The sequence below is a fragment of the Dermacentor albipictus genome, chromosome 9 (assembly GCF_038994185.2).
Source record: "Dermacentor albipictus isolate Rhodes 1998 colony chromosome 9, USDA_Dalb.pri_finalv2, whole genome shotgun sequence".
NCBI classification, from domain to species: Eukaryota; Metazoa; Arthropoda; class Arachnida; order Ixodida; family Ixodidae; genus Dermacentor; species Dermacentor albipictus.
In genome coordinates, this window is record NC_091829.1 from 109289405 (window position 1) to 109433583 (window position 144179).

General features: G+C 47.4%; 3 protein-coding genes across 6 annotated transcripts; 2 read left to right on the forward strand and 1 right to left on the reverse strand.

The window, feature by feature from the left end:
* Positions 1-18297: 18297 nt before the first annotated feature.
* On the reverse strand, positions 18298-64904 carry LOC135897488 (uncharacterized). 3 transcript variants are annotated; one of them, XR_011508420.1, is made up of 7 exons: positions 63792-64904; positions 61497-61874; positions 48192-48557; positions 37630-37676; positions 36419-36781; positions 23831-23941; positions 18298-18396 (listed from the first exon to the last, which is right to left on the reverse strand). XR_011508420.1 is itself a non-coding variant. In XM_070525225.1 (4 exons), the coding sequence occupies exons 2-4, from the start codon at positions 61566-61568 to the stop codon at positions 37635-37637; spliced, it is 480 nt and encodes a 159-aa protein (XP_070381326.1). In that variant the 5' UTR covers positions 61569-61874; positions 63792-64904; the 3' UTR covers positions 37308-37634. The 3 variants fall into 3 exon arrangements, 1 of the variants encoding a protein (XP_070381326.1); XR_011508421.1 differs by having other exon boundaries at positions 63774-64904; XM_070525225.1 differs by lacking the exons at positions 18298-18396; positions 23831-23941; positions 36419-36781 and having other exon boundaries at positions 37308-37676.
* LOC135897504 (uncharacterized) lies at positions 57645-91133 on the forward strand. Of its 2 annotated transcripts, none has more exons than XM_070525224.1 (5): positions 57645-57757; positions 77272-77447; positions 85021-85079; positions 86525-86590; positions 90842-91133. In XM_070525224.1, exons 1-5 carry the CDS (start codon positions 57707-57709, stop codon positions 91021-91023), a joined length of 534 nt encoding a protein of 177 aa, XP_070381325.1. In that variant the 5' UTR covers positions 57645-57706; the 3' UTR covers positions 91024-91133. The 2 variants fall into 2 exon arrangements, with proteins under 2 accessions (XP_070381325.1, XP_065282219.2); XM_065426147.2 differs by lacking the exon at positions 90842-91133 and adding an exon at positions 90419-90632.
* Positions 91134-98136: 7003 nt separating this feature from the next.
* LOC135897484 (acetyl-CoA acetyltransferase A, mitochondrial-like) lies at positions 98137-136819 on the forward strand. The gene is made up of 13 exons (XM_065426107.2): positions 98137-98420; positions 111243-111313; positions 113468-113585; positions 118125-118220; positions 120026-120126; positions 122728-122820; positions 123949-123999; positions 124226-124327; positions 125577-125724; positions 130540-130653; positions 132980-133044; positions 134823-134980; positions 136490-136819. The coding sequence occupies exons 2-13, from the start codon at positions 111281-111283 to the stop codon at positions 136608-136610; spliced, it is 1200 nt and encodes a 399-aa protein (XP_065282179.1). The 5' UTR covers positions 98137-98420; positions 111243-111280; the 3' UTR covers positions 136611-136819.
* Positions 136820-144179: the final 7360 nt, after the last annotated feature.

The window sequence follows — 144179 nt, forward strand, 5'->3', positions numbered from 1 at the left end:
TCTGAAGGTCTTGCACTAGGTTCTTATTCTTTCACGTGTAAAATTCAATAGTTTGCTCGTTCCGTGCGACAAACAGTAGTATTTGAGTTATGTACATCCAGTTTCGGCTTCGCACACTTGGTGGCTAGTCGCTCGTAGCATTTCCTGGCGACGAGCGACGAGTTCCAGATTTCTAGAAACGAGCGATCGAGCGACAACACCGAGCGATTTGTTCAAGCGACGGCCCGTTTTGTCGCTCGAAGCCGTCGTCCATCACCGTCACGCGCAAAATAGTTCTCGTAGAGTTTGGACTTAACGCCGAACTCCTCAGAGAAACGCAAGCTCTCGAAAATTTCCACGACCGCCTCAGCAAAACACCACCCAACTACATTGCACCGTGCATCGTGTGTAGCGGCAGCGGCCGATCCGGACGAACACCATTTCTGACGTCACGAGGCGACCGACCAATCACAGGCGGAAACGAGGCGCGCGAGCTGGGCGTGTCTGCTGCTGCACTTTTCATCGAAATAAAATATGTTTGCGCTTTCTTTCGCTCAATTTCGATGCGATATTCGAATTCAGAGGGTTGAAAACCACGGCGTACTGCTCTTCACTCATTTTTTTCTGGAAAAGCTTTCAGCTTTCCTTTAAGGGTGAAGCCTAGCATCCTTGAAATTTTGCCGCGAACAGGCACAGCGAGCACCGCGGCGTCGCAGCACAAACTAAGGACGCGAACGCGGCGATGGTCTTTTCGGCGTCCAGAAGCCCCCCTCCTTCGGTGCTCGCTTGAATCGCAGCAACACACATAATATCGCCGATTTCACACATGGCGCATGCACCTTTGCACGTAAAATATTTTCTTAAGTGCCTGACGGCATTTCTAGACATGGGGTTCTGGTGTCAACCACAAAGTTTCCTATAAATTGATTAGTTTGGTGCTTACTTTTGCAAGCCACCGTAGGAATGCATGAAACAATAAACATAAACATTATGCGGGTCATACACACTCTGGGAACCGATGTAAGCGAAGCTTTGTGTGCTGCTTGCTTTGATATTTAGTCCAACGCGAGAGTGGTTAGTTGATGTCAGACATTACCCGCCGTGACTACTCGGTGGCTGTGGCGTTGGGCTGCTGAGCACGAGGTCGTGGGATCGAATCCCGGCCACGGCGGCCGCATTTCGATGGGGGCGAATAGCGAAAACACCCGTGTACTTAGATTTAGGTGCACGCTAGAGAAACCCAAGAGGTCGAAATTTCCGGAGTCCTCCACTACGGCGTGCCTCACAATCAGAAAGTGGTTTTGGCACGTAAAACCCCATAATTTATTTTTAATGTCAGAGGTTGCCTTGCATGCACTCTGCTGTTTGTCTGCGCAGTACACAGATGAGGAATTGTTGAGCGCCATACATCAGAACCTCTGCGAGTGTTCAGAATTGTCATTGGCTCACTGGCAACATCGCTTCGTGGCAGAAATATTAAACATTTAATTATAGGGTTTTACGTGACAAAACTACTTTCTGATTATGTGGCACGCAGTAGTGAAGGGCTGCGGAAATTTCGACCACCAGGGGTTCTCTAACATGCACCTAAATTTAAATACGCGGGTGTTTTCGCATTTCGCCTGCACCAAAATGCGGCCGCCGTGACAGGGATTCGATCCCGCGACCTCCTGCTCAGCAGCCCAACACCATAGCCACTAAGCAACCACGGCGAGTAAATATTAAACATTTATTCGAGTATTGGGCTTTACGTGCCAAACACGCACCCGGAGGATGAGGCACGCCGTAGTGGTGAACTCCGGAATAATTTTCACACCAGGCTATTTAGGCGTTCCTAAATCTAAGCGCAGGGACGTTTTTTTTCTAATCCCGGCCGGAATGTGGCTGCTGTGGTCAAAGGCGCGACCTCGAGAAATGCCATAGCCGCAAAGCTACCAGGGCAGGCACATATATGTTGAGTTGACTCGTGACTACATTCCTCCTGTCGCCTAGAGTGTGCGGTGCGCTTAAACGCGGCTCTGCTTCTGCAAGCCATGCGCAAGTTGTCCGCATAACAAATTTGAGTTTTTTTTTCAGAAATAGCAGTAATGTAGCGTACCGTACCTCCGACTTAAACTTATGGAGTTTCCCGCATCCGCTGTCGTGTCAATAGGAGTAGCGTTTCCTTCCTTTGCACATCACCTATCCCTATCCTCCTCTCCCTCCTTGTATGGAAACCACGAGCGAGGAGAGGCAAGGTTTTTATTCACTCGTGTCCCGACTGCATCGGCTCCACCCATCCCATGCCCCCTTTCTACTTGTCTATCTAGCTTCCCTGTAGAATTTCACGTCTGTAGAGGGGTAAGCGCTGCAGTTTCTGCAATGCTTTTGGAGGGAGTCACGGATAAATGCAGCTCTTAAGAGGTTAATCCTGCGATTTCCAGGGACCTAACGTGCGACACAACGAAAAGGTCCAAACGAGTTTCTTACGTCAACTTTCCTTTCTGCCACCCTCCTGTCATCTAAACATATGCATTAACCACCCTCCCGACTGACCCCCGAGGCGGTGTGCGAGACAGCAGTAACATGAGCAGCAACAGTGAGGAAGTAGAAGGAAGAGGGAAAGATAGCTTCGCTTCAATAAATTAACTGTATACACTCAGTGTAACCCTTGTGTAGAGCGCGGGAATGGTTGTCTCCAGGGTGCTCAGGAACCAGTCAGCGACATCTAACGGTAGTTGCTGGGACCAATTGTGCCCAGCAGCTACCATTAGATGCTGGGCCCGGAAACTAGCGTTAGACGTCGCTAGTTGCCTCCCGAGCGGCCCTGAGGCCGCCGTTTCCGTGCTCTACACAAGGGTGATCTGAAGTGCACGTCACAGCACAAAGAAATCCATATATTCAGCTCCTAATGAAGATGACGTGTGTTATATTTCGCAAGCGGACCTCCTAGGCTAGGACCCACATATTCGGCCTCTCCAAACGGTGTTCCTTCGCAAGAACGCACCGTCACGACTTGGGTGCTCTGACATCATTAGAGAGCTTTAGACTAGGGGTCGCAAGCAGCTTGCGTATGCAACAACTAGGAACCATGGTACTGCGCAAGCTCAGACCCCTACCTCTGGACCTTCGCATGTGTTGTACCGCGGACTCTACTGCTCCAATACGTAGGCAGCTTGCGTACCCTAAAGCTCTCTACCGACAGACATCAGGGTTTGGGTTAAGCCAACAACATATTTTGCCAAATGTACAACTGTACAACAGACGTTGGCTACCTGCGCCGCCATTTCTCCAGATCACACCACATCTATATGCACAGCACTGAGATGCACTGAAATTTTGTGACCATCACTTTTATACGGGCAACAAAGATTCCAGAAACCCTTATTTGCAATTCCTCGAACATGTAAAAAAGAAACACGTCTGCTTTAAGGTCAAATTTACTTTGTGCAAAAGCCATATAAAATGAGCTATGCTGTGTTGTTTCGGCTCGTAAAGTCCACAGTTCCTTTAATTTTTTCAGGAAACCTGGAAAAACTTTTGAATTTAAATTTTCTGTTTTGAAGACAATGTATTCTTTGGCAACGTTATTTAGATTTGCCATGGAATCAGGTTTCCTGGCCACCACCATCGTATAAGTTAGACAATTTGGTGCCTGCAGGTGCAGATAAGACAACGAAACAAGGCGTCGCAGTGAAGCTGTGACCATCACTTCAATTCGTCACCAACACTGAAGTGCTATAAATGCAAACATTGCAGTGTGTAGCACTTTGTGCAGGATGACAATAAACAATTGCTCAGCTCGCATTTAGCAGCATAACATTAGTTCACCCGCTAAACTATTACCGTATATACTTGTATAAAAGTCGCACGCCGTTTTTCCCTAGATTTGGGGAGAAAATTGGGGGTGTGGCCATTACATGGAGAAAAATACTTTTTTGTTAATGTTTTGGGGGCTACATGACTTTACTGAAATAAATTGGTGGCATGTACTGGCTCACATACAACGAAATTGCGCAGCACTTTTATCTCGGCTGGAGGCTTTCCCCTTCCACACAAGAAGTTAAATAGAGCGCAGGCATTGACCTTCAGATTATTGAAAACGGGCTCATATCCCAGCCCGCCTTTATTCCACAAAATTTATCCCGACACCTATGCCACTAGTTCTTGCAGGCACTGCAATGACATCGCTAGTCTAGACCATATGCTCTGGCGTTGTCCCTCGTTACGAGGCACAGAACAAATCAATGAGGGCAAATGGCTCTCCGCTATCAAGAGCCCCGATGCCGGGGCGCAACTATGGGCTGTCCAGAGGGCCCACGATGCGGCGGTCGGGCAAGGCCTGACTCTCCCAACGTGGGAGCGGCCCGCAGCGCTCTGAGTCGCGTACCTCAGGACCTTATTAAAGTTTTGCATCCATCCATCCATGTACTGGCTCTGGCTATACTCGTAGCGTGTCACCTTCCGGCTACAATGAATGGTGACACCCCAGAGACAAGCGATGGCGGCGCCTCGGACGCAGCCGTTAACTCTCGGAGGCTGTGCTTTTGCTACGTGGAGGAGCCGGAAACTCAGCACAGCTACCTTGTAGTGCCACCGATTAAAAAAAGAGAAAGCTTCCAAACTCTCGAACCACACGACAGATGACACAAACAAGGGCGAATTTCTATCCGTCTCAAATCTAGTCACAACGCATACACTAACACCAGCTATACAGAAAAGTGAGCCTTGGTAATTCCCTGTATGCACAATCTGCGGCTCCAAAATTTTTCTCAGTGCGTAGTACCAGTCTTTGGGTGCAAGGATTTGGGTAGCAGTGAGTGTTTGCCAAATTGGAGAGCGATGAAGGAAATCATGCGGCGTTGCCTAAATGCAGGGTGTGGAGGGAAGGCGGCTAATTGAACATGCAGAAAACGGAAAGTAAAATAAAGACAGGCAGATTCAAACAGCATTAATATAATCTGTCCATCAATCGTTTAAAAGAAAACGTTGTCGATCGCCTTTAATGAAAAAGGTTTCTTTATTATTTTAATGCTCGATAAAAGTTTAAAATCCAGATAGTTGCCTTACAGCTTAACATCCACCAAACCTTCTTTGCATACAGCCAGGGTTGGGCAAATAGACAAAGTACTCGGACAGCAAGTATTCTAGATACAGATACTAGGTACTACTGCACTTATTGTATCCGATAAGGTACTTTCTATTTCTATCATAAGACACTGACACAATCGCAAATTTGTTAGTAAAGATCTATATAATCTGGCAGAAAACTCGTATGCACAACAATGTTTGCTTGGAAATTTTTTTCACTCCGACCGGCCTTGTTTTGTTTGAGCGAAATGGCTATTAGTATCTCAAAATTTTTGTCGTTCGTGCTCAAGAACACCACCCCATGCACGCCTCCCGTAAGCAGTGCCTTCCACGCTTTGCTTCACAGCAGTTGAACTTACGTCCACGCGATCCTTCAAATCGCTGACGTGTGGAATCCGCTATACGGAAGGAAACAACATTCTTCCTTTCTTCAGACTTCGCAACATTGCACCACGCAAGAAAAACTTTGATAACGACGCTTTAGTGGCATCACAATTTGCATGAAAGGCTCTGCTCGCATTGCCATACCCATCACATTACGGTGGCTACGGGCAAATGTCATGATACCAACGCGACCATAAACAAAAAACCAAGAAAACAAATGTTCGGCAGCCAGCAGACGTTGGCGCGCTTCTTTTTGTCGAGACGACACTAGCGCCACCACATGGCTCAGCTGCACCAATAGGGACGCGCTGGGGTCATTGCCTGCCCTCACTAAAGGGCTCTGGCGGAAAGGTAAAAGAACGTTGCTGATTTTAGTGTTATGGGACGTAGTTTCTTAGAATGAGAGGGGACCCTTGGGGCTAGTGTTTACGGCAGCTGGGCGGAAAACAGCGTGGTCTATGCGGCATGAGAATTACGGGAAGTGCGCGAATTTACCTGAACTTCCTCCTTCGAGCGGCTTCGGGACTTTGTAAACTCATAATTTTTAACAAAGCACTGCGTAGTAGTTATTTAAAGAATCATTAAAATTCTCAGACTGCAGGATTTGAACACAGGAACTCCAGCGCAGAAGCCCGAAATTATAACCTTTACACCAGGTACGCGTGCACCTACGAGCGCCATGGAAAGACCTTACGAATTGCTCGACGGCAAATGAAGGCGTTGAGAGGCTTGACGTGTTTCCATCTCGCCCATAGAGTTTCCTACAAAATTACTAGAGGGAGCTCTGGCGCTAGTGTCTACGTGAGCTACAATGGGAGTGGTTGTCCCAGCATGGGAATTATGGGAAGTACATGGATTTGCCTAAACATCGTCCTTTTTGGCTTCAAACGGCTTTGTGACTTTGTAAACTCGTCATTTTCAACAGTTTATTGCGTAGCAAATAATTAAATAAACATCATTAAAATTGCCCGATGGCAGGATTCGAACACAAGGACTCTAGTACAGAAGCCTTATATTGAAACCATTAAGCCACGGATGCATGTATCGACAAGCGAATGAAACGCACTTATGAAATTATCGCGGGCATGCCAGTGCTTTGAGACGCTTGGTGCGTTTGGATTTGGGCACATAGCCAAGCTCAATCGTTGCAATTAATAGCAATTGTACGCGTTCCCGGCGTCTTCTGCACTTCGAAGACTATAGATTGCACCGAAATATACGAAAATAAGATCTATATAGCGCAATATACAAAGCCACAAGAACGCCTGAATCCATAAGCACGAAGATCAGACAAATCCATGTACTTCCCATTATTCCCATGGTAGGACAACGACTGCAGCGCCAGAGTCCCCTCTAGTAATTCTTGTAGGAAACTCTATGGTCTCGCCACGTCGACAGGCTGAACAGCCGCTGTTATTCGAGACTGTGTGTGTTCACGGGGTCTCTGGCGCTCTGAAAAATATTTATATCACTGAAATTTAGGACAAGGAAGGTAGATCAAGCGTAAGAAAAGAGCTTGCAAGAACGTCTCAAGCCACAAGCAAGATCAGACCAGTCCATGTATAGTACGGCCGGTCTTCGAAGGAACACGCGAGCGCGTTCATAGAATAAAGAACAAACATTAAAGAAGGCAAACTGTACCTTCCACAGTGGTACGAAAATGAGCAGCGGCAGCTGCTTATTTCATTAGAACGCACCAGCGTAGCTGGTGCGCTCTAATTGCCAGGAGACCAAAGAGCCTCTACTGACGTCCATACAAACAACCCACAAGTGAGTGAACAGGACGTGCGACTTTATTGGCAAAAGAAAAGCAGTGCAACTTCTCGTAGGAGAGCAGAAATAAAATCTGCATCTCGAGATGCGCTGAGAAGCACATTTACGTCGTCGCACATGACGGTCTGGTAACGAGCGACAATCAGCAGCACAAGCGAAGTGGACAGTGCCCCACCTGTTTGCATCGACAGTCGCCGTAACTTGCATTACGAAGCAATCAGGTGACGCAGGTGTCTGCTGCCGCAGCCAACATAGCGGCATGGGCTACCCTGCCTTCTAGCCTTACCTCCTTTCCGACCTGCACATTTCTTTTTGTTCTTTCGCGTGCCGCTAATGCCTAAATTGCACTTGGTGCCTCACATTTTCAATATAGGCACGGACGGTTTTGCGGGCATCAAGATGTTGCAGCCACTTTTGCACTCCTCTCCACCCATATGGCAATCAACTTCATACAATTCGGATCATGTCATCATGTTTGCTGGTCTTCACCGCATCACAGGTAATGAAGGCCCATAAACACAATTTGCCCGCTCCTGCGGCACGAAAGGCCTAACAGCGAGCACCAATTACGGTGTGTGTAATTTGGGAGTCATTGTCGCTGTGTGGACTGCAGGAGACGATGGTTACCTCACGAGACTGTTGCCCAATGGAGCTGACCAGGTCGCAACATCCAAGAAGCATAACACTGCGACCATGGTGAAATGAGACCCGGCATTCAATCGCCGCATAAGGTTCAGACAATACATTGTACATTGGCTAACATCCACATGAGAACAGTGAACATTCACGCCCTACGGGTCGCTTACAGAACATTCAGCTAGCTATCCGACTTCAGGCACAGTGCTTGCCTTCGTCTCACATGGCGGTCCGGTAACGAGGGACAACCAGCGGCGCAAGCAGATTGAACGGTGTACCACCTGTTTGAATCGGTAGTCGCCTTAGGTTGCATTGCGAATCCATTGGGTGATGCACGCATCTGCTGCCATAGCCAACACGGCGACATGAACTACCCGCCATTTTAGCGTTACCTCCTTTCAAACATGCACGTTTCTTTTTGTTCTTTCGGTGTCCTCTAATATGTCGCTCACACTTGGTGCACCGCCTGCTCTCAATATGGACATGATCTGTTTGGTAGGAATTGCAATTTCGCAGGCCTTTCCACCCATGTGGATATCAACCTAATACACTTCGGACCATGTAATCACGTATTATAGCCTCCGTTGACGCCAGATTATTGCCGAGGAAGGCCACAAGCAAATTTTTCACATGGCTTCAGCAGGAATGGATAGAACGGGGAGCATCAATCACGGTGAGTGTAAACAAGGAGTCTATGTCGCTGTGCGGACTGCAGGAATAAGTGCTCAGCTTGAGAGGCTCTTGCCCAATGCAACTGACCAGGCCGCTCATCCTAGAAATGTAATACAGCAACCATCACTGAGTGGTACAGCAGTGAAATAAGACTGCAATCAAATCACTTCAGCATATCTCCCACATCACGTATTAGCACTATACACTATACATTGGCTACGATCCACATGACAACAGTGAGCATACAAGCACACGGGTAGCTTGCGGCACATTCAACCGTCCAGCTGCCGGCGTACTGCTTGCCTTCGTCGCACATGGTGGTCCGGTAACAAGCAACAACCAGCTGCGGAAGCAGATTGAACAGTGTGTCCTACCTGTTTGCACTAACAGTCACCACTAATGAGGAGCACCTTGTATTGCAACGCAATCACGTGACGGAAACATCTGCTGCCGCAGCCAACATAGCCACATGAAGTACCCGGCATTTCAGCGTTACCTGCTTTCCAAACTGCACATTTCTATTTGTTCTGTCGCGTGCCACTAATGTGTGACTCACACTTGGTGCTCCACATTCTCTAAATATGAGCATGGTTGGCTTTGTGGGCGTCACCATTTTTCAGCCACTTTTCCAGGCCTTTCCACCCATGTGCGTATCAACTTTATAGACTTCGGACAATGTAATCACTTGTGATAGTCTCCGTTGATGCCAAATCATGGCCGAGGAAGGCCCCAAGCAAAATTTACACACGGCAGCAACAGGAAAGGACGGAATTGGGAGCACCAATCATGGTGCGTATAAATTCGGTGTGTATGTCGCTGTTCGGACTACAGGATCAGGTGCTTGCCTCGAGAGACTGCTTCCCAATGCAACTGACCAGGCTCCCACATACGAGAAGCGTAGCACGGTCACGTGTACGAAGTCGCACTGCAGCACAACAAGATTCCGCAATGAATCACTTCAATGTAGCTTGTGAAAAAACACGAGCTGTCGACCAAGAATAGCAATTCTGAAGTAGGAATCAAATATGGGAATGAGAAAGCTTGCATTCAAGGAAGAAGCCCCTCGGCCTTGCAAGCATTGAAAGCCAAAAATATTTAGAAAAGTTTAATGCTACATGGCGCATGGTACGAATGTTAATGCAGGACACACACTAATGCCACATAAGTTATTTCAGGAGAGCAATTGCACATGGCAACCCACACTAGAAAATACTGCTACAGGTGTGTTATGCTACTAGACAGTGACTGGTGTTAAGTATGAGCAAAGAATTGGCTGACTTTTAATGTTTGGATGAGGAAGATGAATGATCTTTAACAAGAATGTGGACTGAAAAGGCTTTCATTCATTGAAAAAAAATTATTCTTGGCCCAAGTGGTATTTGACAAGGCCAGGAAACTCATTAAGGAAGGGCAAGCTGACGGAACTCTTTTGGCCAGCGTCGTCTGTGCTTGTTTAGAGACTGCAGGTACATCTGAAGACAGTATTTTTGTTGTTGAGGTACCTGGACGACTCGGCCAATATCCGTGTTGGTGGAATAATGGCAGAGGCTCTTTTCACTCAGCACAGCCGTCTGTAGACTTGATATCTCATCCAAATACTTCTGGAACAAGTTCTTTGATCGCGGTGTAAAGCCTTGGGATTTCGGCTCCAGCGCCTTCCTGCTGGTGTAGATGCGGGCTCCCGCGATGACCAATACGTGCTTGGCAGAGACTCTGTAGGCGCTGAACAGTGACACATGAGGTACAGCAGAGATTATCCAAGCTCATGTAGTGTTTTATGCGAAGCATATTACGAGGGCTCAACCCAGCTCCTCAGGCGCGGCGGTGTCGCCTTGAAACCACGTGACACCGTGACGTCACGACAGAGGAGAAGTGGCTTTGGCTCAACTCTTGCAAGATGGGCTGGGTGGGAATCGAACCAGGGTCTCCGGAGTGTGAGACGGAGACGCTACCACTGAGCCACGAGTACGATGCTTCAAAGCGGTACAAAAGCGCCTCTAGTGAATGCGGTGTTGCCTTAGAAACGAGCTGTTTCTAAGGCTCAGGCGTGCGTCGCTTGCTCAGGCGCACATTTCGTTGCCGCGCCGAACGCTGCGTTGCTCGACGCTCACCGCGTCCAATGCGGGGCCTCCAAGGCTAAGCAGAGTAACGCATGAGTTGTTTCTTCGTCTAGCCGAACCAAATATAGCCAAGCAACAGCAGTTCACCAAGCTAAACAGTGGTTCAACAACTAAAATAAAGGCTAGTATGCTTCGCATCCTGGGCTTAACCTTACCTAAGCCACAGCCATTTTTTTTTTATGTTCGAACCATATAAGCTGAACTGTAAATGCGAACAAATGTTCAAATCATCTGCTACAAACAAATGACATGTATCTCAGGACTATCAAGCCAATACATCATATATCAAGCATCTATATTTCGGAACTAGGGATTGTTTACCTTGTAGCAGCAGCCAAAGTGCACACAATGACCTTGTTGTAGCAGGCTTAAGTTGTATTAGGATCACAAATGTCAACAGCTTAAGTAGTATTAGGATCACAAATGAGAACATTTGTGCGCTCATTTATACACTAGAAGAGATCCCACTGCTGGTTTCACAAGCAAGTACATGAATGACATGAAGCTATTGGAAGTGATGTTTTCTTTTTCTGTATAAACGTGATGCAGCGCTTGGCTACTAAAAAAAAATAAATGTCCTCAGGTAAGCTAAACTGAACAGCAAGAACATTTGGAACGAAATAGGTACGAAATATCGTTGCATCATCATGCGTGCAACTGTTTGATACATTAAATTCTGTACTTTAGCTTCAGTTTATCAAAAGCTTATTGGGTTCTGTGGACGAAGTAACTTGCAGGAAGACTCGAAAAAAACATATTGACAAGGCTACTCATTTATCTCTGGCTACAGCTACAGCGGCATAAAAAATGTGACGCGCTTTCTGATATCGCTGCCTCTTTTGTATAATGATGGCTCCGCAACTAAAAGTTTATTGTGGAAACAGCAATGGAGGGTCCCGACTGCCCATATGTAATGCAGCACCTAGTTCGCTAACTTGTCTCCCCGCCTGTGAGTTAACGAGAGCACTATTACATGAGGATTCAGGCGGTGATATTAAACGACTCACCGGTACTCCTGTCCTCAGTCGCAGAAGATGGTTCCCGTTTCGATGCAGATGCATGGCTGTCGACAGAAACGTAGCTTTCGCGCTTGCTTGTCCGCGTGCAAACGCTACAGTTCACCCCAAGTTAAATAACGCTGTACATCGAAGCGCAATACAGCAGTTTTTGCAAAAAGGAAGCAGCCAGTCTAAGTGTGCGAACGAATGAATCCGTGCCGCCATGCACTCGAAAATACAGGCGAAATTTTTAATTCCATGCCCGAGGTCTCGTGGAAGATCGTTTATGCTGAACGCTATTTGCGTTTCAAATGACAAAAATACAATAAACTTACTAATGAAGGGTACCATATTTATTTAGCAATGATAATTTTATGGGCTATTTTATGTAATAAACATGCTTCAGTAACTGTAGGAGAAATTCTGTAAGAGAAAATTCCGCTTAAAACGGTGCATCTTGCGGGTGATATTGAAACTAACTCCGGCATCCCGTGAGTGCGTCTACTACGCTTGTTTTTCGCCCTCTGTGGCCATTTCTTGAACTTGAGAGAGTGCGGGTCTTGGCGCGTTGCTGGCGGTCCATCATCATCATCATCATCATCATCATCATCAGCCTGGTTATGCCCACTGCAGGGCAAAGGCCTCTCCCATATTTCTCCAGCAACCCCGGTGCTGGCGGTCCGGGGAGCGCTAACTGCTGGCGAGATTTGGAAACGCGGCACATGCGCATACATTCGTAAGGGCAGTGCTTGCCCCGCGTCGGCAGCTACTTATTCGCCCTGGGCGTGGTAGGCACTAGCGCCCGCTGATCCTTCCAGCTTTAGCCCCTCAGGAGCTGTCGCTTGAGTTTTATCTTCGCAGTGGAGCCGCCAACGTTCCTGTGGCCTATTTTTTTTTTTCGAAGTGCGACGCAAGTGATACCAACTCTTCCTCCTGCTTGTAGAATAGGCGGACATTTTATGGCTGCAACAGCAGGCTTAGTATGCTCCGAGCATGGCGCTTCAATTGCCTTGTCTCTTATCAAAAGGGGTGAGGTTGCGCGAGCAGCATGTGAGAAACATATGACTACGTCTTCGAAAAAAAAAACAAGCTTTTTCAATTCACTGATTACCCGACAAACAGCCAGGCAGGGTTGCGGCAAAATAAGCGCTCTTTTGCGCTTCCCGAGCACAGGGCACAGAGTCGTAAGGGCACTCTGTGCGCATGCGCCGTGTTTAGAAATCTCGCCGCCAGTTAGCGCCGCGAGGGCCGCTGGCCTAGAGTTACTGTATATGCTACCATAGGTAGCAGAGTTGCGCGTAGGTCCGCCATCTTGCTTGGGAAGCAACCAAATCTATGCGGCGAAGCCGCACTCAGTTTTTGCAGGCGGCATGCCTACCGTATCGTCGATCGCTCGTTGGTGGTTTTGCATCGCTTTTGGACTGCTTGTCCGCCTAATGGCAAACAGAGTGCATCGAAACAGCTGACTGCATAAGATCGTCAAGAAAAAGGCACCGAGATCGGTCCCCACCGAAGCTTAGGCCTAGCGTATCCGCCGAGTCCGTCTGCATGCTCTCGGCGCGCCTAGGCTCAGGAATCAAGAAGTCTAACACGGATAAATCACTCTGTATTTCAGCTTTCGCATCGGTGTTCTTAATTAAACCATTTTTTCATGTTTACACTGCCAGCACAAGTAGCGATGAGCGCCGATGTGACGCGTCATAAACACAGGTATATATGTGCTGTCGCGGAAGGCTCCCGGCACTAGCCTACGCTTCTTTGACGAAGATATATGACTAGACAGACGTGTCAACTGAAAGGCATCACTGAACTAAGAAAAGTTGCATATCCTTCGCGTGAAGAACAAGAAACAGCTATCCAAATCAGTAGTAACAGCCCATACAGCGTCCCGGGTCGGCGGTTCATTTAGGACTTTTTTCAAAGTTAAAATGCCAGTCGCAAGTGAAAATCGATGTTGTGGCACTTCCGAGCATGCTACTGAATACGGACAGCAAAATTTTCTTTGTGGTACAGGCGTGAGTTTTATATGCAGGGCGATAGCGCATCTTCCATGACTGAGCGAGACATTTCTGTGAAACTAAAACTGCTTCTCGATCATTGACATGGCATATTATACACTAATGCTCTCCTCTTGGCGTGGCGCAGCGGTAAAGTACCGGGCATGGGATCTGTAGGTCCGACGATCGAATCCTGGTCGGAGCTTTTTTTTTTCTTTTTTTTATTGCACCAAATCACTCTCTGTTGCCTTTTGTATTCAAACAAAATATATACGGCGTCCAGGCACCGCGTATTTAACGCGCTAGAGTTATTTTTCGCATCAGTACCCAGTGCCTCCGAGTAAGCCGCGCCTGCCCAGCATCCAGCGCGCGGCACTGGGCCCATAATCCGGCGCTGCACTGAACACTGGATAATGGGTACTCGGTTTTGCGTTAGAGATACCTGCTTATGTGCCAAAGCTCTCAACGTGTAGGCAGTCTGAAACATTACTGGTGAATCAATGATCAACCATTAGTATTTCGACACTGTTCCCCATTAGACATGCTGTAGAAACGTACCCACCTACTAGCAGGCACTGGATATCAGCCACACTGGATATCAGCCACACCTGCAAGTACCACTTCATTATGTGCCTTTTCACTGCAGGGATTCCAAAAGTAACCTTCTGTGGGAGTGTAATGAAAGTTTTTCTCTCACAGGATTGACATAGCTACATTGACATAGCTATATAGCTAGCTCTCCGCAGCTAGCCCGCACGCGAACAGCGAACGCCAAGGTCGGCCGGATTCGCTTTGAATTTGACTGGCCATAACTTGTGTCAATCCAGTTCTCTGCAGCGGCGGCGTCGGGAAATACAAAAATTAGCCCGAGCATCTGCTTCTCCGCAATGCACGGTTGCTTGACTACCACGTGATGAGGCTCTTCCAATAGAGGCGCCAGCGGCGTGATAAAACAGACGCGCAACTCTGCTACCTTTGGTAGCATATACAGTAACTCTACGCTGGCCATGCTCTCGCGTGTTCCCTCTAAGAGTGGACGATATTGTACTTCCTATCTTTCTCATGGTGGCTGAATTATCGCCACGCAGGAGTGCATGCCAGACTTTCAGCGTATTTGGAGGAAAACGATTACATGCCCCACACCATGTTTGGCTTCAGAGAGCGCCTATCCACGCAAGACGTACTGCTGCAGCTCAAGATGGAAGTTGTTGACCCACCCAACAAACGCAGTAGCAGAGCCATCTTAGCCCTAGATCTCAAGGGCGCTTTCGATAATGTGAAGCACTCAAAGATCCTGGAGAACCTGCGGAAGACACAGTGTGGAAGAAGGACTTTTGAATACATCAGAGACTTCCTACTAGACAGACAGTCTCATATAAAAATTGGAGATTTTAGGTCCCAGCCAATCCCTATGGGCACCAGGGGTACGCCACAAGGAGCCGTCCTCTCCCCTCTGCTCTTCAATATTGCTCTTATAAATTTGCCTGAGCAACTCGATCGCATAGAGGGAATTCGGCACGCCCTCTATGCAGATGACATCACGGTCTGGGTGACGAAGGACAGTCTGGGGCAGATGGAAGAGGCGCTCCAAGAGGCTGCTTCGACAGTCCAAAAATATGCCGAGGAGTGCGGACTGCGCTGCTCTCCGGAAAAATCGGCACTTCTCATCATGCGCAGACGAGAAGATGAAGCCCCGGTCAAAATTAGGGTGCACGACGCTGCGATCCCTGAGGTGGAGACGGTGCGTATCCTGGGATTATTGGTTAACAACAAGGGTGTCAACGCAGCAATGATCACTCAACTCCGTACATCATGCGAACAAGTACTACGAATGATCACACGTATCACCAATAAAACGAGAGGGATGATGGAGAACGACACTCTTCGGTTGGTCAAAGCCTTTATACTCAGCAGAATTGTGTACGTAGCTCCGTACCTTCGGATGAGGAGGTGCGATTTAAAACATTTCGATGTCATGATCAGAACAGCATATAAGAAGGCACTAGGACTGTCGGTCAAAACATCTACAGAGCGCTTATTGCAGTTGGGGGTGCACAATACAATAGATGAGATAATTGAGGCCCACCTATCAAGTCAATATGCCAGATTGGCAGGAACAAAAACAGGACGCAAGGTACTAGAGGACCTAAATATCGGCTGTCCTTACTATACGGCAACACGACAAGACATTCCGAAGGAGTGGAGGTGCAAATTCGCGACCCTGCCCCTTCCTAAAAACATGCACCCAGAATATCATCAAGCAAGGAGGAGGGCAAGAGCCAAAAAGATGGACCAGATCTATTCTAAATTAGAGGGGGCCTTCTTCGTGGATGCTGCGGGTCCGGTGGGAGGAGTCTCCACAATATCGGTGGTGCATCAAGGGCAGACGGTCAATGGACTTTCTGTTCGGCACGGGGAAATTGCAGAATTGGAAGAGGCGGCGATCGCCTCTTCCTAGTTCCTAGTTCAGAATACATCATTACAGACTCGCAAACTGCCTATAGAAATTACACGCGGGGCCGAATTGCACCGCTAGCTTGCAGGATCCTCAAACAATCTGGGGTCTTCGCTTCGCGCAAAGAGCTGATCTGGGTGCCAGGTCATGAGGGTGTAGAGGGAAACGAGCATGCACACGCTGCCGCCCGAGCTTTTCTCCCCCGGGGTCCCTCCTCCTCCCTCCACGAAGACTCGGACTTCCCAGTGCCATTAATAACTTATGCAGACGTATTACAACACTTGTGCTTATCGCGACGAAAATACCCGGGCCCAGCTAAGGGATTGGACAAATCGGAGGAATGCCATTTACGAAGGTTACAAACCCTGTCATTTAATAATCCAGTGAAGCTGCATGCTATTGAGCTACAATCTTTTTCAGCCGAATGTAAATTCTGCGGGCAAAAAGCAGATCTCTACCATATGGTATGGGCCTGCCAGGCTAATAGTGCCTTAGAAACTATAAAACAGCCAACGTGGGAAGGATGGGAGGCAGCCCTGTCCAGCTCAACCCTCAAGGACCAGCGAGCCCTCGTGGAAAGAGCTAGGGTGGCGGCCTTAGCCAACGGAATTCCGGAATAGGAATCCGACCACCCTTCTCCTAACTCCCCTCTCCCTTTTTTTTCCCTTTAAATAAAACGTTTTCATCATCCGGTAGGTAATTATCCTAACTAGCAGAGTTTAGCAGATTGATTAGCAAGGTTTACCTGACGTTTATACTTTCGTGCAGTGATGTTGGGATAGCAGAAGCTTCTACCTTAAAATACACGATATAATTTTTTGTGTGTCGGAAATGCAGATACTGATCCACGTTTTGCCGCAGATATCATGAGTCAAGATATCATGAGACAAGATACCCAAGGAGTATGTAAGATAGTATGTAAGATACAAGTATCTTCGATATTGCCCAGCACTGCATACAACACAGCTGTATATGGTATTCTCAAAAACGGATGTTACAAATTCACTAAAAGAGCAATATCTGAAATGGACTGGCAACTTATTTTCAAATAATTTAGCAGTCCCTGGGGAGTTGGCAATATATCCATGAAATCACTCGGCCATATATCCATGTACTGGGCAGCACTATGTGAGGGTTAGTCTAGCACATACACTCTAAGTAGGTGGCTTTATGCCAACAATTTGTTCCCGTCTCTAACAAGCCCTGGCTGCAACTCAGAGTCGCTGTCTACACGGCAATTTATATTTTGGCGAGAACAAGGCTTGAACACTTTTAAGTTCACTAACAGACAGCCTGTGAGAATCAGCATGACAGTATTGACAATTTCTTACCTGGTGGAGCAATAGAAACAGATACTCATCACCTAATGATGGCAGGTGGGAAGGGGGGGGGGGCGTTAGGTAGGCGCCGCTTTAGCAGCAGGAAATCAGCAAATTATGGCAGGTTCGTACAGCGAATTTGCTGCTTTGTTTACTTCCTGGTTTGCGTACTTTGTGTCGACCACTTTGATCATGTTTAAACGGAACTTAAGCGGCGGTTCTTGCGAAATGAGCATTGCCATCGGCTAGGAACAAAGGTAGCGAATTGCGAACGTACGCCTCCTTGGTATACCTAGGCGCAGTCCCCTAGTAACTCTCTCGCAACTCACGCATGCGCACAAGCCACGGGCAAAGGTGGCGCAACTCTCGCGTGTCTCCACCTTTAACGAGACAGAAATACACTCTGTAACAGCGGCCCGTGAACTTGGCCGCACAAAAGGAGAAGCGTATTCACGCTTCTCCTCGGGAGTCCTAAGTCGTACGCGTTGCCTACCCATGGCGGTGTCACAAGAACAATGATATCTGCTGCCATGCTAGTTATTTTATATACAAAAGACTAGAGACGCCCCCCCCCCCCCCCAAGTCGCAAGCAGCCGTCACCGCGGCTGCTTGCGAAACTGTAATCTTTACTGGGAAACATATGCGGAAAACGCAAAGGACGTGCTTTGCATTGTTACCAGGAGTGACTTATCATCAATTACGTGGCTCGGACGCTTGTTTTGTGCTTGTTCTTTTTGAAACAAATGAAGTGGTGCATGTTGTATGCGTGGTTCCAAAGAATGTATGCACTTTAGGCTTCTCGCTGCTTAGCTTGAAGCCTCCACCACCTCCACCGCAGGTCGGTCTGGTATTGATACCTGCGGCATCCGCCCACATGTTTCAGCATGGATGAATCATGAATCGTTTAATGGTACACGATGATACAGAACATCAAACAGTGAAGAAATTGGAAAAGCGTGAGCGCTTGCTCCATGTGGACGAAAACCATTTGACCTGTAAGAAAAAAAGTTTGAGACGTTTCAGTTCGTGAACAACGGATTGCGCGCGAGCATACGGCTGCTGTTCTCATTTTGTGCCTCGCGCGTAGACCATTTTAATATGCAGGACGCGAACATGCTGAAAGACCACAGCGGCGTCGAAGCACAAACGGAAATGGTGCGAACATGGGGGATAACGCTGCGTTGATCTTGAAGGTGCAACGCCTGGTGTGCCAGAGTAAAAGCACATATCCAAGCAGGGCCTCGTGGCGCAAGGCTTTACTTAATTGAATTGCTAAAAAAAAATTTGTCAGAGAAATCGCAAAACACGACGAAAACACGCCCTAGAGATATGATAGCATCGGAGTTTCATTTCCTCGGAATACAAGAAAACATAATTCTGTTGGGCGTCTGTTCAAACACAAACCCCTTTCTCGAGCGGCGCAGCCCGCTCGGTTGCTTGCAACAGCGACGCGCTCGGCTCCGCGCATGCGCAAGAAAGCTGCGGTTGCCGGGAAGCGCGACAAGCAGTCAGAGGTCTCTGACCTTTATCGCGTCCCACTCTTAAGGGCGAAGCTTAAGGGCCCTCCAAATTTTGCCGCGAACAGGCACAGACAGCAACCCGGATTCGAAGCACAAACTAAGGACGCGAACGCGGGGACGGTCTTCTGGACATCAAGGAGCCCCCTCCTCCGCTTGTCGCTTGAATCGCAACGACAGGCATAGCATCGCCGATTTCACGCACGGCGCATGCGCGGATGCGCATAGCAAATTTTCTATGCATTTATAATCTTGTTGTTTACTTTTGCAAGTTACACTAGCATTGAATGAAACAATAAACAAATACATTATGCGGATCCTACAAACTCTGGGAATCGATGTACGCGAAGCCTTCTGCGTTGTTTGCTATGACCAACCATACTTAGCCATGACATGCACGCCACATGTTTATTTCTTTAACGTTTAGTCCAACGCGAGAGAGGTGAGTTGGTTGTTTTGCGTGCACTCCTATGTTGGCCTGCGTAGTACACAGAACAGTCGTTGTTGTGCGTCACGCATGCGAACCATTGCGAGTGCTGAGAATTGTCATTGCCTCATTGGCACATCGTGTCGAGGCAGCTTTATTAAGCTTTTATTCAGTTACGGGGCTGTACGTGCCAAAACCACACTCGTGCGATGAGGCGCGCCTTGGTCGTGAACTGGAGAATAATTTTCACGCCATTGTGTTCCTTACCGTGTCCCCAAATCTAAGTTCAGGGTCATTTTTTTTTATCTTGGTCCAAATGTGGCTACTACCGTCGTAAATGTCACGATCTCGAGAAAAATGCCATAGCCGCAAAGCTACCGAGGCAGGCAGATAAATGTTTATTGGACTCGTGACCGCTTTCTTACTGTGGCCCAGACTCTACGGTGCGCTTTAACGCGGCTCTGCTTCAGGAAGCCATACGTTAGTACTCTGCTTGACAAATTTGCGTTGTGTTTTTTGCAGAATTAGCAGAAATGTACCGTACCGTACATCCGACTTAACGTAATGATGTTGCCCCGCAACCACTGTCGCGTCAATAGTAGTAGCCTTTCCTTGCATTTTCGCATGACCTATCCCTATCCTCTTCTCCCTCCATGTATGGAAATCACGAGCGAAGAGAGGCAAGGGTGTTATTCACTCGTGTCACGACTGCATCGGCCCTACAGATTCCATGCCCCCTTCCTACTGTTCTATCTAGCTTCCCTTTAGACGTTCGCACCCGTAGCTGGGTAAGCGCTGCAGTTTCTGCAATGACTTTGCACGGCGTCACGGATAATTAGAACTCTTAAGAGGTTAGTCCTGCGATACCCAGGGAGCTCACATGCAACGTAATGAAAAGGTCCGAACGAGTTTCTTGCATCGCTTTTCCTCTCTGCCGTGCTCCTGTTCCTGTTATGCATACATATGCATTAACCACCCTCCCGCCCGACCCCCGACGCGGTGTGCGAGACAGCAGCGGCAGCAGCAGCAATAGTGAGGAAGTAGAAGGAAGAGGGAAAGATAGCTTCGCTTTATTAAATTAACTATATACATTCGGTGTCACCCTTGTGTAAAGCGCGAGAATGGTTGTCTCCAGGGTGCTCAGGAACCAGCCAGCGACATCTAACGGTAGTTGCAGGCCCAATTGTGCCCAGCACCGGCCGTTAGATGTTGTTCCCAGAAACTAGCGTTAGACGTCGCTAGTTGCCTCCAGAGCGCCCCGGTTGTCGCCCTTCCCGTGCTCCACACAAGCGTGATGTGCTTGTTCTGTAACTGCACGTTACAGAACAAGCACATCCATATATTCAGCTCCTAATGAAGACGACGTGTGTTATAATTCGCTTGCGCACCACCCAGGCTGGGAACCACATATTTGGTCTCTCCAAACGGTGTTCCTTCGCAAGAGCGGACCGTCACGATTTGGGTCCTCTGACATCACGAGAGAGCCTTAGATTAGGGGTCCCAAACAGATTGCGTATGCAAGAACTGGGGTTCATGGTACTACGCAAGCTCAGACCCCTACCTCTGGACCTTCGCATGCGCAGTACCGCGGACTCTACTGCTCCAATACGCAGGCCGCTTGCGGCCCCTAATCTAAAGCTCTCTACAGATGAACATCACTGGTTGGTATAAGCCAACGACGTATTCTGCCACATGTTCAACTGTACAACAGACGTTGGCTACCTGCACAGATGTTTCTCCAATTCACGCTACAGCTATGTTCAGGGCACTTAAATGCACTGATATTTAGAGGCCTTTACTTCTTTACCGGCAACACAGCTTCCGGAAACTCTTAAATTCAGTTCCGCGGACATTTAAAACATAAACGTGGTTGCATTAAGGTCAAATTTGCTTTGTGCAACACCCGTATAAATTAATTATGCGGCGTTTATCCTTTTTGGTCGCTTCCCACTGTCGTATTTGTACTCTTGCTATAAGTTAGACTATGAGACACCCGCGTATATTGTTTTTCTCGATTGTGGTTATGTAAGGTAATTAGATTGTATATTGGTTTTAGTGCATAAGTCAAAGCTGAAAAGTTTTATACTGTCCTTAGAAACCTGCCACTATTGCATCTGCACCTCCTCCGCTATGCCACGTTGCCATCTAGGCGGTAGTGCCTTAAAGTCCCGTTTTACAAACGAAAGCCTCTATAAAGAAACATCGAGTATCCCGGCCACGGCGCCCGTATTTCGATGGGAGCGAAAATCCGAAACCACCAATGTACTTAGATGAAGGTGCACGTTAAAGAAACACAGCTAATCCGAAATTCCGGAGTACCCCACTACGGCGTGCATCATAATCAGATTGTTGTTTTGGCATGTAAATCCGCACAGCTTAATTTTGATAAGAAACCTGGAAAAACTTTTGAAATTAGATTTTCTGTTTTGAAGACAAGGTCTTCTTTGTCGACTTTGTATAGATTTGTGATGCGTGGAATCTGGGCTTGTGGTCACATTCGTCGCATAAATTAGACAATTAGCTGCCTGCTGGTGCAGATAAGGCATCGAAACAAGGCGTCACAATGAAGCTGTAACCACGTCTTTAATGTTTAACACTAAAGCTCTGAATAACACGGAAGTGCCCATAAATGCAAACATTGCAGCAGATAGCACATTGTGCAGGATGAAAGTAAACACTTGCTCGCATCAAATTTAGCTGCATAATATTACTTCTTTCTTTTTACTATTACCGTATATACTCGTGTAAAATCCGCACTTTCTTATTCCGAGATTAGGGGTGAAAATTGGAGGTGCGCCCATAACAGGAAGAAAAAAACTTTTTTTTTCGTGAATCTTTTCTGTTGTACCGGCCTTTATTGAACTACTATGGTGGCTTATACTGGCTCTGGCTATTCCCGTAGAGCGCCACGTTCCGGCTAGAATGAATGCTGAAGCCCCAGAGACCAGTGATGGCAGCACATCGGAGGTAGCCGCTAGATCTTGGAGGCTGTGATATTGCTACATGGAGGACCCGGAAATTCGGCATGGCTGCCTTGTATTGCCACCGATTAAAAATAAGAAAGCTTCCGTACTCTCGCACCACGCAACAAATAACACTACCAACATTCTAAAAAAATTCGAGGGCACGGCCTACACAGCGGCAATTTTTAAATATTTGTCTTGAAGGATTTTTTTTTACAATGTTCTGAGTGCCATTTTTACGTGGTTGCGACCATTACACCAGTATATACGGTATTCACTTATTTTGAGGGTTGTTTGATTTCCGGTTTTATATGTTTTTTTGTATTTTCGGAGGGTAAAAATTGGCTGATATTTTTTTCAAGCTGGCAATTGGGGAGAAATCGACTTTTTTTCCGGCAAAATCTACAATTGTACGAATAGATAACATTCGGTTATTTTTGGATTTTATCACAGGGTGTCATGAGTGTAATGAGAAGGAAAGTATCGGAAGATTAAAAGTGGGTTGGAGTGCATATGGCAGACATTGTCAGCAGCAGTTGGAAGCATACCATTATCATTTAAAAGAAAGGCGTACAAACAATGCTTCTTACTGGTGTTGACATATCGGGCAGTGACTTGGACATTGATACAGACGCTTGAGAGCAAGTTAAGGAACGCGCAAAGAGCGAAGAAGAATGGCAGGCATAAAGTTAACAGACAAAACAAGAGCGGTTTCGATCAGAGAGGATACGCGGATAGCCTATAACCAAGTAGGCATTAAGAGAAAGAAATGGAGCCGGGCGGGTCATGTGATGCGCAGGTTAACGGGTGGAGCATAAGGGTTACAGAATGGGGGCGAAGATAAGGGAAGCGCAGTCGAGGAAAGACTAAGTGGTGCGAAGAAATCAAGACATTCGTGGGCACTAGTTGGAATTGTTTGGCGCAGGACAATGGTATTTAGAGGTCGCAGGAGGAGGCCTTCGTCCTAGAGTGAACATAAAATGGGCTGATGATGATACTTGACTGTAAGCGCAAAAAAAGCCTATTGTGCCTTTTCTTCAGCCGGCCTCCGCAGAATGTTACGGTGAGTTACCAACTCCTAGTTAGGCGCGCTCGTTGGGCGGTTGGTTGAGGGCCTTGTAGCGTCGCCGTTCTGCGCACAGCATGTGCACAACTATCAGTAACTAGAGTTCACTTAAGCAAACAGGCTCTAACTTGGTTGTCCCGACGCAGGGTTCGTGCTAGCACGTGCGCACCGCGAATACTTTGTAGCATGCAGAGAGAGAGAGAGAGAGAGAGAGAGAGAGAGAGAGAGGGTGGTATTCGGTTTCAGAATTCGCAGAAAAGTCGCGTTTAACCCGGATATCCGGAGACACATCCGGAATGTAAAAATCTGGTGAAATCGTGGTTGACCGGTAAAGAACAACGTTACGTTGATACATTCCAACATCTGCATAATTTCTGCCAAGCGAACATCTGAGAAAATAACTGAGTCTGCTTGCAAAAATGCAATAGAATTAGAAATACTCACAAATACTCACCAAACAGCTGCCAATCAGGCGGGAGGGCGTCCTTGATGACCCCGTGGCTAAGCCCACAACGCAGGCCACGCTGTAGAGACCGCATAGCGCCTTCAGTGCCGTGGTGGTCCACTGCACCAAACATCCGACACACAAAATTTGTGAAAACATGCTGTAACATATTATGAAGAGCTGCAAGTAGCTATCGCTCAATTCAAGTTTACAAATGCATCGCTAAATAAAGCTTTGAAGTGCTATGCTTGAATAATTGGGGCACAAATTACGTGTTATTGTGATCTCGATATTTTTAGTCTGACCAGCTCTTTTGAAGTGCGCATCTGCCGGCCAATACCAAAGGCTATAACGAAAAAGCGCAGGCTAGCTAAAAAATAGTTATTCAAATCCGTTAATTTTGCTCAATAATAGTTTGTCGAGAAAGCTATTGATATTGTATTACCTGAGTATCCTATGATAAATAGAATGGTGTTGGAAACAATTCCGGAATAGTATTGAATCGGTCAGTAAAAATTTCACAAGGTTGTGCCATCCTTTGACGTGAATAAGCCGGTAACTTACAGAAGTTACGTGATTTATATATATATATATATATATATATATATATATATATATATATATATATATATATATATATATATATATATATATAATAATTATTAGGTCCATAATATTTCAAGTGACGAGGAACTATGAAGCTGGAGTTTGATACCGCTTACTGCTGCAAGAGCCACAACAAAATACGCCTAGGTTAAATTGATGTGTCCTGGCCGATGAGGCAGTTGCCACTAATCCTGAAGAAATTTGTGCACACAAAAATTAACATGCACCTTCACGATAGGGACCTTTCACACAGCAAGCAGCTTGGGTCAGCTGGAGTAGCGGTCACCAGCAAGCTTCAAATTAGCGCACGTTTAGCGAAGCAAAATTGATGCTTTAAGAACTGCGGCAATTAAAGCGACGGTTTGGTTTTGAAGCACATCACGTACAGAGCACCATAACATTACATAATCTTCAATTTCCTCGCAGGAGTTGTTGAAAAAGTAATATCACGTCACGTTTGCAACATCAGGTCTACCAGGTCAAGGTGTTTAGTCTTCAAGCATAAGCTCGAACAGCTCACCTGAACAAGGATGTAAATGCAAACATGTACTACCGTACCAGGCGCCTACTTCGAACTGCTGTTTGTCTAGCTCTCCAGCAACCACTTCCCTTTTATATGACGTAGGTGCCCAACGGCGATAAGCAATTTCTTTTTCACGGCAGCGATAAGTGAGTAAGCAGAGCAAATGTCTGTAATAAATCATTAATTTTCACACGGGCATTTTAAATGGGCATTTTAAATGGACACTGAGGATTCCTCTACACGATAATAACAAGCTGGATGTCGTGGACAGAAAGCACCAAGCACATCGTGGCGACTAAACGGAGAAGGGAGACTTCACACTTGTGCGGGTGATACGACACGCGGCAAACCAATGCAACAATCGCATCGAACACGTGATCGAGGAATTCTAGATTTGTCAGTTCTTAAGAGCCCAGGCGCGGTAACTTTCAGGAGGCACCTTTCAGGCACTTGCCTTATCGTACGCGTGCTGATGCGACAAGTTTAGTTGAACCTAATTACCTACGTCAGGCAAGCCATTCCCATCACTTATGTTTTGCTTTAGTCGAACGGCCAGTGAGCTCGGATACTGAACATAAAAAGCACTGAGCGACGCCGTTTTCATAAAATTCCTTTCTGTCGCTCTCTCAACAACACAGAAGTCGAAAATTTCCTATGTAGTAGCACTTGTGCACAAGTCTGCAACGAAAATAACAGTCGAAATAATTCTTGAAAATGATGCCCTCATATCAGTTACAGGAGTTGCACGATGAAGAATGCGGTCGCCGCTTGTTTTTTCTTCTCGATCCCATCTCCTCCTCAAGCCCTTGCTTCTTCTCGCCCTGTGCTGATAAGGGCACGTGGAGGCTACGTCATAACCCTGGCCAGGTTCGCGTTTTTTTTTTCTTGTTTCACAGCACCGCTCTGTTCGGGTTACGACCACTTCGCCACGTTTTTCAGCTGCCACATTGGCTCCCGTGCCGGGCCGTGCTCCTGCTAAGAAGGGCTGCGATATACATTGTGTGCATAATGTGCGATCGCTTCACGTTTTCTTTACAATGCGTTATTAGCGGCCCGACAACTCATCCCGCAAGGACAAAAGAGAAAGTGCGAGAAAACGGACGAAGGAGGCCCCGCTACTCGCCGGCCCTTTGCCAGACCCGAAATGTGATACCATGCCGCCGTGTTTCGTTAGTAAAGACTTGCCAGTGCCGCTTGCATGGTGTACGTCACCGGCACGAAAGAGAAAAACGGAAGGTGACACATTGCGTCGTAGCCACGAGGAAATTGGAATTCGTGTAAAGTTCTTATTGTTCTTTTTCCAAAATTAAAAACAACGAAAACGATCGATTTGGGACAGCGAGTCGAAAACCAAAACACGCAACACGTGTACGCGCCAGCAAGCAACACAAGGAGGAACAGCAAGCGCTGACTGCATCAACTACAAGGAGGCGCGCTAGGCTCCAGGTGGCGCAGTGGCGGACCGACGTGTTTCTCCAGGGCTGTATCAAGAAAGTAAAGCACCAAATATTGTTTGTCACATCCACCACCGGAAAAGGATGAGGAAGGGAAGAAAGAAGAGGCATTGCCAGTAGAAGAGAGCGAAAGGGTGATTATCGCCGGCGACACAAACCTGGATAGGTGCTCAGAAGCAATTGCGGAGAGAGTGAAAGTCAATAAAAGAGTGGCGGTAGAGACATTTCACGGCGAATAATCGGTTCTGTCATTGAGCGAGCAAAAGCTAAGCTCGCGGAAAATGCCCACGGCCGCAACATTGTCGTAGTAGCAGGCCGGCTAAATGACGTCCTAAAAAAGAAAGGCACAGGACTAGCCCAGCGCTGGGTGAAAGAGGGTAGACAACTTGCGCGAACTCTCCCCTCAGATGTAGATCGTGGTGTGCAAGGTGCTGGAGGTGCCTGAACGTAACAGTAACGTACCAAGAACCGTAGTGGCTGCTACTGAGTATATATAAACATTGACCCGGGAGAACGGTTTCAAGGTTGTGAAAGTAAACAGGCAAGTGAGAAGCTGTGGTCGTTTAGAACGAGAGGGGATCCACTTCAATTATTGGGTTGGACCAGAAATGGGTAGGTGACTTGATGGACGCACGGCTATATTTTGGGGGGGCCCAGGGGCGCTGAGGAGGCCTCTATTGGTAGTAATGGAGAAGGTGCCCCAAGGAAACCGTAGAAAACCATCGGCATCAATAATAGAAAATGAGGAAAAAAAAAGTTCGCTATGTAATAGGCTACAAGAACATGCAGGGCGGCCCAAGAAAGGAAAAGCGGGTAGATATTGAGGAGCTGTTTAAAAGAGAACAAACAGGGGTGTATGCGGTTACATAACCGATGAATTAGACACTTGGAGGAGCCGTCGGTGATTGAGAACCATGTTTGGGAAGGGCGCAACTAAGCTAAATCGTAAATAAAGGGAGGGTAGACGGAATGCTCATTCATTAAGGAGCCAAATGGAAAGGAATAAATTGAATACGTCAAGAGCATGTCTGTTTATCCTGTACTATGAGTGGAAAGAAAACTTCGCTCGGTGTAACGCATTTGCGGTCCGGAAATTAGAGCACAGAAAAATCAACAGTTAGCTGAGTGCCTAAGTTCGGATATTAAGGGATTCGCGAATGACGCCGAAATTATCCTATTAGGTGTCATAAATGCCCAGACACAGGTTCTTGACACTTTAGCCTCAACTTTTGATGACTTCCAATACTGTAGTGAACTGTACAATGTAGACACGCTGCTCCTTAAACACAGGTTCTAGATGGCTATACAGAAAACATCGGGAAGTGAATGCTAGATCTTTCCGAGCAAACGTAACCTCGTTATCGGGAGTACAGGGCCGAAGTGTGACGGGCAGACCACGTGGCAAGTAGGAAACCGAGAACTCATAATTGGTTACTGTCTGATCACATAAAGAATTCATGACTGGTTGAGGGAAATGGTCATTGAGGAGGAGGCAAATAGGAGCATCGGGAGTGACCATAAACGCGTCATTTTCGAAATGGAAGAGAACAAAGAGCGCAATATCGCAATTTCACATCCGAACACCGAACAAATAGGAAATATAGTCACAAGAGTCGAGAAAGAAATTGGGAAATGGCTAAGCAAAGAGTGGGAATATAGTGAGCTTCAAAACATTATAACGACAGAAACACAGAAAGAGCATCAACATGTTCGCTCGAAACGAAAAATGAAACCAAAAAGCTGGTGGAACAGGGAGAATACCAAAAGCGGTCGCCGAATGACAGAGAGCATGCCGAGAGCACAGACACGCAAAGAAGCCGCAGTTGGCGCAGGATGAAGTAGCCAGAACATGGGAACTATAGCGATGAAAAACTTATATGGTTCAGATACCGGTGCAAGCAAAGATAGAAGGTGAAAGTTAACGTTGGTTCTCAGAAATACGCGAGAAAAAAAAAGTCGCACGTACAATATTTTGGACCTGCAGATAATATTTTCAGGCAGGAATACTGGAACAATTCAGCAACACATCCTAGATGAAGATGAAAACAAGCTGGAAGGGGATGTGGCATTAAATTACATAAAAAAATAGCAGCCGATACTTTCCAAGGAAATGAAGGGGTTCTGCTAGATGGAAGAAGGGGCTTGAAAGACAACCAGATCGAAAAGGAGCTGGTGCTGAAAAATGTCGCCTCGAAGAAAGCCGATGAGGAAATTCCTTAGCGCACAGCCACAGGGCAATAGTTGGTTCCCGTTAGGCTAAAATAATGGACTAAGACAAAAAGTCAGGAAGCTGTGTTCAAAGCAGTGTGAATTGAATTTACAAAGGTAAGGGACAGAGAGATAGAATTCGCTCGTATAGACCATTCTCCATTACATCGGTAACGTACAGTTTCGCAAAGCAGGCACATAAATTAAAGCTGCAAGCATGGCATGATAATAATAAAATTTTGGGAGAAATTGAGAAGGGCATCAAAGTAGGTCGGCGTCCTGATGATAATTTATTTGTCCTTACTCACTCTATAGAAGTATCAAGAGTAGAAAGCTAACCAATATATGTAGCCTTTTTAAACATTACAGGAGCGTATGAAAACGTAGACCACAACAGTTTTTTGAATAATTTAGAAGGGGAAGGCTTAGCCGATAATTGTCTACAGTTTTTGCGAAATGTTTACCTAGGAAATACTGTTTGGGCACATTGAAAGGGAAGGGATTAGGAGCCAGGAGGAAATTGGTATCAAACAATGACTGAGGTGCCTTTATCCCCACTGCTGTTTATTATGTACCGGGCGAGGATCGAAAGGACACTAGAAGGAAGCTATATTGAATTTAATCTCACATACAAACAGGCGAGTACACTAGAGCTACAGCTTCTAAGCTTGTTTGTTTTATGCGGACGACATTGTGTTGCTAGCTAACAAGCAAAGTGATACGCAATGTCTGGCTAATATTTGTGGACATGAAGGCGACAATATAGTCAAAGATATAGCGTTAGAAAATCAGCTGTTTTGGCATTCATTGCAAACTGCGAACAGACAGTGTCAATAGAGGGCCGCAAAATAGTTCGCGTAAAAGAATATAAATACCATGGTATATGGATAAACGAAGGGAAATAATATCTGGAAACCAAGGAAAAAATAATAGCAGTGAAGGGGAAAAGAAATACCTCGCATCGGGCGCTCACGGGAAGACCACAAATGATGCTGTGCAGGGTAATATGGGATGGACAACAAGTCAGGGAAGATCACAGTAAAATTGATTATAAAGAACGACTGAAGGATATGGAAGAAGGTAATCGGGCTTGTGGAGTGTTCAGGTATTTGTACATGAAAAACATTGATTCACAGTGGAGGAAAAGAGCTAACAACGTTACCATCGACTATGCGATCTGTATGGGGAGCAACACAGCAAAAAGGAACGTGAAGAGGAAAGTCAGAGAGGCTGACATAATCTCATGGGTGGCGGAATTCGAAAAGAAACCTGCCATGAGTTATTGCATCACAAGAAGAAAAGGAAATCATGAAAGAAACCATGTATGATAACTCCAAGTGAAGCTCAAAACCTGTAGAATTGAGATCAGGATGCCTTAAAGTATGCACCTATAACGCGAGATATAAGAAAGAAAACAAGCATGTGTTGTTTGCTGCGCTAAAGCTAGAGAAACGACAGAGCATGCTTTGCTGGAATGTGAAGATATCTGCGCCGTGGTCGCTTTAGGCCCCACTGGCCTTCCTAAGCGCTTGGGTTGAACGAGAGTAGAGGAAAAGTTAGCGTGTTGGCAATAGAGATTACTAAAAGGCGATTCGAAGATTAGTGGAAGTAGGGAAACGACAAGGACATGTATAAAAACAAAGTTCACGCTAAGGGTTCACAAACTTTGTTTATGAGAATTGGTCGTTTGCATTTTTTCCTTTATTGTTTTTCTTTTCTTTTTTATTTCTTTTTAACATTGGTAGGACAGGGTTTGGTGGCGTAACCCATCGCCTCGTAACAAATAGGACTCTTTGGAGCAGGACGGTGGGTTCGCGCCCCGTTAAAGAGAAACCCGCTGGGGTTGCTCCTAAGCACGAGGTCACGGGATGGAATCCCAGCCATGGCGGCCGAAATTCGACGAGGGCAAATGCGAAAATTCCCATGTGCTTAGATTTAAGTCCACATTAAAGAACCCGAAGTGGTCCAAATTATTCCGGAGTGCCCCCCCTACGGTGCGCCTTGTAATCTTATCATGGTTTGGCATGTAAGACCCTGTAAATAAATAATTGAGCATTAGGCGGCGTAATGTATTACTCTTTTCTACTTTATAGTGCATCGTATAGTACTGGTGCAACTACGGTACGTAAAATTGCGTAACTGACCTGTCTTTGCGCAATTTAATAAGAGGTACAAATTGAAGGTCGTACATGTCCCTACAACAAGTCATGATGGCCAGAAAGTCGAAAGCTTCTATGAAGACGTGGAATTGACGACGTGTAAAGTCAAAACAAAATACACTCTGCTGATGGGCGACTTTAATGGCAGGACAGGCAAGAAGCAGGTTTGAGACAAGTCTGTGGCTGAATATGGCATAGTCTGCAGGAATAGCAGGGGAGAGTTAATAGTACAGTTAGCAGAACAGAATAATACGCGGATAATGAATGCCTTCTTCCGCAACCGGTATAGCCGAAAGTGGGCGTGGAGGAGCCTGAATGGCGGGACTAGGAATTAAATAGACTTTATACTCTGGTCTAACCCCGGCATCATACAAGAAGTGGACATGATCGGCAAGGTGGCCTGCAGTGACCATAGGATGGTAAAAACACGAGTTAGCCTAGACTTGAGGAGGGATCGGAGGAAGCTGGTACATACGAAGCCGATCAATGAGTTAGTGGTAAGAGGGAAAATGGAGGAATTCCGGATCAAGCTACAGCACAGGTATTCGGCTTTAACTCAGGAAGGGGAACTTAGTGTTGAAGTAATGAGCGACAGTTTTATGGGCATCATTAAGGAGTGTGCAATAGATGTCGGTGGTAACTCCGTTTGACAGGATACCAGTAAGCTATCGCAGGTGACGAAAGATGTGATCACGAAACGCCAGTGTATGATAGCCTCTAACCCTAGAGCTAGAATAGAAATGGCAGAACTATCCAAGTTAATCAACAAGTTCCAGACAGCTGACAAAAGCAAGTATAATATGGACAGAATTGAACATGCTTTCAGGAATGGAGCAAGCCTAAAGACTGTGAAGAAGAAAATAGCAATACGCAAGAATCAGATGTATGCGTTAAGAGACAAAGCTGGCAGTATCCTTACTAATATGCACGAGATAGTTCAAGTGGATGAGGAGTTCTATAGAGGTTTGTACAGTACCAGTGGCACCCACGACGATAATGGAAGAGAGAATAGTCTAGAGGAATTTAAAATCCCACAAGTAAAGCCGGAAGAAGTAAAGAAAGCCTTGGGAGCTATCCAAACGGGTAAGGTAGCGGGGGAAGATCAGGTGACAGCAGATTTGTTCACGGATGGTGGGTTGACAGTTCTGGAAAAAGTGACCACCCTGTATACGCAGGGCCTCATGACCTCGAGCGTACCGGAGTGTTGGAAGAACGCTAACATAATCCTAATCCATAAGAAAGGGGACGCCAAGGACTTGAAAAATTTTAGACCGATGAGCTGACTGTGCGTTGCCTGCAAAGTATTTACTAAGGTAATCGCAAATAGATTCAGCAACACCTTAGTCTTCTGTCAACCAAAGGACCAGGCAGGATTCCTTAAAGGCTACTCAACAATAGACCATATTCACACTATCATTCAGGTGATAGAGAAATGAGTGCAATATAACCAAACCTTATATATAGCTTTCATTGATTACATGAAAGCGTATGATTCAGTCGAAATCTCAGCAGTCTATAATTTTTTTTCTTTAATACATACTGCAGACCACAACAGGGTCCAAGCAGGAGAGGCAAAACATAGTAACTCTACAACAGGAATAAGAATGCGGGACACAAGACAATTCAGAATGTGGAAAAAAAGTGTTATTAAAATTACGACGAAGTTGTAAGATGGTTCAATTCAGATATGGTGCGTGGTTAAAAAGAAAATTTATAACAATTAGTTCTCGCAAAATATGGCGTTACTGACTTCGTGTTGTGGTGTTCTTGTATGTCGGGTGGATAGAGGAGATAAGTATAAGGAGGGGGCGGGGGTGTCTATTGCGAGCTTACGATTCAGTAGCAGCTGAAGGAAGTGAAGGCGAGATTTACTTCTTTGATCTTCAAGTGTTTCAATATTGTTAGTCGCCATAAAATCGGTAGGAGAATCCGCCATTCTGATTTTTGAATAAGCAAACCGGAGAGCCTTTCTTTGAATTCTTTCAAGTTAATTAATGTTTTCTTTAGTGAGAGGGTCCCACACTATAGACAAATATTCTAGTTTCGGTCTGATGTAGGTGTAATATGCTAGGAGTTTATTATTTTGGGGAAGGGGGGCATTTCTATGCTTATGCTTTAGGAAACATAGCTTACGGAATGCAGATGAGCTTATGTTTTCCATGTGCAAGTTCCAGGTAAGATCGATAGTTATCGTGACGCCTAAATACTTGTAACTATGAACCTGTTCTAATCTTGATGTGCCTTGTGGATAAGTATAGTTTAACGGGTTCTTTTTACGGTTAATCTGAATAAAAAATTTTTCTGCGTTAACACTCATACGAAATTCACCGCACCAATGAACCACATTGTCTAGGCTCGCGTTAAGTTCGTTTTGATCTTCCGCTCACGTAATTTGACGAAATTACACCCAGTCATCGGCAAACAATCAAATTTCTGTTCCTGGTGTAATGACGGTAACAATATCATTATTATACAGCTGAAATAACAATTTCCCCAGGACACCTACCAGGGGCACTCCTGAGGTGACTGGAAGACAACTCGAGTCGTTGTCATTAACTGAAACAAATTGCACTCTGCTGGTTAGATAATCGGCAATCCAGGAAATGAAAATATCGTGAAGGTTAATTTCTTTTTGTTCTTGCATTAGTTTGAAATGACTAACCCTGTCAAGCGCTTTGCTAAAATCGATAAGTACGGCGTCAATATGACCGTGATTATCTAAAGTTTTTGGAAAAGTATGGACTAATGTAACTAATTGTGTCATTGTCGAGTATCCTTTTCTAAAAGCATGCTGAAAGTTACCTATTGCGGAGTGTTGTTCAAGAAACTCATTTATGTATATTGCAATGATATGCTCCAGCATTTTACAAAGTACAGAAGTTAAATATATAGGAAGAGATTTTTGTACTAGTAAGCGGTCACCCTTCTTAAAAAATGCAATAACTTGAGCAGTTTTCCAGTCCGATGGAAGGCTTGATGCCATCAGGGATTTACGAAAGAGCACAACAAGATACTTCGCAATGATTTTAGCATGGAGTCATGGAGGCCTTACGGAATCAAGGTGTAGACGAGCAGTATGTAAAAATACTGCAAGGTATCAACAGCGGCTCTACAGCCACCTTAACCCTCCATACAGAAAGCAACAAAATCGCAGTAAAGAAAGGCGTCAAGCAGGGAGATATAATCTCTCCAATGCTAATCTAGCGTGTTAAAGGAGGTATTCAGAGAATTTGATTGGGAATAATTGGGGAGAAGAGTTAATGGAGAATACCTTGGTAACTTGTCATGCGCTGATGTTATTGTCTTGCTTAGTAACCCATGCGACCAATTGCAATGCAAACTCACTGACCTAGAGAGGCAAAGCAGAAGGGTGGGTCTAAAAATTATTCTGCAGAAAACAAAAGTAATGTTTAACAGTCTCGGAAGAGAACAGCAGTTTACGATACGTAGCGAGGCACTTGAAGCGGTAAAGGAATACATCTACTTAGGGCAGGTATTGACCGCGGAGGCGGATCATGAGACTGAAATAATCAGAAGAATAACAATAGGCTATGGTGCTTTTGGCAGGCTTTCTCAGATTATGAACAGGAGGTTGCCATTGTCCCTCAAATGAAAAATGTGCAACGGCTTTGACTTACCAGTACTCACCTACAGGGCAGGTATCTGGAGCCTTAAAGTTAGGGTTCTACTTAAATTGAGGATGACTTCACCAGCTATAGAAAAAAGAATGATGGGTGTAACGTCAAGGGATAAGCAAAGAGCAGATTGGGTGAGGGAACGAACGCGACCTAAAGAAATCTTATGTGAAATCAAGAAACAAAATGGGCATGGGCAGGACGTGTAATGAGGAGGGAAGATAAGCAATGGTCATTAAGGGTTACGGACTGCATTCCAAGACAAGGGAAGCGTAGCAGGGTGACGGCATAATGTTAGGTGGGGGGATGAGATTAAGAAGTTTGCAGGGACAACGTGGGCACGATCAGTACATGACCTGGATAGTTGGAGAAGTATGGGAGCGGCCTCTGCCCTGCAGTGGGCGTAACTAGGCTGATGATGATGATGACCTGTCTGTCGTTGCCAAGCTGCATGATAAGTTGCGAAACCGACAGCCCACGAAGCTAGTCCGTTTGCGAACTGCAACAAATGAATGGCTTTTACTGCAGTAATCTTCAAACGTAACCGCACCGCTGTGAGAAACTGAAGTACTTCGATGATATCGCCATCGTCAGCCTCGGCCTATTTCTATGTCCACTGCAGGACGAAGACCTCTTCCAGCAAGCACCAATTACTCCGCTCTTAATGTACAAACTGATTCCGAGATGCAGCTGCAAATTTCTTCCCTTCATCACCTAGCGTATTTTTATACTTCCCTCGTGTGCCCTTCCCGTCCTTTGACAGCCATTCTGTAACTCTAATGGTCCAGAGGTTAACGGTCCACAGAACCGAGTGGCCCACCGAGCTCCATTCTTTTTCTCCTAATGTCAACTAAATATCGGCTATCCCCTCTTGTTCTCTGCTACACGCCATTCGTTTCCTGTCTTTTAACGTTATGCCTTGCATGTTTCGTTCCATCGTTCTTCGTACGGAGCTTAAATTTTCTCGAGCTTCTTTGTTAACGTCCAACTTTCTGTGACATACGTTGGCACCGGTATAACCTAATGATTTCACACTTTTCTTTGCAATGACAGTGGTAAGCTGCCAGTCAGGATTTTTAATGCCTCACGTACACATCCAACGCATATTTACTCTTCTGTGAATATACTTCTGATTGTCAAGATCTCGTGGGAGGAATTGTCCTACATCAACGTGCTCCTGCGCCAATGCTGACTGGCGATGATGTAATGTTGTTTTCTTGCCTCGCTGTTCAACATTATCACTGTCTCCTGCATATTATTCTTCAACCCCACCCTTGCATTGCCTCTGTTAAAATACTAAATAAAATGTTTTCAATTCATGCGCACTGTTGCCGAAGAACACATGTCTTCTGTTAAGCTACGGTTACCGATATATTCACCATTGATCTTCACTGCTCAGCCACCGAAGTCGGGTACCTTGAGTACTTGTATAAGCATGCAGTGTATAGCAATGACAATATTGTGCCTCCTTCCGAGACCCCTTTCTTTAATGGCAATCTTCTACTTTCCTTCTGGAAATCTCCTTGATTGCGCTGTGCGTCCATGACCGCTGATATCTCTACTGAATCAAGTCGTGTTTCTTAATGAATGAAAGTCATATACAGAGATTAAGTGTACTTAAATGTTCACATTTGACTGATTCATGACAAGCATCTGGTCGATTATAGAATATCCCTTCGTTAAGCACGCGGGTTGTCTGGGTTGAATGGAGTCCAGTGTTTCCCTGATTAGGTTGGAAATTATCTTGGTTCAATACCGAAAGCAAGCTCATGTGCCTGTAATTCCTCAATTCTTTATTGGTTTATGCTATCGTAAGCTATAGAAACTCAGTATCCAGTATCACAGAACCGTCTGTTGCAAAACGAGTAACAACACTTAAAATGTTTACAGAATGACCATGTATTTACGTTGTGCAATGCATTGTTTCCATCCACGTGACATAATATATATTTGACTATTGAGCAAATATTTGCCACAAATGTAGGTCGCAAGCGTGTTGCAGGAATACATACGCTCTCCTCATTCTCCACCATGACCTTGAGGTAGGTCGCTGCTGAAACTATGCATAGCGTCCCCACCATGACAGTTGCCGCCAGCACAGCGTGGGCCTCCTTGTACTCGTTAGGCCCATAAATCGGCAGGGAGGCCAGCGCAGTGGCCGCCACTGGATCGCCGTAGGAGACTATTGCGCAGCACCAGCCGTAGATATGCTGCGCTGGCTCGGGTATCCCCGGCTGCTGCAGCCGGTAGATTTCTGAGGCCCAGAAATACAGCAGCAGCCGGGTGAGTCCCCTGGCAACCAGCGCGGCCACCCAGGCTTCCCTGGTTCCCCAGTGGGCGAGGCACGAGGACACCGTCGGAAATGGTGGCCTCGTCTGAGAATTAGATGGAACAAAGAAAATGTTCCATCCAAGTAGAAAATACACATAGGACGAACCAACATGAAATTTAAGGAAACAGTACTGTTTAGCGTTGCTGCCACTGTGTCGGGGCACACGAACTGTTTGAAGAACAAAACAGACAACAGCCCAAGTCTCAAACGAAGAAGGCCCCCCGTTTATTGTGAGCGCACTGCTTTATGAATCCTGGTGGGCAAAGCGGAAGTCGCTCATTGGAGGAACACTGGTTGGGTTCAATGCAACGCCACATGCACCGTTCTAACATAGTATTGCGTGCGTACATGCTCGGGCAAAAAACACCGAGCTAGAGAATCCCATCCGGTGGAGTAGCTGATTGTCACATGTAAGATTATAACCTGGAAAGTTATCGTGCAACCCTGCGAGGCACATTTACTCCACTAGTGTCCTAAGTGAATGAACGTTATGCACTAGGGGCGCACAGTGATTCTCCAAGAGGGACACGAAAGTGGGACAACCATAGAGTGTTGCCGGTACTTACTCGCGTACAGATGTGTACTCCTAATAAACGTGCCAGAATTTCATCTGCACAAGCACCCCTCCCTTAAACAAGCGTAAATGAGGATGTGATAACATAAGGTGGAACTTGCCGAAGCAAGACGGGTGGCTATGAGACGCCCTGGGAGGTCTGCAGGCTAAGCTTGACCACCTGAGCTTTTTTAAAGCTTCCAGAAAGCAGGTGACACGAGACGCACAAAAAGAAGCTGCTCAACAGCGGTATAGACAGAGGTAACCACCGCAATGTTCAAAGAACGGCGGAACGGTCACTCAGTCGAAGAAGCGCGTCTTCCCAAAGCTGCACTTACCCCGTTTAGATGTGGCAGATATACGTCATCTTGGCTCCTCCTGGCCTCTGCAGAGCATAGGAAGTATCTTACGATTAAGAAAACTTCCGCACAAACGTACGCAAAAAATATCCACATGTCTTCGCCAATGAATGCTTGCTACGTTTGGAAAATTGAATTTTCACTTCTTCTTTTCGTTTTCCTTCAAATTTTCGCACGTTCCCACGAGGTGGGTGTATGAGCAAAGTCCTCAGTGGAAACACAATACGGAACTTTTTGCTTCCCGTTAAACTATTTAACTGTATTATTCATATTTCAATAACAGTAAATATTAATTTTTTTCTGTTTCCGTTTCACTAATATAAGGTCACACCAATTATGACGGATTTGCTACATTATGAACATTAGGCGATTCACTGTTAACGATGACGTAAATGTGCTTAACATGACCGTCTACCAGTCGCAATGATGTACTCATGTACTGTCTGTCACACCTCCTTTCAATCTCGACCACGGGTACTTCGCAAATCTTCGCAAATGATAAAATGTTAATCTCTCCGAGCAGAATGCATACACACGATAAGGGCTGCTCTAGGCAGATGTTTTCATCGGAATTATATTTGCGCCAAGTAAGAGGAAACGCTCCAGTATTCCCACATAAACCAGGATAGTTTGATAGTGCCTACCCACGCCTACTCATGTGCAGATTTAGTTGCGGTATACGACATCGTAATAGTGTAAAGGAAACATCGCATTGCCGTGAGGGACAAAACCGGACATACCAGTGGAACGCTAAACGCTCGCAATCCCGTGCAGCAAGGAGGAGCTCATTTTTTGTACCTAGGACCTGCTGTCGCGATCGCAATCTTGTTACCACTAGCAGAGTAAGGTTAGAAATACAGAAACCCACTGGTCCACCAAGCGCTGCCTTTGCCAGTCCGGATGCCATCACACTAAGGGCTAGTCCACAATGTTGAGATATCTACAAAAACCCAATTTCTTTAACATGATGTGGAATAACCCCAAGGTACTGCTCTATCTAAACGTTACTGGCACATAGCCGCTCTGTTGGATTCTCGAAATGCTGGCTCGTGCCCACTACGCAGCATTCGCCAAGAGGCGGCAGATTAAACTACGTTTATTAGGATCAACACACAAACATCGGTTGTCTGGCGTATCGTTGCTTAAATAAATATAATTACCAAATTACAAAAAAGCTACACAAACGACACGTACCCACCGTGGGGGAATCGGCCAAGAATTGGGCGCTTTGAATGAAATGGAATAGAAAAAGCTACAATAAAATACCAGGGGAAGAGTAATTTTCTGCGGTCTTCAAAACTGACAAAGCGCTCCTGCTAAAATGAATGAAAAGATAAATCAATATTTACGATAATTCGTCGTTTCAGAAAGGCACCCGATTGGTAGCAAGAATAAAAGTGCTTCATCCCTGTTCAAACAACCTTGTGGCTGCACCCAAACGTGAAAGTTTCCAGCGAAAGTAAGACGTGGAGGTTTATGCTGAGACCAAGCTTGTTTACAGGGACCTCGAGCACCCTTCTTCTTAGCGGGTTCGACGTACGATTGTGTACACAAAGTCGATGCGGCCAAATGATCCTTGTGTGTGTAGGAATGTTGTGTCCGGACGCGGCAGCATAACCCCTTTAGTGTACCCTCTATTTTGCGTGCTACCCTCCTCTGGTACCTGACCCCTAACGTAAGCGCTAGCCTGGTGTTGCTACAAGGAAGCGAGATGTGCGCGCCGCTCTGTGATTGGTGGAAACGCAGCGTCTTTGATTGGTTGATCCCTCGGGGTGCGCAAAGCCGCGCCAATAAAATTGTTATTGATTCCACTTTTAATATATGAGATAAAAACATGCGCTGTCTAGTTTCACAAAATCTATGGGCTGCCATCGTCGAGATTCTGAAAAATAACTCTGTCAAGAAATTATTAAGGCATAAGCAACTTTTCTTATAGAATGATGTGTTACTCTTCAACCAATCAGGCAATCTTCAGTCGAAGCCTCAGCAGTCATGCAGGCATTACGGAATCAGGATGTAGACGAGCCGTATGTTAACATACTGAAAGATATCCATTTCGGCTCCTCAGCCACCGTAGTCCTCCATAAAGAAAGCAACAAAATCCCAATAGAGAAAGGCGTCAGGCAGCGAGATACGGTCTCTCCATTGCCATTCACAGCATGCTTACGTCAGGTATTCCGAGACCTGGATTGGGAAGAATTGGCGATAAAAGTTATTAGAGAATACCTTAGTAACTTGTGATTCGCTGATTATATATCCTTGCTTAGTAACTCAGGGGACCAATTGCAATACATGCTCACTGACCTGGAGAGCGGTGGGTCTCAAAAGTAGTCTGCGGGAAACTAAAGTAATGTTTAAGCGTCTCGGAAGAGAACAGCAGTTTACGATAGTTAGCGAGGCAGTGGGAGTGGTAAAGGAATACGTCAACTTAGGGCAGGTAGTGACCGCGGAGGTGGATAATGAGACTGAAATAATCAGAAGAATAACAAAAGGCTGGGGTGCGTTTGGCATCCATTCTGAGATCATGAACAGGAGCTTGCCATTATGTCTCAAAAGAAAAGTGTGCAACAGCTTTGACACACCAGTACTCCCCTCCGGGCAGAAACCTGGAGGCTTACGAAAAGGGTTCTACTTAAATTGAGGATGACGTAACCAGCTATAGAAAAAAGAATGATGGGTGTAACGTGAAGGGATAAGCGAAGAGCAGATCAGGTAAGGGAACAAACGCTACTTAATGAAATCTTATTTGAAATTAAGAAACGAAATGGGCATGGGCAAGACGTGCAGTGAGGGGGGAAGATAACCAATGGTCATTAAGGGTTACGGACTGGATTCCAAGAGAAGGGTAGCGTAGCAGGGGAGGGCATAATGTTAGGTGGGGGGATGAGATTAAGAAGTTTGCAAGGACAACGTGGGCACGATTAGTATATGACCGGGATAGTTGAAGTATGGGAGCGGCCGCTGCCCAGCAGTGGGCGTAACTAGGATGATGATGCTGGTGATGATGATGATGATTACCTGTCTGTCGTTGCCAAGCTTCGTGATAAGTTGCGAAACCGACAGCCCATGCAGCTAGTCCGTTTGCGAACTGCAAAAAATGAATGGCGTTTACTACAGTAATCTCCAAACGTGACCGCACAGCCGGGAGAAACTGAAGTACTTTGATGCCGTCGTCATCATTAGCCTGCGCCTATTTTTATGTCAACTGCAGGACGAAGACCTCTTCCAGCGACCACCAATTACTTCCGGTCTTGTACAAGTGATTCCGAGATGCAGCTGCAAATTTCTTCACTTCATCACCTAACCAATTTTTATCGTTCCGTCGAGTGCCCTTCCCTTCCTTTGGCAGCCATTCTGTAACTCTAATGCTCCATCGGTTATCTAATAGAACCGAGTGGCCCACCGAGCTCCATTTTTTTTTCTCCTAATGTTGGCTATCCCCTCTTGCTCTCTGGTCCACGCCGATCGTTTCCTGTCTTGTTTCCGCCTTGCATGTTTCGTTCCTTCGTTCTTCGTGCGGAGTTTAGGTTTTCTTGAACTACTTTGCTAACGTCCAACTTTCTTTCACATATGTTGGCACCGGTATAACCTAATGATTCCACATTTTTCTTTTCAATGGCAGTAGTAAGTTGCCAGTCAGGATTTTTAATGCCTCGCGTACGCATCCAACGCATTTTTATTCTTGCGTGAAATTACTTCTCATTGTCAAGATCCCGTGGGAACAATTGTTCTACATGAACGTACTCCTGTGTCAACGCTGACTGGCGATCGTGAATTCTTGTTCACTTGCCTCACTGTTCAACATAATCTTTGTCTGCTGCATCTTATTCTTCAACACCACTGTTGCATTGCCTCTGTTAAAATACTACATGAAATGTTTTCAATTCATACGCACTGTTGCCGAAGAATGCGATGTCATCTGTTAAGCTACGGTTGCCGAGATATTCACAATTGGTCTTCACTGCTAAGCCGCCGCTGTCTGGTACCTTGAGTACTTATATACGCATGCAGTGTATATATTATATATATATATATATATATATATATATATATATACCCATCATAGTTGCTCAGTGGCTATGGTGTTAGCCTGCTGAGCACAGGGTCGCGGGAACGCATCCCGGCCACGGCGGCCGCATTTCGATAGGGGCGAAATGCGGAAACACCCGTGTACTCAGATTTAGGCGCATGCTAAAGAACCCGAGGTGGTCGAAATTTCAGGGGTCCTCCACTACGGCGTGCCTCATAATCAGAAAGTGGTATTGGCACGTAAAACCCCATAATTTATGTATATATACATACATACGCATATACATACATACGTATATATATATTGTGACGAAGAAGATCGGCAGTCTGAAAAGCCCCATTGCCATCGCGTGGGTCGTACCCCGTTCGCTCGCTGGCTGCGCCCTACCTGCTGTTGCCGCGTTGGTCGCTGCTTCTCTACGACCCGAATAAACCCCCTTTACAATTGGTGGAGCTGCTGGGTACAACCGGAATTCTGGAACTTCGCAACCAGACACTGCAGCCTGTCTTCATTATGCCAGAAGAAGCACCACCGCAACCACAACCCGCTGCCCCGGTGACTACCGTGGTCTGCCCCGGCCCGCTGCGTCAACGCGACCCACCCATCTTCAGCGGTACCGAAGACCATGACGTAGAAGATTGGCTCGCTGACTACGACTGGGTGACCATCCACAACCACTGGGACGACACCAAAAAAGTGAATTACATATCGTTTTATTTGAGTGGTGTCGCCAGCGTGTGGCACCGCAACCATGAACGTGATCTCACGACGTGGCCAGCCTTCAAAACTAACGTGACGGAGGTATTCGGGCGCCCCGCCATTCGCAAGCTTCGCGCCGAGCAACGTTTGCGCAGTCGTGCGCAACAGTGCGGGGAGACATTTACAAGTTATATAGAAGATGTTGTCGACCTCTGCAACCGCGTTTACGTCACAATGGCTGATGCCGAGAAGATCCGCCATATCTCAAAAGGCATTGAAGACGACGCCTTCCAGATGCTGTTGGCGAAAAATCCGGCGACAGTCTCTGAACTCGTCAGTCTCTGCCAAAGCTTCGACGAACTCCGCAAACAACGCCTAGCCACCCGCCAATCTCCTCCTCAGGCGACTTCAATGTCGAGCTTGGCTGTTTCCCCGGATAATACGTCGCTACTGCTACAGATCAAGGAGTTCGTCCGTGAAGAGGTGGCTCGTCAGCTTTCTCTGATTCCCCTCACACACGGCCAGTCGAATTCTCCGTTGGCACCCGCTCTCCAATCTATCATCAAGGAGCAGGTAGCCGACCACATTCCACCTTCTCTCCAGCAGGCTCCGGTTGCCGCTCCCCTGACGTACGCCGAAGTCGCTTCGAGGCCTGCACCACAGACCTACGGTCCCCTTCGCCCGCCTTTGCGCCCGCCCGTATCCGCTCCGGTCCGGCAACTGGTGCAGTATGCACGACCTCAAGATCACTGGCGCACGGAAGATAATCGGCCGATTTGTTTTTATTGTGGCCGTGCTGGACACGTAGCACGTCACTGTCGCCTCCTTACCCCCAACGTCCCCAACAATGTGCGTCCATATGCGCCACGTTTCCACCAACGCCGCAACTATTCAGACACCTTTGACTCTCCTCCTGTTGTCGACACCGCATTCTCCGCTGCTCGCCGTTCCCCTTCTCCTCGCCGCCGCTCGCTTTCACCCATGCACCGGCGTCGGAGCCCTTTGCGCCAGGAAAACTAAATATCGCAGTTCAGGAGGCGAGAACTGCGGTGCCAGCGAAATGTATAAGGCCTCACACTTCCCCGAAGAACGTTATTGAAGTCGCAATAGAAGGAACTTTGACGCTCGCACTTGTCGACACCGGCGCTGCACTTTCAGCGATAGATGCCCGTATTTGCCGCAAGATCGGAAAAGTCACGACACCGCTTTCTGGACTGTCTCTTCGAACTGCCAACGCGCAGCACGTCGAGCCATCCGGCGCCTGCACTGCTCGTGTCGTCATTCAGGACGTCCTCTATATCATAGAATTCGTCGTGTTGCCATCATGTTCACAAGACGTCATATTAGGTTGGGACTTTCTCTCCACACATCATGCGATCATTGACTGCGCCCGCGCCGAAATCGAGCTGTTTCAGTTTTCGACTGATATTATCACTGACCGTAAGGACCATTGCCGCAAAATCTCTGTTTCAGAAGACACCATTATACCTGCCTGGTCTTCCACCCTTGTCAGTATCTCTTGTGACTATGCAGATGACGGCACAGTACTCTTCGCACCGTCTGAACTCTTAGTTCACCGCCGTTCACTACCACTGCCGTTCACCGTCCTCGAGTTCCAAGCTGGCGCCTCTCTCATGTGCGTCTCCAACCCATCGGCTGAACCAATTACTTTACGCCACCGTGAAAGCCTTGGCAGAGCAGAGCCACTGACTTCATCTTCAATATTTGACACGATGGACGACTCCACTTATATTGCTACTCTCGAGGAATCGCGTCCACAGACCCTACCGTGTTCTTTTACGCCAGCTATTGCCAGTGACCTTTCGACGACGCAGCGCGACGAACTTCTTCGCTTGCTCCACGGTTTCTCTTTCTCCTTTGATTGCCACGCAACATCACTCGGCCGCACAACGACTGTTTCGCACACTATCGACACTGGGAGCCACGCACCAATTCGACAGCGTCCCTACCGAGTATCGGCGACTGAAAGACAAGTTATCAATGACCAGGTGAACGATATGCTCAATCGCGGTGTCATCCAGCCTTCTAGTAGTCCTTGGGCATCACCACTGGTCCTAGTTAAAAAGAAAGACGGCTCCATACGATTTTGCGTCGACTATCGAAGGCTTAACAAGATTACCCGAAAGGATATGTACCTGTTGCCACGTATTGACGACGCACTTGACTGTTTGCAAGGAGCGGAGTTCTTTTCCTCCTTAGATCTCCGCTCTGGCTACTGGCAGGTGCCCATGGCGGACGCTGACTGTTCTAAAACCGCATTTGTAACACCAGATGGATTGTATGAATTCACTGTGATGCCGTTCGCTCTGTGCAATGCACCCGCCACCTTCGAACGCATGATGGACGGCATCCTACGTGGCCTAAAGTGGCATACTTGCCTCTGCTACCTCGACGACGTTGTCGTCTTTTCCCCTGATTTTCCGACCCATCTTCGGCGTTTACATCAAGTTTTGACCTGTCTCCGGAATGCTGGTCTCCAGCTTAACTTAAGAAAGTGCCGATTTGCAGCTCGAAAACTGACTATATTAGGCCACGTTGTCTCCAAAGAAGGCATTCTTCCTGATCCTGATAAACTTCGCACCGTATCCGAATTTCCGAAGCCCACTAATTTGAAAGCACTGCGCAGCTTCATTGGCCTATGCTCCTATTTTCGACGTTTCGTTCGCAATTTCGCTACAGTGATCGCACCACTTAACCAACTTCTTCAAGGCAACAATGAACTTTCTGGTTGGTCGGAAGCCTCTGATGATGCCTTTACGACTCTTCGTCACCTCCTCACGTCTCCGCCAGTCTTGCGCCATTTTGATCCAAGCGCACCTACAGAACTTCACACTGACGCCAGTGGTGTCGGCCTTGGTGCAGTGCTCGCACAACGCAAGAACACTAATGCCGAATACGTCGTCGCTTATGCTAGTCGTGCCCTCACGAAACCTCAGGCCAATTACTCAGTCACAGAAAAAGAGTGCCTAGCTATCGTATGGGCTCTTCAAAAATTTCGTCCATATCTCTACGGTCGACGCTTTGACGTGGTGACGGATCATCACGCTCTTTGCTGGTTGTCCAACCTAAAAGACCCGTCGGGCCGCCTCGCACGGTGGGCCCTCCGACTCCAGGAATACGATATCCGTGTCGTCAATCGTTCTGGACGCAAACACTCTGACGCCGATGCCCTCTCGCGCTCCCCAGTTACTTCAGACAGCAGCACTTCTACTTATAGACATGACACCTCACCACTTGACATCCTGGACATGGCATCGGAGCAACGAAAAGACCCATGGATCGTCATGATATTCGACTTTTTATCAAATCCTCCAGCAACTTCGGCACCTCGAGCATTACGCCGACAGGCGCAGCATTTCACAATCCGCGACGGACTGTTATACCGCCGCAACTACCAAAATGACGGCCGCAAATGGCTCTTAGTAGTGCCTCGCCATCTACGACAAGATTTATGCTCCGCTTTTCATTCTGACCCGCAGTGTGGTCACGGCGGAGTGTCAAAAACTTACACACGGCTTCGCCTACGATATTATTGGCGAGGGATGTACACCTTCGTCCACAAATACGTGCGCTCCTGCATTGCCTGCCAGCGACGCAAATGTGTCCCGCATCTCTCCACCGCACCTCTCCAACCACTTCCCTGCCCAGCTCAGCCATTTGACCGTGTCGGCATTGATATATATGGGCCTCTTCCATCTACTGGCGCTGGCAACCGATGGATTGTTGTCGCCGTAGATCATTTGACACGGTATGCTGAAACCGCCGCCTTGCCTGCCGCATCAGCAAAAGACATCGCCTCGTTCATACTAAACAACTTCGTTCTCCGCCATGGCGCCCCTCGCGAACTGTTGAGCGATCGGGGCCGCGTATTTCTCTCAGACGTCCTGCAGTCACTCCTATCTGAATGCCAAATTATTCACCGCACTATTACTGCTTATCATCCACAGACCAATGGCTTAACAGAACGATTCAACAGAACTCTTGGTGACATGCTATCAATGTATGTTGCATCTGACCCCTCCAACTGGGATCTTGTACTTCCGTTCGTCACTTACGCATATAACACTGCCTCTCAAGCCACTACTGGATTCTCGCCATTCTTCCTGCTTTACGACCGCCATCCCTCCAGCACCATTGATACTGTTCTCCCGTACCAGCCGGACCCTGCTGAATGCTCACCTGTTTCTGCGATTGCTCAGCACGCCGAGAAATGTCGACAACTGGCCCGTTCTTTGACGTCTGCTCAACAGTGCCGCCAAAAAGAGCGCCATGACCTCAATCCTCCCCCTTACTCTTTCCCCGTCGACTCACTCGTGTGGCTTTGGGTCCCGCCTGTTGCTGCTCCTGGCCTTTCGTCCAAGCTCCTCCCGAAGTACCACGGGCCCTACCGCGTGGTTGCACAAACATCACCAGTGAACTACGTGGTCGAACCCGTATCGCCATCTCCCGATCTCCGTCGACGAGGGCGAGAGACTGTACACATTGACCGGCTGAAGCAGTACTACGATCCGCCCACCTCTTCCTAGATCGCCAGGATGGCTACTCTTCAATTCCGGGGGTGATTGTGACGAAGAAGATCGGCAGGCTGAAAAGCCCCATTGCCATCGCGTGGCTCGTACCCTGTTCGCTCGCTGGCTGCGCCCTACCTGCTGTCGCCGCGTTGGTCGCTGCTTCTCTACGACCCGAATAAACCCCCTTTACAATATATAGATATCTGCTTTTGTATATAAAGCATTATATCTACTATTGTGTATTCCTTTTCTGATGAACCGTTATTTTCTGTTCCATAGGTCTTTCTTTAACTGTTCGCCATTCATGTTGAGGTCAAGCCCTGCCTTGGATATGGTGTCCGGGCCTCTGTCAAGCTGCAGACCTGAGCTTTTAGCCCTATCAACCACAAAACTTACTTTGGAAAATAAAGAATTTGAATTTGATTTTGACTAATGAACAGAATTCACCCTGTGACGTGTACTGGAGCGCTCCGTTCATGTCGCGATTTGCGCACCGGCACCGGAAAAGCCAGGAGAGAGCCGATGTATTTGTTTTTTGAATTTGCGGCGTGCTCGCACCGCGCAGCGCTGCCGCGTTCACCGATTATCATCACGAACTTTTCTACAAGATATACGTGAGTTAAAATGTGTAAAGAGAATGTCAGAGGTTGTTTAGGGGCCCTTTTATTGAATATTAGACCCGCCGTGGTTCCTTACTGGCAATTTTCTACTTTTGTTGTGGAAAACCAAAGCAGCCGCGGAATCTTTGCAGACATTTCCTAAGATATTCAAGTATGTGTCTTGTACTCCTTAATTTCACTGTGCTTCCATGACTGCTGATATCTCTACTGAATCAAGTCGTGTTTCTTAATGAATGAAAGGCATATACAGAGATTATGTGTACTCCAAATGTTCCTAATTGACTGATTTATGACGAGCATCTGGTCGATTATAGAATATCCCTTCGTTGAGCCCGCGGGTTCTCTTGGTTGAATGAAGTTAAGTGTTTCCCTGATTATGCTGGAAATTATCTCGGTTCAATGCCGAAAGCAAGCTCATGTGCCTGTATTTCCTCAATTCTTTATTGGTTTATGCTGTCGTAAGCTATAGAAACTCGGTATCCAATATCACAGAACCGTCCATTGCAAAACGAGTAAAAACACTTAAAATGTTTACAGAATGGCCCTGTATTTACGTTGTTAATGCATTGTTTCCCTCGACAAGACATATTATAATTATTTGACTATTGAGCAAGTATTTGCGACAAATGTAGGTCACAAGCATGTTGCAGAAATACGTACGGTGATATTGTCGCTGTCAACGATGGCTTGTAGGTATGTTGAACAGGCGATGATCACAAGCGATCCTACCATGACCACGGCCGCCAGAGCTGCATGGGGATTAGGGTGGTGGTACGGGCCCAGAATTAGGAGGGTGGCCAGTGCTGTCGTGGAGACCGGGTCGGCGTGCCCCACGAAGAAGCACGCCCAACCGTACAGGGCCTGTGCTGGCTGTGGTATCCCCTGCTGCTGCTGTCGGTAGATTTCTGAGGCCCAGAACCAAAGCAGCAGCCGGGTTAGCCCCCTGGCAACCAGCATGGCCACCCAGGTTTCCGGAGAGCCCCAGTGGCCCAGGCACGCGGAGATGGTCGGAAATGGTGGCCTTGTCTGAGAATGACAAGAAACAAAGAAAATGTCCATATCCAAGTAGAAAATACACTTCGGACTAACAAAAATGAAATTGTAAAGAAACAGTGCTGTTTAGTGTTGCTGCAACTCTGTCGAGGCACATGCACTATTCGAAGAACAAAACAGACAACAGCCCAAGTCTCAAACCAAGGAGGCCCTCTGTTTATTGTCAGCGCACTGCTTTATGAATTTTGGCGGGCAAAGCGGACATCGCTCATTGTAACGCTGGTTGGGTTCGATGCAACGCCACAAGCGCCGGGCTAACTTAGTATTGCGTGCGTACACGCTCGGGCCAAAAACACGGAGCTAGAAAATCACATTCGACGGAGTAGCTGCTCGTCACATGTAAGACTTTAACCTGGAAAGTTATCGTGCAACCTTGCGAGGCACGTTTACTCCGCTTGTGTCCTAACAGATTGTACGTGGTTCACAAGGGGTACACAGCTATTCTTCAAAAGGGAGCCGAAAATGGTACAACCGTAGTGTTGACGGTACTTAGTCGCGTACAGATGTGTACTCCTAATAAACGCGCCAGAATTTCATCTGCATAAGTACCCTTCCCTTGAACAAGCGTAAATGAGGATGTTATAATATAAGGTGGAACTCGCCAAAGCAAGACGGGTGGCTATGAGACGCCCTGGGAGGTCTCCAGGCTAAGCTTGACCACCTGAGGTTCTTTAAAGCTCCCAGAAAGCAGGTGACACGACACGCACGACAAGAAGCTGCTCAACAGCGGGATAGACAGAGGTAGCCACCACAATGGTTAAAGAAAGGCGGAACGGTCACTGCAGTCGAAGAAGCGGGTCTTTCCAAAGTTGCACTTACTCCAATGATTGGCGGTAGGAGGAGGTCATCCTTCTTAGTTCTCGCATTCTCCACGCACCAAATGTACCGGTATATCAACGAAACTTCCAGAATGATATAACCAAAATAGGTCCACATGATTTGATGATCGTCGCCTATTCACGACCTATTCTTCTTCTCGTTTTCCTTCAAATGTTGCCACGTTCCCACGAGCGGGGGCTGACCATGGTCCTCAGAGGAAACAAAATACAAAATTCTAGCTACCCGGTAATTTATTGAACTGTACTATTCACATTTATGTAATCGTAAATATACCTTGTTTTCTGTTGCCGTTTCACTAATATTGGTCATAACAATTATGACGAAGATGTCATATTATGAACATTACGCGATTCACTGTTAATAATGAGGTAAATGTGCATAACATGACAGTCTACCAGTCGCAATGATGTACTCATGTACTGTCTGTCACACCTCCTTTCAATCTCGACCAAGGGTATTTGCCCTAAATGATAGAATGTCAGTCTCGGAGAGAACGCCCATACGTGATAGGGGCTGCTCTAAGCAGATCTTTCCTTGGGAATTATATATGCGGCAAAGTACGAGGAAACGCTCCAGTAATTCTACACTCCCACATGATGCAGGAACATGTGATAGTGCGTACCTACACTTAGTCATGTGCAGGTGTAGTTGCGGTATTCGACATCGTAATATTGTAATGAAAACTTCTCATTGGCGAGAGGGACAAGACCGGACATTTCAGGGTTCGCAATCCCATGCAGGAAGGAGGAGCTCATGTTTTGTACCTAGGACTTGTCGTGATCGCAATCTTGTTACCACTAGCAGAGCAAGGCTGGGAATAAAGAAACCCACTGGCCTACCAAGGGCTGCCTTTGCCATTCCGTATGTCGTCTCATTAAGGGTAGTCCAAAATGTTCAGATATCTACAAAAACAAAATATCTTTAACATGATGCGGAATAACCCTAAGGTACCGCTACATCTAAGCGTTAGTGGCACATACCCACTCTGGGGGATCCTCCTAATGTTGGCTCCTCTCCAATACGCAGAATTGACCAAGAGGCGGCAGATTTAACTATGTTCGCTAGAATCAACACAAAAATTACCTTTGTCTGGTGGAGCGTGGGTTCAATAAATATAATTACGAAATTAGAAGAAAGCTACACAAACTGCACGTACCCACCGTGGGGGCATCGGCCAAGAATTTGGTGGTTTGAAGAAAATGGATGAGAAAAATCTAGAATAAAATACGAGGGGAAGACTAATTCTCCTCGCTCTTCAAAAGTGAGAAAGCGATCGTGCTAAAATGAATCCATAGATAAATCAATATTGATGATAATTCATCCTTTAGGAAGGTGCCTGATTGGTATCAAGAATAAAGGTGTTTCATCGATGCGCGAACAATCTTGTGGCTGCACCCTTACGTGGGAGCTCCCACCGAAAGTAACACGGGGACGTCCAGGCTGGGACCAAGCTTGTCTATAGGGACCTCGAGCAACCTTCTTTCCTGATAAAGTCATCGTAATGCAAAGTGGTGAATTCTTTAGGGCTTCCCGCATTGTGTACACAAAGTAGATGGCGCGAAACGATCCTTGTGTGTGTCGGAATTTAGTGTCGGGGTGCGGCAGCGTAACCTCTTTAGTGCAACCTCTATTCTGCGTGCTGGGCTCCACTTGAACCTGACTCTTAATGACAGGGCTAGCCTGGCGGTGTACAGAGGTGAAAGCAGAGGCGAAACGCTTCCTCAACGGGTTGACGATGAGTTCTACCATAGTGGGAAAGAGGAATTGGAGCAGCGTCTACAACAATGCGCAGAACAATTTCGCGATTATGTAGAAAAATAGAGCAAGGTTTCCTCTTTCCGGTGATATAAATTTGTTTGAGAACAAGCCATGTTGTCTATTTCTAAAATTCATGAGAACCTTCTTTCTGAACCAACCCTCGTATAACGTGGCTTCAAAAATTTCCAGTACGCTTAGGTATCGCCTTTAGGAGGGAAACAAAATCGCATCCAAAAATCCCCGAGTGCTTCGCAAGCTTCCCGTCAATGGGGATATATGGGCAATGAGATGAAAGAAAAGTTTCGAGGTTGTAGAAGTAAACGGGCGAGCGCGATGGTGTGGGCTGGCGACTTGCTAGTCACGCAGTCGCTTTTTCGGGAGGCCCACGGGTGCTCAGGAGGCCATTGTAGGCAGTAATGAAGAATGTCCCCTAAGGGAACCTCAAAATAGCATCGCCGCCAATAACAGAAAAAGCTCTCCATGCAATAAGCTACATAAACATGCGGAGTGCCAGAAGAAAGGAAAAGTGGGTAGAGATTGAGGATCAGTTAAATAGAGAACAAATAAGGTTGTCTGCGGTTTCAGAAACGCACCTTAGAGACTCGGAAGAGCCGCCAGTGATTGAGAATTATGTTTGGAAAGAGTGCAAGAAAACCAGTTCGGAAATAAAGGGAGAAAATGCCGGAGTGCTGATGCATGGGGGAGGAAAATAGAAAAGAGCAAATTTGGAATGTCAAGATCATCTTTCGTTGTCATGTACAAGGCGTGGAAAGAAGACTTGGCTGGGCGTAAGGTATTTCTGGCCGGAAGTTATTGCGCACAGAAGAATCAAGCGTTAGTGGAATGCATAAGCGCTGATATTAGGGGTTTCGGGAATGGTGCTGAAATTGTCCTATTAGGTGACATGAATGCCCACCTACAGGATTTAGATGGCTATAACGACAACAACAGGAAGTCAATGCTAGACCTTTGTAAGCAACATAACCTCGTTATCGTGGATACAGGGCCTAAGTGTGAAGGGCAGTGGGGGCAACTCTCGCTGAAGCGGGAAACTGGCCGCCCTCACTTCGCGCTCGGAAACAAGCGCTTCACCACATCGAGCGTCTGCAACGGTCGCCACAGGGTCAGCGTCTCGTGTGCCGCCTCCACAACCTCGAGGTCTCGGGCATGGGCCAGCGTGCCACCGAGTTCAGCACTCGCATCGCCTCTTTGCCTCAACTCCTCCCCCTGCCGCCTTGGCCGCACGCCTCCCCGCTCCTCGACGTAAACATCACCGTCCCGGGCGTCAAGAGCAAGCGACAAACAGCACTGTGTGCCATGCAGCAGGAGACGGCGGCATTGACCTTCGAACATCTACGCGACCGACTCTTAGTGTTCACTGACGGATCCGTGTCCAGTGACGGTTCCGCCGCTGCCGCGTGCACGGCACCGGACATTTCTGCGTGTCGACAGTGCCGCCTTCGTTTTCGTGCCTCGCCGACAGTCGCCGAACTCGCGGCGATTGACCTCGCGGCTGACCTACTTCTTCAGCAGTGCGGTGTCTCGTCTGCCGCGAGACTGTCGGACTCGCGTGCGGCTCTGTGCATGCTGAGGAAGGACTATGCTGGTCTTCCGCTTGTGCAGCGCGTGGGATCCAAACTGCGCCATCTCGTAAATCAGGGCTGCGATTTGGCATTGCAATGTGTCCCCGCGCACATCGGCCTGCCCGGAAACGAAGCGGCCGACGCCCTCGCGAAGCAAGCTCTTTCGACTCGCTTCCCCCTCGCTAGCTCTGTCACCCGTTTCGACGTGGCCAAGATGGCGATACTGCGCATCCTCCGCGCGCAGCACCCGGATCCGCGCGTTGCTGCAGGTACGGCCCCTCGCCTCCTGCCCCGCGCGGGTGTCTCCCGCTGGGACCACTCGTTTCTCCTTCGGCTGCGCATCGGCTGCTACAACACGGTCGCCAGAATGCACAGACTGCACGGAAGAGGCAGCCCCGCGTGCTTGGATTGCGGCGAGGAGGAGACCCTTGAGCACCTTCTGCTCCGCTGCCCGGCCTTCGATGTTGAGCGCACTGCGCTCTTTGCATCATACCGTCGGGTGGGACTGCCCTGTGACTCGGAGGGAGCACTTCTCTTTCCGGCAGCCCACCCTGCCATTGTCAAGAAAGTGCTTCCTGCCCTACTTGACTTTTGTTCTGACACGCAGCTGAGAGCGCGGCTGTAAGCCCCGCATTGCTTCTTGAACCTTCTTGTTATTCTTTTTCCGCCCTCCTTTCCTTCTCTCCCTTATCTTTTTCTCCCCACTCCCCTTCTCCTGTGCAGTGCGGTTGAGGTGTCTTCCTCTGAGAGACAGTTACGGCACTGCACTTCTCTCTTCCTCTCCTTCAAAAATCCCTACACACACACACACACACACACACACACACACACACACACACACACACACACACACACACACACACACACACACACACACACACACACACACACGTGGGAAGTGGGAAACCGGCAATGAACCATTGATTACTGTCTGATGACGGAAGCAATTCATGATAAGTTGATAAAAGAAATGGCTGTGGCTTGGCTAAGGTTAAGCCCAGGATGCGAAGCATACTAGCCTTTATTTTAACGCGACAGCATTAAGGAGCTCGTGTCGCAGAAAAGCCGATGTCGTCGGCATCGGCTCAGGCGTGCGGCGCTTGCTCAGGCACACATTTCGTTGTCGCGCCGAACGCTGCGTTGCTCGACGCTCACCGCGTCCGATGCGGGGCGCGTAGTCGCTGCGCCGTAGCAAAGCCACCTAGAAACAGTCTCTGTAGCACGCCGCCACCTTCGCTTCTCATTCCAACGAGCAGCTCTGTCTCCAGGAGGCATCTCACCTCGTGAGTGTCTAGCAGAGGCAAGCGCAGCTGCTTATATACCGCCGCGACGCCGCGAGCGACGGTGCGAGTTGGAGCCCCGTTTCTCCTCTGCCATGACGTCATGGTGTCACGTGGTAATGAAGGCGACACCGCCGCGCCTGAGGAGCTGGGTTGAGCTCTAGTAATATGCTTCGCATAAAATGTTCTTTCATGAGGAAGGGTATAGCAGCATAGGGAGTGAGCATAAACGCATCATTTTGAAAATGGGATGTGTAGTTGGGAGAGAGAGCAAGGAGTGTGAAATGGCCAGTCCAAATTTGAACGCTGAACAAAGAACAAATATAGTCACTAGTGTAGAGGAAGAACTTGGTGAATGACCAAGTAAAGGGTGGGAATATAGTGAGCCTCTAAGTGTAATAACTACAGAAATAGGGAAAGAGAGAAAACACTATGGTTGGAAAGGAAAAAAGAAACCGAAAAGCTGGTGGAACAGGTGGATACGAGAAGCGATTGCCGAACGACAGAAAGCATCCCGAGAGAACAGGCAGGCAAAGAAGGCGCAGTTGCCGCAGGATGAAGTAGCCAGTAAGAGCGAAATCTACCGGGTGAAAAAGTCTATGGTCCATATACTGGTGCAAGCAAAGATAAAACGTGAAAGTGAACGTTGGTTGTCAGGAATACGTGAGAAAGAGAAGGCCGCACCTAGAATATTTTAGAACTCCATAAAGCTATTAGGCAGGAAGTCAACATGAATACAACATATCCTAGACGAAGATGGAAACAGACTGGAAGGAGAAGCGGCAACAAATTACATCTGAAAAATAGCAGCCGAATCTTACCAAGTAAATCACGAGGTTTTATTTGAAGAAAAAAAGAGCATGAAAGAGACCCAGGTGGGAAAGGAGCTGGTGCTGACAAATTTCAACTGGAAGAAAGCCAAAGAGAAAATTCCCAAGCGCACAGCCACAGGGCTAGACGAGGTTCCCGTTAGGCTGATAAATTAACTAGGACCAAGAAGTAAGGAAGCTCTGGGGAAAGCTGTGAAAAAAACTTTAAAAGATAGATGAATACCAGACATGTGGCTACAAATTAGAATGAATTTAATTTATAAAGGTCAGGGGGAGAAAGGTAGGTTTCACTCGTATAGACAGTTGACGATTACGTCGCTACTGTACGGGTTTGCAACGCAGGCAATTAAAGTTCTAAGCATACACAGAGAGTAATGGCATTTTTAGAGAGCTTCAAGATGTCATCGGAATAGGTAGGCGTCTCGACGATAACATATTGGGCCTTACTCAGTCTTTTTAAATATAAAGAGAAGAAAGGATACCGTTCTATGTGGACTGTTTAGACATTACAGGAGCGTATGACAACGTAGACCGCAATATTTTCTTGAATATTCTTGAAGCAGTGGACTTAGGCAATGATTGTCTACAGCTATTTAGAAAGATTTGCCTAAAATACCGTTTGCTTTGAATGGGAAGGGATAAGGAGCGAAGAGAAAGTTGATATCAACTAGGGACTGAGCCTGGGGTGCCCTTTATCCTCACTCTTCTTTATGATGTACATGGTGACGACTGAAAGGGCAGTGGTAATATCGGGCTTAATCCCTTACACAAACAGGCGGTCGACAGTAGTAAAACAGCAGCTTGCAGGTTTGTTTTACGCAGATGACATTGTGTTGCTAGCTAACAAGTGAAGTGATATGCAGCGTCTGGCTCACATTTGTGGACAGGAAGGCGAGATCTGAGGACTGAAATTAAGCGTTAAAAACGAGATGTTATGGAATTCCTCGAAAACAGTGAACATACGGTTTAGTTAGAGGGTCAGAAAATACCTCGCGTAAATAAATATCAATACCTTGGCATATAGATAAATGAATGCTATAGATATGTGGAAATACACGAAAAACTATTGTGGCAAAAGGGACCAGAAATGTTGCCATAAAGTAACACACAGCGCTGTGGGGATGAAGTAGGTATGTGGTGCAGCTTGGTATGCAGAAAGGTGTAATGGTTTCAGGACACACATCTGGAAACGTGGTTGTTTGCGTGAAATCCCGAGTACAATGTGGTCTCGATGGCAACCAAAGGTCAGCGGGACGCCTGCATTGGGCGCCTACGCGAAGACTACAAATGATGTCCAGAGTGATATGGGCCGGACAAGTTTTGAAGTGAGGGACGCTCACGGAAATTGATTATAAAAAACAAGTGGAGAATATGGAAGAAAGTAAATCAACTGGCACAGTATTCAGGTATTTGTACAAGAAAAACATTGATTCACAGTGCTGGAAAAAGGAAGCTTACCAGCAACTATGCGGCCTGTAAGGTGAGCAACACACCAACAAAGAACGTAAAGAAGAAAATCAGAGAGGCTGAGATAATCTCATGGGTGGCGGAATTTCAAAAGAAACCTGCGTGAGTAACTGCTTAAGGAGAAGAAAAGAAAATCAGGAAAGAACATTGTATTATAACTCAAAAGGAAGCTCACTACTTTTCGAAGCGAGATCAGGATGCCTTAAAACGCGCACCTATACAGAGAAATATAAGAACGAAGAAGAATCTGTTTGCTACGCTAAAGCTAGGAAAACGACGGGGCATGTTTTGTTGTAATGTCGAGATATCTCCCCAGTGGTCGATTTAGGCCCCACTGGCCTTCTTGAAGCCCTTGGGTTGAGCGAGAGCAGGGGAAAAGTAAGTATGTTCGCAATAGAGATTACTAAAAGGCGAATGAAGATTGGTGAAAATAGGGATACGACACACAACGAAGGCGTACAAAGACAAAGTTCATAATAGGGGTTCACAATCTTTGGTTATAGGAATTGGTCATTTGTGTCGTTGTTCTATTACTTTTTTATTCTTCCTCTTCTTTTTTTGATATAAGGCAGAGCTTTATGGCGCAACTCACTGCCCCGTTCCAACGGGGACACTCACAGCATCCATCCATCCTTCCATCCATCCATCCATCCATCCATCCATCCATCCATCCATCCATCCATTGATCCATCCATCCGAAGTCGTGGGTTCTCGCAGGTCGACTAATCGGCAGCATTCACCGTGTGATGGGAACTGGAGCGCTCCGTTCACATCGCGATATGCGTCACTGCGCTCTCTATTGTTGCCAAGCTGCGTGATAAGTCGTCAAACCAACAAGTCATGCAGCTAGTCTGTTTGCAAACTTTAGCCAATGGATCGCTTTTACTGCAGTAATCTTCAAACGTGACCGCACCAATGTGAGAAGTTTTTCGACGCCATCGTCATCATCAGCCGCCGCCTATTTTTATATCCACTGCAGGACGAAGATCTCGTCGAGAGAGCACCAATTACTCCGGTCTTGGGCTAGCTGATTTCGAGTTGCAGCCAGCAATTTGTTCACCTCATCACCTCACTTAATTTTATGCTGTCCTCGAGTGCGCTTCTTTTCATTTAGCAGCCATTCTGTAACTATAATGGTGCACCAGTTATCTGCAACACTGAATGCAGCAAATGGCACAAGAAGATTTGGGGACGCTCCCGTTCCAGGGGGCGCTCCCAATCTAAGGGAGGCACTCGTTCCAGAAGGCACTCTCGTTTCTGAGCCGGATCCAGATGCTGGTCCAGGGGGGCGATCCACCTCCATGTGCCAAGTAGCAGGAGGACATGTCCGGTTCCAGAGGTCCCGATCTCGGTATCGCCAGTCCATGGGCCAGCCAACCGGGGCAGATCGAGTTCGCAAGGGAGCTACGGAGCAGGTAACGCTTGGTTCGCCGCCAGAGCACAGCAAATTCAGCGAAAGGCTTGCACAACTCGAGCATGAGAATATAAGGATGAGGGGCGCAATAGCTGGCCTCACGTCTGAGATGGCAGAGTAAGAAGGCAGGAGGTAAGCAGCCTGCCAGACAGACGCCCCAGATGCTAGACAGACGCCTCAGTCGGCGGACACAACTATGGCAGAGGAATGCGAGACGTAGAGGTCCACCAAAAGGAAGGCCGTACTTAGCAAGCAGGACAAGGCTTCAGGTCGGGCTAAACTGAAATTCCTGTGATACTCTCTTCAGTCAGCGAGACCATGAAGCATCTTAGCGAGACAGCCTCGCACCTTCATGGCAGTATGTTGGCCAGGGAGGAGAGATATAACCAGCAATTTGGCAAGATTGAGGTGTTCTTAGAGTATGTGGCAACTCCAATCGTGGGACTGAGCGCTCTCTCACTCCCGGCGGCAGTCGCAGCAGGTCAGAATGCCCGGATACCTCAGAGGGCCAATTCAGTCGCGCAGTAGCAACAATAACAATAACACGATGGCCATGCAGACTAACTCAATCAGGATATGGCAGTGTAACTGCAGGGGGTTTCTGCACAAAAGGGCTCCCTTGCAGCAATATATTCGCTCGCACTTGGACAAGCCCCACGTAGAACTCTTGCAGGAGGCACTAACACCATCGCGCTGCCCGGATACCGGTATGTGGTGAAGCACGAAGAAGGAAGATGAGCGGGCGTACTGATAAGCAACAAGCTAACCCACATCGTTTACGACCTCAGGCTGGTGTCGAGCAAGGTTGAATGCGTAATGATAGAAATAATGCCCGGCCCGGCGAACAGAGAGAGCATCTTTCTTCTGAACGTGTACAGCAGACCCTGGGATCTGAGGCAACGCTCCAAATTGCCAGAGGTGACCCCCCCCCCCCTGGTTGTGGCGGGTGACTTCAGCGCTCCGTTTCATGCGTGGGGCAGCGCCACCCGTATGACAGCTGCAAAGGGGAGGACCTATGGCGAGAGGCGATTAACCTGGACCTGATGTTGGTCAGGGACTCTGCTTTGCCGACCAGGTGTGGTAGGTCGTCTAGCAGGGACATGACTCCGGACTTCACTTTCGTCAGGGGAGTGGTGGAGGTGAAATGGACGAACCTTAACATAGACTTTGGCAGTGACACTACGTCTGGGCCACCGCTCTTCGGATCGAGCAGGACCGGCAACAGAAGTCCCGGTTCACCGACTGGGACCCGCAAACTGAGAGAGCAGCGGACCGGGGAAGAGAGGCCCGACCTAGAGAGATGGATTGCACAGATTAGCGAAGATACTGAGTTCGCCACCAAGAAGCTTAGTACGGACCTCCCGGTGGCGAAGATGGACAGCAGGCAGGCCCACGTATCCGAAGACAAGCGATTCCTTCTGGCTATGTGGAAGAGTCAGCGGCTCATTCGAAGGCTCCGCAAGATTGCCTAGTTCAACAGAAGCATCGAAGAGCACTGCAAGGTCCTTTCCAGGCCGCAGTGGGACGACGTATCTCGACTGATGGCCAGATGCGGAGCGGGGGCTCCTGGAACCTCCTCAAATATCTGCTGGATGTGACCAACACCAAGTCGAACCAGCGCAGCGCGCTGGGAAGAGTGCTGCACGGAGTGGGTGAAGAATCCTCGGACGAGGTAGTGATGGCAAGGTTGAGCGAGAAGCATTTGCCGGTAGCCTCCGGTCCGGCGCCCCCCGTCCTTGTATATGGGGGCGTCGCGAATCCGAATATGGATGCCGAGTTTGGTATAGAGGAGATTCGACGGGCCCTGCACGATTTAAATGGCAGGTCGGCCCCGGGTCCCCATAGAGGTACAAACAAGGCATTTAGGAGCTTCGACAAGCCGGTGGAGTACCTGACAGATTTCATCAACCACATGTGGAAAAACGGAAGAGTACGGGAGATGTGGAAGATGGCTACCACCGTCATCATCCCCAAGCCGAGCAAGCCCCCCTGTCTCGACAACCTTTGACCAATTTCACTCACTTCGTGCGTTGACAAGGTGGCCGAACACGGAATCTTGAACGCGGCCACGCAACACCTGGAGGACCGGGATATTTACCCGCGCAACACGCAAACAAGGCAGACACTCGGGTTACCCCAGGTCGGGGCATAACCTAACCCCGCACTGTTACACACAATCTATCCAGAGATGCAATCGACCAATATTTTCGAGTTATGCTCAGACGGAGCTAAATTACAACCCATGCTCGGGCGATTGCGCGCGCTAGGCGACGGCGACTGCGTCACGTCGTCCAAATGGGAGGCTGCTTCTTGAAGCACCGCTGTGGGCTGTCGCTCGGGCCTGCGACGCAGCAGAGAGGCTCGGCCTTTCTGTACCGACGTGAGAGTGGTGCCTACGTACTGACGCGTGTTCCGAAGGACTAGAATAAAGTTTTACCATACTATACCATACTAAATGGTCTTTCCAGCTCCATTTTTTTCTCCTAATGTCAACTAGAATATCGGCTAACCCCTCTTGCTGCCTGGTTCACGCCGCTCGCTTCCTGTATTTTAACGTTACGCTTCATATTATTCGTTCCATACCTCTTTGTGCGTACCTTAGCTTTTTCTCGAGCTTCTTTGTTAACGTCCAAGTTTCTGCCACATATGTTGGCCCCGATATACTCCAACGATCCCACATTTTTCTTTTCAATGACAGGGGTAAGCTTCAAGCCAGGATTTGTTAAAGCCTGCCGTACGCACACCAACCCGTTTTTATTCTGTAAATTTCCTTTCCATATTCAAGATCCCCTGTAAGTATTTGCCCGACATAAACGTGCTCCTCCTGTACAAACTCTCGACGCTCATTCCCGATAATGAATTATTGTTCGCTTGCCACGCTATTTAACAGTAATTTTGTCTCCTGCATATTAATCTTCAACCCTACCCTTGCACTCTCTCTGTTAATGTCCTCAATCATTTGTTCCAATTTATCTCCAGTGCTGCAGAACAGGATAATGTCATCGGCAAAGCTAAGGCTGCCTAGATGTTCACCGTTTATCCTTACTCGTAAGCCATTCCAGCCCGATAGCTTCAATACTTATAAGCGTGCCCTGAATAGCAATTGTAATATTGTGACGCCCTGCCTGGCCCCATTCCTTATAAGGAATCTTCTCTTCTCCTTATTGAGAACCAAGGTAGTCGTGGTATATTTGCAGATATTTCGCAAGATACGTATTCATGTATGCGTGCTGCACTCCTTGATTGTGCAGTCCTTCCATGCCTGTTGGTATTTATACTGGATCAAATGCCTTTTTATAATCAATGAAAGCCATCTATAGAAATCGAGTGTGCTGCAAATATTTCTTAATTAACTGATTGATGACAAGCATGTGAGCGATTGTAGAATATGCCTTCATGAAGCCAGCGTGTTCTGTTTGTTGAATGAAGTCTAGTGGTTCGCTGATTCTAATGGAAATTAGCTTGGAGAATATATTGTTCAATACTACAAGCAAGCTCACGGTGCTTAATTCTTCACTTCTTTATCAGTTTATACGATTGTAAGCTATAGAAACTCAGTATCCATTCTCACACAACTGTCTATTGCCAAACGAGAAACAATCGTTAATTCTTTTTACAATGGCCTTGTATTTACGGCGTGAAATGAATTGTTTCCCTGCACGTGACATGTATAATTATTTGACTATTGAGCAAATATTTGCCACAAATGTAGGTAACAAGCATGCTGCGGAAACACGTACCGTCACGTTGCTCGCATCGACTTGCATCTTCACGAAGGTTGACGCTGTGAGGACGGCCACGGTCCCCACCATGACATCCGCGGTGAGGGCGCCGTGCGCTTCGGTGTACTCGCGGGGGCTGACCACAGGTAGGGTTGCCAGTGCTGCCGATGCCACAGGGTCGGCGTAGCCAACGATCGCATAGCGCAACCCATGGAGGGCATGGGCAGCCTAGGGATGCCCCTGCTGCTGTTCGCGGTAGATCTCAGCCTCCCAGAAGTACAGCAGCAGCCTGGACCTTGCTGCAGCAGCAGCCCTTGCGGCGAGCGTCCCTACCCAAGCTTCACTGTTGCACAAGTGGCCGAGGAAGGCTGACATGGTCGGCTCCGGAAGCCTTGTCTGAGAATGAGATGGAGCCAATATAATGTCATAACCAATTATAAAATACACTTCTGACGAACAAACATGAAATCGGAAAGAAATACTGCAGTGTAGTGTCGCTCAGTTCAGTGCATTGTCCTTAAAAGCCCCAGAGGGGGTATTACATAAGGGTAGGGTTTTCCCCTACGTTATCTAAGTTCCACGTTATCTATGCATCATTAGCTACATGCAGTGTAATCACTGAAACGCTGTTGGAACAAAGACAGGCAAGCGATGTCAACTATGTCAGCAGGAAGGCCGTTGCAGTCTTTAGCTGCTCGACCAATGAACGAGACGGAAACATGAGCGGTTCGGGCACGCGGGCTTGCGACTTGCTGCGGATGACTGGCGCGGTGAGAGATGCCTGCTGTGGGAACGATGCATGCGACGCGTGATGAAGGGTGCTGAAAAACAACTTGTGATGGAGCTTAAGAATAGCAATGCGTCGGCGATTACATAGTGGTGTTAATCCGGATTCTGCGTTAAGTACAGAAATGCCGACTTAGTATGAATATTGCAAGAGAATGAACCTAGTAGCGCGGTTCTAAACAGTTTCAAGTCAGTTGATAAGACATGCTTGATGTGGGCTCCAGATTGCAGATGCATATTCCAGTTTTGCCCGAACAAGGAAATCGTATCCAAGCAATTTTACGTTTTGTAGAGCCTGGCGGATATTACGCTTTTAAAAGCCTAGTCTCGTATTAGCAGAGGATATAATGTTAGAAATCTGTTTATGCCAGGACACATCATTACACACAGTGATACTTAGGTAGTTATATGACTCGACTAGTTCGAGAGGCATGCTTCCCATTTGGTAAAGAAACACTAGGGGATTACTGCTACAAAGCACTTTGTTGGCACAGACGCACTGTTGGAAGAACACAACAGACAACAGTCCAAGTCCCACACCAAGGAGCCTCCCTCCCACCCGTTTATTGTCCCCGCACCCCTTTATATATGCTGACGGGCGATGACGTCACCATTGAGCTCGGACGCCGCAGCAGTCGTGCAACGCGGGCGATGGTCAGTGGAACTCTACTTGTGACGCCGAAGCAATTATTTGCTTTGGTTAGCGTTATACCTTCTTTTTCCAGCTTTTCCAATGTCTTTTTTTTTCTCAAGACTCTGGTCATTTTCTGCTTTCGTGCTCCCAGAAATTTTAAATGTTACCGATTAAAGTGACAACGCCCGGCATGCGAGCCAAGATTTTGAACATTCGTTTCTCAAAGTACTCAGGCGCCCATGTGATACCAAGAGGCAGCCCTTAGGAACAGTGTCTTCCGTATAGCGTAATGAAAGTGGTCAACAACCTGCTCCCGCTAGAAAATTTATTTTGTTAAAGCCAGAATTCATGTCTACCTTGAAAATACTGTCGCACCACTTAACCTCAGCGTCTCATCCACCGTTGGCAGAACATAACGTTCCCTCAGGACACTGCGGTTTAGGTGGGTCAAAGCAACACAGATTCGTACTGCTCCTCATGGTTTCCATGCAGGAACCATTCCAGCGCACAATTCTGAAGGCCCTTCTACTTTTCTTACTACGCCTGTCTTTCCATGTAAACCAACGCATGCTTAACAGCATCTCTCAACGGAAAGAGGAACGCGGCGTGTCACATGAACCTCGTAGGGCACACAGTTTGGCTTCAAGCGGATGGTATACTCTCCCGATAGAGTACCTAGTCCACGAAACAGCTGGGGGTAGCGATGCTCCCAAATTCCTGAAGACGCTATGCAGTCCCCAAATTTACCTACCCCGGACCGTTCTGTCTTAGGTGGTTAAAATCTTTAGTCGATTCCCGTTTGGTCCCGTTAGAACCATGCCCGGTTTATTTAACTTGGATGGTATCCCAGGGAATGTTAAAGGAACCACACATACCTCAGCGGCCGTGCCTACCTTGGTGGAGTGGCGTTCCATTAATAGACGCATCAATGATCTTGGCACTCGCGGAGTAATTGTCAACGGCACCGAGAGAATACAAGGCATTGTCTTTATCAAGTGAAGACGGTCCTATCTTGCTGGATCTGAAACCGTCCTTGTGACAGACCACGCTGGAGTGTCCCTTCACGTTGCAGTGGTAACACTTTGCTGCCTTCGCCGCGCACGCAAGCCTTGGATGCGACGCTTTCCCGCATAACGGACACCGCTGCGTTTTGCCTCGAGTTGCAGTGCCCTACACTTGGTGCGCTAGATGCCCATTTCAAAGAGGTTGCGAAGACGCGCTCTTCTTTTCGAAAGCGTCCACGTCTGTTTCCATTCTCATTATGGACGAACCGACTTTGTTTCGCAACTGCTGCTGTTGCTCGTGTACTGTTTGAGACAGGCCTTGGCGATGGCGCTTGCCAGCGTGAGGTCGGCGTCCACTTGCAGTGTCTCAGAGAGCTTCGCGTCCTTGAGGCCAACGACAAAGAGGGCGCGAATCATTCCAAAAAGTCCCGAAGTCACACCTGGCTGTAAGCGCGTGCAGAGCTGTGAAGAAGTTCTCGACGAATTCGCCATGATTCTGGCCTCTACGGCGAAAGCAAGCGCTTTCATAAAGAGAGTTGCGAGCAGCCACGAAGTGCTTATCAAACTTGCCTTTTGGTTGCCTCCTATTTCTGGCCGTCGTGTTCCGGCAAGCCGAAGGTGTTTGAAATACCGTGATTGCTTGTCCATTGTGTAAAGCAGAGTCCGCTCTTGAGCTTCCTCGCTGCGCTCATTCAAACCCGGCGCAAACCGATAGTCGGCGAATTCTTGCGACCATGCTGGCCATTCGGACGTTCTTTCGAAGTTGAAGTGTGAAGGCGGCTGGACGGCGGGCATTCTGCAGGAAGGCGGTCTTGAGTCCTCCCCAGGCATGGTGGTGCTGTCGTGCCTCTTTGTAGAGAGCTCCACACTGAAGAAGAAGCACAACGTGAGGCTGCTTTCCTGACATTAGTTGGAAACTTGTGGCGTCATGTAGCGTTGCTGCCACTGTGTCGAGGCAAACGCACTCTCGGAAGAACACAACAGACAACAGTCCAAGCCCGAAACCAAGAAGGCCCCCCCGTTTGTTAGCGCACCCTTTTATATATCCTGGCGGGCGGTGACGTCACCAGCGAGCTCGGACGCCGCAGCAGTCTTGCAAAGCGGGCGACGCTCAGTGGAACGCCGCAGCACTTTGATGCGTTCCGGTGCGCGTTCATTGGAGCGCTGGTTGCGTTCGATGCAACGCCACATGCAGCGGGATAACGTAGTATTGCGTGCGTATACGCTCAGGCAAAAGACGCAGAGCTAAAAAATCTTATTGGATGAAGTATCTGCTTCTAACATGTCTAAATTTAACCTGGATGGTTATCGTACAGCCCTGCGAGGCGCGTTTACTCCACTTCTGCCCTGACAGAGTGAACGTGCTCCACTAGAAGTGCACAATAATTCTCCAAAAGGGAGCCGAAAAGGGGCCAACCATAGAGTGTTGCCGGTAATTCCTCACGCACAGCTGTGCACTCAAAATAAGTGTGACAGAATATCATCTCCATAGATACCTCTCCCTTGAACAAGTGTAAAAGTGGAGATGATAGGAGGAGGCCTAACGTGGCAAAGCAATACGGTTGGCTATATGACGCCGTATGGGAGGCCTGCGGGTTAAGTTTGACCACCTGGGGTTTTTTAAAGATCACCGAAGGCAGGTGACACGACACGCGCGACCAGAAGGGGCTCAACAGCGGGATAGACTGAGGTAGCCACCGCAATGGTTAAAGTAAAGCGGAACGGTCACTTCAGTCGAAGTGACCGTTCTGGCTCATTGCAAGATGGTTCATTGCATCTGGTTTGCAATGAACATCTGGTTAATTGCAAAAAGAGCAGATGCTAGTTACGGACAAATCAGATATATGGAGGCAAACATTAGGCAGGGGATTCTACAACGAAAGCTTGTTAAGGTCACCTCGCATTGTCGTGAAAGGCATTGGCGCATTGGCGTGAAATTGCGGAGAGCTTATTGCAGAATTGGAAAAAAAAACTTTGCAATAGTTTTACGTTATAGAGCCCCATTTCTTGACGTTACGGGAAAAAGACAGTCCGTCCAACCAGGACTCGAATACAGACAAATAGGATTGCCAGATTTGGTGTTAAATATTGATAACCCGCGATGAGGAGAAAAATGCAATATCATCAGCATAAAGATAAAGTTGCACATCCTGATCAACTGGGATAGCCGATAACCAAATATTAAGTAAGAGCGGTGAGATTACAGATGCTTGCGGTACATCTCTCGTCTGTTTTTATGTACCCAATGTAACCCCACCTTTAAAGCAAAATAATTGTCCATCGGTAAGCAACTCTTCTATCCCGGCCACTAGATAATCGGGAACAGCACAACTCGCTAATCTAGAAAGTAAAATTCAATGCTCGACATTGCCATATGCCTTCCCAATGTCTAAAGTTACCAAAACTTAAACTTCTCCTTGCAAGTCGAATGCGGCTTTCTAAATCAACGTGAGCTGACCATGTCGAACATTGAGGCCTAAATCCTATTTGTCTCACGCACAGAATACCTTGGGAAGAAGTGAATTCATTGAGCCAGACATTAATTATTTTGTTCTATTATTCTGACTATATTCGAAGTAAGGGCAATTGGCCAAATGTTGCCCAAGACATATCTGAGGTTTAGATTTTTTTAGTAAAAGCACAATTTTTGCAATTTTTCAGAAGTCCGGGGTCCATTTATACTGAAGTGAACAGTTGACTATATTCAAAAGCTCATGTGGGAAAGAGTTAAATAACAGTTTAATCATAGCTGTTGTGATACGGTCTGGTATAATAGCCGATTGATGTGCAGTTAAAATGACGTCGGATAATTCTGCCATGGTTACTTCTACAAATTCATATGTCCTGTATGTCGCAATTTCTATGTCGCTATGCCCTAGACCTAGGGCATTGCGAAGAAAAGCGTGCTTCAAGCCCTTTACCGATATCATCTAGTGTATCCGCCACTTCTTTCGGAGATAGAACAGCAAAATGTGATTGGAATGGGGAGAGATTTTCTGCTGCGTAAAAATCTAACTGCCACCTTCTTTCTGGTTTTGACAAAGATGAATGCAGTTTGTCTTTTTGTTCATCTTTTACTATTCTCACAGTTATTTTAAGTAGAGCTCCATAGAATTTATAGTCAATCCAATTTTTGGTGATTGTGATTATGTTGAAGATTTTTCCATGCTCCTTTTCTTCGCCTGTAAGCCCGTGTACGAGCTTCATTCTAGCAAGATGAGTTTGACGGCGAGCTGCACGACATAACCGTAAATTCAGCTGGCTGAATCGCAGAATTTAGAAGTAATACCACCGAGTCAGCCCTGCACTGATCTTCACGAGCAGTCAAAGATGATACCCCTGAACTTATCGCTGACCTATAAGTTTTATAATTATTGAGCCGTCTTTGCCGTACAATAGGAGCCTGAAGTGAAAGCATAATTTCAAATGTAATGGGTAAACGATCGCTACTTGTTCTATTGTCAAAGGTATCCCACGATGGAATAGACATCTGAGCAGACCAGAAGGTCGGGTCTAATGCAGATGAGAATCTCCCACGAAGAAAAGTAATTCAACTTTAATTCTGAAATTAAAAATTGTTGTCATTCATCCAATTTCACAACCTTTTTCCACGGACATCAGATTTTGTACTCCAAGAAGTGGGGTGAGAATCAAAATCTCTTGCCAGAAGCATTGCAGTTGAACAAATTTGGTACAGTGAGTCTAGGTGATCAGTGCACTTGACTCCGTTCGGCAAGTACGCATTAACCACTATAAACGCAGTGCAGCCAGTCAGTAAAAAATCGAATCCCTAAAGTTCACAGTCTGAAGGCACATGTTCAAAAGAAACAGATACCTTATGATAGATTTTTGAGGAAATTAAAACTTATAGCCCTCCGCCTCTACCAGGGCAATCAAGACGACATGTTCACAAATTACTAACAGCAAATCGCTGATGTGACGAAAGCCATAATTCCTGAAGTAAAATAACATCTGGAATGAGGTTATGAACTAGATGAGATAGGTCAACGTAACCGGAGGAGATGGGGCGGCAACGCCATTGAGGAACTTTTGCAGACGCAATGGTGATCCCAGTATGGATGATTCCAAGGCAGAACGCAACGCATCCTCCTCGTAGTGCTCACTGTTTATCCTTTTTTTTCTTTATATTTAGGAGAGTCAGTCGGAGACAGTGAGGAACTCTTGCGTCTATTGTTAATGGTTCCAAGCCTCATTCGTCCAAATGAGTGGCTAGATCCCGCAGTCGCAAATAGCGGAGTACACAGGGAAGTATCATACTCAATCTCTGTCGGACTGTGAAAGTTACTTCACAGATTTCTGTTACTCGGAACTGATCATTCTCGTGTTGAGGAAACAACCTGAGCGATATGGAAGATGGGTCGAACACTCTTCGACTTTACTTTCGAATTAACACCTCCGGGGTGACCTATTCATTGTCCTCACGTACACGACCGAACCGGATATGTCTGTCTAACCAAATGGCGAGGAACTGTTTCTAGTAGGCTTTATGGACGTCAACATGGAACCCAGGTTTTACTTTCGAATAGAGATGATCTCGTCCTAAACGCAAAAACAAACAAATCAGTTAATTTACAGGCTACTAAAACTCAATATCATATTTGGCTGCTTACATTTCAGTTTCTCACAATAAATAGCGCACTACCCAGCCCAATCGCACATCTAGCTGTAAAAGGCCAGTCTATGCCGTGTTAAGGAACAGCAAAGAACCATGTTCAGGAACACTACCATCGTTGGCTACTGTAGAAAAAATTGCCAGGACACTGAAGCATTTCTTTTATGCTATGAATGCGAAAGCATTCATCTCCAATTGAACGCCGCTGAGCGGTCCTTCGAGTACTCTTTTACTGTGTTCTGCGCTCCCTTACTTCGTCTGCTGTGTACTGGCGTGGACAGCCACGTTTCGCTACCGCCGAGGCTTTGTCGGACTTTGTCAAATGTTTTGCTTCTGAACTGGGAAGAAAGGATGGTTCGCTCAGAGGCATCGATGTAAACTCCCAGCTTATAGGAGACCGAAAGAGCATACTGCAGGAACGCTTGAACGAGTTCCACGCGTGCTTAGCTCGGGCTACTAAGGTGGGCCAAACGCCAATCACGAAGCACCGAATAACGACATCCGCCGACGCACGCCTCGTCAAACAACAACCTTGTCGTGTCTCGCCGAAAGAACGTGAGGCAATTCAAGCCCAAGTCAAGGAGATTCTAGATGATGGTGTCATTCAGCCTTCGCACAGTCCGTGGTCCTCCCCGGTCGTTCTGGTCAAGAAAAATGATGGAAAAGTTTGTTTCCGTGTTGATTATACGCGCATCAACGATGCTACCAAGAAGGACGTGTACCCACCACCATGTACCGATGACGCTTTAGACAGGTTGCGGCAAGTTAAATATTTTTCGTCTCTCGATCTAAAGAGTGCCTACTGGCTAATTGAAGTAGATGAATGAGTCCGCGAGAATACTGCTGTCGTAAAAGCAGATGGCCTTCACAGAGTGCTTCCTTTTGGCCTCTGCTCTGCGTCAGCAACTTTGCAGGGAATGATGGACACTGTTATCGCTGGTCTGAAGCGACAAACCTGCCTCGTCTAGCTCGAATACGTAGTCGTTTTTTGCGACATTTGGCGAACACCTGAGACGAATAGGGCGACTTCTCGAAGCTTTCCGATCGGCTAGCCTCACTCTTAAGCCTCAGAAGTGTCCCTTCGGCTACAAGCAGCTGATGTTTCTGGACATTTGGTCAGCACGGAAGGCGTTAGCCCCGATCACTAGAAAACTGCCGCTGTAGCCACGTTTTCAACACCGACCGACAACAAAGGTGTCCGACGCTTCCTGGGCCATTGCGCCTGCTACCGGCGTTTCATCGAAAATTTTTCGAAGATGGCGGAACCGCTGACTTGCCTGAGAAGGGAGGAGGTATTGTTCTCCTGGACCTCAGGGAAGGAGACTGCTTTCACCAAGCTTCGACAGCGCATGGTGCCAGCATCATATATGGCCCACTTTGACGAGGAAGCGGACATCGAATTCCATACAGACACTGGTAACGTTGGTCTTGCTGCAGCACTGAAAGAGTGATCGGCTACACAAGTCGCACACTACCGCTTGTAGAGAACAACTTCACGACCACCTAGAAAGAATGTCTTGTCATCGTGTAGGCGCTGGCTGAATTTTCTGCCTTACCTCTATGGTCGCCCACTAAAGTTGTGACAGGTCATCACTCGTTATGCTGGCTTGTAAACCTGCGGAACCCTTCTGGACGACTCGAACAGTGGAGTCTACTTTTTCAGGAGTACGACGTGACCATCGTGTACAAGTCGAATTGGATACCCGGAGTCGCTGGAACTCGCGCGCTCGTATCGATACTACCGACCAACACATTGAGGACGACGGCGCTTTCCTTTGGGCCGAAAGCGTGACCGATTTGTCAGCATGGCAGCGCGCAGACAACGCACTACGACCAATGTTCGAACACCTAGAGGCATGAAGCCTATCGATGCCCCAGCATATCACTTGCAGATTACTGTCATTTTGTTTATGGCATAACGTCTTGTACAAGGAGAACTCCGCTGACAACAGCAAGACATACCTTTTTGTCGCTCCAGCAGACCTCCGTGACGAAGTTATGTTCGCCTGTCATAACAAGCCTCCGTCTTGCCATTTGGCTTTAACGCTAACCCTTGCAAAAGTGCGCAAATCCTACTACCGAGCGGAACTTGCCGCGTGTGTTAAGTGGTATGCCCAAGCCTGCCGTAAATGCCAGGGATAGAAGTCGCCAGCTGTGAAGCCTGCGGGATCGCTGAATCCGATTGACCAACTTGGAAAACCTTTTGACCAGCTAGGCATGGATCTTCCGGCGCCGTTTACGCTGTTGTCTCCTCGAAACATGCTGATAATCGCCGCCACAGACTATTTAACGTGGTATGCTGTGCCTCGAGGCACTGCCTCAAGGCACAGCTTCCGAGCCTGCCCAATTTTTCATACAGAGCACCGTTAAACGGCATGACAACCCATCGCACGCCATCACAAACCGAGGCCAAGCCTGTACAGCACAGCTCATTCAAAATATTTTTAAACTCTGCTACACAACCTATTGTGAGACAATTGCCTATCATCCGCAGAAAAATGGGTTGACAGAACTACTGAATAAAACGATGGCTGACATGCTGTCTCTGTACGTAGACGTACAGCGCAAGACGTTGGACGAGATACTATCTTACATAACGTTTGCAAATAACGCTGCTACGCAAGAAACAACACGCTTCACACCGTTTTACCTCGTTTACGGTCGTGGAGTGTAGACTGTGCTAGAAACAATGCTACCGTGAGTTAATTTCCTTTCCCTTGGACATTGCACAGTGGACATTGCAACTATGTCCACTGTGTTTGACCTAGGCTCTCTTAGCCTTCTCACATCAAGCCTCTGCTTTCCTTCTCTTTTTTTTTCCATGTTGATTCAGAGGAGGGGTAATGCCACATGCGGTGGCAGAGTAAAAGAGGAGAACGAGGTACATCGTGGCACCGCGCGTCGATGCTTCCGCTCAGTAAAGTGCTAACGCCTGGAAACTCACTCATCCTGTACGGCAACAGCGTATACGCGACAATAATAATGCGAACCATTCTTTTGCCAAGTCCAAGGCACCTTGCGCTGCGTCAGGTAGCCAGGCAGGTATTTTCCGTCTCGCAATACTTCGGACCTCTGAAAATAATTGCGGGACCGACATAGGAATCAAATTTCTGCCTTCGAGCACGGCAGCCAAATGCTATAATCACTAGGCTGCAATTACAGGCATGGTTTTTTCTTGCAAAGCCAACTAATATTTGAGATGGTTGGCGTGTGCGTCACTTGTCAGTTTCTCGCGTTCTTTCCTCATGACAGCTCACGCTTTGAGACATCATGTCAGACAGCATCATCTCTCCCGTATCGGCCCACATTCCGCGATACATTCATCGTAGCAGCTAACGGTGCGTAGAAACTGTACGGCGCTGTATATGTATGCCTCCTTCATGACCAGCCCAAGTCGAACAGCTTTTAATGTTTCGTCACTGTAGTACAAATGCCATCGTCGCTTCAATCATGCCATTGGTACGTAAAATTATATGACACGTAGTCACTGATGGTGTCAAATTCGTGTTTCTCTCGCTTACGCTCGTCCACTACGTATCTAGCACCCAACATGTGGCATGTCCTACGTTCGCGTCACATGCCCCAAAAAGAAATCATGCACCGGTATCACACGATCGTCGTAGCCTTGCACGGTCTTGCTGTTGTCATTGCCCACCTGCTTGCACCGGGTAGATCGCTGTTCATCTTGCATGAAACACGTTGCAAGTCATCTTGAACGAAACACGTAATCCCAAACAATAAGACTCAAGGACAGCACTTCAATGATTGCTGCCCCTGTTCCAATCACAGGCCTAACGAACAGTTAGTCGCTAGCATCCGACTGCTTGCTCATCGTGCAATCAGCATGGTCATTACGGAATTTTCGGTAACGACAGTGCGGATTCTCGCTGCCCGATCTGCCCATGACTGTGTCTACTATATACCAATATCACTGTAAAGAACACATACAGCCAAAAGGCTTCGCGCGCTGTCGCACGAGCTTACGCTGACAGTGTGGAACACAAGTTAACCTGCCAACGCGTGTCTTCGCAGCACGGATGCAAGTCTGCAACTCTCTTTTCCACCAGGGCTGCCACAAGCGGAACAGACACTTCTGTGGCGCTCGTGGCACGGCGTAGTATTCACGAACGCCTATTGCCTCCACATTGGGAGAGCCGACAACCTTATTTGCATCATCTGCGGCTGTGAGAAGGTGATCTAACACCTGCTGTGTGACGGTCCTGGCAAGAAAAATTCGTAGTTTCGCCCGAAAGGTGAAGCACCGATTGCGACAGCAAATTAGTGGATAGCTGAACGAAGTAAGGATAGTAGTTTTAGTGGCAGCATAAACTTGTAAAAATTCACTTAGGAACCAAATTAACAATGCTAGAATGTGTAAGCGTGACTGAACGAGGACGTAGGAAGAAACAGACACAGAGACAGCGCTTTGATTCGCTTTACCCCTTTCCCCAGTTCAGGGTAGCCACCCGGTACTTAAACTTACTGACTTCCCTGCTTTTTCTGTCTCTTCTTCTTTCTTTCCAAACGATGCTGCCTAGCCACTTACCAGCAAACGTGCTTTGCATAACATTGATTTTCACATTGCGACATCTGCTTCATCTTACAACAGTATTCACGCAGCATACCATATACAACAAGACATGAGCAATGCACTCGATAGTCAAGGGGGCCTGTTTAGCTCACTTCGGCAACACAGCCCTAACACCGCTTGACTGCCTGTCTCGACCTCTCGACTGGCGCGACAATCCTTCGTGCCACGTCCCTCTCCCTCTCTCTCCGTCGACTTGACCACCTACTTAACAAACGAGTGTTAGGGTGGGGACCGAAGGTCAAGCAGGACACATGTTCCGAAGAAGGCGCTCTCTGCGAGAAGCTCCATGCTCGCTCGGGTTAGGCGCACATAAGGCATCCGCTCGCTGAGGCCGATGCCCATAGGGGTAACAAGGACATTTGCAGCCCCACCCTTACTTCGGTGCGGCCCGACCAAGCGGTTATGTAGCAGGCCTTACACGGAAGGTTGAATGAATTTGAGTTCGCCGTAACTATATAAGACAACAACACGTGCGAAACACTGCTGTGCTCGATACAACAGCGGGCCGGCATTTCGAGCGTACTTATTTGGCCTTTCAAGGTACTATTCAAAAAATGACAATTCTGCGGCATTAACGAATGAAAGAGAGAAATATGAACACGAGCATCATTGCTGTAGGTCTTGCACGTCACCCAGCATCTGAGAAATTATCGCAGGTGTCTGGCCGGAAGAAATTAGTGCCTGAAATCGGACACCTGCGGAAACAAACATCAAAGACACGGAGTAATGTAGGGCAACGTTCTTTCTACAGCACCGAGCGGAAAAGGCTTTCGTTGGTGGAATAATAGCCGTATCCGTGACAGAAATTTCTGGTTTTTTGTCTCGCAAGTAAACTAACGTGAACATGTGCGAAAATGACACAAAACATGGGGTCGTGCAATGAGTGATCGAGCTGAAGCGATGAAACACATGCCTAAGCATTCTATGCAAAGCAATTCCGCCAAAAAGCTGCTTTCCCTTCATTGAAGTATGTATACAAGTTTCCATGAACCTGCAGTAGAGTCCAACAGACAAGTGTTCTGGGGTCAGAAAAACAACGTGATTAAGATGATGGACAGTGTCTAGTGAAGCCTTTTAACGTGCACGTAACATCATTATTCCCATTCCCGCGAAATTATTGTAGTAGTGCAAAGTTAGATGTTACTTTTGTCTACGCACATGCATAAACACAGCACCGGATCGGATGTCCAGGAAATCAAAGTTGTTCTAACTTTTTGGTGAGGACGTACGTAAAATATATAGCGAACACCTGCGTTACAAGTGCTCATGGCCGTAAAACAGGATGTCACCTGTTCTAGACATCGCCTGCTCAACCCATTTGTATATAGACGCGAAGTGCCATGTCAGTACCTACCACTTTTGGCTACGAACCTCGATGCGACTTGGTCGTCATGCAATTGCTGAACTTTGCCGTTATCTCGACTTTATGGGCATTGACCTTCGCAGGACACACTTGGGACTTCTACCAGGTATAGCCCAGACGCTGAATGCTGAAAATGTGCTCAAATATCGCGCCTGTCAGCTTACTGATAGAGTTTACAGCATTTGAAAAAAGACATGTGCCGCAATTTCGGAGCGATGCCTTTTTCTATGCTATTCCTTTTCGCGCTTTGTCAGTGGTCAGAACAACGCTGCGCACATGTTATGAATTCTTTCAGCCAGCTGTGCGTGGTGGGTGATAAAACAAGCATAGAATCGAGCACGAGATATCGCTGCAAAATCGCGACCAAGGAGAGGGGGTGAAAAGCGCAAACGGGAGCAACACTTGCTTCTCGCCCATCCTACTTGTTTCTTCCTCGGTCCTCGTCTTCATTTTTTATCCGCTATTACATATCAGTAGAATACTGTTCTGTTGCAGTGACGGTGAAGAGTCGAACACTGTAATGCTGTGTATAAATATTCATAGGACGAACTTCTTGCTCTGAAAATCTGGGTCTGGGCACCGCGTCCGTGGCGGATGCCCAGACCCACTAAAAAGACGCCGGACTCAAATCTTGTTGATTTGAAATAAAAGTTTACCCTCTCTCTCAAAGCACAATTACAACGGCGAAACAGTCCGTGCTCATCCAATATGCGTCCAATTGAGCTTTTAGCATTTCGATGTGCGGACAGGGTGGCACCATTCGATGAAGTTATGTGTGCTGTGCTGACAAATCTTAAGAAGTCAGGTGTTCCTTTTGAGTGACTTGGAAACATGGCAGTTGTACTTGTGTATGTGCAACGTTGTACAGCTCACTCGTTTTCATGAGTGACGTTCTGGCATGAGTGCTCGAACAGTTGCGCCAAGAATAGTCCTCATCGCCAGTGGGCTCCTAAGTGTCGTTTTAGGAGGCAGCTGTTCAATTAGTTCAGTAACGCCATGGCGCTACACGGAGGGCCAGCGTGGTTGGGCATGCGTGGCTGGGAATGATTTTTCGCTCTCAACACGTTCAACGCTGGACGCCGACGCTGGATTTTCTGCGACATGGGGCCCTTAACGCTCTCGCGTTAATACGAGGTAGTAATACAAAACTGTACCAGTGCATGAGGGTTTACTGGGCAGATGCTTCCTCCTAAGTTCATGTACTACGTGACACCTACGGTTTGTAGAAAGGTTCCAATCCACCAATGCGAATTTCGTACCGTGATTTTGCTGTTGACTCCCGGTGATACCATGAATATATTAGCCTGGAGCAGCGAGTATTAAAAATAATTCTGCTCATACCCCTTCTTTTCGTCTTTTGAACCTATGTTACGAGTTTCCTTTAGGTGAACACGCTTAGCTTGCCATCTTGTGAGCAGTATGATGCATAATCTTCACAGTAAACTGACCTCATTATCGAAAGATTTTGACAGTCCGAAGTGCTAAGTTTTAAATGTGTTTGGCTGTACAAATGCACATTCTGACAAAACATTCTGACATGAAAAACAACACACTGCATCTCCTTTCGAGGCCTCCAGTACTAGCAGATTCAGAATTTTGCTTTCGGTGGACCCTTCAGGTGGCACATTCAAAGAGAAATCATTTGTCAGAGTTCACAGAACTCCAACATATTTCCGGTCTCTAAACCCCCGCTGTAGCAGTGCTGCGAATATGCCGCACGCACTTGGTGCTACATGCTAGGAAAGCAAGAACGGCTGGAGAGTGCCTTAGAAAGAATTGTGCGAATAGGGATTTTTGAGATTGAATAGAATAGTGCCAGAAGCGAATCGAATGAAATGTCGCATAGTTTTCGAATAGTTTTAAAATAATGAACAGCCGTTAGCGCAGTTATTATAAAACGATGTTCACACCTATTATTCTCAAAGTAAGCAAGTTTCTTCGCATGCAAGGAACTCTTCAGAGAGCACGAATGATTACTGCATAGAATGTAAAGTATGGTGACCTAAGCGACGTTGCTTGCGCCATTACGCAAGTTGTCATGTTTTATGGCTATGCTATGCCCGCGGAGGTGAAAACTGACCGTACTTTCGCTTCAATATTATGTTTAATTGGGTGCAGTTGACGTTTCGAAATACCCCAAAAAAGTTTTCGAAAAGTCTCCTCATTTATGAATAGTGACTATTCAATTCGAAGGGCGAATCAAATAGGGCGATATTCTATTCGGAATTATTCGCGCACCCCTTCTAACGAAAGCCACAAAGAAGAGAGGAGGCGAGAAGAGGCAGAGAACATGGCCGAACACTGGGTGCTTTTTATCGCTGGAGCGAAAGTTGACCACGCTAAATGCAATGCAGGATAGTTGAGTTGGCGCTCCTCTCTGTGTTAGTCGTAATCGGAGGACCAAGTGGGGCTATAGAAGGCATTAGGAAGGAGTTGCGAGCGCTAATCGGCTCGCTCAAAACCAACGCTGTACTTGAAGGAGTATGCCAGCCAAGACATTTCGTACACCTACTAGAATTTTTATGTCCGCGTGGAAGCATCAGTTTGCCTGTGCTAGTTATGAAGCGGCGTGTAATCAAAATTTCAGGGTCAATTCTACAGAGGCCGTTTGTCAGTTCCCTGAAAGAAAATAATTGATTCTCGGCGTGCGCTGTTTTAAGCAAGTCCTGTTTAGGTGCATGACCTGTTGTGGCCTTGTTTCGACACTCTTTCTAGCGAGCTAAGTATCCCGCAAGCAGTGCTTCGTAAGCTGCATGTGAACGAGGGCACCATGTGCACGCAGGACACTCGAGCGAGGCCCGTCCTCTTGTACGAGTGCTACCGGACTGGAGTCACCTTAGAACCCGAGGGTACGGTCAATTTCACTGTCCTCTTTGACTGCACGGTGGCAACGAGGGCCCAACAGTGCGACGCCATCAAATGGACTGCGGAGGGTGGTCACCCTGGCAGCTACCAAAAGTACGTAGACCAGCATGCGTAAAGGCACACCACTTGCCAACAAGGGGCTTCGATAATCAAGCGCAAATTTGTTATAACCGTATTTATACAGCAGTAACTTGCTGGCCAACCTAAGCACAGGGTGCTTGTCCATCAAACAGGTGGCAAGTGTGCCATAACCACAGAACAGCCTGTATGAATCTACGTTTTATATTATGCAACAGTACGCGAGCATTACGCAACAGCAGCACTAAACGCGGGGGTCGTAGTTGTGTTAATAAGGAAAAGTAGTGACGTTACCTGGTTGACGTTGTCATTCTGGGCCATACGTTTAAAAAGCATAACACCAGCCTTAGCCTCGTTTTATATTCTGTGGGAAAAGCTGGCTTAATTCTAAACTCTTCGAAGCGCCGGTCTATTGAGAGCCAGACATTTGAGAACAAGCAACGCGTTTGGTGTCCAGGTATAAAAAAAGCCGTTTATTCTTTCCGCTCCGTTCCCACGTTCGAGGCATTCCCAGCTTGGGATCTCGCTGAGTGGTATCATCTAGCAGCAAATGTTGATTCTGCCGGCCGCTGGAGCGTCGGCTCCTCTTTCACCGTCATCGGCGCCGCAGGTAGCGTGACTCGCAGCCTACAACACATTCGCCACTTCGCCAGGAAGGATGGAGTCACGTCTGACCCACGGAAGACTGAGGCAGTCAGCGTCTTCAAGTCTGCAAGAAAGCTCCGCCACTTTCTTGAATTATACTCCTATTTCCGCCGTTTTGTTCCGAGATTCGCTGACATTATGCATTCCGTTGACACGTCTGTCGCAAAAAGACGTACCCTTGAAATGGACACCAAAATGTGAGTCGTCGTTCCCTAATCTCAAGTTCCTACTTATGTCGAACCCTCTCCCGCGTGACTTCGGAAAAAAATCCATACTGACACCAGTGGCATAGGCATCGGAGCAGTGCTTTTACAGCGCTACGATTACGCAATACACGTGGTTGCTTATGCCAGTAGTTGTCGCAGCATTTCTGAGCGTAACTACACTGTCACGGAACAACGAGGTCTCGCGGGTGTTTTTGCTATGCACAAATTTCGCTGATATATTTACGGTCACCTATTCGAGATTGTCACCGACTGCCACTGTTTACGCTGGCCTGTAAGTATTCGGGATCTGTCTTGTCATTCGCACGATGGGCCTCACGATTTCGACGATATAAATTTGAGGTGAATTGCAAGAGTGGCCGCCGTCATGTTGACGCAAATAGTCTTTCTCGCCTGCCGTCACCAACGACACACTTTGATGAAGGCACCTTTGACGACCTTCTGGCTGCTATTGCTCCGAAATTTCTCCACGTTGCCACTTTCCAGCCGGAAAGCCTAACGAAATGAGCTTGGAGCCTTTTCTTTTTTGGCGCGGCCCGCATTCCCCAAAGTCAGTGACCACTTTTCTATCCGTGATGACCTGCTGGATAAAACCAATTACTCGGCGAGTGGAGCACGCTTCCCCCTTGTGCCGGAAAGTCTCCCCAGCCTACCCAGGAATTTGGGACATCGTGGCTACTTCGCATGTTGTACAACATAAGTACCTCAAACCTTTATTTTTTCTCCTTTGTAATGGTCACTGCATCTTTTAATGTCTCCTATGTGAAAACTGCTCTTTTATTTATTTCATTGTTTAACAAGAAAGTTGTTTCACCTTGTCCGTTCACAACTTTATTCTACGTGTAGCTTTCACTGCATTACTTAAGCGTCTTGTGGTTTCGCGGATGCAAAATTTCGAAGAAAGCATATGTCACTTATAGTCAAGAGTTCGACGAAAGTTCTTCTGGTCAGGTAACATGATGATGAAGAAATTACGGCCACTGACCAAGTCAAGGTGAAAAAACACACAGAGACGTTTCGGGACCCGTACGGGTTCCTTGATCACACTAAAAGCGGGCAAGAGCCGCAAGTCGTTTTTATGCTAAAATGTGACGTAGGGAACGGGTGTAGTTAGCAGGAAGATTTCCATCAGTCCTGTTGATATTGTTGTCCGTAGTTTGAATAAATAAAGATTCTAACAAGAGTCGGGTCATCGAATTCTTTTCCTTAGCTATTATAGCAGCGTTTTCCCAATCGATGCGGTGACTGCGATTATCGGCATGTTCGGCAAGGGCGTTCGATACTTTTTTCTTGGTGGAGACGTCCCTTTGGTGCTCTTTTAATCTTCTCGTGAATTTTCCCGTTTCACCGATGTAGCTGCAACTGCAGTCTGCGCATGGTATCTTTTAGTGTGATCAAGGAACCCGTACGGGTCCCGAAACGTCTCTGTGTGTTTTTTCACCTTGACTTGGTCAGTGGCCGTAATTTCTTCATCATATGTCACTTGAAGGACGTTGGTTACCGCGTGTTATTTTCGATATATGTTTTCACTTTTGATAAATGCTACTTTGAATAAAAGCGCTGCAACTTCAATGTGTTTTGGGGCGTCTGATGTTAAGAAGCACAAGTTCCTGTAAAGTGGCTTCACTGCAGCACCGCTTTACAAAAGTGCATTTTTACCTCGGACGCTTTGTGCAATTAATCAAAACTTCACGCGGACGAAGAGTGACATGTAGTGGCTACGTCTTTTCACTTTTTTCGGCAGATGAAAGCACATTTCTCTGGTGTGGATTGTTACTGCACCAGAGCCAAACTTTGCACACAGTGGGAGCACGACATACAAGTTATTTATGTGAATGGGCCTGTGTGTATAAAGATGCGTTGCTCACTAGTAGTTCTTTAAATTAGTTTCCCATTGAGTGACTCGACCACACAGCGCCCGCCCCAACCTATGGAGTTAATGGTCGATGACCTGAATTACTGTACATGTGACGTGCTACGTGCCATGCGCGGTTACCCGACATCAGCTCATCTGTGAGTCGCCCACACGCTGCAGCGTGTCACTGCAGCGTCCCACCAGATGCGCCACACAACACGGTAATGTGAGGTTAGCTGAGATCAAAATGCCACCGTCATAAGCGACCTCCAAACGCTCCAGCAGGCCTTCTTCACCCACTGATTCCTCCATCTACACCCTTTGAACGAGTTGGTATTGACCACCTGGGCCCCTTTCCGGAGTCATCGAACAACAACCAATGGGTCATCTTCTGTGTTGACCATCTTACCCGCTATTCATAAACCGCAGCAATACCTACATCCACTGTTGCTTGTGTCGCAGCTCTCTTCTTGCACTTCCTTATCCTATGCCATGATTTACCTCGCGTGGTCATAGGGGAACGCGATCGTCAGTTCGTCGCCGATGCTGTAGAAGAGTTGTTTCCTGTGTGCGGTGTACATTTCCGACACTCAACGCCATATCGTCCGCAGACGTATGGTCGTGTGAAAGGGACAAAGCGAACGCTGACGAACATGTTGGCAATGTACGCGTCATCTGACCACAAGAAGTAGGATGACGTCATGCTATTCATCAATTATGTGTAAACACAGTGAGGCGTGAAACAAGTGATGGCAGCCCTTTTCTACATCCTTAATGCCCAGTCACCGCAGACCTTCTTTGACGCCATCCTACCCTTTTCTCTACTTACTGAATATTCAAACGCCAAGGCACCCTGCTTTGCCTGAGAAGCCCACCGGATAGCACGTCCCGGCGCTGTAACATCACAAGACCGCTCGAAGAAATGGTGCGACCGCACTCATCAACCGGCTTCTTTAGAGCGTAACGCTTAGGCGCCCGTTCCTGAGGCGAGCGTTGGCGTCACTTGTAACCGAGCGAACGAGCACAGCGAAAAATCACAGAGCATTCGGCGCGCAGCGGGGGTTCAACAAAAATTCGCACTTCCCGAAAGGTGAAGAACCGATTGCGATAGCTATACAAAGTAAGCATAGTAGTTTTACCGGCCCTATGAACTTGTAAACATTCGCTTACTAACTAAATTAACAATGACAGAATCTGTAAGCGTGACTCAACGAGGACGTAGAAAGGGACAGACACATGGAGACAGCGCTGTCATTGCATTTCTGCTTCTTTCTACGCCCTTGTTAAGTCGCGCTTACCCATTCTATCATGGATTCAAACTATCTACCCCCTTCAACGTGTTTTAACTAAATTGAGCAACACGGTATCACGCACGCACAGGTAAACATGAACAGATCTCGCTCGATGACAGAGGAAACTGTCTGTGAAAACGCTGGAGTTAGGAGTTGCGGCAGGAGCCGCGAGCCAATTGACCTCCGGGCATCTGTCGCTTGCGCACTATTCAAACATTGAAGATCGCATGCAGATTGCAGATTGCATGCGCACTATTCAAACATTGCAGATCGCTTTGAAGATGAGGCCTCAAGCCAACGCCTCCTAGGAGGCATTGGCGAAGCATATCAACACATTCGCTTGCCATCGAGTAGTTCATAACTCGAAGGGCCGCTCAGCGGCGTTCTTTTGTACATTAATGATTTCTTGCTCACAAGTCATAATAAGTGCTTAGGTGTCCTCGAATTTTTTCAAGCACAGCGTGAGGCCTTTTCTGTCACGCTTCATTGTTTCTAGTATACGTAAAGTGCGTACAACTGCTCAAGAAGCGGAGAATACAGAAACTCTCATCGGTACCGCATACTATCGCATACCGCATGCTATCGCGGTCATAAACTTATAACCTTTATGTTTGGGGATAGATACCGAAGCAAGGCAGAAGACTACAAAAGCACTACGCTAAAACATGAAACGCGATAAGGAATCATCGCTAAAAGCATAGAAAAGAAAATGGAGACCCTTCCGTCAGCGACCTCGAAGAACAAACAGGGCTGAAATATTGTAGGAGTAAAAAAAGTTAACCACTCAAGCAGTGGAACAAAGAAATAAGGCAAGCTCTAGAAGAGCGTAGGCAGGTGTCTTGGTGTCCTTGATGGGCTCCGGAGGTGGCGGAGGTTGGGAGACTAACCCCCCAGTCACACCTTCCTCAAACGTGGGCTAGCCCTTGCTTTCTGGCGGGTTTTCGGCCATCCAGACGGCCATCCAAACGACCCAGAGCTGCTATTCTGGGCCCAAACTCATCATAAAAGTATCCCACTGCTCGGCCGTAGTTATGATGCGTGTAGTGTTAGGGCGGTCATTCGAGGCTTTAGGGCTCGCCCAGATAATGTGATCGAGGCCAGCGCGGGCCTCGCACGCTTTACAGAGGGGGGAGTATGCATTGGGGTAAGTGCGGTTTTATAGCACGGGCTTTGGAAAAGTTCCCGTCGGAATTAGTGGCCAAGTGGTGGATTGAGATTTCTTCACTGTTTTCTGTGCTCGGTGGTAGCGTAACCACTCTCTGCGGTAGTGGAGCAGGATTTCTCTGAACGTGACCATTTGGTCCCGCGAATTACCGCGATGCAGAACACTCCACAGCTTCGCTGTTAATTTCCGAATGATGAATCACCCCCAGCTCGCCAAAGTGTCCCTTCTAGTGCAGGGGAGAGATACCACCGGATCTCTTAAAGGCACAGGCAGCGGTACAAGGTAGACATAGAAAGTTTAAGAGATGCATACAATAATGCTAACAGGAAAATCGTTGATAGCATACCTGAGTAACTCAAGCAGGCTAGGTGACGATTTGTTCCCGCCTATTTTCAAAAAGAGTGCCAATAAACCATCACCAGCATCAGCATCGTCATCGTCTTGTTTAGAATTCGTTGAAGTTGAGCAAATTTCCTCAAGATGTCGCTATTAGAGCTTCCCTATCTGGTGTGCGCTTGCTCTCACTTCATCGTTGACATCACTTATTGCAGCTCTTTGGGCTGCCTGGTTCGGTTACGGTTTCGCCGAATAGAGCATAAGCTAGATATTTATTCATTATGAGTACACATAAACAAGTGGTACAGATACCGTGCGAGAAGCTGCGGGGTTTTCGCTTAAAGTTATTCGTTCGTTTTTATACTGACTGCTCTACCTTACGCGTCACTGCAGCCACAGGAAAATTGGAAGCTAATACTTCCTGACATCATGACAAAGAAATACCGGAGTTTGCCGCTATACAAAACCCACGTGCTTATCAGCCGCAGCCTAACAACACATACACTTGAAGAGAGCACTAAGCCATGTCGAAATTGTAGTTCAGGCTTTCGGGCATGCATATGTTTAGCGGGCAAGGACAGCACCTTAACGCTTAGCTCGGCGTGACGTCATGCCCTTCCTTCGCCACAGCTTCTAAAATCGACAGGACTCAAGGACGAATTGTGGGCTTCGTGGTCAGCTCCACGGATGCGCAGTGATACGGCATCCTTCTCTCCCTCTCTCCTTCCTCCCTGCCCTTTTGTCTTCTCAACCCCGTTCATTGCGCAGGGTAGCGAAATTCCCGACCTTTGCGCGCCACTAATACCATGTCTCCAGTTTTTTGTTTCCATTTGCCTCTTTATCTCCTTCCCCAATATGGGGTACCAAACCGGACATGCGCTTGCTTAAAGGGACACTTAAGATAAACACTTAATCAGTTTATATTGATACACTATGCTCGAATAACTCTTTATTCCTTGGTTTCGTCGTAAGAGATTGATTCTTACAAGGGGAAATAACGGACGAAGTTTCATTTGTGAATTTCACGCCGAAAGCCCCGGGGCCCGTACGTAACGGTGGCGTCACAGATTGCAATTTACATTTTTCTTTCGCATTTTGGCCGTGGCGGTTCAGTAAGAGTCTTTTGAAACTTCCGAAATTCAGTACTTGGCTGTTTTATAATACAACTGAGTCCGTTTTTACCAATGAATATTAACTAGGTCCTGGCAGATGGCTTCGAAATCCATGACGTCACAATGCGATGATGCAGGAATTTCGTGGTGGCGTCGCCACCCATCATTTCTTTTATGTTTTCTTCTGGCTTACCAAGAGCGTTTCCGCGGTAAGAGTGTCTTGTTTGGTATTGCGGAGTTTACTAATGCAGCGCAAATGATATTTATCGTTACCGTCCCTTTAACCTGGCTGTTTTTCCTGTGTTTCTGCCTCTCGCCGCCTGTCTCTTTTTGACCATTCCTTTACCATTCTCTTTACCATTCCTGTGGCTACAGTTAAACAGCTGTACATGCTATTCCTAAACTCCTTCATACCAGCACAGCTGGCTTGATCGTATTGCAATGGCTCTCATGGGTTGCATTCCCTAGTCATATTGATGTCCGCTGCTGGCGTACCGCAGTACTCTGCGAGAATTTTAATCATTTTCTACGTCAATTTTGTATTTAGTATCCCCTTAAGTTAGAGAGTACTTGCTCGTAAACTATTGGTCACTTCGCGCGAAAACTACGGTGGAGGGCTCAGTGGATTATGCTCAAGAGCTGTTCGTATACATGTGTGTGCTTGGAGCTCAATTACCAATGATAACTCCGGCCACACGGGACCTATAAGAGTAGGCTTCAGGTGTTATCACCATGCATTATTGAATTTTCTTTGTTTATGGCGTGTTCAAATGATGCATGTATATTTTGCTCACGCTAGCAAGATGAGGTCATTGTCGTAGCCGACTACTAGATTTCATTAATAGGGCAGCACGTAAAGGAACGAAGTGGTTATCAATACTGTCGTATCTTTCATGCTTTCTTTGGCCGCATATTTTTTTTTAATCTGACTCACCCTTCGCCTGCTTCTGTTTCTTCAGGAGCACTATGGCATACTCTTACGATGAGGCTAGTGACTCGGTGGTGGTGTCTTCACAAGGTAAGCTACCCATTTGAAATGTCCTCTTGTGGCATTACCCGATTGCTAGAAAACCGCTTCAACACGTGAGATAGGGTGTCTCAACGCACTGCAGCTCTCCTGTAGAGAGGAGAGGAAGCACATCGAGACGCCCCAGTCTGATGCCGAAACTTAGAAATTCTGCCGCAGTAACACCATAACAATGACAGGTAGAGCGCTATAAGTAGAGCGATAGTACATTAAGACAAGAACAATAATATTGCATCTACAAGTGACGGTGGCATGACCTTGACAACGACGCAACGATAGCGGAATGCTGCTAATGACTACTGACATGCTAGTTCATATTTCAAGAAAAGTGCGGTGCTTCGTAAACTTTGAAATGCGTCGAATAAGAAAACTGATGCCAAATCGGTTTTTAAAATTACATTCCGGAGTTTTAGACGCCAAAACCACAGATCTGATTCTGAGGCACGCCGTATGGGGGACTCCGGTGTAATTTGGACGACCTGGGGCTCTTTAACATGCACATATAGTGCACAGTACACTGGCACTTTTGCACTACGCCCCCATCGAAATGCGGCCGCCGCGGCTGGAATTTGATCCTGCGACGTTTTGCATAGCAGCGTAACGCAAAAACCACTAAGCAACTATGGCGGGTACCAAATCATTTCTGCGGAAGACGGCAAGGTGAAAAAGGCCTCATAAAAGTGAAAATTGCCACTCACTCGACTTCAACCTGAAGCTACCTGTACGCGTTTCCTTCGTAGCTACCAGCTACATTGCTAGTCAGTCGGTTGGGATGGATAACAAGTACTCTTTCAAGATTGCCGATGCATTATCGGAGAAAGAAAATGAGTAGCAGGAGAAAGGAAATGTGTCTAACCCAGTGCGATGGGCGATACAGCACGGTGAGATTGGGAAATTCACTTGTGTGTGTGAGCTTCGTTTACGCTTAACCGTGGTAAGCTGATATCTCGTGTGAGGCGAGGGAGGATTTGTCCTGCAAATGAAATAGCGTCATTTCAATGGTGAAGATGATTCTTGGAGTGCAAGAAGGATAAACGCTTCCTTCCTCATGAAGACAACTTTACATCTCAGTAGAATTATTTACCGCGACGATGTAGTAGCAAGTACATGAAAGTTAGAAGAAACTGTTCATGGCACAAATTGTAAAGCTGGTTGATGTGAGGACACCATATGAATGGTGTATCAATGTTTTGCCCCCTAGTTACAATGAGGAAGCGTAAAATGAAATGACATTGCAAGATAAATTGCCCTCTTACACTGTACCATGTTACTGAGCACCATGTCAGCTCTTGAAATCCAGTCGGCAGGGCGCTGTCCTTAACTCGGAAGTCGAGATATGGTCATCAACGCGGCAGTCTGGCTTAGCAAGAGGTGTTGCGTTATGTTTACACTGAAAGTGTAACAGCACTCTAATATGTACCTCCGGTTGCTTTCAGGTGTCAGCGAGCTCTTCAAATTGCCAATCGGGCCCTATAACGGATTGGCTTACTATTTCGCGATAAGTAAGTTACGCCCGTTTAATGGCCCTATTGCTGCATGATGTTTCCGTGTTACTACGGATAGGGGATCATCTTGTTCATCTCGTTCACTACTATATGATGATTATATGATTATATGATGATATGATGATTATTGCGTTTACTCAACCGATTATCCCCATTTACTGCATTGCACAATGATGTTCTCAAGAGGACTGTAGGCACGCTTCATGTTTGTAAGCAAAACAGCTATCATGTCGCTAGCGCACAGGCGCATAGATGTAATTTTAGAAAGAAGTCGCAAATTCGCCCGCAAGGCGAAGCATATCGATTGCGTTAGCAAATTACTGCACAGCTACACGAAATAAGGACAATGGTTTTATCGGCCGTATAAAGTTGGAAACATTCGCTCGCTAAACGAATTAACAAGCATGTGGTGTCAGCGCGCAAGAGCAAGCGTCGACAAATCAGGGTCGGTAAGCGCGGACACTCGCTGTCACAACGCTGGTTTGAGCAACGCGGCAGCAACAGCGAGCGAAGGGACGGCCTTCGTGCCTTCTGCCGCTTCAACGCATGAGCGGCCGAGCACACATCGCGCACAAAGGTATCATCTGCGGACCGCGTGCGGCCGTGCAAAGTACACACTTGGCGGAGTCGAAGCCGCTCTTCCTTCCGCGCTGCCTCCCCTCTTGCCTCCATCTGTGGCGCGCGTCATTGAGCCGCGATGATCAGTTCCCCTTGCACCCGGTTGCGAAATGAGCAGTTGCTGCCGGAGCACTAAGACCCCTTAAACTTCGTAAAGTAGCGACACGCTTTGAAGAATGCCGCCTCCTCCTCGCGCGCTCTGGCGCAGATCGATTCCGCGTCGCTATTGGCCTAATAGCACCACGTGGGCCCTTGCCTCTAGCTTCAGTGCCATTTTTGCTCGAGAAGCGTCCACGGAGTGGCGAGGAGCGCATGTTGGTGCCTTTGCTACGCTCGAGCAGTGTATGTCGCGGCACGGTCGAGGAGGGAGCGTGAAAGAGAGGAGGAACGGGAAGCAGTGAAGGCGAGGGAGGAGAGGGTCGCTACTTTACGAAGTTTAAAGGGCTTTACAGAGCACCACGTCGCACCCTCCCTTCCTTCATCCCATCACCCCACGGCCTTTCGCGCGCTTTCTTCATTAGCGCGCGCTAGATTGAGGTGTGGTCGTTGGCTTCCCTCGCATGCTTTCACTCGCACGTACAGCATACTACGCGCGACGACGGCGTTATCGCCCTTGGACTTTACGCGGAACATCACGGCGACGGCGACGGCAAAAATGCGCTCGGAATGTCCATATAATTGCTGTCGCAGTAAAAGTAACATTTTTTGCGACTTCTCCTCAAGCCATTTCATTCTTTGTCACAGTAGTCTGGGGGCTTAGCTCAGTTTCCGTAAAGAGGAAAATGATAAATGAAAGCCATGAATTCAGTCAACCAATACAGGTCCCATTCGCCTAGCCTGCACTGTGGGAAGGAATAAAAGGAGGGAAAGATTAAGAGAAGCATAGAAAGTTCGCTATTCATATTGCCCACGTAGTAGCAGCTCTCTGCTCTATATCAGAGACGGTCACACTGCGGTAGCCAGCAGAAATCGCAGCAGTGTTTTGTTACCTTTTTATAGCTGTTATACGCGCCACCATGGCCTCTAGATCCTGTTCAAAGGGTGTGGTGTTCGATCCAACTGATTTAGAGCTGTGCGGAACAAAAGATGTTACTTTTACTGCGACAGCAATTATATGGACATTCCGAGCTCATTTTTGCCGTCGCCGTCACCGTGATGTTCCGCGTAAAGTCCAAGGGCGATAACGCCGTCGCCGCGCGTAGTATGCTGTACGAGCTGCGTGTTTTTTTCAAAAGATGAGCAGTAGCACAAGAGGGATTCCATAATCTGCTCGACACCGCAGGCATTGCACTCGGCGCTATGGGCTATTCCAATAAAAATGCATATGCATTGATGCATGCAACGCTCAGGCGCAAGCATTGTTTCGTCACTTCATAGAAGCCCAAGAGCCGTTGTTGCATAGATTATCAAAAGAATGCAACCGATGGTGAAGGAATTTCAGGCCTGTGCCACTTCTCTAATCTCATGCAGTGTGCTATGTAGCTTGCTTAAGTGTTAGGCTGCGCGAGTCCGTGATGCGGGAATTGAAACAAGGTTTGTTCTTTATGGTGCTATTCTAGCGCCTTCGTCGGCAAAGTCGTTGCCTGAGATATTATCATGACCCGGCAGCCACTGAAACGCCATGTTGTGTCTTTCCGCGATCACACGGTAATGCGTTTCTCGTACCTCCGACACAAGTTGTTCGTGGTACCAGCGACCAAGAGCAGACAAAAGACGTTGTAGGGCCGCCTTTCAGTCGCGGGATCTTGCCCGCCGATTCGCCGGTTGGTGGTACATATAATCAACAGCATTTCCGAGGGCAACAAGCTTCGAACCGGTTGATGCTGTGAGTTGAGAAACCTTGTATATGACGCTGATTGACCGTGAAGGGGGAACCACTGTGCCGTGGGAGCTGGTCTGAGTGGGAGCGCCACCCATGTATGTGTGGACTCGGTCAAAGCAAAAAGTACGCAAGCTATCCAAAGTTGCTTGCTTGAAGGCTAATATAGGCAGGTAAGCCTTCTTTCTTATTCCTGGGAGACAGATGGCACGATACGATGCTAATGACGATGATTATTACTTATTGGCACTCCCATTGAAACGGGACAGTGACAAATAGTCACCTAGCCAGTTTGATTTAATGAGCTGTGCTATACACGTTCTTTTTTCATTCTAGCGTTTTTGCATACATCTCCCTAATCTCTTTCTTCATCAATCCTTCTGTGTCTGCCTTGTACCACAACCTTTGCAACTGCTACATGGCAGAGCCGCCTGCTGTAATAATGCGCAACTGACTGCAATGCAAAGTGTGCACGTAGCGACGCCACGCAGTGCGCATGTCACATCGTGCGTCTTCTCGCACGCTAAGACGCCATTATAGGGCATGTTTCCGCTGCAAACTAGCAAGCGCTGACGTGGTTGGGTGGTGGAGTAGCCAACTCCGGCGCGGCGGGCTGGCGGCGGAAAACATCGTCAACCGAAACGGCTGTTGGAAGGAGCCCATAACAGCTTACACTGTAATTATGCGGATGCTTCCAAAACATTTTAAGAAATGGTTGTGTTATCAATCAATCCGCGTGATAAGGAGGTGGAATTTTTCTGCAGATGTCCGCTTGCGCGGCCTGACTGCGGCAGTTGATGCCAATTTTCTTGCACTGGCGTCATGGTTCCTTTTCTTTTATTTTTCGCATTTATATTCCTTGCGCAGCATGAAGTAAACGATAACTAAAAGCGGGCGCCTGGTTTTTCGCTTTCCGCAGCCATTTTCCCCGCACTTCGGGTCGTTATAACTTCGCAATGTACCAACTAGTCCGCGTCAACGTCATAGTATACAAATAATAAAGCGTCGTCGGGTACTTTAAAACGTAATTTTCTTGGTGCTCTAGGTGACAAAAAAAACATTCAGCTATAACGAGGTCACGCACAAGTTTAGCGCTTCAAATAGGTGCTTTATCCGAAGGGGTAAATTCTCTTGCTATGCGTGCCCTCTCTTATGCACCAGTTGTCTAAATTAAACTCCATGGACCCTTTCACTATACCGTGTCCCACGTGAGCCACTGTGGAGTTTTGGGACGATTAAACCCAACTTTTCTTCGTTCTTTTCCTTTTCCTTTTTCGTTTTTCTTTTTCTTTTTTTTGAGGGGTTGGAGAAAAGTATGGCCGGGTAGAGGAGTTTAGCAAGCACTTTAGACCTTCGCAAAGAGACGTTCTTTTTTTTTGCATGCGCAGCTATCACCACTGAAGACGACCACGAGGTGTACAAGCTGTACGACGCGGAGTCCGGGTGTGGCAACGCGGCCGAGCTGCTTAACCAGCTGGACCTCGACGGACGGGGAGAGTTTGTTTTCTCCCGAGACGTGGCCCAGCCAACAAAATCATGCAGGAGGTCCCTCATGTGTGCCTGAACTGCTCGACGATCGAGTCAATAAAACGGACAGCCTTACTTCTTATTCGTTTTCTCGTGGGCCAAGGCGCACGGTACAAGCGGAAAACTAACACGAAAAACAACAGACGGGTCCATGTTCGTTTCTTGTTTTTCGCTTTAGCGTTCCTGCCAGTCCCAGCTTTTGCAGCGCCATACAGTAAAAAGTTTCGGTTTGCTTTGTCAGATGTGCGTTCTGTGTCTTCACTATGCCTAAAATGGTCTCGCAGGAGCGGAACACGTGGGAGCGAGCGCCAGAACGAGGCGATGTTCTTATCCCACGGGGACCATCTCATCTGTCGTGGCCATAGCTAGCACACTCACCCTCGAGTCCGCTGACACGTTCCGCACTCATTCCGCAGACGTCAGATCAGTGAGGGACGAAGGTTGTCAGGGACATGAATGGCAGTGAGCGCCGGTGAGTTTGAGTGCACGTGAGTAAATAACAGGAGTGAATACCAGTTGACGTGAGAACGAACGAATGTCAGCGGCGATGATTTTTAGCGGACGTGTATGTGAGAAAGCCGGTGAGCGGGTGTCGGTAGCCATTATTGGAAGCGATTATATATGAACGCGAGTGAGGGTCAATGAGTATAAGTTGGTATTGGTACCAACGTGAGTGAGTACATAGCCTGCGAATATATTGGCGAGTATGCGTGAGTATCGGTTCATACTGCCGAGCTATGTTTCTGACTTAGCAACACATACATTTTCTGAGAAACGAAACCAAAATTTGCCGTAGAAATGCTATCACAAGAGGATATTGACCGCGCCTTGAGGTTTCCCACTATATTTTTCTAAGGTATCGATGTCGAGTTGTTCAATTTAACGCAAGAAACGAAAATACCAAATTGTCAAGTCAGTACTCATCTGACACGATTTTTTTTATTTATGTTGCTTACTCTCGCGAGGAAATACTGTTATAGCCCGTGTCACCAATTAAGAGCACACAGTGAAGGCCAGGGTTGACTTCAACTAGTTTTATCTTGCCGAAACCTTCTTCCCGCTTGCAGTTTACTGGCTCATGAGAGCAATCATGCTGGTAGTGACATCTTGTGTCGCAGAGTTTAGCTAGAGAACGCACAAAGCTAATACTGCAGGGACCTATCATGCTATACTTAACTGATGGTGTGTAGTGTCGGTAGCGACATAATTGTTAACATGCAGCCATTTTAGGATTTTCTTTCAGCGCGAACACCCGCTTGATACAAAACATTTTCGAACATAGTGTAGTTGGACAAAGCGCAGCAAGGGGCCACTAACATATTTGCTACTGCCAGCTTTGCTACTTCCATCTTTACTACTACCAGCTATGCTAATGAACGACGCCCGCAAGCGTTTGGATGAGACGTTTCGGACTATTAAGGGTAGAACTAAGTCGTTATAGGCATAGGTAACTGTACAGTATAAAGGCAGAAGTTCTAATGAAGAAAGAAAAGATGAACAGATAAAGAAAATGCTATATTGCGATAGATCTGGTAAAACCTTATAATAGCTCAAGCAGGCGAGGTGACAATTGGCAGTCACTCCATTTCAATGGCAATAAAGCATGATCGTAATGAACATTATCTGCCGTCCACGGCTCCGTTAACCCGGTAAATCGCAAACGCTAAGAAGCCTGCGGTCGCCCATTGTGCTCTGCTTATCCTTCCGTGAATTTGCCATTCCATTCGGCCGGCGTTGGTAGAGCCGGGACCGTATAACAAATCTCGCTGACTAATTTGTACACGCCTACAACATTGATTTCAGGATGGGTTCACCTGGTTCCCGCAAAGACGTTGCTTGCACCTGTTTAGTGTGCTTCGATAGCAATTCGCTGCTGAACTTTATCATCAGCGTCTCAGGAAAGTTGACAGGCGGGAAAACGTATGACCAACACTCACCAGAAGACGCTGGCGCCATTTTGTAGTTGAGAAATGCGTAAAACGTGCGGTGGTCTCGCACATGCGACAACTCGAAAAGAAAAAGTGAAGCCTCAGTGCCTGACTGGCGAATGTCGCATATAGTTTCAAAATACGTGCTCTAGAAAACGAAACAATTGTATTTTTTGTCATTTAAGATTACGTTAACGAAATTGCAGCTCTATCTCAAGCAGTGGTGCCGCCACAGATGTGCTTTCCGCAGCGTTCGCTTCGTATCCAACTGAAGTTGTCAGTGCGTATTGTCTCGTTGTAGTGATGGTGAACAACGACGGAGTGTGAAAACTGTCACAAATCTAATTACTTATTGGGCGAAATTGTGCACCAGCAAAACAGGTATCACTCAAGCACAGTGATAGCGGCGAGCAAAGTCAGCGATCGTCGAGAATCTGATCAGCGGGTCGGCTTTCATGCACGTCTCGTCGAAGGTTCCATTGTCTAATCGCTGGGGCCCGCGTGCCTTCTCGAAAGTACTACAACATTCGTCTCGCGCACATAGTTTGATTACACAAGGTTAGGCGAGAACATGCAGACTAGATAGAATCACGATAACATTCCAGTAAATCCCAAGTCATGCAGGCGCGTCTTGCGCTAAGCAATAACTTTTAGGTTGTAAGCGGGTGAAATACGATGCTCAGCGCGTGACACCAGCAGAGAGAGACAAGGAGACGTGTACTTCAGAAACGTGCTCTCGGACAATAACTATCGGTGATACTATCGTCTTCCCGTCATGCAGTGCTCCATCGAGCAATCGGCCTCATGCGGTTTTGCTCAACCAGCCAATAAGTGCGCACTCAGAGGGGTATGGCCGATAGCGATCGTCCGAAAATACGTCCCCAGCATGATGTGTCAGATTTCGTGGTAATTTCTCGTCCTTAAAAGTTGCAAGGGTGAGTGCTTTGTTCTTTCAGAACATCAAGCAGAATAAAGAGAACTTGTTAACCTTTATTTCTATCCATGAAGATTTCATTGATACAAAAATCAATACAACTTTATTTGACTAAAAATATAACGTAGTAATTAATTATGGCAAATCGGTTATACGCATAGAAAACCGTATTGGGTTTTGTGCTGTAGCTTCGTACTACAGTCAGGTAGACGAGAATTTTCTCTTGCACAGTAAGTAATTACACAATCGTTTGCTAAACTATAAAAATTATCTCACCATCCCCACCCTGCTAAAGTAGACGTACAGCGAAGCTGATGAAAGCAACGAATACATCTGCTGATGGGGTATGCAATACTTTATTGTTCAATTGCTCCTCCGGCCCTATTCAGCCACAGGAAAACGAGGACGTGCAGGCCTTGTGCAGCATGCCGCTGGACGCTGGTCGTATTGCCATTTCTTTTCCCTTCTACGCTTCTCGTATTCACGCTGCTCCTCTGGAGCCTTAACTATGCGTTGGCTACACATCGCAGTGCTGCAACAACAATGAAGCCAGTTGGCAGGCTGGTTCTTTTATATATGGCGGCAGGCTAGTGACGTCACCCCCAAAGTAACAAAGCTGCCGTCGCCGCAGCAACTTGCGAAACTGTAATCCTTACCGGGAGCGTAGGCGGGGAGCGCTACGTGCATGCTTCGTATTGATATCGGGAGCACTTTATCACCAATTATGTGGTTCGGATGGTTGTTTTGTGCTTGTTCTTTATTGAAACGAATGCTGCGCTGTTGAAACAAAGGAAACGAATTGAAACGAATGCTGCGCTTCAATCAGTAAAGGTTTATTTTTATTCACTGACTTTTTTTTTTGTCCCCGCCAACAAAAGGCTAAGAGCTTGGCTGTAAAATAGAAATTTAGCTCCAGCGCACCATTGCAAGAGCACTACTGTGGTCATATGCTTGTCTCCGTTTAGCGCGCTTAAACAATAGTTGTGAGGTATTAAAGTCAGCGTAGCGAAAGTTATCGTAGTCTTGTTCGAAGGGCACAGCCCTGACAATAATAGAAAAGCACACACGATGCACTTGTTTGTATCAACGTGAAGTCAAGGCTTGTTTAAACGTTTCGCTTAAATTTTATTTTGTCGCCGACCAAAGGCGAAGAACATTTAGATTTCAAACTACGTGCAAGGAGCTGCTTGCGTTCTTCTCTCATCTCAGAAGTTTCTTTTTGTTGTTGTTACTTGGCTTGGCGGCACCACGCATGTTCGTGTTCAGTAGCGCTTTTTGCAGCATAGCAGCGACGTGCCAGGGTAGCAAAACGCTTGGGCTTGGCTTTAAAAACGTGCTTCGGCCCCAGGACACATGTGCTCGAACTCTCACGACGAGTGTTTTACAGCGAAGCTGTTAGCCTCTAGTTGGTCGGGTTTTTTTGCCCGCGTGCGCGGCTCTCACACAAAAATGCGGGCCGATCCTGCAGATGGGGCAAAGAAGCGGGAAGCGCACAGCATGCTGCTTCTCGAAGAGGCATCACATGACCTCATCCGGTGGCATCAAACACTTGACGACGACGTCATCACGTGGCGTCCCGTTTGACGGGATGGCGTCCTCAGGCGATATTGTCGCTTGTTGATGCCGTTTTAAAGGCCAGAATACATGGAGCGAACTTTCACGACGAAGTTCGGGCGGCAGAAAATCTGCCGCTCCGCGACGCCGTATGTTCGTCGGGCTGCGCTACATGGAGCGAAGACACGGCGGCCGCCGCCGACGAGTCGCTGCGTTGTTATCAGTGTGGCTAGACGAGGCAGAAGCGCTGTAGTGAAACACATGACAAAAAAAAAACTTTAACGACAACTATTATTGCTTTTGAATTGCGGAACACTCTAAAAACGCGTAAAATTTTGTTTAGAAATGTCCCACAGGATGGCACGCTTCTGAAGAGCCGAAATTAATTTGTCGTTAAATTGCAGCCGTGCCTGTTTGGATACCATGAATACGAAAAGCGGGAGACCAGCGTGAAGGATAGAGCGGGATCGGGATACACGGACAAGCGGGGAAGCCAGGTCGGAAGTCGGGGCGGATAGTAAGACCTGATTGGCTCGCTTTGGGGCGCCGCTCGTTTGCCGCTTCCGGTATCGCCGACGCCCGACGAACTTTTCTGCGCCAGCTGGATCGGCGGCGAACGACGATTTCTCCGCCGCCGCGCGTCGCGCGTACGCCGCCGGGCGTCGAACATTCGTCGCATATTCGCTCCATGTATTCTGGCCTTAACGCGATAGCGTTAAGGAGCTCGTGTCGCAGAAAAGCCGGTTTCGTCGGCGTCGGTGTCGGCGTCGGCGGCGTTGACCGTGAGCGATAAATCACGGCAGGCGCTTCATAAATAAAAAGCAACTTCCAAGATTGGCCCGGTGGGAATCGAACCCGGGTCTCCGGAGTGTGAGACGGAGACGCTACCACTCAGCCACGAGTTCGATGCTTCCAAGCGGTGCAAACGCGCCTCTAGTGAATGCGGTGTTGCCTTCGAAACGAGCCGTGGAAAGTTATACTGCGGTGTATATCGGTAATTATGAACATGTAACGTACAGAAGTCACAATTACACGAGTTGCGAAGTGCGTTTCCGCTGCATTTCTTCTGCGCTTTCCGCACACGCAGAGCCATCTTGCGGCAAACACAGAAGACCCCCTCCTCTCAATGTACGGCGCTGCCCCGACAGGAGGCGCGCCGCGCGCGCATTGCGACCGCTGCCAGGCGCGTCGCGGGACTCCCTCTCCCCTGACGACGCTTCGCCATGCTCCCGGTTTAGATTACTATCTATCTCTCTGCCCGTGCCGATCACGACGTTTGGCTGGCGTAGATCGTTTCCCCTCCGAGACACCGAGTTCTTTGGTTCGTTTCTTTCGCTCAGGCGCACGTTTCGTTGCCGCGGCGAACGCTGCGTTGCTCGACGCTCACCGCGTGATAGGTGGGCGCTAAGTCCGATGCGGGGCGCATCGTAAGTGATCGCTGTGCCGTAGCGCATTGTCTTATACCCCTTGGCGGGTCGATGGGAACGCTGTCGCGTCCCACTCTTGAAGGCGAAGCTTAAGCGTCCTCCAATTTTTTTCTCGTATATCCGAATTACAATCCGAAGTTATCGTGTCTGCAGATTGCGTTGTAATTCGTACTTTACGAATTTTTTGACGCAATTTTCTTTGAGAAGTTAGGTTCAATAACGCACTGGCTCTCGCCGCGGGGCCTAGAATAATGCGCATCTGTGCGGCACTTCCGCACACGCATATTCCCGCGTGATGTGCGTCGCTTGTGGCGGTGTTGCTTGCCTAACGTTGTCTAGCGTCGGTCGTGCTTTTGTCTAACATCGGCAACAGCTTCACTGTACAGCCACTTTACATGGTGGAATGGAGGAGTATACTCATTTTTACTCACGTTCTCCAGCCTACTCCGGCCAATGCGACCGCGGAGCCTGCCATCGCGTGACCCGTGGGGCCCACGTGACTGCGAATTACGCAGACCTCAGGACCCAGAAGTTTCGATTACACCATCTCCGGGATCTGGCCGGTTTACTATTACATTGTCTCCTGGATCGATTCAGTTTACCTTTACACTGTCTTCGGGATAAGCTTACCTTTACTCGACCGGAAACCGTGCGAGCAGACACGTTAAACCTCGAAGAGGATGGCATAGAAAGCTATTCGCTATTATAAAAGAAGTGTGGGCGTTTCAAGCTGGGTATTTGTTGCAGCAACGATATTTAGGTTTCCATTGCGTATTTCTGTAGAGAACAAAACCGGATGCAGGTGCATCAAAAGGCCGGTTCAGACGGATGTAACAAGCTAATTCGGTGGCCTCGGAACCATTCCGTCGTCTGCTCACTGAGAAACGCACTGACTGACGCCGAACCCCTCACCACATGTCTCTGGCAATCAAGGAGATCTAGGTGAGAGACGTCATTCGCAATCTGCCACATAAAGTGGCTGAGGTGGCAGAGAAGCTAACGCCTAAAATAATACGTTATGCTTCGTGGCATTAACTATATCCATATGCTGACGCGGCCAAAAGCCAATTTTCTTCATCTAGTAACGCTTTGCCGAACCCCGAGCAATGCAGGATAGCCAGCCAGCTGCAAAATGTTTCGCATAACATTGATTTCCACATTAGTAACATCAAGATGAGGGCTAGTCGGTGACGTCACTATTTTTGACGGCATCTGCTCCTGTCCATACTTATTTATTTATTGATAAAGACGCACTACGTTGCATTCTAAACGAGTCAAGGACTGAGCTTACACAGCTTTGAGAACTGTTACTGCCCCACAACAGCTCAAGTACAAAAACTTACTAAAATCTGCGACGTCGCACTGACGCACTGGCGCAGGGGCTTTGGCGCGAAATTCAAGAAAGGGAAGTTTCCTTTAGTGCTCTTCTCAATCAATCGTTTCTTTTACCACTTAAATTGCGAGAATAGAGTCTTGGAAGAATACTTCAACAGTCTAAACTGATTTATTGTCCTTTTTATGTGCGCCGCACCATTTGATTTGCCTCGGAGTGCCTCGCCCAATGTTTACACACACGCTTATCGGCGATGCATTTTTTCTTTTATTCCCATCGTATCTTACGTCTAGATGCGCATGGTATGAAGTTACGCATATGATGCGCTTCGTTTCCTTTTTTTTTCTTTCTCGCTCGCGTCGTGGAATGAAAGAAACGACTGCGCGTTCATTACGAATCATATTTGAGGAGCGAGTTCCGGTTCGCGCCTACGTCTCGGCCTTGGCATTCTGCCTGGCCAGGCTGCGTGCGGCGCTTGGCGTGACTGACCTCGCCGCCAGAGAGTTGGTGTGAGGCGTCACGGAGTTGGGGGGCGTGCGCTGGCGAGGACTGTCCGGCGCGACTCGTTCCACAACACAGCCAACCATCCGACGAGCAGGAACGAGTTGGCCTGCCCGACGCCCACGACTGCTAATCGGCTACAGAGGAACTCGGAAACTGAAGCCGCTTCGCCGGCCGACAGCATTCGTGAGTTGCCATCGGAACACACCGACGTTGATGGCCTTGTATCGCGTTCCGTGATGCGTGTTAGCTATACGATCGTTTCAACTGCGTCGATGTGTGGATATCCCGTTTGATTGTCTGGTGCTCTTTATTGTCCCAAAGCACACTCTGCGGTAGCTTGCTCGCTGTGGTGTTGCTCTGCTGTGGACGAGATAGCGGGTTCGATGTGGGTCGCGGTGGACTCATTCCGGTGTGGGCGGAATACGAAAACGCTTATCTTCCATTAGGTGCGTGTTAAACAACCCCAGCTGGTCGATATTATTCTGAAGTCACCCACTACGGCGTGCCGTATAATCATATCGTTGTTTTGGCAGGTGAAACCCCAGCATTTAAAAAATATATATACATTTGGCAAGGCAATACATCCAAATAGAAGAACGTTCAGACATGGAAGAAAAATAACGCTGTTACATGAAATGCACGCCGCAGTACATTTGACTGCACAAATCTAATACAACAATGCATAGATCTGAGGCACAAGCACAACAACAAAATAATACAGGCATAAACAAACAAGCGAACAAAACTGCAAGCGTTCCAATCTTTGAAACAGTTGCCCCATAAATGTTACATCATTTATGAAGCCCATGTTATCGTGAACATGGAGCGATCAACCTAAAGTGGACGGATCATATTTTATCGCGATAAGGAACGCGTGTCGCAGAAACTCCGGTGTCGGCGGCGTCATGCGTGAGCGAAAATTTCTGCATATATTTAGGTACATGTTATGTCATGCCTTGCTATGTGACATGCGGTATACGCGGCTTATTTGCCACACCATTATATCCATAAAGTTGCTCATACCTTGACTTACATTATTGGCAAAGTTATCCCTTGTAATTTTGAGAATGACAGCCCACAAACAAATGTCGTGAAACGAAACACCGACAGAGCATGCCTTTTATGAAAAGTCTTCTCAGACTTAAATATTAAAAGTGGGAAATAACACAAACGTGAAAAAACGTTATGCAATTTCTTGGCGCGGCTTTGCACAACCTCCGGGATTTGCCCACGCAAGAGGCCGCGTTTCCACCAGAAAGTTCGCCTTTGTGCATAGCGTTCGCCGCCAGCGTTTCCCGGTAAACGTTATGGTTACGTAGGCTGCCGGTTGCCGGGAATCGTGAGAAGCAGTCGGGGATCTTTGAATGATATCGCGTTCCACTCTTAAAGGTCAAGAATCTTCCTCCAATTTTTTTTATGTAATCTTTTCGGAGTTGCTGAGAAAATATCCTCAGGTAAAGTGTCACAGGTTAACAACATACACATACGTGTTGCACACGAACGTAGACGCGTCGTACATGACCGTGTCTCGTTGAGGAGCGAGGCACAATGAAACGTAAACCCGAACGTAGCACGCGTGCAGGTTTATGCTCAATTTTGAAATTTGAGTCCCACAAATGACGCAACACCACTCTTCGAACCAACAACAAGCGGAAAGAAGGGATAACCTGCAGCGGTAAACATATATCGAGATGAAAGCAGAAGCGAGTTATACGTGCGCTACACTTTCTAGTGTTACACTTTATTAATAGCGTCAACCCCACTCGCCCAGAGCGCAGTACAGAAGGTGAAAATTGGGATGCCGTGCTTTGATATTTCGCAAGAAAAGGCGTACACATTTTCTTTTGTTTTTTTGCCTAGAATGGAACTTTACTTTTACAATGATAAAGTAACCAGGTAACCATCTGCAATTTGCTACACGTATGCGCTAAATAAGCTTCGCAGGACTCGTTTGTGTCAGAAAATACACCCATGTACTTTACATACACCTGTGTAATAATAATTGCACTTGAAATGGTAAATCGACAAAAGCTTCAAGGCCACATGAGACGTGCACGAAAAGCCTAGATATGGTATTGTGACTTGCCCGTGCTCAATGCGAACTTGTGTCCAGCAAAAAAAAAAAAAGGTAATAACACTCAAACCACAATGATCGTCGCCGTTCGTGAAAATCTAAATCTATGGGTAATGTGCATCGGCTATTGATACATGGCCTTCCTAATGGAATGCGAAGGGATTCCCCCAGTGAGGCCCGTAGATAATGTACACCTTCCAGAAGCGGTTGGATTTAAAGTGGTATAAAGCATCAACCGGCCAGCAGTCGAGATAAGCAAGAGGTATTTACTGTATTGTTGAGGAAAAGGCAGGGAACAGATAAGACAGGATCCATTACAAGCATGGGTAGTGGTACAAGGTAGATAGAGGAGTTTTGAGGAAGGGAAAAATAGATTAAAGAGGTGCATACAAAAATGACAGAATGAAATTAATGTACGCATGGTATGTCGGACGCTGGCTATTTGCCGCCAACCCATTTCAAAGTGGATGCCAATGAATCATTTTCACGTGACCCGTGGAACTACAATCCATAGTAATTGCCGGTGCTAAGAAAGTTAACTTCGCTGTTTGCTCCAGAATAAGTTTAACCGCTTGGTATTCCCGTGCACTACATGCACCTAAATCAGTGAGCACGAGTGTTGCTTTTCTCATTTCGCGCCCGTCGAAACGCGGTCGCCGTGGCGGGGATCGAACATGCGACTTCGAGCTCAGCCGCGCGACGCCTAACCGCCGAGAGACAGCATGGGCGCGTAGTTGTGATCGTGTTATCACCAACGTTTCATGATCGCATGCACGACGGGGTCGGCAACACTGTGGCGGCACGTGCGAGATCACGTGAGCGAAACTGCGAGCCTAGGTAATAGCAAGAACGTGCTGTTGGGTACTCAGTTCGGCATACTACAAATTTCCAATGAAATGACGGGAACAGAACGTTGTTTCGTCATTTCTGTTAAGTACTTGCGCTGTAGATTAGTGTAAATTGTGCCGTGCAATGTGCGCGAAGAAGAATCTCTATGCGCTGAAATGCACGTGTTATGGTATGCAGGGTTTTCCAGCTATCTTCTGACAAGCTTTTTTTTAATCAGATGTGTCCCATGCGCCATTGCAAACCACCTAAACTGACTTATCGTCTTGGGTTATTCGAAGGTTATTCACGGTGAACCTAAGCAAATAATAAATATGTTGTAATTCGATTTTTGGAGCACGAATTTGGGCGCGATGGTTCGGAGACTATGAAGGAACCTCCGTTCAATTTGTTTCCGTGAAGATTGTGGTGGTTGCTGCAATTCTGAGCTAAAAAAAACGTGCCAGACGTCAAAAGGCACTACGTTATACAATAAATGCTTATTATGATTTTTTGTTCGTTTATGTAAACATCACGCCGCGCAGTTACGCCAATATACGTGGGCCGTCATGGCCAGAGGCTTAGCCAGACAGACAGACAGACAATGAACTTTTATTGAGGTCCTGAGGGACTAGCCAGTGGAGACTCGTTGGGGCCCCCGGCTCGCCGCTGGCTGCTCCCATGTAGGAATCGGGAGGCCAAGCCTCTCCACTCTTTCACGGGCCCTGTGGACGGCCATGGAGTGGAACTTGAGTTGCGTACTAGATATGGCCTCGTCCCAGTCCCGTTCGCTGGTGAGGGACGTATCCCGTAACGCAGGACACTGCCAGAGCATATGAGGTAGAGTGCTAACCTCCCCACAATCCGGGCACTGTGGGTCAATTTCTGGATAAATCCTGCTTAAGAGGCTTAGCCAGAAATTTTTTTTTCGGGGCGGCGCGCTTGATGAATGATGGCGAGGGTGGGGATGTTAGCTTGGCCGGCCGCATAGTAACACAGAAATTTCGGTGGGACGAAGGAGGGGGGGGGGCGCAATAACTTGGTGCACCACCCCCTGGCTACAAGGCAAATATTGGAATGTAGAAATCTACAAGGTAGCCTTTTACCAATCACCACTGGTCGTGGTGATCAATAAAAACAGACTGATGTGAAAGTAATCGTAGTGCTGTACTAGCTTAAGGCACGAGGTTGTGTACTTGCTCTTGCACTTCCTAATGACTAACCACCTCGTTCACGGCACGTCTGTCATTGTTACTTAAAACCATCATACTTCGACGACGAATATTGTTTGCTCTGTGCGTGTATACGTCAACAAAGCAGCTACATTTTGCCTGTTAGGTGCCTGTCCCTGCATAGCTGAACGATGCTTGTTCAGAGCATGACCATTTCACCACACTCTGTGTGTGTGCTGTGCTATGTGCTCTCTCTCCCTCTCCCCCTTCCACATCTTTCATCTCCCCCATCCCTCTCCCGTGTGCAGGGTAGCAAACCGGTTAAGTTAAACTGGTTAGCCTCCCTGCCTTTCCTTCTCCACTTTTTCCTTCCTCCCTTCCTCGCAGTAATGAAACGATGTCGTAGTAATCGCCTTGCATGTGGTCATGCAGCACTGTAAATTAAAACACATCGCTGCATTGCGATAAATTTGGTAGAATGCTACAGTGGGGGAACAAGCGGAGACGAAGGAGGCACACAAAGTACGCAGGCACAGCGCTGACTTTCAACAGGAATTCTTATTTTGCCGGTAGCAGCTAGATTTAACGTGAACACTTGGCCAAAAAACAAACAAGATCAGACATGCGCAAAGAACTTGCTCATAACGCTGTCGCACCCAGGGATTTGAATCAACGTAGGTCAGCTCTTTTTCTAACAAGGCTATCGATGGACAACTGACCCAGTCAATTCCCGCTTGTAAAGGTGCGCTAGCCTCGATAATTTCTCTAGTAAGGCTTGATTTGCTCCTATAGATACAATCCTGCATAACAGTTGCGACATTGCATGCCTAGATGACCTTGAATAGTGTCGTTAACATTGTTGGGCTGTTCCCTAAGCCGATCTTTAACGCATCGGCCGGTTCGCCCGATGTAGACTTTACCACACGAGATAGGTATCTCACATACCACACGCTGGGCACATTGTGCGAAGCGCAGTCTGCGATTAGTTTTACACTCGGCCTTCTCGTGGAAGACAGCGAAAGTTTGCTTGCTCAGTGACACCAGTTTTCCAGGTGCGGAAAACCATCAGCATTCGCACGCCGGTCAACTTTCTTAAATTACTGTGAAATTCAATGAAACTACGAAATAACGCCGATCAGCTGCGAATCACGCCGTTATCAGCTCATCAGTGGCGTTACGTTTGTGTGGCGTGATTCGGTGGCACGGGGTTACGTCATGCTGGCTGAGTTTATCTCGTAGGGCGAATCTTTCTTAAGCAGTGTCATTCGCACACTATTCCTTATACAAAAAAAAATAATCCCTTTTTGCACAGCACACAAACTAACAAACATAACAGAGAGAGAATGGGACAAGCGCTGGTCTGACAGTTGAATTTTTATTTGGAATCAACATATCGTATCAAAATTTAAGAGGAAAGCCTGTGGATCACCAGCGTCGTTGTGTATTATAGACGTCACGCAATCACGAACCACCAGTGAAAGCAGCGTAGTCATTCGATAAAGAAACTGAAGGATGAGTAGGGCACATGTTGTTACGAACTTTGCACCGCTGCACCACTATTACGACTTTGTGGTCCCGTAGCGCTCGTCACCCGTTTCGTGACAGAGCGTTGGTAGCGAAGACTCCGAGCCAGGCGTCGATGAGAATAACGAAAGGGATTTTATACATTATATACAGGTCATTGTACAGGACAAGATCGGATCGGCACTGGGGCCGAGGGCTCACACAAACGCGACTGTTCCCGCACGACGGCGTCCGGCGAAAACGCGTGACACATCTCACCCCAGTCGGGAGCGACACTCTCTCCCGGTCGGTCGGCGGATCCTGTTTTTCAGGCAGCGCGTCGCTGCTTTTATAATCCCCGAGAACCATTGTCACTCAAACGGCCCAATACAAAGTCAGCACACGACGGTCGTCCGAGGGGTCCAACCAGCGACCGCGCTGGCCACCCGGTTCAAAGTTCGCGCGCGTGGTGACCTCCATGCAAGAGGAGGTGCGGCGCCGGGCTGTCTGGTACTCGCGGACACGTCCAAACCTGCTGCTCGCCGAGGCTTCTCCCGCAGGATCCCGCTGCCTGACGGCTCAGCATCTTGACTTGTGAAGGGAGAATTAGGGCGCTCGCAGGATAGATTCTGCATCTTGCAGATTCGGAATCCGGGCTTGTGGTGATGGCACAACAGCATCCCCGCCCTCAGATAAGGCGCCGGGAAGACGAGCTGCCTCCACGTGGCTCGGATGCCAGGCGCGCACGTTCGTCAGGCTCGTCCAAGTTCACGTCCAGTGTCGGGACGCCAGGTAACTTCACGTGCCCAGGTCCGACTCGCCAGGACAGGAGCTCTGCTCACCGCGTCGTCGCCAAGGCACCTTGACCAGCTCCGCTCGTGTCGTTCCTAAGACCTTGCTTCTCGCCACTGGTCCCGCTTGGTCGTTCTGCAGCTTGCAAAACCGACCGGCAAAAGGCAACACCCAACACGAACAAGTGCCCTCTGTCTCCCGTCAAACCCCAGACAAGGCCATAATTCAAATCAACCTAACTAAATTGCTATCCCCCTTTTTCTCCCGCTGCAACAAGAGGCAGGTGTACGATCTAGTACACAAGGCTGAAACAACCAGTTTTCAAATTAACAACTCAACAAAATAGAAACAATTATTAATCAGCAATAATAATTACAAATGGAATGGTCCCCTTGAAATCACTTGGACCGAAAACATACCACTGAGGAAGCAAATGAGGTCATTCATTTTTCCCGGCGATATTTTCGCGGAATCCGAAGCTGCTTATATTTGCGACCCTGCTTATATTTGCGACCCTGCTTATCCGTGTAGCGGCGGTACAATAAGCCAGATTCTTTGCCAAATGAAACCCTCTTTTTTTTCACTCCCCGTTTGACGCTCTTCCTCAGATCGGCTAATGAACAGTCTTCCTGTTGCTCGCGAATCAGACTTTCTCTTTCAACTGCAGCCTGCTCCTGCCGGCTGGCGGAAACCGGAGCGAGTGTGGAGCCCGCGTCGCCTAATTGCGGCGTCGCGTCTATATCGCGGCTAGCACTGCACGCGTCACTCCCACTCACCTCCAGGACCCGCTCGTCTAGGCCAGCGTCCGAGCTCTGCCTCTCCCGTGACTGCTCGCCACTCAAGTTACCTTGATCGGTCCGTGTGCCGCACCGCCTTTCGCTCACCGACGCTAAGTCAAGTTCCCTCGACAGCGGGCGCGCTTTGGATCGCGTGGGGGCCATGTACGCCACGTCGGCAAAGAATGATTTGCCCTGATCCCTCAGCAGCTGCTCCGAGCTATTTGAGAAGAGGTAGGAAAATTGCTCCGGGAGGGCGGCTGACACAGCGGCTTCGGTGTTAAGTTTCCCAAACTCTCCTTCAATGATAACCGTTGCGATCGGTAAACAGACACTCTCCTTCTCGGCCACTTGCCGTATCCTAACGCACTCTCCAGTAAAATCACTCGAGGAGACGAAAGACGGGTGAACAACGTCCATAGTTGCTGCAGAGTCCCGCAGTGCTCGGCACTTCTTGCCGTTTACCTTAATTTCCTGCACATAGGGCTCCAATAGACGTATGTTTTTGTGAGTTTCCTGTATCGTTGCAAAAGCAATTCTCTCTGGGCAGCTTGCAGCGATGTGCCCTTGCTTTTTGCAATTGTAGCAGGTTAACGGTTTCCGTTTTTCGAAAGAACGCGTCGTATCGTTTCGCTGTTTCGGACCATCGTCATCATTTTGAGATGCATTCTGTCCTTCCCTTACAGTTTCTTTGGGAAGGGACTCGTCGTCCCGAAACTCGCGACGCGTGATTTCCTTCCGTTCGTCGGGCTTCCCGTAAAACCCATCTCTTTTATCTGCTTTTTCTACACGCACTGCCTTGCTGTGTAAGCTGCGGCGGGTGTAATACTCTTCCGCTAACTCTGCTGCCTTGTTTAGCTTAACCTCCTTTAGCCTATCTTGCAGCCAGAGCCGGACATCCTCATCAATGCAACGGTAGAACTGCTCCAACGCGATGCATTCGACAATTTTGTCGCGGTCGTCGTAAACCTCTTCGCCCTTCAGCCATTCCACCAGGTCGGCTTTTAGACGAAACGCGAAGTCAACATTCGACTCCTTGCCTTTTTTTGCATACCGGAACCTCTGCCGGAAAGCTTCGGGCGACAATTTGTACTTCCGCAGTAGCGCTTCCTTCACATCACTATAGCTCTCAAACGCCTCTTTCGATAAGCAAGTTATTACGTCTGATGCCTCCCCAGGAAGCAAGGCGAACAGATTCTGTGCCCAAAGGGATCGCTCAATGCTATTCCGTTCACACACGTGCTCAAATTTCACGAGGTATTTGGCCATATCCTCTCCGACGACAAAGGGTGGAAGTTGATCGCGTATTCTTGGAACATTAGAAGTGAGACTAGGCGCTGGCGAGCTATTTCGGGTCTCCAACTCTTTCATTTTAAGCTCGTGCTCACGAATCTCTCTCCTTTCCTCCTTTTCCTCTTCGCGACGTTCCTGTTCTCTCCTTTCCTCCCTTTCCCGACGTTCATGTTCTCTCCTTTCCTGCTCGCAACGTTCCTTCTCCCTTTCCTCCCTTTCCCGACGTTCCTTGATATCCGCCCAGGCCTCAGCGGCTTCCTCAGCCGTTACGTCCCCAGTCCTCATGACCTCAAGGATCGCATTCTTTCTTTTGGTTGAGCCCAACTCAATGCCCAACTCCTCACAAATTTCGAGAAGTTCCTTCACCTTGTACTTCTCCATCGTTCACACTGTCCTCCTGCTGTTTACCCTTTTTGAATATACCTGCCGTACGCTACTATAACACTACTAGTAAGACATATGCAAGTATTTCACACACTGCCCTGTTTACCCCCTCAGCATCCCCTAGTTTTCAAAACACTCTTACTAGGCTTGAAACACACAAGGTTATCACAATGCAACACCAAATCCTTCCCTAAGCTACTATAACCTGTGTCAGAGAAAGTCTGGTGTTTGAGGTAAACTTCAGGCACTCACCGCGCCGAGGTAGCTGATGCCGGTCAATCCCGTAGCTGCCATCCAGTGTTACGGACATCCCACCGCTGCCACCAGTGTTACGAACTTTGCACCGCTGCACCACTATTACGACTTTGTGGTCCCGTAGCGCTCGTCACCCGTTTCGTGACAGAGCGTTGGTAGCGAAGACTCCGAGCCAGGCGTCGATGAGAATAACGAAAGGGATTTTATACATTATATACAGGTCATTGTACAGGACAAGATCGGATCGGCACTGGGGCCGAGAGCTCACACAAACGCGACTGTTCCCGCACGACGGCGTCCGGCGAAAACGCGTGACACATCTCACCCCAGTCGGGAGCGACACTCTCTCCCGGTGGGTCGGCGGATCCTGTTTTTCAGGCAGCGCGTCGCTGCTTTTATAATCCCCGAGAACCATTGTCACTCAAACGGCCCAATACAAAGTCAGCACACGACGGTCGTCCGAGGGGTCCAACCAGCGACCGCGCTGGCCACCCGGTTCAAAGTTCGCGCGCGTGGTGACCTCCATGCAAGAGGAGGTGCGGCGCCGGGCTGTCTGGTACTCGCGGACACGTCCAAACCTGCTGCTCGCCGAGGCTTCTCCCGCAGGATCGCGCTGCCTGACGGCTCAGCATCTTGACTTGTGAAGGGAGAATTAGGGCGCTCGCAGGATAGATTCTGCATCTTGCAGATTCGGAATCCGGGCTTGTGGTGATGGCACAACAATGTCCATATTCTAGAGGATGTTGCACGCCTTCGCATTTTTACGCATTCACAACTCTAGCGTGAAAGCGCGAGAAGACAAGCGTAGTGCCGCGCAACACGTGTTCTGCGGCGATGATCACTACGAGATCGCGCCGGAGTAGCGCGCGTTATTTGTTCACCGATAACGCCATCAATAAGACATGCGGCGAGCGCGTTCCCCGATACCATATATGGAAACAAAGCGCTGCATGAGCGCAGGTCTGTCTGCAGCGGCTGCTGTGAATTGCGCCCACGCGTCACCCACGCTCTGCCTCTCGCGATCTCCCGATTAGCGATGTAGTAGCGCCACAATTCGCTCCGTTTGCAACATGGTGCACAAGAAAGATTGTCCGCATCAGCCGATACATCGCAAATGAAAACACGTGTAGAGCTGCGCTCAAATTTCGCATTAGAGGGTATTGTAACCGTCGGTGACTTTTCTTCCTTTAGAATTTAATTTTTCTATAGCGATTCGTCTTATGTGACAGATGGACGGACGGGTTTCCTCGTTGGGTAGGCATAGAAATACTTACGCATTTAATAGAGTGCACAACCGTGCACCAATCAAAATATCCCTATTGCAATTAACCTGCAGCTTGTCCCAGTGGGAAACAAGCGCATTTTAATGCGTTATCGTTCTTTGGGTACTTCATGCACTTTCTTGGAGCTATCTGTCTATCTATGTTTGTATATGACCGATTTCCCGCCTACTTGGGTCACTGAATAGTCAGGGGTGAAATGGGTAGCGCATCGGACTGCTGTGCTGAGGTAACAGGGTTCGAGAGCAATCATCGGACGAACTTGGGTCACTGAGTATGTGGCGATGCGTACATACGTGCCGCTCTTCAACGAAGCTCTTTAACGCCAACATGAATCACTATAGACGCGAGACTGGGTAAGCACCGCTCTTCGAAGAAACTCTTTGACGCCCACTTGGAGTACTGGGTATGTGCGAGCAGATGTGCGCCGCTGTTCAGTCAACGTATTTGACGCCAACGTGGGTAACTAGGTATGTCACAATAGGAATGTGCCGTTCTACGATGACGGAAAAAGATGCCTTAAATTTATCCGAACGGAATCGACCCCACCTCCCAAGGGATCCTCAAGGAGAGCGACCCGACGCATTAGCAGGCCGCGCCACAAATGCACTAGGTATGTGCCTCTCTCCAATGAACCTCTTGCCAAGATGGGTTACTGAGTATTTGCCGCTGACCGTGCGGCAAGCGATGGAACAATCCTCTGCGTTCGCAGGCACCGGTGTTCCAGGCTTCTAGTCTCGGAGGCAACGCGCGGACTTCGCGGCAGTGCCACTAGAAGGCGCAGCGTGTCCAGAAAGAAGCACGAGTGAGGAGACCGCTTGTCGCGTGGCGCGTTTTCCCATGTTCCCAAGCACCGGCGCGCTACGCATTTCGAAAGCCACGCGCAGGCTTCACGGCAGCGGCGCTAGATGGCGCCGAGTGTTCCTATGGAAGCGCGAAAGAGGAGTCCCCACTGCAGTGCACGCCTCATACATACCTCGTTTCAACGGTGGCAATACGTCGAGTTGCCATATCGATCCAATGCGAATGCATTACCGCCGACGGTCATCGTGAGATGAGTTCTGCCGCTATTTTGCGGAGTGAACGTTTATAAATTTTGATAATGTTACACCAAGAAATGTTGCACATATTCCTTCCATAAAGCAGCAGCCGTCCTGGTCATTGACATTATCTCACGACTCGGTCGCAAAGGTAGGCGCCAAGTGAAGTCGATTGTACACAGTTTTGGAGCCGAAGCACCATCTCAAGTGCAAAATGGCATGTCGACTAATGCGCAATGTAGTTGATCGCAAATTTTAAATATCGCTGATAATTCCATTCATTTCGCTCTGAATAAATGAAGTTAATGTTGATGTTATCATGATTCCACTTATAAGTGGGTACTTTCCAACGGAAGTATGCGTTTTATCATGTTTCGCAATATTCAAGCGTGGCATGCACTTTCTTCCAGCATATGTCTATGTATATGCTATAGCAATATAAAAAATAAACAAACGTGGCCTCAACCTACAAAACCGCATTTGCTTCATCAGAAGATTTGTAACAGCCGAATCCTTTCGACCTCCCAAACGTACTCAGAGCCGCGCGTCGCAAACATGGACAAGCGTCAGAGATAATGCCTTATGTATTGTCTCCAAGATAGCGGATTTCGTTGAGGCAACCAGCTATCAGAATGAAGCTTGTGTCATGCGTGAAGGGCGGCGAAGAACGACATCGTGGTTCATCTCCATAGAGTGTGGCGTCATTTTCAGAGTCTGCAGTGATCTCGTATAGTTCATTAACTTCAACTCAGGGTAAGTTACGTGGTAGCCTGCTCTAAACTTTTAAAATGCCGGTTCTTATTTTTGCCGTCGAGCACAGCCATGAAGCCTTGCCATATGTTATGCTCTATATGTATGGTGTAAGGCCAGTGTTGTCTATTAGTTCAGCGCAATCGCAGTGGCGACACTCGACAGCGGGCAGTAAACAGCGCTAAACAACAGGACAAAGAGAGTCCCCCTCTTTGACCTGTTGTTTAGCGCTGTTTACTGCTCGTAATCATGAACCAACCAGCCCAAGTGCGTACCCTTCTACAGTTTATTTCGCCACTCGGTAGCATGGTTTCCGGGGTTTCATTTTTCACATTTTTTTACCAAGCATCTGCAGACGGTGCTCTTGAGGCTACAATATAATTTATGTAATTGTGTAACTACATAAATTACACAAGTACACAATGAGCCAAACGAGAACAAGGTGAAAGCGGGAGCCAACGTTTCAACAAGTGGACTTCTCTTTTTCAAGGCGACATATGCTTTCCTCGGCACAGTATATGTAGGTAGGGTTCTTCTAAAGGGAGAGGGGGAAACGCGGGTGGTTGGGCAACGAGCGAAGGTCTGTTAACGGCGAGGGTGTAGAACTGAGAATAAAGGAGTGCTGTGCACAAGGCCGGTGACACTGCCGTCTATCAGTCGCATGTCAACGGCCGTGTGTCAGCCGGCGTGTCAACCACGTGCACAGCACCCCGATATTACCTGTTTCGCTGGTGGTGGCGGGCTATCCCGTCTGTGAAAGAGATACTAGATTTTACTGTATATTGTGTAATACATCCAGTTAATCAATCATCAGCCTTAATCACGTACCTTAATGTATCTTCTTCCACTGTTTCTTTTTAGGAATTCTCATTTCTGTCCCGTAAAGCCAACTGCAGAAAATGGACAACAAAGACACCGCGCGTATGGTGAATGTAAGTAGCCAGGCCACTGCTCCTTCACGTGTCTGTCCTCGTTTTCATGATCTGTTGATTAGCCGTAACATCGATCGCGAGCTCCAATTTTTTTCTGCACGGATATCATTACGTGACTCTGTAAATGTTATTTTAGCTGTAGTATTTCTAGCTTTACTGCAGTACTTCAGCATATTTGTGCGACCATTTGTATGCTCGACCTTCAACATAGCTAACCGTACGGTGAGGGAAGATGTGGCAGACAATACAAGTCACTGCATGGGAAATAAAAGCGCGCCAGCCTATCACCGAAATATGCAGCTCCAACTCGTCCACACGGCAGCAACCGCCCGGGGTGGCGTTGTGGCTTTGGCATGGCGCAGCGAACCCCGAGGGGGTGATATCAAATGCTGGCCGCGCCAGCACCATTTCCATGGTGCCGAAAAGCAAAAGCACCAGTCTACCGCGCACAGGGTGCACGAACCCCAGGTGGTCAAAATTAACCCTGAGACAACCCCCCCCCCCCCTCTACGGCGCGCCTCATTATCATATTTTGTTTCAGGCACGTCAAACCATCGTGTACGTTCTGTGCGAGATACAAAGCGTGCCGTGGCGTAGGCTGCTGCTCGCAGTCTTCGTCAAGATATCTGATTTCGTTTTCTTACTGCATATTGAGGACTCGAGGGCGTTCACCGAACTGTCTTAACTCAAAATGAAAACAAAACAAGAAAAGGCAACAGGATACATAACTATACAGCAACTGGAACCCACGACAAATAACAAAAAGGAAAATGAAGACAATGGTACTTATTATTATGGAAAATAAAGCCCGAGAAATCCACTTCGCGCACTTGCAGGTGATTATTAGAGAAGGGGGCGGCGGGGGAAGGGATTTGTTACCCTCGCGCCTATTGATAACATGAATTGAAGGTGAAGTTCGGGCGTTTACGTGGAACGGACGACTGCTCGCCGCATGGCAAACAAACTGAAGTAACGAAAAACATAGAAAAACATTTGATACCATTAAAGAGCATGCGCTCATGAAACGTCAGCACACGATTGGAGGAAAGCACAAAGCATATAAGACGTACACGCGCAAACTTATGTAAGCAAGGACGGTTTTATAAATAAATAAAGGCATATGAAGGAAGGGAACCATGTTACAGACGAGCTGACCTACCCAGCTACAAAGATATTTAGCATATCACATAACCACATCACAGTTCATAACGAGCTTAGATTTGCATGACATTTAATGTAACCACTGAACCATTGCAATGCCATGTTTGTATTAGAGGATGCGAAGCTTTAATATTATTCTAAGATATCCTTGTTTTCTAATAAGGCATTTAGAGCGAAGCTGTTAGCCTCTAGTTGGTTAGAATTTTTCGCAGCACATCCTCACAGGAAAAAAATACTTGCAGCGATTGAAGTTTTTGAAAAGTTCATGCATTCTTTATTATCACGCATACAACATCCAGTACAACGTCCCTCTCAATAAGGAAGCACAAAAGAAGCATCCGAACCACATCATTGATAAGGCGCTCCTGTTAACAATGCGTACCACCTAGCTCACTCTCCCCCCCCCCCTCACCACCATCACAGGCTTTCCCGGTAACGATTACTGTTGCGCAAGCTGTCGCGGCAATGGCAGCTTGTGACGCGGGGAGTGACGTCACTAGCCTTTCATATGTAGAAGAACGAGCCTAGCAACTCATTTCATTGTTGTGTGTAGCAGCACCGCCATGGGTAGGCGACGCATAGTTAAGAATCCTGATAACCAGCGTGAATACGACGAGCGGCAAAGAGAAAAGAAACGGCAATACGATCTACGGCGACGTGCTCCCAAAATTACCTTTGCTTGCTCCCATTACTCTAAAGCAATAAAGCATCGCATACCCCCTCAGCTGTTGCAGTGGTGGTTTTCAACAGCTTCGCTGGACGTGCACTTTCGCAGGGTCGGGATGGCGAGTCAACGCTTTTTAACTCCACGAACTCGCAGCGGTTTTCGGGCTCTTTTTTCCTGTTCATATTCGGTCCACGCTGAGCAGCTAAACAAATCATAAAAATGGCACAATTCCCAAGAGAATGTGATGCGAACGCGTCCGCAACTGTACACGCAGAGTGTGTGATGTGAAAGTGAGAATGTTTACTTCTGCATGTTTACCTGTGTAGGAGGTCGTCATCGCTTCGTTTGCAAGGACGCCGATTGGTTCTTTCCGAGGCTGCTTGGCTGCGGTCCCAGCAACAAGACTCGGTTCCATAGCGATCAAAGGGGCCGTCGAGAGAGCGGGTGAGACGTGCCTGGGTTTCGGTTTCTGTGAACAGTGGGATACGTGCTGTGCCTTTACTGCACAGTATTTCATGCGGGTATGAGTACTTTGTCTTTAGCTTGTGTAGGATTAAAGTTATTTTTCAATGCGTTGGCAATCTTAGGGCACTCCACGCATTTTCATGGGGCCATCGATCTCCCATATAATTAACCGTTTTCCTCCCCTACTTGGGTCATTGTACGGGGTCGAATGAGTAGCGTGTCAGGTTGATGTGCTGAGGGAACAAGGTTCGGCCCAACTTGTATCACTGAGCATGTGGCAGTGTGTACATATGTGTGCGCTTTCAAGAACCTCTTTCGTGCCGACATGGGTCACTGCAAGTGTGTATGCAAGTAGGTGCGCGTGCGCGTGTGTGTAACTGTTTGACAGCAACCTGGGCCAACTAGGTATGTGCCGCTCGGATGCGCTGGCCTTCAATGAACTTCTTTCCTGTGAACTTGAGCCACTGATGTTGAATTCCAATGGTAGATCACGAGCGCTCGGCCGGATCACGAACGGAGCGCGTCACTCCTACTCTCATCTGCTCGCACCATATCTGCGAAGGGAATGCGTGCGCTCCCGCGGGGGCACTTAGTACAGGAAAATCAAGTGAGAGGACGCTAGAATAGAGAGAGGAACAAGCGCTTGGAAGCGCAACCCACCACACCATTTCACTGTCCGTGTCAGAAGAATCATCACTCGACTTGGCAATCGTACTGTCCGAGTCGGAGCTGTCTAGGAGCGCGAACAAAATCGCACGGCGCGAAGCGGCGTCCACGTTTCCCATGTCGCCCATAGCTGCCCGCGACCGGAAACAGGCGACCGTGACAGGAAGCAGAGGCGGGTGAAGGAAATACGTCACGACGACTTCCGGTCAAATCTGCCGATTTCGGCGGAGCAAATATTTTTGCTCCACGGAGCAATCCGGGATCAGCGGTTGGTCCCAATCTGCCATTGGAACACACAGCTCACGCTCCCGTTCTGCCATTGTAATAGGATTGCTCCATACAGAGCAGAAAAACTTGATCTGGATCTGCCATTGGAATTCAACATGAGTATGCGCCAGTATGTGTGTGCCGGTCTTCGATGAACATCTTTGACGTTAACTTGGGTAAACAGGTATGTGCCCCTGGTAATTTACCGCTCGACAGTGACGAAAAAGAACTTTTAAGTTTCTCCCATGTTTGGGGGGAATCAGACTCGTGTCACAAGGGTTCCGCAAGGACAACAACGCGACGCTTTAGAATGCTGCGCCACAAATGCACGGGGTGTGGGCCGTTCTTCAGTAACCGTCTTTCACGCCAACGCTCTCTTGAGCTGCGCCATAAATATACTGGGCACGTGCCGCTCTCCAACGAAGATCTCGCCAACCTGTGTCCCTGAGTATGCGCCACTCAGTGTGCTGCAAGCGAGAGAACAGTTCTCCACGTTTGCAGGCGCCGGCATGCCACGCTTCTTGTCTGGAGGACACGCGCAGATTTCTCAGTGGCGCCCCTAGATGGCACTGTGTGTCCAGAAACAAGCGCGAGAGAGGAGTCAGGTTGCCGCATTGCGCGTTTCTCCGCGTTCGTGCGCACCGATCCGCCATGCATTTCGGAGGTCACCTGCGATCTTCGCGGCCGCCCTGCCCTGCTAGATGGCGCCGAGTGTTTTTAGAGAAGCGCAACGAAGAGTCCCGCTGCAGTACACATGGATAAATCGTTTCGATGGCGGCAATGTGGTGTGTCGCTATATTGATTCAATGCTAGACGGGTTACAAGTCTAGCTTGGTTACTTAGTGGCTATGGTGTTGGGCTCCTAAGCATTAGGTGGCGGGATCAAATCCCTGCCACGGCGGTCGCATTTCGACGGGGGCGAAATAGAAAAAACACCCGTGTACCAAGATTTAGCGGCGCGTTAAAGAAACCAGGTCGTCCAAATTAATCTGGAGTCCCCTTCTATGCGTGCCTCATAATCAGATATTGGTTTTGGCACGTAATATCTCAGAATTTTTAGACTGATTACCTTCAACAATTATTGTGAGATCAGTTCTGATAATGCTTTTCATTTTCCCATGCATCGTTTTCCTCGACATACTTGTCCCTTCAACTGTGTACGGCTGCAGTTGGCTGAGGTAACTATGGTGAAAAAAATGGCTGTGGCTTAGCTAAGGTTAAGCCCAGGATGCGAAGCATACTAGCCTTTATTTTAGTTGTTGAACCACTGTTTAGCCTGGTGAACTGCTGTTGCTTGGCTATACTTGGTTCGGCTAGACGAAGAAACCACTCATGCGTTACTCTGCTTCGCCTTCAAGAGTGGAACGCGACAGCGTTCCCGTCGACCCACCAAGGGGTGTAAGACAATGGGCTACGGCGCAGCGACTACGCGCCCCGCATTGGACGCGGTGAGCGTCGAGCAACTCAGCGTTCGGCGCGGCAACGAAATGTGCGCCTGAGCAAGCGACGCACGCCTGAGCCTTAGAAACAGCTCGTTTCTAAGGCAACGCCGCATTCACTAGATGCGCTTTTTTACCGCTTTGAAGCATCGTACTCGTGGCTCAGTGGTAGCGTCTCCGTCTCACACTCCGGAGAACCTGGTTCGATTCCCACCCAGCCCATCTTGCAAGAGTTGAGCCAAAGCACCTAGAAAATCAGTCTCTGTAGCACGCCGCAACCTTGGCTTCTCATTCCAACGAGCAGCTCTGTCTCCAGGAGGCATCTCACCTCGTGAGTGTCTAGCAGAGGCTAGCTACCCTAGCAGAGGCAAGCGCAGCTGCTTATATACCGCCGCGACGCCGCGAGCGACGGCGCGAGTTGGAGCCCCGTTTCTCCTCTGTCGTGACGTCACGGTGTCACGTGGCATTGAAAGTGACACCGCCGCGCCTGAGGAGCTGGGTTGAGCTCTCGTAATATGCTTCGCATAAAAAAAAAATACATTTTGTAGCGTACAGCAGTCCGCTGGTGTGCACACATTCATTGCGTCTTTATTCCATCTATATTCACCACCTTTCTATTCCGTTGGTCTGCCTTAAAAAGCCAACGAGACGGTCTTTCGGTTAAAGGGACGCTAACGAAGAAAAAAAGTTTTGCTGTGTTATATGCTTAGCTAAATGATTGGATTACCTTTATACAATACCAGTAAAGCCGCTCTTGCCGCGGGAACAGGCTTTGTAAGCCAATAAAAAAGCAAAATTGAAAGACAGGTGGCCGAGGCCGCCTGGGAATTCCCGCTCCATCTCCTCGTGACGTCATGGATTTAGATGGTGTCGGCGCCCTGCCCACGGTGGAAAAATACACTCGTGTCCCAACGGCGCCGTCTGTCTGCAGAGCGAGCTGACTGCGACTCTGTTAGCACTTTCTTCCTTCGCCGACAGGAGCACGGCAATGTTGAGGTCATCATCACTAAGAGGCGATTGGAAGGAAGTATTCGTTTTGTCGAAACTTTTCCCCCTTCTTACGGACGCTCGCGGTGATCACGCAAGAGAGTTTCATCTTTTCACGCTGAAACATCCCGCCCCCTAGAGTTACTGGACAGGCTACCTAAAGGAAGCCTATACAGTAACTCTAATGCCCTCCATCTTGTAGCGTCCATAGCGGGAGAGACGGGAACTACGAGCATGGAAGGAACTGGTTTCCGGTCGTCGTTGAGACACCTGTCTATTATTCCACCATGGGCCAGGCTCAGATAACTTGTTATTGTCAGCCATAAACTACATTGTATTCTAAGTAAGCCAGGCACGGAAATGAACCTTTACTATGTGGCCATTATTAGCCCTTGCGACATAAAACCTCACACGTCGTCATCAACCTTTACTATAGCCTCCCGTATTTTTTCGATGCCGACCCAGTGACTCCAAAACCTGGGGTAGCTCAGTGGGTGCCAATTTCTTAGCAGTTGGCAACAGTTTATGGGGGCATTGTTAGGGTCACATCTACTTCATGGCATGTTATTACGTCACGCAGAGGGCAAGGAGAGCGGGGACGCAGCAGCAGCAGCACCCAGTTGAAGTTGTTCATGCTCTAACAACAACCGGGATTAAATTACTAGGATTGTGGTGCTGCCGCAGTGGAGAGGAGGCTCCCGGGCATTGCCGAGCTACCGGGCAGGTATTGAAAAATACAGGAGGTTATGCCCTTATTGAGCCGCAATCAGCCATATACTAAAAATTACTTTGCAATCTGTCACGTAGCACTGACATACCTGCGCTGCTATTTTGACGCTAAATTGTTGAAAGAATATAAATTTGATGTCCCTTTTTCTGTGTAATAATTAATAGATTACTGGCAAATTAACGAAAATATTCGTTTGAACAAGAATACTTCATCACTCTCAACTGATGAAGTGTCTCTTTCCTGTGTGTTTAAAATCCTGGCCTTTCTCTTTTTTCTCTCTCTCTCAACCTTCCTCCAGTCCTGTCTGACAACATTTAGAGAGAAATACGCCCACATTGCCAAGGATGAGAGTTACAACACAGCGAGTAGTGTTTATTAATGTTATTTTTTACTGACAACGCTTACCTTCTTATGCGTAACTTCTAACAGGGATCAAGTTCGAAGATGTCCAGGAAGTCATTATGGGCAACGTGGTCTCTTCTGGCGCAGGGCAGGCACCGGCAAGGCAGGCAGCCTTGGGAGCAGGCAAGTACTGTAGAGCGAAAGCACGCTTCGGTAAAGCGTGCTGCTTACCGCCGGTCCTTAAAAATGTGCCAAGAAATACACCGTGGTGAGCCAGTTAGCAGTTTCACAAAAGGGCTCCATTAGCAGTTTGGCATGATCTCAACTGAAACGTCCATGCTTGCCCTGCCAGATTTTGTGGGCGCGTATCATGAAAAGAGTTCCAGTTTGAGGATTTCTGCGAAGCAGACATGACTCCCCTACGGTACGCTCCAATTACGCAATTGCAACTAGGACCATAAAGTGAATAATTCAAAAGGCAACTAGTAAATTGTTTGAACTAGGTACCTAGACATCCTTATTTGCTTTCCATTTATGTCCGCATTTTTAGTTAATTCCGCTGAACAGGTTAAATTGTGCTATAGGAACGATGCAAATATGTTAGTGCAATGTATTTTTAGAAAACCATGTATACCAGCTTATTCTTATGTGAAAGAAATCTTAATAAGGCCCTTTTGGGGAGACTGCGCCATTGTGTCCCATCGGCTGAGCTACTTAAGTAGGCGGGCATTACTTGCATGATAAGCCGCACAGTAGCATTAGCTGAGAAACAATGGGTCACTTGTTAAGTATTTATTTAGTCACATTAGGGCAGACGTCAGAACTGCAGAAATTAAGTGCAAAAGTAATGAGACCATATAAATTTATTAGAAATCATGTCATTTGTTCCATTTCTAAGAATTACGTCCTAATAATGCGTGGCGAAATGCACTGATGTTCTGGATAACACTTATCTGCGTTGTGGAAAAAACTGAGTGCTAATAATTTTGGTGATTGTGATAAAAATGAGCAATTACAATACAACTATAGAATAATTGCTAACTGGCTAATATTATTGTGGGATTTCTCGCATAAGTAATGTCCGCCTCTTCAAGCAATCGAGACGATGTGACAAATTTGCGATATCTGCCATTTTCATTTCGGTTTGCTAGCAATCAAAAATATTGCGCCATCAAACAAGCTCCCGTCTTGGCACGTGTACAGTGTTAATCTTTCTTCCTGCTACCATTTTTCACAGGCTAACAAACGTTGCAAAGATATCACTTGACGCAATACGAACCTTTGTGTATCGAAACATTCTCGAAGGTTGTCACCGATTTTATGACCACAAAATCTTGTGGAATCTGATCACGCGCCCGCGATCGAGCACTGGTTTGCATTCTGGAGCGCACGCGGGCACCAGAGTCTGCGTTGCTCTGTTAAGCACGAGGTCGGGGGTTCGATTCTCGGCCACGACGGTCGCATTTTGACGGGAGCGAAACGCAAGAACGCCCTTGCGTACTTCGCCTTAGTTGCACGTGAAAGCGTTCCAGGTGGTGAAAATTAATTCGGAGTCCCCCATTGCGTTGTGCCCCGTAATTGTGTCGTGCTTTTGGTGCGTAAAACCTGATAATTCAGTTTTCTTTAGCACCTGCGAATACACTGGAATGTAGTACGACTGGTCATGTAGAAACAGCCGACGCACATCACACTTCGATGACCGATGATTTCACTCTCCTCTATCGTTGAGCTCCGAGTGTTGATTGTTCTGTTTCCCAGGCACAAATTTAGTAACTAAAGAAATAAGCGCTGAGATTCGTCACTCAAACTTTTGACGCTGACTACTGGGTCTTCACCGTCACTACAACGGGGCAACATTACAGACGATAACCGTGCCCCTGCTTATCAGCCTCATAATGTGCAGCAGTTATTTTCTCTTCTGTTTTCGCAAAGAGGGCATTGGGAAAGTGCATTTCGGCTCACAGTTTGTAATAGTCCCTTCGTTCCAGGTCTCCCTCTGTCCGCGCCATGCACAACAATCAACAAAGTCTGTGCTTCGGGCATGAAAGCGATCATGCTAGCAGCTCAGAGCCTCATGTGCGGATCTCAGGTGAGTCGCACGAATTGCAGACGAAAAATGAGTTCGACGGGCAGTGCCTAGAAAGGAACCTTTAGCTCAGCCCCAACACCGCCTATTGAAATGCATGTAAAACGCAGAGAAGCTCTGCTGGGCTAACATTTGGGCCGATTTTAATAAAATTTGCGGCATTTTAGAGAAAAAGTTAAAATTCTAGTGACTCTTGGAAAAACGAAATTTCGATTTACGGCATCAATTTTTTACATCGACTTTTACATAATTGTGTGTTTAAAAAATGGAAACCGATCTTTATGAATTCGTCCCTCTGCAGCAAAAACAGATATCACCGTTCTGTGAATTGCATCCATCAGAACATCCAAAGCGGACCAATTAGATATAATAAATTATGTTATGTGAATTTGTTACAATGTTTACGAATGGTTTGCAATGTTTTCACTCCGATATTGGAGGTATATTTAAAACCCATATATAATACATCAAAATTATCCGCTTTAGAGGTGCTATCAGATGCAATATACAGAATTGCGATATCGTTTTAATTGCTGGGTTAGAGTTGTGAACATGATGGCATTGTTTTATAAAAATTTTCTATTTTCGCCAGTTTTTAATAAATCAATGGCCTAAATAAAGAAATCTGCTTCCTACAGTCACTTTTCTTTTTCTTTTAAATGCAACAGGCCTCATCAAATTTGGTGCAGTGGTTGCCGAGAAAAGCTATTTCTCCTTTCCCACGTATTATATAGGAGCCCTAGAACTTAAGCTGCCTCTTAAGAATGGGAAGCTTTATGCTTAATTACAATTTTTTTTTCAAGTTATGCAGCGCAGTGAAAACTTATAAAGTTAATAAGAGCATAAATGTCTGTTCATTTTGTTACACTTTAATTGCATGCCGAGAAACGGGAACGTAGGTAACATCCCAGCCGGCTATCCCAATACACAGTTAAGAAATTCAAGCTAACCTTTTCCATGCATAGCGTGCATGCACAACCCGCAAGCACCGCGGTGTGCTAAGTCTAAAGAAAAAAATAAGACTACAAAATTTACCGGGAGAAGCGCCCGATATGCACTCGAATGAACGACTGCGGTGCGATAAATGCACTATCATACGCGCACAGAGAAATGTCCTACTGTTGTTAAAGCAGCCATCTATTTCTAAAAGCAAATGCAAAATGTCTACACTAATAGTTCCGGTATTCGTCAAAAGTGACTATTTTGCACGTAGTTAGTACAAGCGTGATATGAAATCCAAAGCTGAGCATTTGTGTAGCCCACCCTCCACTGTATACCAACTTGTGTATACTGTCCGAACAGTGCGCCTCAGTAGTGTGTGTGTGCGCGGAAAGGAAAGAGTGGAAGGCAGTGGCGGGTTCGGAAATTGAGATATATACGTACGCCAATATTACTCACGCGTGAAAATCTTGTGATTCGTTAAGCCTCGTCATTCCTTACGCCATCGTTTAATGCGCTCGTGCTATAAAAGTCGGACTAAGGGAAGGTTGCCCGATAATGTGCACTGATGGACACTTCGGTGGAAGCTACTATAGATGGCTGCTTTAACAGGGCGACTACGACGTGTTTCCAGATCTGAAAGTTATTCCGACTCCTGCAGCTAGTAAGAGCAGACACAGCCTTCGAGATCTCCTTTGGTTACTCTTAGAAAACTGTGGCTGGTCCCGAATTCGGCCGTCACCTATCCTTTTAAAGCTCATACGTCCGTTGCTTAGCGGCATGTGTGACGCATTTCACACACGGCGAGCTTCTTTTCCAGCTCTCACGCTTACCGCGGATGCGCTATACCTACATTCCGTCACAAAAGCAAACGGACCGTGGCATCAGACAAAGCGTTGCTTTTCTTAGAATAGCTGACGGTAGCCAGTAAAACCTACCAACGCTATGCTGACACCCTTTACTATATTTTCACGTTGTAGTGACGAAGAAAACACAGGAGCGAAAACTGTGAACCACGAAGCTATTTATTGGGCGAACCTGCGACCGAAAAAACAAGTTATACTCAAAGCACAGCAATAGCTGCGAGCACCGTCGGCGATCGTCGAATACTGATCTGCGGGTCAAGCACGTCGGCTTTTATACGCGACTCGTCGGAGGTTCCAGAGTAACCGCTGGTGTCCACGGGCCTTCCAGAAAGTACTACGCAAATTCGTGTCGCGCATACAACGTGATTACACAAGATTCGGCGATAACGGATCACGGATAGAACTAGCGATGACATTAGGGAAAATTCAGATGCAGAGCGGTGCTTTTTGTACTGGGAGCTTGCTTCGAACATTTTCTTCTTTTTTTTTTTGGCGGTGACAGAGGCTCACTAAGAGAGATAAAATAAGTACATGTGGCAATATGCTACGGACATTACAGTGTTACTGCTGCAAGCTGGAAATAGCAATGCAAGGCTGCATTCCGAGGCTGCGGAAGTATTTACCTTTTTTCTGGGACACCGCGGTCTGTAAATTTTAGCCACCGAATGTACTTCTTTGGCGGTAACTTAACTCTAGCCAGTAGGTGCATGTTATTGCACTTTAATTGCCGAAATAAAGCAGTACGTACTCTACGTTAGCCTAGAAGCAATGTTTTCAATGCGACTTTGTTTCACTTTAGGATATTATGGTTGCTGGTGGCATGGAGAGCATGTCGAATATTCCGTACTACTTGGCCCGAGGGGAGACTCCCTATGGAGGGATTAATTTACAGGTAAGTAACACACATAACTCCTCATAAAGGGAACTGGGGAATGGGGGCATGGGTAGTGGGGGCATGGATTGAAGCACTGACTGGTCGGCAGTCGAGATTAGCAGCAGACGTTTAGAGTATTGATGAAAAAAAAGCAGGAAGGAGACCGATAGCATCGAATTCGTTATAGGCGTAAATACCTGAACTATATAGAGACAGAGGTATTCATCAAGGGAGAAAACATCAACTAGAGATAGGCAACATGCTACACGGCGATAAATGTATATCTCAATATTTGATTAACTCAAGCAAGCGCGGTGACTACTTGTCGTTGCCCCATTTGAAAGGATAAATCCATAGAATTCATCATCTCATGGTCGCCGTCTAGTTGAATAGATGTAAGTATGCAGCTCCATTTCGAACCTATAATTCCATCGTGTTACATCAAGTGCAGTCCGGCAAAACAGAGCGTACTACTTCAGTAGTGAAATGCCATCCCTCTGGGCCTTCGAGATTACCGTCTTCCGCTCCTTCAATAATGAAATGCTTAATTATCTCGAAGGCAGTGCTTTAGGCATGCTGTGATGTCGCCTCTCGTCCCTCGGCAAGCGAAACAGTCACATCGCGTGTTTAAATTTAAAGAAAAGCAAAGTTCGTCCTCCCGAATTAACGTGACAGTGTGAAGGGCGTACATAGTCAGCAGTCGGGGACAAAAAGGATTCATCGGTGCCAGCCCACCGCTCAGTACATGATCGAGACACTGCTCGCCGAAAGCAACGATGACGTAGCGGCACGTGTGACTTGGGCTTGACTCACTAGACTGATGCACCCAAAGAGTAAACGAAAGAAATCTGAGGCTTCGTAATACCGTGAAGCACGAGTCACGATACATGTACAAACGTTACACAAAAAGTTTAATTAAATTCTGGTGTTTTACGCACCAAAACCAAGCTATGATTATGAGGTACGCCATAGAGGGGGGCTCTGGGTCAATTTCGACTACCTGGGGTTCTTCAACCTGGACCTAATGGACGGTACACGGGAAGTTGTCTCAACGTTAACGGTTATAAAGGCAAGGAGTATAAAACGGACGTGCGCGCATCTTTGCGATGATGTCGCGCCTTACTATTTTTCTACTTTGAATTTCAGGATGGCATAGTACACGACGGCATGACTGACGCCTATGACAAGATTCACATGGTGCGTTGCACCTTTCTTTTCTCCTCTGTAACGTGCGAAAAGGAGCTTGTCTAAACCGTTCTCATTGCTTTGAATGAAATCAGACGTGAGACTGCCACCGCAGCGTGAGCGTTAGCGTTGCTACTGGATTCATTCTATTAGAAGAACAGCTGACCATGGTTTTTCGATATGTGGCTTTGTTTAAATGAGTCTACGAACGTAACACACCTCTTGCTTAACAATACAGGGAACTTGCGCTGAGCAAACGGCCAAGAAGTACGAGCTGTCGCGAGAAGACCAGGACAATTTTGCCATGGAAAGCTACAAGAGAAGCGCCGCAGCTGCAAAGGTAATATCAGTTAGGTGCAATAGCTATGAGACAGTATCAGTGTCAATATAAGTGTAGATGTGATGCAATATCAAAACTACCGCATCCTCTTCAGTTCAGCATGTTCAACTCATAGCATCCACGAGACAATATCAGCATTACTACGTTTCAATTATTTCAGTGTGTCTTTTTTTGCAACAGCTAAGAAACAATATCAATATTACTGCGTCCTATTCATGTCAACATATTTTATTGTCCTTTAATATACTTTATGGAATCATACAAACAGAGAGGTTAACTGAAAGATTGAGGCTTGTTTTGATGAGCAGGGATGTGGCAACAGCCGACGTTTAGACAACTTTAGACAACGGGACTCGTTTTTGTCAGACCAAAAAAAAAGAACTGCGACGAAGACATGCCCCCTTGTCGGGACGCTAGCTCCAGCAACATTCCTTGCTTGGCCACTGTTGATAACTTGGAAGTCGTACTGTTTCTGATTCACTACGCCCACTTTTACTCATGGTTCCAGAGCGTTCTCTGAAGAATAATTGCACAGACCTCAAAGAAACGGCTTTTCCGCGCAGCTTTCTGGCGGGGTTAAACGTAACAACATATAATTGAGCCTTCGACTGCAGCAGTGTTGTTACTTTTTCGTGCCCAGAAGACTAGCTCCGAAGAAGCGACATCATTCATCAATATTTCTCACACCTGCATGGTACACTAGGCTGTCTGACCGTTACAAATGAAACTAGTACAAAACTCGCAGTATCTACTACCATCGTACTGTGTTCTCGGTGCGAAAACTTGGAATATGTCCGGTTTCATGGAAATATTACCAAACTAATAAAATTGATGAAAACATGACTTTGAAACGTCCACATCCAAAATAATTGTTACTGCTCTATATTAATTTATTCTAGATTTTATTTTGTTCTTATGGATCCAAAGCTTCAAGTGTAGGCTAAGGATGGAGGTGGCACTTTCACCTGTATTGTGTTGTGCGGTTCAAGAACATATAGCTATTTTGTTCTGCGGTGCATTTTATTTCAGCGACACATTTGCTTTCTGCAGTATGAACCCGCACTACTTGATGAACTGAGTGCTAAACCCTTTCTCTAAAATACAGCATTGACACTAAGTCATGTATTATGAAGTACATTTGCTTTCTGTGTAAACTGCGTGATCTTCAAACATCTGTATTTGCTTAATCCTTCCTCAATGTGCATAGCTCCTTAGGAGCTGTCTAGTGCAATGTCACATTGGTTTGCAGGAAGGCGTCCTCGCCAAGGAAATTGTGCCAGTGACGGTACCGGTAAAGCCTGGAAAGCCCGACGTTTTAGTAACTGAGGACGAGCAATATAAGCGAGCTGACTTTGACAAGTTCTCCAGCTTGCCTACTCCGTTCGTAGAAGAAGGCGGTGAGGACCTGTTATGTAGCTTTATTTTACTGCAGATGAAGCCACCAAGAGATGGTTTTGTTTGTTAGACTTCATTTGTTCATTTTCTTTAGATGTACATTATCTCGCATGAAAGTGCTAAAAGCCGATGCAACTGCTTCCCAAAGGCCCCTTACCCGTACATTGCTCAGAGGCAGAAAGCAACAAGAACACAGTGAAACAATAAAGAAACGAAGGACAATAATCTCTGCTAAAGGCAACTGAAAAACTATACAAAAAGCTAAATTTGTATGCGAAGCATATTAACGTAGGTTTCGGGCCTTCGCGCGACGCCCGGCGGTGGCCACCATTGACCCTGAAGTGTGGTCACGTGACATGACGTCACGTGATGCGTCACACAGGCTGCATATGGGGCCGCATATCGCGCCGTCGGTCGCCTCCCGGCGGTGGCCACCATTGACCTTCAAGTGACCTTCAAGTAGGTCACGTGACATGACGTCACGTGATAAGGTCACACCGGCTGCAGATGGGGCCTCATATCGCGCCGTCGGACGTCGCCCGGCGGAGGCCTCCACGCTTCGGTTCGCGCCGTCGCGCGCGACGCGGCGGCGGCGCCACCATCGCTGCATCACGTGATATGTGACGTCACGCCAGGGATGAAACGGCGCGCGCCCGCCGTCGCGTCAGTCTCTGTGCCCGCAACCGCGCCAGCGTCTTTGCGCCGGGCGTCTATGCGGTCAAGATGCCTCCAAACGCTAAGGATACGCTAAGGTTAAGCCCAGTGAATGCGAAGCATCCACTGGGCTTAACCTTGATAAGCCTCCAATTTTTTTACAATTTGTGCATCCATTATTCTCAGTAATGCTGAAACAGTAAGGAATAATTCTGACGAACAACAACGCTAAGAAATTGTGCAAGATTTTATACAATAAATAAAGAATATATAAAAGATTAATACGACATCAGCCTAACCACATATCGCACGAAGAGCGTTATTCAGTAGAATTAAGGAAGAAATAATCCTTATCCTTTTTTCAGGCCATAAGCCGACCTGATCACGCTGGGGTCTAAGGGGACGCCACAAGGGGCAGTCATATCCCCAACCCTCTTTAACCTCGTCATGATTGGACTATCCAGGACACTCTCTGCTATCGACGGTATCAGTCATACCATATACGCAGACGACGTTACCATCTGGTGTACGGGAGGTAGTGGCGGACAGGTAGAGACGGCCCTGCAAGACGCGATTGATGCTACCGAGAGATACCTTGAGTCCACGGGCCTTCGGTGCTCACCTCACAAGTCGGAACTGCTACTTTATCGACCAAAGCGCAGAGGCCCGAAACCAAAGGGGTGGAAACCACTCGCCGAATGCGACATAAAACTGCGCACAAACGACGGAGGACATATTCCGAGGGTGGACGCTATCCGGATTCTCGGCATGATGGTAGAGTCGAATGGTTCAAACAACCAGACAGTGCTGCGACTCACTAAGAAGACGGACAATGCCATCAGACTAATCAGAAGAGTGGCCAACCGGCAGCAAGGCCTCGGAGAAGATAACCTCGTGAGATTGGTACATGCGTTCGTAATGTGTCATTTCACTTACGTCGCGGCTATGCACAACTGGCAAAGATCGGAGCGGGATAAGCTCAACGCATTAATCAGGAAGGCAATCAAGAGAGCTCTCGGCCTCCCCATATACTCACAGGGAAAGCTTACTTCAACTTGGGATGCATAACACGCTAGAGGAAATAGCGGAAGCACAGGAGAGGGCCCAGTTCGTCAGGCTATCTACCACACAAGCTGGAAGACACATCTTACAGGAGCTGGGCGTTCCCCCCACAGTAATCAAAACAAAGTTCTGTAGCATCCCTCGAGAGCAGCGGGACCGCATCATTGTCGCCCCGATCCCACGAAACGTCCATCCAGAGCACAACGAGGGAAGACGTCGGGCGCGCGCGAAGGCTCTCCTGGAAAAGGCTCGTGAACAGGCTTCGGAGAACAGTTTCGTAGACGCAGCGCGCTACGCCGACGGACACGCCTTCGCTGTAGTTAGCGTAGATCATGAAAGGAAAATAACAAACGCAATCTCGATTCGGACGACGTCCTCTGAGATCGCAGAGCAGGCTGCAATAGCGATAGCCTAATTGGACGACAAGAGTACATCAATCTACAGTGACTCCATATCAGCTGTTAGGGCATTTGCCAAAGGAACCATATCCGAGCTGGCCCTAAGGATACTAGGAAGCAAGGAGATCAAGCCACACACATTGATCTGGTTTCCAGCCCACATGGGACAGAGCGAGGGTGCCCCGCCCAACCTCAACGAGTCGGTACACGGAGCTGCGCGAAGGATCATCAACCGCGTAGCTAGCGGGCAGCGTGACGCTGGGGGTACTGACAATCGGGACTCTCCTTCCTCGTACACCGAAATTACTAAGCACTTTTACTTGGCTCGGAGGATCTACCCCCTCCCACATTGCAAACTCAATAGACCTCAGGCTTCGACACTAAGGCTTCTACAGACGGGGGCTTACCCAAACCCTATACTTCTTCACAAGGTGTACTTCGAAATTCAGACAAATGCATGGACCCTATGCAATGATTTAGCGAATTTACCTCACATTCTCTGGCGATGTCCCGCGTTACACAGTGATGAAAACAACACTTCTTCATGTTGGGATGCGGTCCTACACAGCCCCAACCTCGAAGAACAGTTATGGGCTGTCCAACGGGCCCGCGACGCGGCGGAGAGACTCGGCCTCTCTGTCCCGACGTGGGAGCGGCCCGCTGCGCGCTAATGCGCGCCCTAAAGGACCCTAATAAAGTTTTTCATCCATCCATCCATCCATAAGCCGACCTGCACTGACAAATGATATTAGCAATTTTGCGATTTTCGTTTAGGAAATCAGGTATTAGGTAAGCAAGCGCTTGTGCTCAATATTTAGTTCTGAAGATTAGTGTTCTAAGGGTTCTAAGATCTGCTATGTAGCACACGTCTTTCTTTTTTGTAGAATAATATTTGTAAATACGTACCCGTTCAATAACGCAGTTTTTAAGTTTCCTACAAGCAATAAAATCCGGCTTGTTACGGCTTTTGAGTATGTTATTAGTATTCCTAACATTCAATTGCAGTTTATTTAAATATAACCAACTTGACAGTTCGATAAAGCATCTATTAGCTATCTTTTCGAGATCAAATAACTGTTTACCTGTGAGAATGTACTTGTGTTGTCTACATATAGTATTACGTCAGGAGTTCGCAGTATACGCACGATGTCATTTATATAGATAACAAAGAATTATAATACAGCCTCGCGGTGCTACATAAATTATTGGCTGCAACTGGTAACTATAACCGTTTACACAAGTGAACTGCATGCACCATGCCAGATCAACAACTGCATATCAGGTTTAGTCCCATGCCTGGAATACCGTAATGTGGGAGTTTACGAAACAAAATAGCATGCTTAGTGGAATCAAGTGCTTTTTTTTAAATAAAAAAAAACATATTCTGAGGGTGTAGTGCTTATTATCAATGTTTGAACTAATTTTTCTTTAATATTCAGTAGGGCCATTTCTGTTCATTTCTTTTCGCGGGAGCCAAATCCTTGGCGTACAAGTGTTTGATGATAACCGAGGAACTTGATTAATCGTTTTTGTAATGTTTACTCTAGATACCATACTCTATCGCACTCAGTACTTATGTTTTCCTTTCGTTCTGCTTTTGTTCTACATGTGCAAACTTGCCATAGTCCGAAGAGATAAACATTCTTTAGGGTACAGTGCAAGTTGAGCAAGTCAACAACTGCGAACGCTAGTTGTGTGAAAGAATGTGTTCGATTGTGCTGACTTGTACATTTCTCATTGAAACAAAACAAACAGCCTAAAAATTATTTCCTTCTTTTTCTTTTTCGCCCCCCGCATCCCGTTATCGCTTTCTTATCGCTTTCCCACTAAGCACTTACGAACCCCGAAGTCCTCACCGCAATCTGAGTCTCACTTCGTACATGACCATCAGAACCCTTCGTTGTCGTTGTTTTCGACGGCAGTCGAGAGGATATCGGCCCTATGCCGCCGTCGTCGCCACATACTTTGTCGTGGGGCCGTCGCGTACGCGTCATCGTCGGCGTGAAGTCATCTCTTCGCCGTTGTCGCAGTCACACCGTCGCAGTCGTTGTGTTCTCATTATCAGCCCGCTAAATTCTTTGTTAAATTGCGTATTTATTGAGCGTGGAGTCCGAATCTAACAGTGACGAGCGAAGGAAAGCACGCGTGTGATTAGCCATTTCTCTGTGGTCTGCGACAGCTTGCAAATACAATGACAAATACACCGCCCTGTGCGAACGTGACGATTACGCAATAAAATATTGGGTGAAATTGAATTATTCGTAAACTTTACCAATATATCCGTGAGATTTAACTGGACTAACTTATGTAGAGAGAGTATCGTGATGCTTAGGAGTAGATGTGAATCATTAGAACAGTATGCAATGAATGTTATTATTATAATAGCTTCGTTAATCTTTATCCATTGTAATTACATCAGGTGAGTTCAATAGGTGTTTTCTAATAATGAAATGCAGTAATTAAGTAATGTGTGAATGAAGGCGAAGTATAATTTAAGCAATGTGGACGTGGTAAAATAATGACGTTCTTTCAGCAAAGCTCTTATGCCATACATCCAGTTTCGTTGAATGTACACCATGTTATTTCCGTACTTGAGGTTAGAATCCCGTTGCTATATTTCGCTTACTACGCGGTTCGTGAATACTGCCTGCGCGATTTTTCGCCAGCTGCTGCGTGACAGCTAGATGCTTTGTTTCTTTGCAGGCACTATCACGGCTGCGAATGCGAGCGGCCTGAATGACGGGGCGGCTGCTTGCGTCCTGATGACTCGCCAGGCAGCCGATCGGCTCGGAGTGAAGCCTCTTGCGAGGATTGTCGGTTAGTTCGAGCTCGCAAAAAAAGAAACTTCTTTGTCATAGCTGCAAAGTTCATCGAACTTCTACGAATCCCGCAGGGTCCATTGCACTCCCTACATCCATGTAGTGCTGCCGTTCGTTTCAGTGGAGCGAGAGTGCCTTCTTGCCGTGCGGTTGTTAAGCGACGGCTTTCTTACAACAGCAGAGCAGTCGCATCATTGGCGTCCCCTTGTTCTAATACCGTTGTCCTGACATGGGCGAAGCGAAACTCTCCAGAAATGTTTAATTATTATGGTAAATATTGTGTATTGTTAGATAGAATTGTTTTAATTATGTTAAAGCTATTACAACTACCCACTGCGGTAGCCCTGGGGCTATGACATTGCGTTGCTGAGCACTAGGTCACGGGTGCGATGCCTACCGCGGCGGGGCCATTCCGATATGGGCGAAAAGCAAAAACTGCTCGTGTACCGTGCAGGGGGCGCGTGTTACCGAAACCCAGGCGGCGAAAATTAATCCAAAGCACCCGACTATGGCGCGCCTCGTAAACAGATCGGTATTTTGTACGTGAAATCCAAGAACGTTGTTTTTATTTAGCTTGTAGAGCTGACGCAGGCATGCTACAGAGAGAAAACGAATACACGTAGGTGGTGGGCACTGCGCAATGAAGCAGCTAACGATGCCCCTTGCGGGCTGTCGCCCACGCTGGCATTGACTGTCACCTTGCGCCATCTACCGACTATGTGTCGCTTCAGCTCGGGAAAACCCGCACTCCCCACGAGTAGCACCGTGAACCGTACGGCTTAAAGGTAGTCGTCAAACTGCACCGTCGTCCTTAGCCACGCCCTGCATGTTTGCCCTCCGCCCGCATCCATGGCCTGAGAACTTGTTTGGCGGCCAGCTGGGGGTTTTCTTAGTCAAAGATTTCCGGATCACTCTGAAAGGTGCGCTGCTTTCAATTAGCCACATTCTCCAACATTTAAGAGAAATTAGCTTCCATGTTTTTACACTGTGTGCATATCGAACGCGCGCAGTGCTACGCTGAATGTGAAAGGTGGTTAAACGAGAAACAACTTGCCTGTCCCGAAGGGATGCAGCACAGACAAATTTTCTTCTTTGTGCATTCTCTGTCAACCTGCACTCGCCTGCATTTACTATCGGCGAATGGTGCATTCCTGTATTCGACCTTATTTCATTCGATGCACCTCTTGCTTGACAGGAACCCGAATATTGCGTATGTACATATATGTGGGACATTATCCCACATACGTAAGCAGTCTTTCAGTTACAGGCGTGCAAAAGAATATTGCAAGTAACAGGTATAGCTATGTATAACATTGTTTCGGATAACAATGGCTATGTTCCGGGAACTTCGCTCTACATATTTATTATGCGAGTTTAATGAATACCTGGTAAAACGCTAAAACACATGGAACGCCGTATACCTTATAATGTGTGATTTCATCTGCAGGGCTGTTTCATTTAGGCAAATGACAAATATTTGAAAACATGTTCCACTTAGGAACAGAGCGAGATTAGGAGAAAGCCGAACCTCGAAAGCTTCACTATAAGTACACGAGTACGAATAAATCCTTTTGCGCACCATCCACTCTACAAATTCATGACGTTCATTGCATTTCAACGAAACTGACTCTGAGTTATTAAGTTTAGGCATTCAATTTCTCTTCTACAAATTTTGTTTCATTGTTACATTTAAAAAAAGCCTGCAGGGCCAATATTACAACTCTGCATCTCGGTGATCAACAACGATAATCGTTATGTAAACTGCAGGTATTATGACATGTAAGGCGTTCAAAATTGCCGTATTATACGCGCACACTGTTCCGAACTACGCCACTAGTTTGTGATGTAGGACATTTACAAAACTCTCTTAAGCATAGCCACAATCTTACGTAAGCTCTGAGTTCATGTATAAAATGCACCCGCTCTAAATGCAGTTTACAGGAGCACGATTTAGAAATGCGATATGTTTTTTGTTGTTGTTGTTGCACAGTACTGCAGATTTTTAAACCTAGTGATTCAAGTTTTTTTCTTTACCTTCCCGTTTTCCTGAGATGTTTGTAACATACGAGGTATTAAATCAAAGTTCCCCTTCCTACATTTGATAGAATTTGGTTTTATCTCTCATTCGATAAATCTCATTCGGCTAGGTCTAGTTAGCGGTTGTCTCATGAGAGCATTCCTGCGTTTTCCATGCATTTGCGTAGGAAAATGGGAGTTGACCTCGCGCTAAAGCTGCATGCTCCTCGAGCTATAATGAAATCTATTTTGGTGTATGTAGCTCTCAATGGCATGTTTGTTGTTGTGTTTTCCGTTTTTTATTTTAGGCTTTGGCGATGCTGCTGTTGAACCAGTGCACTTTTCTATTGCGACTGCATACGCAATGACAAAGGTGCGTCTCATTTTTGCAGACGGAGGTTTGATGTGGTCAATGTAGTCCCAAGTTTGGGAAGTCTAAACATAACCCTAAGATACACGTACACGAATTAGCCAGCTTGGCAGCTATGTTGTTATTTGATGGGTTGACACTGTTGTTTTCCCAAGCTATAAATAATTTGCGTGGCTTGCCACACTAAGAATTGTCAAAAGTCAATTAAATAAAGTTGTCTTTTTTTTGCCTAAAAGAACGCTAATGTGGTAATAGACTCAAGAATAATGAAACAATTTTTCAGAAGTTTATTATTATTTCGACCAGCGAATTTTGATTCTGCCTGGATGCACTGAAAACCAAACTTCCGATTCAATTTCTCGCCGAATCACTAGCCCCGATAAGTTATTGTGCCGCTACGGATTTCAACGTATTTTCTCGCATTTGTACCATTTTTAACAAAAATATTTTTTTGGAACTGGCTAGGTAAAGTATCTCGTTCTATTTAGCATGCAGTGTAGTACCTTCTTTACCGAGCAAACGTTATTCAGGCTCGAGCAGGTGTTGCGAAACTCCACTGCATCCCGGAGAGTAGGTGTGGAAACCGCGTTGTGGCCTCTTTGCCCGTCTTTCATTCGTCCTGCTTTCGCTATTCTTTCACCAGTCTTTCATTAATTATCTTGCTTACGAGGCATCCTCTTATGGGAAATTTCGCTATCGCAGAAGCATGACACAGTTTGTCTTAATAGTAATAATTAGTTTTCTTTCAAACGCTGAGTGAGCGAGCTGGCATCCCTTTGTCTGGATTGTGAAGACACCGGGCGAAAACAATAAACTAAGTTGAGGATCGCCGCACTCGACTTCTCCGGCGTCCCCGCTCTGAATCTCTCAGCTCGCGCTGTGTCTCCGGTGCTTTCAATCGCGAGCTATTCGTTGGTGCACTGATGTAAGCATTGTTCCTGTTCCGTACTATCTTCAAGTTGGCGAGAGATGGTGGTAGATGGAGTTTGATGGCGGGTGAGCTGAAAGGCTGTAGAGTGCCCACAAAGAAAAGCTGCGACACAAAACGCGTCAGGCGGAGGCACGCGGCCGCGCCACTCAAGAAAGGTTCTATGGCACTCTGGCAGTAGTGATCACGTCTATATATGCAAGTTCTTTTTTAGCTTCAAGTGAAAGTTGTACATTCGTTTAATATGTTAAAAAGAGATTGCGCAGCTTCAAATTGTCATCATGCGGAAAGATTCGTATTTGAGAAAATTTGCTTCTGGTATTTCTAGAAATGCCTCGCCGATCTCTCCCCTCTCATGGAAAAAAATGAGAAAAAAATAAATAGAAATGAAAGAAGAATCACAAATCTTTTGCGCTTGCTCGGCAGAATAAAACTGCCCACGGCTACTACTTGGAACGCTTCACTTTTGTGAAAAGACAACTCGCGCTTCACGTTCTATTTCGCACTTGGAGATGAGAAGTCCTGCTGCCTTGTTGCGGTACCAATGAGGACTGCACTATTTTTTCGGAAGCCGGCCTTTAAGCAGCTTCCACTTACTTTATTGTGTGTGCAGCCTTCTTTTGCATGCTGTCATCAGTTACATGAAAAAAAATGTTGTAAATTGAGGTATGCTGTAAAAAACCGTTCCGTCAGACACATATTAAAGCCTTTCTCACTGTTGCGTCAAGCTACATGGTGCAAAATGTAGGAAGGTCTTTTATGATCTTGCGTGAACTTTCCCTTCTCGTAGTGCACGATGTTCGTGGTCTAATCATTTGCGGTCATATTTTGGTGGCCGTAATGTTTTTACTAGGTCTTAAAAGAAGCTGGCTTGAAGGCTCAAGATGTGTCCATGTTCGAAATCAATGAGCCCTTCAGTTCTGCCGTTCTGTGCAACATGAAACACCTTCAGCTGGACCACTCTAAAGTGAATGTGCAGGGAGGTTCAGTCAGCCTTGGACATCCGATTGGGTATGTGCAATTTTTTGTCCTTACCGCCAACAACGTCCCGTACTGTAGAAAACAAAAAAAATTATGACATGGGTACAGTTCTTGCTCCGGTATGAGAATCTGTCAAGCTGTCTAGGCTCTTTCACAGACCCTTCCGTCTGTGGCGTTTTGTATAGACGTAAAAATAAAGATTGATCGATATAGCGTGCTAGCGGGGCGAATATATTGGTGAGCGTTGACCTATGGAGCTTACTTACTTGGTAGATTGTAGCCTAGAGTTTCTCGCAGTACAGTAATATGTTCTCATATTGTTAATCATATACAAATATAGCAAACACGGGAAAGCGCAATGACATCCTTTCTATTTTTTTTTCGGGTTTCGCGGGCTTCCTTCGGAGCCCAGAAAAAAAAAGAACAACTTAAAAGATAACGTCACAGAAATTTCATTGGGTGCTTTAAGCAAACTCTACAGCTTTTTTTCAAATACAACTGATGCACCAAAACTGATATTAAAGTTATGCCAAGAGTACAACATTGTCTAGGTTGTCGCACTTCCCAAAACTATTTTGAGTCACTCTGGATAACAACTAAGGTGACGTTCTCGGTGTCAGTCGACTAAGCTGCGACGCTTTTTTCATAAAACTCGGTAAAGTTACGTTAAACAGCCGGTATAGCAGTAAGAGCATGTGCAGCCCCCTAATTTTCTAACAGCACCGCACGAGCGTAGATGGTCCTCCGACCGGCACGTCAGCGCCTTACAACGGCACGAAGCGTAATGATCAGCGAGGATAAACGCATGCGCAGAAAGTTCACCACAAGCGTAAGTGTCATCCACCAGGCATTTTACACATGCATGACACAACCCCTGCCAGGGGTAACTCGCTGGGAAGCTTCGCAGTCGATCAACGATAAGAAGAGCGTTAAAGGACAGTGCTACAAATGTGCACGTCTTTTCTCGGTATGGGCACAATAGAATGTCTGCCTTGATCATGTGACTCGAATTAGCCTTTTCTATTGGTAATGACATTTTAAAAACGTCACTGCAACAAATAGTACGTCCCTGAAACACAGCGTCCCAGTGAACGAATGTCGAGTTCACCGGAAGTAACAAGCCGGCGTGAAACTTTTTAGGTTTTTGAACGCTCCGAAAGTGCTGTCCCACGCATTTGCTCAGCAGCTATAGTGCTTCGCGTTCGCTGAATGAACCACGCTTCAGGAACAACCCGCCGTGGTTGCTCAGTGGCTATGGTGTTGGGCTGCTGATCAGGAGGTCGCGGGATGGAATCCCGGCCACGGCAGTCGCATTTCGATGGGGGCGAAATGCGAGAACGCCCGTGTGCTTAGATTTAGGTGCACGTTAAGGAACCCCAGGTGGTCGAAATTTCCGGAGTCCTCCACTACGGCATGCCTCATCATCAGAAAGTGGTTTTGGCACGTAAAACTCCATAATTTAAGGTTTTAAACTTTTCAGGAACAGTTTTACTTTGCAGTACGCGAAGCTGACATTGCCCTTTTGTGACCTGTTTACAGAGCGTCTGGTGCAAGGATTACAGGACGCTTAGCGCTGCATCTGAAGCCAGGACAGTACGGCCTTGCTGCCGCCTGCAACGGTGGTGGCGGCGGTTCTGCTATACTGATCCAGAAGCTTTAAGCCTGCTACTATTTCACTCGGAAACAAGCTATCTAGCGCCGTGAACTTCAATAGGCACACCTATGTCAAGTCGCCAATTTTTCTTATACTGACCAGGTCTAGTGCATACTGTATGTGTCGTCGATGGAGGTTCCAGGCGGTAAGAGAATTAACATGCATGGATTTGAATCGCGATATTTTTGTTGAAATAAACAATTTACAGGCTGCTTCGTCGCTCGTTTTGTTCTGCTAGTAGTATTACTGTATGTACTGGTCTTACGGCTTTGTAATTTACTTGGGAGTTGCCAGTATTTTTTCTTTACGCCAACTGAACTGGAGAAATGGCGATGACGTTCCACAACGATTGTAACATTCCACATGACACATCCGACAGCTTCTGAACACTTGACCGTTCTAGTGCACAGTGTGCTACCTCCGACAACTATAGCTACGGCCCTGATATCAATACGGCAAAGCTTCCTAAACGAAGCTTCCGCTCTTACGAGCAGCAGCCGACGGCCGGGAGCTATAAGCCTGGAGCCGACGGTACTTAAAATGAAAACGCCGCTAGTCAAAGTGGTTACTACAGCGAAGGTGCATATGGCTAGCTGATTCGTCCGTCCGAAAAAAAAAAACAGTCGCACGATTGGCTGCGCCAGTTGTGACGTCGTTGCTGTCCGACGTCGCGCGCAGCAGTTTCTCTCCTCCTCTGAAATGGGTAGGCCACGCGTCATACGTGCTCCTAAGGAGCAGACAGCTTTCGATCAGCAACGCCGCGAGCAGAACTGGCAACGAGCTCGTCTGCGCCGTGCCGATGCTGCAGGCGGGGCACAAGAACAGGCTCGTGCAGCGGAGCGCAAGCAGCAACTGCGTACCGAGGATCCGGCAGCATACCAAGCCGTCGTTTAATGTACCATCGGGATTAACCCGGCGAAAAACACTGGGGCCGCACGTTTCACCTACACTGGTTAACAATCTGTAGGGAGTGCTTGGGCGATTTTTTTCATCACCACTTTCGTGTGTGGACAACTATTTAGCGGTTAAGTGAACGTACAGTCGCCCAAATCTTTAACTGGTGTGCGGGAACGGCGACTTTTCCGTGCGTCAGCGCCGTTTGACGGGGCGAGGCTGGAAACAGTCTGAGGCTAAGCGCATGCGGACAAAGCGCGCTCAGCTGGGCCCATCGTCTACTAGGCTGTTTCCAGCCTCGCCGCGTCATACGGCGCTGACGCCCGGAAAAGTCGCCGCTCCCGCACACCAGTTAAAGATTTGGGCGACTGTACAGGTGGTTCTCTCGACTACAGAGCAACTCAGACGAGCCACCGCGCACGACGGTCGCTGCGCACCTTCCTGTCTGCGAGGCCACATGCCTTCGGATCTTTCGATCCCACCAGTGGTTTAACGTGAGGCATCACGTCCCAGACGAGGCGCATTTTCGACTTCAACGTCATTCTACTTGGCACTATTTCGCGTCCAACAAAAACTGTTGCGAAGTTTTGCGATACCTTCAGTGGCGACAGATGTGATATGCCACGACCACTTCAGCAGTCGCGGCGACGGCGCAGCGACGGTAGGAAGCCGGGCGGAGCTCGCGCATGCGCGGTGGCAGGTCGCTCTTCGCGGCATCGGATCGTGGAAGCGGATCACGGTATGTTATAGCAAGTGCTCCCTTGAAACCTCCGTGTGCAGGTAATATTTTTATTTTCGGATGATTCGCGCTTCCCAGCGAGCATATATGAGCCAATAGGTATATTCGCGTTGTAGGTACAGGGCGTACGTCTACACGAAGTCTGCTCCCCAAGGCGTAGATATGCGGCGGCGCTGCAATCGCCAGTTGTACTGGGTGCAGGTTCACATATAAGCGGCTCTTCCCCACAGGCGACTTCAAGAAGCGACATTGTTTAGGGCAGTCGTATGCCATCACAACATCGAGCAAATGCTATATGGTCAACGTTTGTTCCGTTTGTGCGTCTATGCATACGTGGTCGTGCGCTGTCACGCTAAAAGTAGGACAGAAAAATGTTCTTGTCTGGGAATAATTTAACTGAAACCAACGAGCTGGGGAAACGAAATTGGAAGTGTAAGCGGTCGACTGGGCGATAACACATAGCCTTCAAGCGCACAAGTATTTTAGTTCCCCATAATCACACGGTGGTTTCGGCACATGAAACCCTAGCATTTTACGCCAGGGATAAGAAATGCAGGACATAAAATACGAGCATAAACAACCCTACAGAAATTTTGCTACGTCTATAGGGATTTGAGGTCTTGTTGATGGAGAAAGAGAAATTTGTCCAAATCCAGGGGGAACTCGCACTGTGAAGTGGTGGAAAGAAGAACTCGGACATGGAAAACTGCTGCTGCGAGCACCGATACCTGGAACTGCTGACGGGACCAGGTGATTTGATTTCAGTCACCGCGAGTTACCTGAGCAATAGCATGAGAGGTATAACCTGTGACCGCAATGCTGCGCAGTGAATGCATCTTGCTCGGTGAAGCTCAAGATGTCGATGTCCTGGGCTCGTATACGGAACGTAGCCATTGGCGTTTGTGCCTATAGTTGCGCTGTCGACTTATGCGCCCCTTGAATTAAGTATATGTACTGTAACCGGCGAAACAAAGGCATGCTGCAGCATCAAAACAGTGCAGCAAGGGCAAATCTGGGCGTAGGCGGCCACACGTACCTATAGCGTCGAGTCTGACAAGGCGGTCGTGGCACTGTGCCCAGCCTGCTATCGATGTAAGTTTATCCTAAACCACCCATTAGCGGTTCCAGGTAAAGTATGGTTGCGGAGACCCAGTAGTCGCGTGCTCGGGTGTGTTTTTGGCGTGGAGGAAAGAAATCAATGGGCCGCGCATCTGCGTGCTCCACTGCAAATGACCTGTTGGCCCGTCAGCATGGCGGTCCCACGTCAGTACGTCACGGCGCGCAAGAACAAAGTTACGCGAAATATTTTACGCCGGTATTGTGAAGTGGCACACCGTTTTGACATTGTTACGTTCGGTGAGGTAGATCCGGACAACCATCTTTCTGTAAACCTATTGTAATTCATTGGGTGTCGACCACTTGGACGAGGCCTGCCGCTTGCACCGCGAAACACTACGACATCTTCATTCAATTCTAATAAGGTTCCGTGTAAATCTTGGCACTTGCAGGTTCCCGTCAAATAATCAAACTATCCAGGAACCTAAGCATTGTTACCACAGAGCTGGAACTTCATGTACGTGTTCCCCAATGGATCTTTTTTTTTTTGTTCAGTTATCCATCAAGTCGTAATTGATACCTGCGTTTTTTCGAGATAGGATTTTTGTTTTACAACGGTGCCTTTTAGTTTCGCGGTGCTCATTTAGTTAAGCGAACGCCCACGAGAAGTACTGAGAATGCTACAGTCACAGCTTCTAACGTGTAGTCAATGCAAAATAATCCGCGACCTCTGTATTTTAAAGGCGAATGACGGCATTTCGGGTTCTTTTAGTGTTCATATTTAATCTTGGCAACCAGCTTGACGACGTATTCGGAATGAACTCCCCCCCCCCCCCCAAAAAAAAAATTACAGTGGCTTCGAAATTGACACGTGCCACATCGCTATCCGCCGTGTCTTCACTGCAGACATCGATAGCCGTCAATATATCTTCACCCGTAGTCCTGCTGCCACCCTACTTCAGCCAAATAGCGCGGGGAGCTGAAAGCCTGGGACAGCTGGGAGAAGTGCGTGGTTTGCCTCCCGCCAGCGGACATCCACCAGTTTATAAGAGGGGTATAAGCAGCCCCCTCACCCCAACCAGGCGTCCTGCTTTCCCAGGATGCTTTGCTTAGGAGAGATTCGTTCACACCCCTATGCTTGCTGTGCAAGGACCAAGACACACAAAACGCCACGCAAATCTGAAATGGCGGTTTGGGCCGCTCCCATGGCGGGCATTTATGATGTGGAGTCCCAATGCACCTGTGAGGTGTGAACGCCCTCTGGTTCGAGGCAAGCACCCCTTTATAAGCGTTGAAGTTCCGTAACGGTCGTGCACTTGTCCGGGAGTGCGCTTGTACCTATTTTTAAGGGGCCCCTTACCAGGCTGCATTGCAAAGTTTGGTTATACGCTGTAAGTTGTTAAGTGTCCTCTAGGCGGCGTTCTACCGCAAAAATTGTTCAAGTAAGCTCATTAATTAGCCGAAATAGAAGCATTTTAGTGCCGCGAACCTATGATTTCAGGAGGCGAGCGTCACCGCCAACATGCACCCTCTCTCCAATTGCGCCGGCCATGGATCTAGCTTCCGCAAGCGAAATTCCTTCCCTGCGTTCTTCCGTGCCGGAGCTGGAGGATTGCGTGAGGCATGCGTCGCAGGCCTCGCCTTCTTATTTTTTTTTTCTCGCTTTCTTTTTTCTTCTTTCTTCTTCTGCGCGGCGCACTTCCACTGGCGGTCTCGCGCACGAGTTGTGTTTGTCTGGTTTCGCGAGGCGCACGATTTTGCGCGCTGTAGACGAGATGGGTAGCGGTATAAGTCAGTGTTACACGAACATTGATGCAGACGCAAGCTGATCATAAAACATGATCGCGCGCTAGAACGCGGTAGAAAATTACGTAGTTTGCAGCTACTGCACGACGTGGGAACAAGCAGACGAAACGGAAGTACATCTCTCTCGCTGCGGTACGAAGTAAAACAAAGACACGCAGACATTTGAGTTGCATGTTTTGTTATTTCTCTAAACTTTAATTCGTCTTCTGAAGCAACAGATTAAACGAATAACTGCTGTCGCCTCGAATAATCCTCCAAGTCACGTGTCACTACGCCGTCATAGCACGGCCACGTACACAGGCGCACCTAGGCGATAGACGTCGACTCTCGGGCGGGGAGCGCGGCGCCCCGAGGGGAAGGGTAAACGGTCTTTGGTTTTAAATTTAGGCTTTCTTCGCGACGCGTAGAGGTGCAATAATTTCTTAGGCACGTTCGCTAGCGCGCATTGCATGCACTGCACTTGTCAGTTCTAAATAGCCGGACCTTGTGGGGGGCGCTGTAAGAATAAGTATCCGGCGGCAGCTCTAGTCTGCCTCCTACAGCGACGGCAGATGCTCTCCCACGGGCCCTCTGTGGTTGGAGAAGGGGCTCCCAGAGACCATGCACATGATCTCTGTAGGACACCCGTTTGCACGTGCGAATCCCCACAGGTAGCCGACCGCTAAGCCGGAGGGTATATCTCTACCCATTAGAAAGAAAAACGGTAGGTTTCCGACGGCACCGGGATCTGAACTCCGTACCTCCCGCATACGAGGTGAATGCTCTACCACTATAGGTCATCGCTTTGACAAGAAGCTTCAGATACCTGTAACGACATGGTGGAGCATAACTAGGGCGAACAGCCCAATAAACCGAGTGAAATATCGCCGCTAGAGGGAGCTTCAGGGACCTTCGAAAATAGTAGTGAACGCTGTGACAGCACTATACAGTCGGCGACAACCCAAGAATAAAATGCTATAGGTACGTCGTCTGTCCAAACACAATTCGCGTGGATGTGTCCGTCAATTGGGTTCGCTTATTTGTTTGACGTCAAGCGGTTTTGCGTGTTTAACGCGGCTGTTCTCTCCGTGAAGATTTTCGTGTTGCTGGTTTTAGGAAGAAACCTGAATGTATAGCCAAATTTTATGTGTCATCCTCATATCACTGCCTAGCAAAGCTAAGGCTTTAACTTCATACAACGATCTTTTATTTTATAGTTAGCCTGAATGTATAGGCAAATTTTATGTGTCATCCTCATATCACTGCCTAGCGAAGCTAAGGCTTTAACTTCATACAACGATCTTTTATTTTATAGTTAGCCTAGCATTTATATTAGCAGAGCAGAGATTTGAGCAGTCTTCGGCTGGCTCGGCTGCCTTTCGGATGTGATGGGCAGCTGCACTACGTTTTTGCGGGTGCAGCTTGTAATGAATGCTTACGGTGTAACCGAATATAGTACTCCAGACAGGGATCATCACCGACCACATCTATGGAAGATTATTTTAATTTTACAGCGAAGCTATTAGGTGGAGTTCGGCAGTGGTTTTCATGCCGGGAAGGCCGGCGTGCGATGACGTGGTCGTTATCAAATGTAAATGCGAGGCAACTTGTGACCGAACACAGAATTTGCTTTGAAAAGTAATAATATATGATTACAAGGCAAAAGTTACCTTGCCCATTTCTCATTCGGATAGACAAAAATTTTAGGCGCGAATTTTTCTTTGTTTTCCATAGTTTCTGTTTCTCATGTCGGGTTATACAGCTACATCTTGGAGGCCATTTGCGGATTTGTATGTGTAGAAAGATTTACCGCATTACCAGAAAAAACGTAGGCCAGAGAACACAAGTGCTGCTATCAATTTAAGCTCTATTTCGGAAATCTGGGTTATATACGTAAATTGTGCATGCGCTGACATGGCGAAGTAAAAATTTACGGCACGAAACCACAAAACAGGTATACTTGCCAAGACAGGACTAGATGTCAACTGATACATGCTATGAAATATGTGACCATCATGTAGGTGTATCATGTGTGTGGGTTGGGGGGGGGGGTCTATCAAATGTGTGTGGATCTTGTACTGCTGGGCCAGTTCAGGCTCGTGCCTTGGAGCTGCTTCGAAGCCTGCGTGGACTCAGTCACTAAAAAAGTCGCAGTTTCACCCAAAAAGCGAAGCATCGATGGCGATAGCAAATGATATAGACAACTACACGAAGTAAAAATAGCAGTTTCATCCGCCGGATAAAACTTTTGAACATTCGCATACTAAATAAATTCACAAGAGCGCACAAGCAAACTTGAACACATCTAACTCATTGACCGCGGACACTCGCTGTGAAAACGCTGGCGCAAGGAAGCGCGTCAGCAGCAGCAAGCGAAATGATCTTCGTGCGGCCTTTCGCTTCAACGCAAAGGGAGCGGCGAGAACACAAGGCACACAAAGCTATCAGTTCTCGGCGCACCTACGCTTGTGTCCCCATCGCAGACGGCTTTCAAGATAGGGCCCACGCGACCGCGCTCAGCTGCGCCATCGCAGCCTCGGCCGGAGTAGAACGTCCCCCCACCCCCCCAACCTTTCCTAGTGCCTTGTGGGCAACGGAAGAGGCGCGCTTCCTCCCCGTCTTTCTCCCTCGTGCGCGCCAGATTGCGCCACCACCCTAAGCTCTCCCTCGCAAGCTTACACTCGCACACACAGCGTGCATACGGCGCGTGGCCGCGACGTTATCGCACTCGGACTTTATAGGGAACGTGACAGCGGCGCCGACGCCGACGGCGGAAATGGGCCTGGAGTGTCCATACGATTGTTATCGCAATAAAACAGCCAGCCACGACCGCGCTCGAGAGCGAGGCCGTGAGCCAGCAAACAGGCCCGTACTACTTCCGAAGAATGCGAGAACTCGCTTGCGCAGCGTCGTTGTCTTTGATTTATGTCAGACTGGGACATAGATCTGCGAAGGATTTTCTAACTACCTTCATTAAGACGAAGCTTTCATAGCGAACCCTCCGACACCCTCTTGACCGTTGTCTTGCTGATTTAGGCGCAAGCGTCACATAGTGTAGCATGTGCGCGCGTGCCAGTTTACATTGGGCCACGGGCGGAATA

Coding starts and splice junctions, on each gene's coding strand:
- LOC135897504 (XM_070525224.1), top strand. CDS start 57,707: ATGGGCCAGCCAACCGGGGCAGATCGAGTTCGCAAGGGAGCTACGGAG. Junction 77,448..85,020: donor CACCCTGGCAGCTACCAAAA/GTACGTAGACCA, acceptor CTGTTTCTTCAG/GAGCACTATGGCATACTCTT. Junction 86,591..90,841: donor GGCTTACTATTTCGCGATAA/GTAAGTTACGCC, acceptor ATGGTCTCGCAG/GAGCGGAACACGTGGGAGCG.
- LOC135897488 (XM_070525225.1), bottom strand. CDS start 61,568: ATGGTGGGGACCGTGGCCGTCCTCACAGCGTCAACCTTCGTGAAGATG. Junction 48,558..61,496: donor TCGATGCGAGCAACGTGACG/GTACGTGTTTCC, acceptor TGTCATTCTCAG/ACAAGGCCACCATTTCCGAC. Junction 37,677..48,191: donor TTGACAGCGACAATATCACC/GTACGTATTTCT, acceptor TATGCTCTGCAG/AGGCCAGGAGGAGCCAAGAT.
- LOC135897484 (XM_065426107.2), top strand. CDS start 111,281: ATGGACAACAAAGACACCGCGCGTATGGTGAAT. Junction 122,821..123,948: donor ATGGAGGGATTAATTTACAG/GTAAGTAACACA, acceptor TTTGAATTTCAG/GATGGCATAGTACACGACGG. Junction 133,045..134,822: donor CTGCATACGCAATGACAAAG/GTGCGTCTCATT, acceptor TGTTTTTACTAG/GTCTTAAAAGAAGCTGGCTT.